The 140,767-nt window shown below is 46.4% G+C and overlaps 1 protein-coding gene across 1 annotated transcript; it reads right to left on the minus strand.

Annotated features, from left to right (window-relative positions):
* Positions 1–26,247: 26,247 nt before the first annotated feature.
* Positions 26,248–116,342, minus strand: LOC144759310 (uncharacterized). The gene is given in 8 exon segments (XM_078646477.1): positions 26,248–27,127; positions 58,246–58,533; positions 58,685–58,804; positions 59,040–59,480; positions 59,565–59,777; positions 59,779–59,851; positions 114,770–115,638; positions 115,640–116,342. Coding segments are annotated over 8 exon segments (3,582 nt in total). The 5' UTR covers positions 116,338–116,342.
* Positions 116,343–140,767: the final 24,425 nt, after the last annotated feature.

A 140,767-nucleotide genomic window follows, 5' to 3' on the forward strand; every position in this document is an offset into this window, starting at 1 on the left:
TCATGATTCGACAAGAAGAGAAGATTTAGGGGGAAACGAATAGTTATATTTTATCATTTGTAGTGGCTACAACCGTTTTCCCTTCCTGGATCGCATTAAATTCATTGGGATATGAGTGACATCACAGTGGACACTCGTGCCCAATACACATCAGGTACCCTGAGGACGGAATCTATATAGGTCGGTTTCAAAAATAAGTTGCAGGTTCCTAAATGTCGGTGTCAAATTTGTGAATGCTGCTTGAGGCCAGTTCTCTACTGCATCTGGGGCATAAACAGTTGTTGAGAAAACTCAGTCGAGCAAAGGTACACTCGTGCAAACGTTAAACACAAAAAACGTGCACATATGACGTCTGCTATGAAGAGTGGAAAAGTCCATGTGAGGGTGATAGGAAAGAAAAATCAAAGGGGATGATGGACAAAGCGTTGACAATACAAACACTCACCCCCAGTCAACTGATCTGGGTTTAATCCATCACCATTCTTTAGCCCACTCAGCCACCCCAGTTCAGACATGGCCATATGCAAATCAATCTGACCCTGTGCCTCATGGGAGCAGTCCAGCCCGAACTGCCAAGCCATGTCTTCCCTGGACCGGAATCAAGCTTCCCAGGACCGGTTTCTGGCATTACAGCCGTCTTCAGCCAGGCTATCTTGCATCCAGTGGCAAAGTGAGCAAGGGACTCAGGTCCGAGCATACCCTGCCAACTAATAGGAAATACATGGCTTGAATGTTCAAATAGCAGATCACCTAGCGAGCATTTAAGCAGCAGGTACATGTGCAAGTTGAAATCGAGAGAAAGTGGCATGAAATACACTGAAGTCAAATAAAGGAAGTATTTAAAATCCAAGTCCCTGCAGAGTTTGTAATAAACCAAGGCATGCTTCAGAGATATGTGATAGATAAAAAAAACTCTTTATCCGGGATTATATTTCAAAGGGACACTCTTTCAAATGAGCTGCATTGATATTTCAGGAGGAAATTACAACAATCGTTTGTCATCTGTTCCTTCTGCCTATTAAAGTTACATTCTGTTTATCACCCTCGTCTCTGGTTTCTTAAATGCAGAGTTTAGATGACAAACCTTAAAAAATCATGTAAGTATTTTCCCGTTGAGACGTGTAGTATGATGCTTCCTGTACTGATTCGTTCGCTTCACTATGGGTTTACCTGATGCAAGTCTAACTAATGCCATAAAAGGTTTGTAATGCCCGCATGCATTAAATCCTGGCAGTGAATGATGCTCTGCATCGCCTTGAAGCAGGTGAGCTCTGGTTGACCTATTGGTAGCAATAAGTATAGTGCCTCAACATCCTGTAGAGTGCTTCCTGTTTGGCAATGGGACTAGAAGAAACTGAAGAGGTTTGTTTTGCAATCTGTCTTCCTGAAAGATCCCAGTGTGTGGAGGTTGAGTAATCTACATCTCCTCCTCTCCCACTAGCATGTAGGATGTTGACTTACTCTCACCTCTGTTCAATGTCTACATGGGACCTCTCGTTCAGGGCTAGCAGAACATGGAATGTTATTTCACTGATATGCAGCTAACACTCCGCTCCACTGGAGGGCCTCACCAATGGCCACCACCAGGCCTGGAGTGCCCCAAGATATGTAGGACTACCATGAAATTCAGCACCTCCAAAATGGAAATTGTTCTGCTCTAGCAATGCATCCTATACCAGTTCAGTTTTGGATAATAGTGAACTTCGCTCTTGTAAATCCACCTGAGTTCATGCACACTAAACTTAACCTCTCTATCTTAAGCCTATGGGAAGATAGGCTGGAAACATATTACAGAGCCTTCCCAATTCTGTCCTATGGGCAAGATGGCCGTACAACAGTGAAAAACGAAATGGAGAGTATTTCACTGTTAGGACATGGTACACACCTCAGTACATGTTCTACCTTTCACAGACACTGCACCCTGGCCAGGGGGGTACATTGGGCCTACTATAGGGGTGACTGATGTGCATGGAAATGGAAAGGGTAGGACCTGGCAAGTGGGTGCACTTTTAAGGACAACATGGCAGTTAGCAAACTGTGTGCAGGCACTGCAGTGGCAGGCCTGAGTTCTCTTTTAGGGCTACTTGTGTGGGTGTCACACTTAGTGCTGCAGGCCCACTGGTAGAATTTGCATTACCAGCCCTGGCACACATAGTGCACTTTACTAGGGAATTTACTAGTAAGACAAGCATACCAGTTATGGACAACCAATTACCATAACACTTTATACAGGGAGCACTTGCACTTTGACACTGATCAGCAGTGGCAAAGTGCCCAAAGCATCTAAATCAGCAACATAATGTCAGAAAAAGGTCTAGGAGGAAGGCAAAAAGTGTAAGGAACTTTATCCACAAAGGGCCACGTCCAACACATAGCTAATATTGTATGTAATATCGATGCTATCTCCTCTGGCATGGTGTCAATAAGGGTATAACAGGTGTTCCCAATTATATTGTAATTGTATTGTAATTGCATTGTCAAGCCCATCTATAAATCGGCACAGGACAATATTTATAGAGAAGCTCCTTCAGGAGAGAACAGGTTGGGTTAAATTAATCACTGACATCCCAGTTAATTGATAAAACTATGTGTACCTACTTGTAAAATGACAAACAAGTGCACCGCACATGTTAATGGGTTGTGAAACTAGCAAAATATGCAGCCCTTAAAAGTGTGTAAACTTCCACTTCTGAGTAATAAAGTCAAGAGTAAACTTTTAGTTGACATAACACATTTACCACCACTTTTCAAAAAGATTGCTTAATTGATTGAAGAGCATATAGACTACCTGATGGTTTCGGGGTGCTAAAGAACGACAGTAACAACAGTTCTCTCACCAACCACAAGGATACAGTACAGCACACGCCAGGCCGCAATAGGAAATGTTTCAGCAGAAGAGAAAAGGTTAAAGGATTTTCTGAATGCCAAAGAGTGACTCATTTGCCAAAGACGGAGGGGCAACGTGTACCTGGCTCATCATCGCTCATGGCTGAAGAAAGAGACATGAAACAGAAGCTGAAAATAAGGTGTCATTGACCTATATTGAGAGATGCATTTGTGGGAAAGGGTGCATCTGTGTTTGACCAACCCTCTACGACTAAGCGTAGCTCTAGAAATAAGACTCTTTCTTGAAAGAGAAGCCACTGCATACAATTGCTCAAATTCATTAGATGAAAGACAGTGAACTCACACTGACCTGCAGAACCTTTACATTTCTCAATTGAAACCCTTCCCTCAATTCTTAAGGCTGAATTTGGTCTGCTATCACCCAACAAGCGTCTCTACTGAAATGTTATTAGAGTAAATTATTTAGCTCAGAATTTGTTAATAATCTGACTGAGATTGACAGGGCTCAGCATTATGAAAATGCTGAAGCTGATTATAAGAGCTTTTCCCAGTGGGTGGGGGCTGCCTTTGATGATGTACTGCCTTTAAAAATGGTCTGCCCAAGGCGAGCATCAGTACTATTCTATTACGGCCAAAATTGAATTAAAGTTGGAACTGAGGAAATATAAGAGGATGGCAGTTTCTGCTAATGCTGAATGTTTTCTAATGAAATCCAAGCCACATATTGTTCATCTAAGGAAATCTTTATTATAGTCAGGTCTTTATCTGCTCAAAGTGTGCTAACTCAGAAATTATACCTTCTCAAGACCTTGCACAAAGACTTTCCAACTTTTTTGAAGATAAAAATAAAACCATCTGCAATTTGTTGGGGTTTTCAAGTCCAAAAACATGCTACTATCACCTGCCTCTTCTGATGAGACTCAATTGTCAGCTGCGATCACTGACTGTTCAAAAGCCTCACCTGAATCACATAATGCACCTTGGCTTTGTCAGTTTGATGGGATGACACCGGAACAGCGTGTTGCTATGGCGGGCGCAATTAAGTAAGATTCCCCACAAGGTGCAATCCGTCCAAGTGTTTAAATACCGGCCAAGGGAGCACGTTAACAACCTATGATGGAGGTACTTAATGGCTTTCTTACCAATGTCTGGATCCCAGCAGAGTTGAAAAAGGCCCTGTTTTTTTTTTGGTTGAAATAAACAAAAGCAGACCAAGTTCTACTCTTAAATCAGTCAACCCATATCAGACCTCTCCTGTGCAGTCAAAATCCTGGAGAAGCATGTCAACCAGCTGCTATCTGTCTTCCTTGAACACCATATAATTTTAAAGGCCGTACATTCTGAATTCTGACCAGCATGCGGAAAAGAAAGTGCAATGCTGTTAGTTCTTGATGACCTGAGACTCTCCGCGAACATGGCAGAGTCAGCTGCTATGGTACTCCTTGGTTTATTATTTTTTTTTGCAGAGTTTTATATAGCGCGAACTAGACCCGAACCAAATCAGGTATCAGAGCGCTTTACATAGCACCAGTTACGTTACATGAGGACGGACACACATTCATTTAGGTACGGGGAGATTAAGTGATTTGCCCAGAATCACAGGAGGTTTTGGCGTCGTTACCGAGACTCGAACCCAGATCCCCAGGTCCGAGGTCGAGCGCCCTAGCCGTTAGGCCAACTCCTCTCCCCATTATTTATAGCGTTGTATCAGGTATCAGAGCACTTTTTTTTTAAAGTTTGATTTTATTGAAGATAGGGGGGAGGGGAGAAAGGAAGAAACAGGAAGAAGGATATGACAATAATTTACAACTTAAGGGAAAAAACACTTATGTTATTACAATAAAATCTCATAAAAGGCAGGTAAAATGAGCATGAAAAATGACATGAGCGAAAATATAAGAAAAACAAATACATTGTGTGGTAATATTGGGAATAAAATTTAAAGCAAAAGGCAAAGGAGAATCATGGTGGTTTGCGGACCTCAACAGCATCAGGATCCAGGGAGGAGCTTGCTGGAGCAGTGGAGGAGAGATAAGTTACCAAAGGAAGCCAAATAAGATCACGCTTAATTGCCAGGGAAACGGGAGATACATAATTGGTGTCCAATCGATGATGAAAACAGACTGCATTCCCCCAAGAGCGATAGGACACGTTCGCAGCTTGTTTCCAATTAGACGTGACAGTATGGAAAGCAACAGCTATGAACAGGTCAAGGAGTTGGTAATGGCAGGAAGATTGAGGAAATTCAGGTGAGATGGAGCCCAGGAAAACAAGAACAGGGGAGAAGGAAACTTGAAAATGGAAAATCTTTTGGATTTGGGCCCATACTGATTTCCACAAACTTGGCTATATGTGGACAGTCAAAGAGCATGTGTTTTAGGTCTGCTGAGGGAGAAGGGCAAGACCAACAGGAAGGGGATGTCTCCGATGAAAAACGGGAGTGAGAGAGTGGGGTAAATAAAATTCTGTTATAAATAAAGTATAACGTTTGGGTATTATTAGCAGCTCTAGAGGTACCATTCCCCAGCTGACCTTTTCGAGGGGAATCACCGCAGGGCACTTGCCAGTCTGCGCCCGGCGGTCGCTTTTTGGAATAAGCTCCCACTGGCCCCGATAGGAAGGATAGCTCTGGCCAAAATGATAATGCTCCCCCGACTCCTTTACCACTTCACGAATTTGCCGGTAATACCACCCAGATCCTTCTTCCGCGACGTAGACTCCCTCCTGGGGACCCTTATCTGGGGCGAGGGCCGCCATAGGGTCGCCCTGAAAACCCTCCAACTTCCTACGACGATGGGAGATCTCGGAGCTCCGTCCTTCGAGTCATATTTCCTCGCGGCACAACTCCAATGGCTGTCATACTGGACAGCGGACCGTTACCCTCAGGAGACTGTCACCTCGACTGGCAGAATCGCAACCCCGGAATTCACCCGTCTTCTTCTCCCGGGCACCAAGCCACGGCGCACGTACCCCCTCCAGGTAGCGATAGCGCGCCGGTGCATGATACGGATCCACCGAATGTCCCCTAATAGACCCCCGTACTCCCCGCTGTTACCACTGATAGGCAGCCCCAGGCAAGACTCCTACTTCACGGCTCCACTCTTCACCGAATGGTCGCGCTGTGGCATCACGGATCTAGAATCGCTCTTTGAGGAAGGCCAGTTAAAATCACTTGACCGCTTGACCGCTGAATACGGGCTCCCCCGGGCCAATTCCTCAGATATCGCCAGCTGGTTGATGGATACCGGCCCCATTTTAACCTCCGTACTGGCGAGCCAGACACGCATCCAGTAATACACGCTGTCCTGCGTATGGGGGTGGGACGCCACTTAGTCACCTGGCTGTATAAATCCATCCGGGAACTCTCACACGCACCTCTGACAACCTTGCGGGCTACATGGGAGGAGGACATAGGTCGCACACTACATGACTCGGAGTGGGCCAAAGCACTCGAGGCCCCTAAACGCGTCTCTAGGAACGCCCGCTTCAAGAACATTCAATACTATATCCTACACAGGGCGTACCTCACCCCAGCGCGATTACAGAAGAGTTCTATCCCTCCACACCATTCTTATGCCCCAGATGCTGCTCCCCTGCTGCAGACTTTCGCCACATGTTCTGGAGCTGTCCAGACCTTCACCCCTTTTGGCAAGCGGTACACAACACACTGTCAGACCTGACAGGTCTCACTACACTATCCACCTGGGAATCTAGCGCATTAGGCATCTTTCATGTCCCTAAGCAAGCCCCAGTACATAGACGCTTCGTGTCCTTAGCGCTCCTGCTGGCGAACAGATGCATAGCCATGCGCTGGCGATCCCCGGAAGGTCCCCCTATAGCAGCATGGACGGGGGCGGTCAGTAAATGGGCGGCGGCGGAGGAGGATGCTCTTAGAGAAGAAGAAGCCAGAGGTCCGCGTAAATTTCCCATATCCATGGAATGGGCCATGCTCCTCTACAGTTTTCGACAGTCCACGCGAGTGGATGACCCACCTACTCCTTCCCCCCCGGCCCGAGAAGACCGTTGACATCTGTCTGTTGTCCCCCTCCCCGAGGCAGGTTCCGGATACCCCCTGCATCCTGATAGAATTCCCACCCTTCTGGAGTGCAGGCTGAATAGCTCCTTGGACCCCCCCCACCCCCCCCCCCGGCGCCCATCACCTATATTTCGACCACGCTAGCGCCCACATGCTTCCCCCCCACAGTTTTGTCCCCCCCCCCGTTTTCTGGTACCACCATTATATGGACTGAACAGGCCCCGATCCAACGCCCTTTGAGACGGGACTTTATATTCCTGTTATCATTCACTGTCCTCCTGGCTATGTAGGCTCACTGTCTTCTGACCTGCAAACATAGTTGCATGATATGTACTGATTTCTGGAGGAAATGGATATTTGTACCAGTTGTATGAATAAAAAACACGTTGCACGCATGGCTGAATGTTGAGGCCACGTCAGCGGCTTATTTGCACTGTACCGTATACTCTGATGCAACAATAAAACAAATTTAAAAAAAAAAAAAAAAATTAGCAGCTCTAGAGGTCTTATGAAGTTTGGTCCAAACTTTGTCCCAGAGAAGAACCGACCAGTTTAGAGAAAGATCAGATTCCCAAGCAGTTTCAATTTTAGATTTCACTCGATCAACTGTATAGCGGAAAAAGTTATAAAGAGAAGAAACAGAGGGAGAAGATTCTAGTAAGGAGGAGGTGGCTTTATGATCTAAAGGAATATCAGTGGAGAGCGGCATTGATTGGAGATAAGAGGAAAGAACAGGGAAGACCAAGTCATATTGTGCACGAGCACTGGAGGGCAACAAGAAAGAGGACTTGAGTTCCGAGAAGGATAGAGGAATATTATGAGAAAGCAATTGAGAAATCCAACATAATCCTCGAGAATGCCAGACCTTCCAATAAATAGTACGATTGCGGATTTTAAGATGAGAGTTAAACCATATAGGTTGTTCATGGAAAGAAAGGAGGGAAGGGTATGATGAAGATAAAAAGGGATGAAGAAGAGCACGACAATGAGAATTAATAGGGGTATGAAGACGAGCGGGATAAGACATGAAAGATAAGAATTCACGGAAATTGAAGGGAGAAATAAAGGAAGATTCCATAGCTAACCATATGGGAGGATAAAAGGGAGGAACAGTCGAAAGCCATCGGGTTGTCTGTTTTAGAGAGAAAGCTCGATGATATTCCCTGAAGTCAGGAAAGCGGACCCCAGCTTGTGCTTTATCTTTTCGTAGAGAAGCAATGGCTATCCTAGGGCATTTGCCATGCCAAAGGAATTTTAAAAGCAGAGAGTCCATTTTTTTAAAATAAGAAACCGGAATACGCATTGGGAGCATAGAGAGGGTGTAGAGAAGGAGGGGAGAGAGCATCATCTTTATAGAATTAAGTCGACCCCACCAGGATAAAAAGAGTGGGTGCCAACGTGCAATGGCCGTTTCCATTTTCTTAGAAATATAGGCAAAGTTCAATTTGGGAGTGTCAGATAGACGGGGCGCGAACGAAACACCTAGATATTTAATTTTAGTTGGTTGCCAAGAGAAACCAGATTGAGCGAAAAGATGTCGCTGACATAGAGGATTCAAAGGAAGGAGTTCACATTTATCGACGTTTAGGCGATAACCGGAAACAGCAGAAAAAGATGAGACTTGCTGCAGGAAGGGAGACAGAGATGAAAGAGGGTCGGAGCAATAAAAGAGGATATCATCCGCGTAAACCGAAAGCTTAACTTGATTGGCACCAAAATGAAACCCAGATATTTTATCATCCAGACGAATTTTAGTAAGAAAGGGCTCTAAAGCCAAAACAAATATTAGAGGGGAAAGTGGACAACCTTGACGCACGCCTCTGCGTAGGGAGAAGTATTCTGAGGTCATCCCATTAACAAAAATGGAAGCTTGGGGATCAAAATAGAGTATGGAGATAATAGAAATAAATTTGGAAGGAATGCCCAACCAACGAAGATCCTGAAACATAAAATCCCACCCAATCCTGTCAAAAACCTTTTCCGCATCTAAGGAGATAGCCGCGAAAGGGAGATCTAACTGCGAAGCTCTGCTGAGAACATTAAGAAAGACTCGCGAGTTGTCCGAGGAAAGACGGCCCTTAACGAACCCAGATTGTTCAGGACCTATGAGATCTGGCAAGAGGGCGTCCAATCGCAAAGCGAAATTTTAGCTAGTATCTTATAATCCGTGTTGACCAGAGAGATCGGGCGATAGTTCTTGCACAGAGAGTGATCTTTATCCTCTTTGGGGATTAAGCAAATTAAAGCTTGTTGAAAGGAACCGCTCGAAGTCCCTGCTGCAAGAAATGATTGGAATAAAAGTAGAAGTTTAGGAAGAAGGAGGGGGGCAAAATGACTATAGAATTCGATGGTGAAGCCATCAGGACCAGGAGCTTTCCCATGCCTTAACTTAGAAACAGCAAGAGAAATCTCGGAAAGAGATATATCAAGATCCAAAGAGTTTAAGTGAACATGGGACGTTGGAGGAGAGGGAAGGGATTGGAAGTAGGAAAAAAGATCCGAAGAAGTGGGAACTTGTTCAGGGGTATACAGATTATCATAGAAATTGACAAATTCTGAGAGAATTTCCTTGTCTTTAAAGCAAGAAGCACCAGAGGAGGTCCGTATGGATTCAATCTTCGTACATTCTTTTCTTATTTTTAAATAGTTAGCAAGGAGTTTCCCCATCTTATTTTTGCCACCATAGTATCGGGAGTTGCATTTTAATAGAAGATTAGAGGCTGCTTCAGTTGTAAATTTATTGAAGGTAATTTTCACCTCGATAAGTTTTTTAAGAGAGGAGTCCGAATTAGAGGAGTGATAGTCGAGTTCTAGGTGCTTAATCTCAGCCAGGATTTGAGCTGACTTGACTTCCCTGAGTTTTTTTTTTCTAGCCACAAAGTTGATAATAAAACCTCTAGAGGCTGCTTTGAAAGAGTCCCAAACCATGACAAAAGGGGAATCAGGAATGTGATTAAGAAGGAAAAATTCAGTGGCAAATGTAGAAAATTCGGAGCAAAAACTGGGGTTCTGAAGTAGAGTGTTATTGAATCTCCATCTGCCTGAGTGAGTAGAGAACGGGAGGAGATCTAAGTCAACAAAGACAGGGGCATGATCAGAGAGGAGAATGGAGCCTATTTCAGAACGAATGGCATGCTGGGATAGGGATTTGCTGAGAAAAATATGGTTAATGCGAGATTGGGATTGGTGAGGGGGGGAGAAAAAACTATATTCTCTAAGGTCAGGGTTGCATAATCTCCAGATATCTACCAGAGCATTATTCTGGGATGTTTTGACAAATTGGGAATGCATCTTGGAGGGAACAAATCTGACTTTGGAATGGCAGTCAAGGAAAGGATCCATAATTTGATTGCAGTCTCCACCGAACAAGATGTAATCCCCAGAAAGGGAAGTTAGTTTATCAGAGATAGAGGGCCAAAAGGATTTATCAACTCCAGTAGGGGCGTAAACATTAAAAAGAACAAGGGGGATATTATCAAAAAGCAAATTAACAATGACCCAACGGCCGTTAACATCACATTCATGAGAAACAGAAGCAATATTTAACTTTTTGTGCAGCAAAATCACAACACCATTCTTCTTATCAACACTGGGAGAGCAAAATATATGCCCCACCCAGCAACGTTTAAGCTTTAAAGCCTCCGCCTCCGAGAGATGAGACTCCTGAAGAAGAGCAACATCAGTATTAAGTCTGGCCAGGTGTGATAATACCCTTTGCCTTTTAATGGGATTATTTAATCCCTTAATGTTCCATGTAGTAACCCGGAATGAAGCAAAACATTAAAGCAACTAGCAATAACATGCTCATTAAATGCAAAAACATATGAGAAACTGGTAAAATGAAGGAAGGTAGAAATGGTAGTAAAACTAGAAGAGTAAAAAGAGAAAGAAGGGAGGAGAAACAAGGAACGAAGTGTTGAGAAACTGCAACGAGTAAGCCTGGGAGAGGAAAGGACAAAGGAGGTGGTGCGAGAAAGAAAAGAGAAGAGAAGGAGAGACTGAGAGAGATGTAAGATGGAAAGAATAGGAAAGAGCAGAGAAATAAAACAGGTCAAGAAGACAGTACAGGTCCAGAACGAACGACTGAAAGACATACTTACGAAAACGAAAAACGCAGACGAGATCGGGGGTGGGAACGTCGGAAGATGACGACGGCAACACCAAGAGCGGACGCCAAACCTCGGATATCACAGATCCAAAAGGGTAGTGTACTGGAATAGTGTTTACATCGGGAAGGAAAACGAGAGGGAAGTATGCTGCAAAGACAAGAAAAGAAGGAAGGTAAATGTGTGTACTGAGGAGGAAACACAATATGTATCAGGAAACAAACAGAGGTAAATATAGAAGGATAACATGACTACGGTGATAAGGACGACAAATAAATAGCAACATCAGCAAAATTGAAGAAACTTTAGGAACTATCAACCGGATCCGGAGACATCCATATCTGTAGGGCCTTGTTGATGAAGAAACGCTTGGAGAGCGGCGGGATCCTCATAGGTGGTAGTTTTATCCTTGTACGTAACTTTAAAAGACAAGGATGGAGAAGTCTGTAGCGGGCATTGAGTGCTCTGAGTTGCGGACGCAAGTCCAGGAACCTCTTCCTTCTATCAGCGGTGGCCTTGGAGACATCTTGAGACAGGTAAAGACGGTGACCTTCCCATAGGATTTGCTTTTTGAGCTTAGCGACTGAGAGGACCTGCAGAAGGTCCGTATATTGAAGGAACAGCATAATGACTCCTCTAGGTTTGGTAGAGACTCTAGGACCAAGACGATGAGCCCTTTGAATGTTGATAGAAGCTAGTGCTGGGGCATCCAAGATCTTTGAGAGAAAGGATTGAAAGAAGACAGTAGGATTGGACCCCTCTGTTAGTTCAGGCAGACCATACAAATGGAGGTTGTTCCTACGATTTCTGTTTTCCAAATCCTCTGTTTGTTTTTTTAAGTAGAAGGACCTCAGCTTCCAGTGAAGGGATGCGAGAGCAGGAGGATTGGAGTGAGTCTGTCGACTGTTCCAAAATGAGAATACGAGAGTCTAAAGAGGTCCATTTGTCTTGCATAGCTTGCATATTTTTAGTAGTAGCTTCCATGAAGGGTTTAAGAGCTCGTAGTTCTTCGAAGATGATATCCATGAACGAAGAAGATGCAGCACTTCCAGGTGACGGAGGGTCTTTTTTAAGACGTTTAGAGGAGGCTACAGTGGAAGATGTTTTCCCTCCATTTTGAGATTTAGGGATAGCGCCGTGTAGTACCTCAGGCTTTGACATTGTAGCTTCTTCCAAATCCTGAGGAGAGGAATCGGAATTGGAGCCCAGAGGTAATTTGTTGACTGTAGAAAGTTTCAAAGTACGGAGCTTCCCCATAAAAATGGGGACGGTTGAATAAAATGTTGTAGTAGAGAGCTCAGCAATGGAAAAACACGATGAAGCAAAATGACTGAGTGGCATAGTCAATTTAAGCATCATAACTAACAAGTTGAGGAGACATAAAGGCAGCACGCGTCAGGCAAACGTAGAGAGACTGGCTAGAAGGTTGGAAGACTCAGAACTGTTGAGGGGTCATTAGACCAGATCAAGCAGGTCGTGCATGCAAAGGCAGAAGCGCACACAAGCTGTTATCACCATAAGCGCAGTACCAGACATGCCCAGCAGCGGAGTGGCACAATGATGTAAGCCAAGAAGGAGAAACAGTCTCTAAATGACGAAGCTGAGAGGAAGAAGACAGATGAAAGAGTTGTTGTCCCAAAAATATGGAGAAAATAACAGACCAAGGCAAGTACAAGCAGTCAAGAGTTTGCAAAAGCTTTCCCCCACAGTGAGGCACTTGAAATGATCAAATTCAGGAGCAAAATAGAAAAAAGCCACAATATTGGTGAAGAGGGAAGTTAGTCATAAAACAAAATGGCGGCATCAGAAAAAGAATTAAAAACGCGGCAAAAATAGGGTGATTACAAGCCTCCAGAGGGTATTCCCATGCTTGTTTCATTCACCGCGTGCTTTGGCTGGGTAAATCAGGCTGGTGGCAGGTCCTCATGGGTCTGTATGTGGCACGAACATTTGTAGCCTTGAAATGTGCAACGCGCACAAAATGGCGGCTGGGATCGAAACCCCCGGCCGAAACGAGCAAAATCGCGCCGGTTGCTTATTTTTTAAATAAGTGAGGGCGCTGGGCTCTTCTCACATTCCGGTCCTTAGTGCCGTGCGTGGGGTGATTCAACTCTCCTGGAAACCGCCGATAATTGCGGTAATTCAGAGGTCGGCTCCCGGAGCTCCCGGTCTACGCCGCCATCTGCGTGACGCGCAAGCCACGCCCCATCAGAGCACTTTAGAATGATCAAGGTGACATGAACAAGAATAACAACATCATCAAGGGGGGATAAGATGTGGGAGACTCTCCTATAGAGCAAACCACTGGTTCCAGCGGGACAGCAACCAGTACAACAGAGCAAGAACATAGTTTGCGGGAAATAAGCATGCATGCGGACAAGGGAAGGATCAAATTCTGGAGTATAGTTCATGCTTTCACCAGAATAGATTTGTTCAACAGTATCCTTTTGACTTCTTTCTTGAATGAGGCACTTGAGGGCTTCATTCTGATTTCAGGGGGAAGGGTGTTCCAGATTCTCGGGCCATGCTTGAGAATGTACGGTTGTAAGTTTTCTTTTTAAGACATTTTGCTGGTTTCAGTAGAAGGGAACTAGGGCTTCTAGATGCTCCGATGCTACAAGACAGCTCTAGTTTTTGAGCAACGTTGAAATGTAAGACATTATGTGTCATGCAGGCAGGGTCGGACTGGCCATAGTGGGCACCGGGTGTTTTCTCATTGGGCCAGAAGGGGGGTGCTGGTTTTGGACTGCTGGAGGCTGTTTTGTTACTGGGGGGCTGAACAATCTGCCCCCTTTTACAAAAGCACACCAGTACTGTACCCCCCGCAACCTCCCCAGCCGATTCAAATAAACTGCCAGGGATGGGTTGAGTTCCCAGTCCGGCACTGCATGCAGGAAATTTTCAAATGCATCTATATATATGTATTCTGATTATGAGGAACAGATCCTTTTTGTGAAACAATGTAAAAAACAGTGGCACAAAAGGATGATGCCCTGTGGTAGCCAGTGCAGTATTACAACACAAGGCCCTTCATTGTACATTATTGCTAACCCCTGATGTGGTGTATATTTGTGCAGCCATTGAGTTCCACATATAGGATCTTATAGAGGAGAGAAATCCTACTGCGACTACTTCCAATCTGTATAGACACTGGAAGAAAGTCTCTGCGGACAGGTTTCAAAGTGCTTTTATAAAACCTCACTTCGCTGAATCTGATGGCATGGAGAAAGCGCTATTAAAATATAATTCAGCTATTATACGAGCTATTGATCACATTGCCCCTGTCAAACCTGGTGCGAGCCGTCCAAACCGCATACAGACAGCCTGGTTCACAGATGACTTACGAATTCAAAAACAATACTGTAGAAAGATGGAAAAAGTTTGGTGTACCACACATAAAGAAATAGATAAAAATCAGTATTACTGCGTCCTGGCAAGCTATCATAAAAGCCTTAAAATTGCATGTAAATTACATATTACATCTCAGCTGTCACAAGCTGGAAGTTCTTCATGGATGTTGTATAAAATTCTTCAATCTTTTGTTAATCCAAAGGCATGTGAGAGCCTTGAAACACCTTCTCAACAGTTATGTGATGACATCGCCGTGTATTTCTCACAAAAGATCGAGATTATCTATGGCAAAATCACCACAGTGGGCAACATTCGGCAAAGGCACATACACTCTGACAGAATTGAACCGGTTAATCTCATACTCCTCACTAAATTTCCAAGTATTTCTGGGACCGAGGTTGAGACCCTTATCCATCAGATAAAATCTGGGTCGCCATCTGATCTCATTCCTGCCAAGGTTATCCCTTCTCTGACCAAAACAACTCGCTCCGAAGATACAATTCCTTATTAATCTCTCTTTCAAGGAGGGTAAAGTCCCACAAGAATGGAAAATCGCTCAGGTCAGACCAATACGCAAGAATGCTAAAACACCATGGACAGATCTCTCTAATCTTCGACCTATCTTGCTTCTTCCATTGTGAGCAAACTTGTGGAGAAACATGTTAGTAACTTCGTCGAACAGACTGGATGTTTAGACCATTCCCAGTCAGGATTTAGGCCCAGATACAGCACCGAATCTGCTCTGTTGACTGTTACAGACAACATTAGAATGTCCCTGGATAAAGGCCATTCTATGATTCTGTGGTATCCTCATGTGGGCTCGAGACAGCTACTTGCTCCTGGAACTCGGAACGCTCTGTGTGTAGAGGATTCCGAGTACTCCAGTGCGGCGGTTGGCGTGGGCTCCTATAGTCATGACCTGTAACTACTGAATAAACAAGTAACTTATATTCACTTTCCTGCTTACCTTGTTTCCTTTACCTTGGGATTCTTCACTGGCGACGAGGATGGGATATGCGTGACTTAAATTCTAATGTTTGGGTTGATAGGCATCCACTTCCGAACATTGGCGAGATGTTCTCAAAACTCAAAAATGCTTCAGTTTTTACTACGTTAGATTTATCTAACGCATACCATCAAATCGCCCTCCATGACGATAGTAAGCACCTAACATACTTTATAACTACTGAAGGAGCATACAGGTACAAGAGGATGCCCTTCGGTTTAGTGTCTGCCTCCTCTGTATTCCAGCATGTCATGCATAACTTGTTCAAAAATGTGTCTAATGTCCTTTATTTCCAGGACAACATTTTAGTTTTTGGTAAAAATGATTGTGAGCATAAGGACTACAAAGTGGGAAAGTAATTTGTATTGCCATGATGTAAAAAATTGTTGCATTCTTTTTGATGTTTCAGCTTTGTTTATGTATTGGTTATAGTGGTTCATATGATGTATCTTCATTTGTTTTTTTTGTTTTTTTCTTTTTCCTTTTTTTTTTTTGTTTGTTCATTTCAAGGAAGGAGGATGTGTGGTATTCTCGTGTGGGCTCGAGACAGCTGCTTGCTCCTGGAACTCGGAACGCTCTGTGTGTAGAGGATTCCGAGTACTCCAGTGCGGCGGTTGGCGTGGGCTCCTATCGTCATGACCTGTAACTACTGAATAAACAAGTAACTTAAATTCACTTTCCTGCTTACCTCGTTTCCTTTACCTTGGGATTCTTCAGATTCTGGTGCTGTTGGACCTATCCGGAGCATTCAACACAGTATCCCACAATGTCTTGCTCAGAAGAATGGAAGAGGCAGGGCTAAGAGATCCGGCTCTGGCTTGGATGAGGAGCTTTTTGTCGGATCGGTTCCAAAGCATTAACCAGAGTGCGTTTCGATCAGCCCCACTGGAACTGACCAAGGGAGTACCACAGGGCTCATGTTTGCGCCCTACTTTGTTTAATATCTATGTTGCTCCCTTGGCCAATCTCCTGAGAGAATATGGGTTCATCCCCGTATCATATGCCGACGACACACAGCTCCTTTTTCCATTTGACAAACTTACAGCTACGGTTCAGTTGGTCTTCTCTAATGGGATGAGAGCAATATACCACTGGATGGTAGATAACTTTCTACAATGCAATGTAGAGAAGACAGAGGTAATGCTCTTCGGAGAAGCCCCTCTGTTATGGACCCCTGATTGGTGGTCATCCGAGTTGGGTCTCCATCCTGTCCCTAAACTCACTATAAAAAATCTTGGCATCCGTCTGGACCGATCACTCAACCTAAAAGAACATGTTGCCCAGACAATCGGCTCATGTAATAGGTTTACTGCGTCAAGCCTTCCCTATGCTTCCAGATTCGACCCGCAGAACCCTGGTCCAAGCGCTAGTATTAAGTTGTGTGGACTATTGCAATGGCCTATTGATATCGTCCAATGAAGGCTCATTAAATAGACTTCAAGTGGTCCAGAATACAGCAGCACGGCTGGTCCTGAATGCTCCTCCAAGGACCCCCTCCCACCATCTTCTTGTAAAGCTTCACTGGCTCCCGATTCGGCAACGATTCAAGTTTAAAACTTGCTGTATTATTCGCAAAGCACTACATAACTTAGGTCCTCTATATCTTGCAGAGAAATGTGTACCCAATGTTCCACCTAGATCCCTCCATTCTAGTGCTAAAAACCTCCTGGTATTACCTTGTGTAAAAAAAGCCAGGCTAGGAGGAAAAGCCTTTTCCCATCTATGCCCTCTTTTGTGGAATGACCTCCCGCTCTCCCTCAGACAGTGTTCGGTACATCTCTCATTCAGAAAACTGTTAAAAACTTTCCTGTTCTGTGATGTCTAATTTTTGCTGGGAATCACTGCCTCCTCAAGTCCGTTTAAGAGCAGAGATACCCCTTCGGGGGTCGATTCTAGCGCTATATAAACAGAAAAATAAAATAAAATAAATACTTATTGTAAACACGCCCAACTTTCTTCTGTGTAACTCTCGGAGAGAATCTAAGTGAGCACGAGTGATGATGCGAAAAGTAGTACATTGTTTCCACGATCCTGGGGGATCAGGGTTGTCATGTTCTACGGTTGCCAGAAACTATTCTCTCTCTGATAAGAGGAGATTCTAGTGGCACTGTGAGCTAACTAATGCAAACAGGCTAACATTCTCGGTGGGGGTGCTCGGAACCAGTCTGCCACCAAACCCACAGTTTATATTATCCAATCGCGCAGGTCCTATATGGGTAATATAGGGATTACAGTGCAAGACCTCAGTACAGTGACTGAGGGCCAGATGTACGATCATTCTATTTTGCAGGTCGCAAATTGTGATTTTTTGCGACTCGCAAAACAAATATACTAATGTTTCTGAGACACATTTAGCAATTCCAAATGGTGTCACAAATAACTTGCCTCATCAATATTCATGAGGGAGGTTGCAATATCCGATCCATTGGGAATGGCCAGCACTCACAGGGATGGTGGCCTGCTGGGGTCAACAGACCACCATGTCTGTGTTTGCTTTTTAAATAAAGCAGTTTTTTAAAAAAATGCACTGGTTTTCCTGAAAGGAAAACATGATGCATTTAAAAAAGAAGCAGTCTTGTCACAATTTAATCAAGAGGGCCAAGATCAACCAGTAGCTTTTATCAGCAGAAGGTTGACCACAAAAGAGAAACGTTGTTCAGCTATTGAGAAGGAGGCCTTTGCTGAGGTCTGGGCCCTGAAGAAGTTGAAGTCATACATCGTTGCTCAGACCCTCTGATGGCTAAAACAGATGAAGGGTGAAAACCCCAATTGTTTTTTGTTTGTCCATCTTCCTACAGGTAACGGAATTTTCAATGGAACATAGTCTGGGGAGTAACCATGCCAACACAGATGGACTTTCCAGATATTTCCACTTAGAAAACGAAGACTCAACTGAGCAAGTTTAGTTTTATCTTCTTTCGTTTGGGGGAGGGGGCTGTGTTGGATCTTTCTGGTATAGATACCCCCACTTTTTGCCTGGTGTCAGTGTGTTTTCACTGTAGTTCACTGGGATCATGCTAACCAGGACTCCAGTGGCAATGCTCTAGCATCTAAATTTCTGGTAAGTACTTTGTACAACCCACAATTGGCATACTGGGGTACTATTGTAAGTCCATAGTATATGGTACTGTGGTAGCCATGGCATTGGTACACCAGGTGTCTCCTATGGGCTGCAGCATTTATAATGCCACCATTCGGAGCTCATGCAAACTGTGTCTGCAGAGCTGCCATTGCAATTGAGAGTGAAATGGTGCTTGCACCTTTCCCGTTGCATTTAAGGTTTCCCTTATATCCCGGTGAAGGCACTTTTAACCTATAAGTCACCCCTAAGGTAGGCTCTTCAGTCCAAAGGCATGGTGCTTGATTCTAAGTGGGTGGGTTACCCTGCATGAGCAGATGTACCCCTACAAAACCTAGACTCCATTCTCTGGGCTTTGAAAGTGTGGGAGAGCCTTTATAAGGTATGTAGTGGTCACTGGACTGTCAAGATGTCTAACTACATAATGGCTGCCCCAAACCTGGACATGTTTGGTATCAAACAAGTTGGAATCAGGCAACTACACTGATTCCAGTGTTAGTAGCATGGTGCCATTTTCTTTGGTGGTCCTTAGAGGACACCTCAGTACTTACCTGTGTAGCCTTAAAGGGTCTGCCTGACAGTTCATGCTGCTACCCCCCTGCTGATGAGCTTTACTCTGGCAGAGGAAGCTGACCAAAGGATTTCCTGCAAAGGAGAGGTGTGACTACCTCCCCTTTAGAATGAGGTAGGGTGGGGGAGCGTCTGAATACCTCCAGACTGCATTGAGGGGCACATTTCGTGCCCTCCATGCATAGGTCAGTTTTGCTCTGGTGCGAAGCCACACAAAGGACATGTCCTCCATAGGGAGGTGCCCAGAGCTCCTCCAACTGGCCACTTGGTTCTGTAATGCTGAATCTTGGACCGTGGGAGCATCTGACTGGCTGTGACAGTGGAGACGTATCCCAGACCCCCTCTGATAGGTCGATCACCAGAAAAGAGGTCCTTCCCCTTTTTTAGGGTTATGTAAGGGCTCTCCTGAGGATGGGTCCTTGGATTTGTCCCGACAACATCTTCTAGATCGGACTGCCTGTCTTCTGAAGACTGTCCATAGACTCTTCTATTAGTGGATACTGGAACTCTGCTGTTCTTCAAGCCAGGACCAATGACAAGACTGCTGAGGCAAAATCCTGTATGTATCTGGAGCAGTAACTTGCCATGCGAAAAAAAGATCATAGCATAGTTACATCTTGAACGGGCATGTAGCTCACAACAGTTGCATTTTAGCTGGACCTGAAGTCATTCTTCATCTGAGAAAATACGGCCAAAGAACTTTAGTTTTCTTTTGTTGAACTCACAAGTTTCTGCATTTAAAGTGAGACCCGCATTAGTAAGTTAGTTAGTATGTAGATGGCACACTTGTGTTAGAGCTTCATCATGTTCTTTGCGTGTGGCCCCAAAAACGAGTATATCATCACTGTAATTGACATTTGTGACACGCTGTATTATGCGTCTAATGACGTCTTCAAACACTTCAGCAGCTGATGACACTCCAAAACTTAATTGTTTATATCTGAATAAACATGTGCAGAAAAGATAGTAATGCACCTGCAACTTTCTTCCAGTTCCAATTGATGATACCCTTTGTTCAGATCAAGGCGAGAAAAGACTTTAACACCATTCAGCTGGGTGATCACATCGGCAATGTGTGGCTCTGGATGTCGTTCTCGTCCAATGTGTGGCTCTGGATGTCGTTCTCGTTCAATGTGTGGCTCTGGACGTCGTTCTCGTTCAATGTGTGGCTCTGGATGTTGTTCTCGTCCAATGTGTGGCTCTGGAGGTCATTCTCGTTCAATGTGTGGCTCTGGATGTTGTTCTCGTCCAATGTGTAGTTCTGGAGGTCGTTCTCGTTCAATGTGTGGCGCTGGATGTCGTTCTCGTTCAATGTGTGGCTCTGGAGATCGTTCTCGTTCAATGTCTGGCTCTGGATGTCATGCTCGTTCAATGTGTGTCTCTGGATGTCGTTCTTGTTCAATGTGTGGCCATGGAGGTTGATCTCGTCGTATGTGTGGCCCTGGATGTCGTTCTCGTTCAATGTGTGGCTCTGGATGTCGTTCAATGTGTGGTTCTGGATGTCGTTCTCATTCAATGTGTGGCTCTGGATGTCATTCTCGTTCAATATGTGGCTTTGGAGGTCGTTCTCATTCAATGTGTGGCTCTGGAGGCCGTTCTCGTTCAATGTATCGCTCTGGATGTCGTTCAATGTGTAGGTCTGGATGTCGTTTTCGTTCAATGTGTGGCTCTGGATGTCATTCTCGTTCAATGTGTGGCTCTGGAGGTCGTTCTCGTTCAATGTGTGGCTCTGGAGGTCGTTCTCGTTCAATGTGTGGCTCTGGATGTCGTTCGAGTTCAATGTGTGGCCCTGGAGGTTGATCTCGTCGTATGTGTGGCCCTGGATGTCGTTCTCGTTCAATGTGTGGCTCTGGATGTCGTTCAATCTGTGGTTCTGGATGTCGTTCTCATTCAATGTGTGGCTCTGGATGTCATTCTCGTTCAATATGTGGCTTTGGAGGTCGTTCTCATTCAATGTGTGGCTCTGGAGGCCGTTCTCGTTCAATGTATGGCTCTGGATGTCGTTCAATGTGTGGGTCTGGATGTCGTTTTCATTCAATGTGTGGCTCTGGATGTCATTCTCGTTCAATGTGTGGCTCTGGAGGTCGTTCTCGTTCAATGTGTGGCTCTGGAGGTCGTTCTCGCTCAATGTGTGGCTCTGGATGTCGTTCGATGTGTGGTTCGGGATGTCGTTCTCGTTCAATGTGTGGCTCTGGATGTCATTCTTGTTCAATGTGTGGCTCTGGAGGTCCTTCTCGTCCAATGTGAGGCTCAGGAGGTCGTTCTTGTCCAATGTGTGGCTCTGGATGTCATTCTCATTCAATCGCCTTGTTAGCTTGGCACACAGCACACGGCCCCTCCACTGTCCATTTTGGGCACTACCAATAAGGGCGAAACTCACGGCATAGGCCCATCTCTCAATAATATCATGCTTTAGGAGGGTCTCAAGCTCCTTTTGAATTGCTTCCTGTAAATAAAATGCAATTCGACGATGTCTCTGAGCAACAGGACGAACGCCCTCATTTATGTGCAATTGTACTTTCATTGTTCTCAGTTTGTCTAAACCATGAAATAATGAGGGAAACTGATTCACTCTCTCGTGATGTGCATTCATATTGCAATTTACAGATATCAGCTCCATATCAGCAGCAGTATTGAAGCCGAGTAAACAGGCACTTGATGACATACCTTGTAATACATGAAATTGGTGCTTGTACTTGTGTTTTCTTTTGTTTTTTGTAGTTGCCGTAAATAACTCCTGACTTTTTAATAGTATCGATGCAGACCTTGTATATATTTTAATCTACGATGAAGTGAGACGCAGTACGGCAGACATTTCATAATATTTCTCCTCAGGCGTAATGTTTATTGAAACACCACCATCGATAATAAAATGTATCGAGCAACCTTTCACCTCTAGGGTTATTTTAGGGCAATGTTTGAATAACTTTTGTGGTTTTACTTGTCGACTTTTCTTCAGCTCATATTCTTCTCTGCATGTGGCCAGTCCGACATCCGCATGTTTGTCTGAGGTAAACACTGACATCATACATCCATCTTCTTCACTGTCACTTGATACTGTAATGGAAGAACTTTAAGATGAAGATTTAGACGACGATCTACTTTGTTTAGTGTTTGTTTGCCTCAGGTGATGTTGCTTGGCCTTGTAGGCATGCCTAGAACGTTGCATCTGGAACATTCTGGTGGCCATTTTGTCTTTACGGCGTGACACACTTAGGTTTTGCGTTGACTTGCACACTGTCAGAAAATGGTTCTCTTTCCTGTAACCTTTGCGTACTTAACCAATGGCGGGACATTTACCAGCATGTGCAAAGGAAAATCCACATCTGAAAAACTATTTCTTCTTCTTTGGAGACATCACTTTGTGTTCCTCAACCTTAAGTTTTTCTTTACTCTTCTCATTCATGACTGACTCACTTGGAGCTTCTCCGGCCTCTATGTCAGCAGCTTGTTTGTCAGCAACTTTCTCAGCACTAGAGGTCATCAGGACTCGCTCTAGACTTAGCTTTTGTCTAGCATTTGTAGTCTTAAGGAATGAGAAATTTCCTAGTTCACACAAAGGAAAGTTTCAATTCTATTAAGGACGCAGAGGCAAAGATTATGCTAGTCCTTTCTCCATTTTATTGGACAGCAAATTAAAAGCAGTATAGAAAAAACAACAACCATGAACTACCCAGCCCAACATGCTTAGCGGTAGTCATGGTAACACAATAACCAATAGGAGTCCATGCAACGGCATAAAGGTATCCCACGCCGATAGTCATTCCTCTTTCGTTGCTGCTGCTGGAAAGAAGTCCTCTACCCTCTAGTCCGTTTTCTGATCGGAACCTAGGGAAGAGAAAAAATAATAATATCTCGTCCGGTACAACGTGTAATACGTCAGACTCACATTGCAATGTAGATAAACACAGGAAATGTCGGGAAGATGCCAAAGAACACAATGCATAAGCAGTACATTCATATACAGATACTGAACATTTTGGAAAAATAATACTTCTCTTAAATGAAGAACAATCACAGGAACCCACACTCAAGGGGGGGGGGAAGGCTAGACAAAGCCAGGGTGGGATAATCCTCGCCTCCGCGTCCTTAATAGAATTGAAACTTTCCTTTGTGTGAACTAGGAAATTTCTCATTCTATGTCAGGAAGCGGAGGCGAGGATTATGCTTGTTCAAAGCTTACTCACCACCAAGAAGCAGCCTCATGGATTGGCTTAAAATAAAACTTTTTGAAAGTTGAATCCGAAGACCAATCCGCTGCATTCATAATGTCCTCCAACCTGCCCCCAACTTGGACAGCCTTGGATGCCATTGTGCCTCTAGTGGAGTGAGCGCCGAAGTTTGTAATATTAATGCCAGCCTCAGACATGATCCACCTGACCCATCTGGCAATGGTGGGAGAAGAAACCGCCTTGAAAGGTTTCTTAATAGCAATAAGTAATTGTCTTTCGCTCGGAGGGCGGACCTCCAGAGTTTTAAGACGACGAACAACACACAGTTTGGGAGAATCAGGAAAAGCTGGATATGATACTGACCTGGTATTGCATTTAGTTCTCCTTGAAACCGTAAAAGTAACCCCTTCAGGAGTAAAGACTCTAGCAGAAATATCAAGGGCACGAACATCAGAAGCCCTTTTGCAAGAAATGAGACAGAGAAGAATAGCCAATTTAGTCGAAAGTCCCTTACGTGAAAGGTACTCATTATCCTACCAGGATAAGAGAAAACGTAAAACCACATTAACATCCCATAAACCAGAATAGCGTGGTTCAGGGGGACGTGAAAGACGAATACCTTTGAGAAGTTTGCAAACCCAAGGATGCTCTCCAACAGGAAAGCCATCAACTAGGGCATGACCAGCAGAAATAGCTGATCTAAAAGAATTGATGGTGCAGTATGCAAGATTCTTGTGGAAAAGATCAGCAAGGAAATTTACTACGTCAGTAACAGAGAACCCCACGGGATCCAGGTGTTTTGCCACACACCAACGAAGCCATCTGTTCCAGGCTGATCGGTACCGTTTAGTGGTACTGGGGGCCCAGGCTCGCTGAATGAGGAGTTCAGCGTCTCTCGAAAGAGAGTCGTTAGACCAACGTCCCCTGAAATCCTCCAGGCCATGAGACGTAGATGGCCCTGGAGAACCAGGGGATGCGGATGACCCAACGGATCTGTCAGAATGAGGTTGAAAGATGGCAACCGAAGAGGTCTGTCTCATGATAATTCCAGAAGAGACGGGAACCAACACTGAGCCTTCCAAATCGGAGTTATCAAGATCAGAGAGGACCGCTGTCTGCGGACTTGGGCTGCCGCCCTCTGAATGAACAGAAACGGGGGAAATGCATTAGCCGGAAACAGAGACCAATCCTGGAGGAAGGCATCTACTGCTTCCACTACTGGATCCGGCTTCCAGCTGTAAAAGCGGGGAAGTTGGGTGTTCCACCTGGACGCAAAGAGGTCCACCACTGGAAGGCCCCAAAGATCCGAAATCATCTGAAATACAGACTGATCCAGTTTCCAATCGCTGCCATCCCGGAAATTCCTGGATTGCCAGTCCGCCACCTTGTTCAGATCGCCGGGGAGATATTCCGCAGTGACAGAAATCTGACGTAGAAGGCAATAGTTCTAAAAGTCCTTTGCAAGATCCGCTAGGACTTTGGAATGAGTGCCGCCCAGCCGATTGATATACCTGACCATTGTTGTATTGTCCATCCGGAGAAGAACACAACAGGAGACCTTAGTCGGGGTGAATGATCGGATGGCCAAAGAACCCTCAAGGAGTTCCAAACAGTTGATATGGAGGTGTAACTCCTCCTCCGTCCATCTGCCCCCCACTGAGAGGGAGCCGCACCGGGCTCCCCAACCTAGGCGACTGGCATCCGATTCGATCGCAAGATCTGGACTGGAGCCGAAAATCGCCTTCCCGTTCCAAGCCTCCATGTGTTCCAACCACCAAAGGAGTTCTGACCTGGCTTCTGTGGACAAAGAAATGAGTTCCGAATATGTGAGACCCTTGTGGAGATGAAACGCCTTTAGTCTCTGGAGAGCCCTGTAATGAAGAGGGCCCGGTAAAATTGCCTGGATCGATGATGACAGTAAGCCCACAATCCTGGCCAATTGACGGAGAGAAATCCGATCCCGGTGGAGGACTTTGCGAATCTCCTTCTTGATATTGGATATCTTTTGAGAAGGGAGATGCAGCGTTGCGTCCTTCGTTTTGATAGAAAACCGAGAAAAGTCATTTCCTGGCGAGGGGCAAGGTCCGATTTCTGGGCATTGATAATGAACCCCAGAGATTGAAGAAGAGATACAGTGGTCTGCAGTTGGTGAAGAAGGAGATCCCTGGATGATTCATTAAAAGAATATCGTCCAGGTAAAGAATTAGCCGAATCCCCATGGTGCGTAGATGTTCGACTACCGGACGAAGGAGTTTGGGAAAACACCAAGGAGCTGAGGAAAGCCCAAAGGGGAGAGTACGAAACTCCTAGACCTGATCCCTCTAAAGAAACTGGAGGAACCGGCAATGTGGAGGGTAGATTGGAACTAAAAGATATGCATCCTTGAGGTCCAAACGGACCAACCAGTCGTTCTGAAGCAGAAGGTCTCTCAGTAGATGGATGCCTTCCATCTTGAAATGTCAGTAAATTAACCATTCGTTGAATGAGCGAAGATTGATTATGGGTCTGAACCCTTTGTCTTTTTTCTCGACCAAGAAGATGTTGCTCAGAAAACCGCGTGGATGCAGATAAGAGAAAATGACGGCGCCTTTTAGAAGCATGTTGTGAACCTCTAAGTCTATAAGCTCTTGTTCCGTGGTTGAAAAAACCAAAGGACGAGGTTGAGAGTGTTGAACGGCGAACCGTAAAACTCTATGTGAAACCCCTGAACAGTTTCCAGAACCCAAGAATCGGAAGTTAGAGCTGACCAGGCTGGAAGAAACAAAGCAATCCTTCCCCCCAGGCGAACCGGAGAGAGAATGAAAACGCTTACCGTTGAATCCTTTGGAGTTGTTTTGATTTCCTCCGCGTCCTCTGCCCTGGCCTCTGCCTCCACGGGATGGGTAGAAGGAACCTTGCCTTCCATCATTCCACCCATTGTTCCTTCTGGCTTGTCCCCTATTGAATCCTTGCTGGAATTGGCGGCCGGGAGAGTGACCCCTGCCTCTGCCGGCCCCGCCAAAAACCTTCTTAGGGAAAAACTTTTTCATAGAGGCCTGCGCCTTATCTAAAGCATAAAAGGTTGCCACAAACTTCCCTAGTTATTTTACGAATGGGTCTCCAAACAAAGCACCTTGTGCCAAAGAGCCCGCCTCCGAAGAAGACAATTCGCCAAGTTTAGGGTCGATTTTAAGTAATAGGGAACAGCGACGTTCCGCAGAAAGAGCGCAGTTGGCATTACCTAAAAGGCACATTGCCCGCTGCGCCCAACCCGCTACATCATCCACAGAAAGAGGCATACCAGTCTCCTTTGAGCGTTGAGCAAGCTCGATAATCTTTGTTAGAGGACCAACAACATCCAATAATTTATCCTGACATGCCTTCCAGGATCTGTCAATCCCTTTTTTAGGGTCTTTAATGTACTTGCCAAAAAACGTGCATAAATTTGGGTCTGTCTCGGGAGTCAACGCCACTCTGTTAGGGAGAGACAGGCGTAGGCACTCCGAGCGTAGACTCAGCCGCACATCCTGAGGGAGGGGCTGACAAAGCTTAGCAGCCACATAATCTGCAGTAGACTTTTCAGGTATCCACTCGGTAGAACGGGGTCTGAAAATAGTGGTAGGGTCAAACATATCCATAGGTACTGGATCACTATCACCAAAATCTGAAACGTTGGACTTAGGGCGCCAAGACCTGCCAACATCCTTCATCTCCTCAGAGGATTCATCCTCATCATCATCAACGTAACCTTCCTCGTCATCATCACCCTCTAGGGGTAACCCTTCATCCGGGTCTAGGTCCTGGGTGGAATCACCACCAGTATTTGCGGGCGAGTCGTCCCCCCGGTAGGGTGCGCTTCTTAGCGTGCGCGCACTCTTGTGGAAAACCTCAGCAAGCCTGCTGAAGCCTTCCAGGTGCCCCGCGTCACGCTTCCTGGCCGTGCGTGGTGGCACAGAAAGTACACCACTGGGCCCAGCCCCACTGTCCCCAAAATTCCAGAACCAGTTTTAAACACGTGGGGAGACAGTTTATTGACGCTGTCCTGCAGAGGTGCCAGCGCCTGGGCAATCGCCGAAGACAGGAGTCTGTCCACCTCTGCAGGAGGACGCAATAGGGGCTGTTGAGGCAGTTCAGAATTACTAGCCAAATAATCATGGTCCTAACGAGTCTGCATTTCCGCAGAGGAATGGGCACCCATACAGTAAAACACACCCCAAACTAATTAATAGGGGGTTCCCCAACACAGGTACACACAGGCAACACCAGAAAAACAGTGTGTGGAAAAAATGCCAAAGTAATATGACTGACACGTATGAGAATACATTTTTTTAAAAACACTCAAATCCAGTCACCAAGTTAAACCTGCCACAATACAGCAGCGTCAGTGTGGGGAACGAGGCACAATTGTAAAACTTGAAGCGCCGAGCCTCAGCGCGTGTTCACCACTAGCGCGGGAAAGCGCTGTGGAGAAAGCCGGTCAGCGTCTGATAAAGACGACGCCACAGACCGCGCACGCGTGCCACAGAGACGCTCGGGCAAGAAGCCTACCGCGTCTTTCACACAGTAAATAAACAGCCTACAAAGCAGGACAACAGTCGCTATAGAGTATTTAAACAAAGCTAAGCTGTCAACAATGGATAAAGCAAACTGCCACGCCACAAGAATAAGTGAGGAGAAAACGGGACTTATCTTGACGCGGCAGCAATGGAGAAAGAGGAAGGACTATCGGCGTGGGATACCTTTATGCCGTTGCATGGACTCCCATTGGTTACTGTGTTACCATGACTACCGCTAAGTATGTTGCGCTGGGTAGTTCATGGTTGTTGTTTTTTCTATACTGCTTTTAATTTGCTGTCCAATAAAATGGAGAAAGGACTAGCATAATCCTCGCCTCCGCTTCCTGACATAGAATTAGAAAGGCAACCATCTATGACTCTTAGTCTTATAGCTTCTTTGTAGTTGAACTGATTGAATCAGCAACGTTTGATTAGCAAATCAAGTCTTTCTACAAATCCGTTGATCGGTTCACCAACGTTCTGTTTTTCGTGGCTCAAAATAATTTGCTCATAATTAAAAATTTGGCAATTGGATTGAATTTTATATTGAGCACCTCTTTGATTTAATGGTAAGAAGGCTCTTTAGCTTGTAGTATTTCCTTTATCAGTTGCTTTACTCCACCTACAAGGTTCTTGAGGTATTGGATTATCTTTTTGTTATCTACTTCTTCCAGTGCATCAATGAAATCATCAAACGTTTCAATGCAGGCAGCCCACAATGCGCCAATATTTTGTTTCAAATGGAAGCGGTGGTTTTAGGAATGCATATGCTGTTCAGGCTGCTTTTGATATGCACTTAACTAAGCACCTTTTTACAATACTGGTACTCTCACCGGACGCACAGCACCTTCTTCGTCTTTAACAGTGAGTACCTGTTTTGTCTCTTGCAAGTGATCATCACCGTTAGAAATGGGGTCTCTAGTTGTCAGAGGTAGGCATCATTGTCCAAATAGGGACCCTTGCTTCTAGTCAGGGAAAGAGGGATATACTCCTAAAATAACCCCTGCTCACCCCCTTGGTAGCTTGGCACGAGCAGACAGGCTAATCTCAGTGGCAGTGTGTAAGGCATTTGTGAACACATAGAGTAACACAGTGAAAATACTACAAATGGACACCACACCAGTTTAGAAAAATAAGTAATCAAAAAAATTCCACAATACAGCATTAAAAATAAGACTTTCTAATGGTAGAAATAGTTCAGTTTAATGCAAGTTGTAAATGCAACACTTTTCCAACAAAGGACCAGGGTTCCATCACGCGAAACAAACAAAAGGGTCGCAGGGAAGGTGATGTGTCAGTTCCTTGCATCGGGGGAAGTGATGCGTCGGTTCCTTACTGCAGCGCAGGAGAGGTGATGCATCGGTTCCTTACAGGTGCGGAGGGGATGCGTCGGTTTCTTACTGCGTTCCGGTTACGATGCATCAAGATGGCGCCTCGTTGCAATGTGACGATCCGGTGTGATGCGACAAAATGGTGGCGCGATGTGATGATCCGGTACGATGCGGGCTCATTTGCAGCCACACGGCAGGTACTGCGACGGTCTTCTCGGCCAGTGTGGATGCAGGGCGCTTCTTCCTGGTTGCTCGGTGAGACGTCGGAACCAAGTGCAGATGAGGCACGCTTCTTCTCCTTTCTTTGGTAGCAAGCAGCCACTGCAGGCCAACCCCAGACAGCAAACAGCACAGGGGCAGTATTCCTCCTCAGCTTATCCGGCTCTTCTCCTTGGCAAAGGTTTCCTCTTGATTTCCCAGAACTGATCTAAAGTTCTGGGGTCTGGGTCCCCCTTCTTATACACCAAAATATTTTGTTCTCTGAAGGCAGAGAGTGTCTGTACCCAGCCCAAACCAGTTCTGTCCTCCCTGGTGCAGCTTCCAGGCGGGAGGGGGAGACAGCATTGTTGAAGGCAGACTAGGTCTATTCAGGTGAAAAGCAAATCTCCTCCCCCTACTCTAAATTCAACCCAGGTCCCATTCAGCCCAGCCCTGATTCATCCGACTGCTGGAGCCACAGCCCTCTCCCAGCTCCTGTCACTCTCAAGCAAGACATGCAATACACAAACCTAGCAGAGGCATACTGGTTGGTTAGGCAAGAAAATACCCACTTTCTAAAAGTGGTATTTTCGAACACAGAATGTAAAAATCACCCTCACTAAAAGATGCACTTTAACATTCTGAGTTCAGGCATACTAAACTTTATTTTCCTATATTGTTTCTACGGCCAGTTATGTTTATAAGATGTTATAAACTAACTGCGCATTCTGGCCTATTGGAACAGGTAGCCTTGCAATAGTGATACACGAAATTGGCTGTAATTCACTATCAGGACATGCCACACACATCAGGGCATGTCCTACCTTCGCATACAATGCAACCTGCCCACAGGGGTACCTTGGCCCTACCTTAGGGGTGACTAACATGTAGAAAAGGGAAGGTTAGGGACTGGCAAGTGTCTGCACTTGCCAAGTCGACATGGCAGTACCAGACTGCACACAGGCTCTGCAATGGCAGGCCCGAGTCACATTTTACAGGCCGCTTCTGTGGGTGGCACAATCAGTGCTGCAAGCCCACCAGCAGCATTTGATCTACAGGCCCTGGGCACACTCAGTGCACTGTACTAGGGTCTGACAAGTAAACCAAATAACCAATCATGGAGTCACTAATCCATAACATAATTTACAATAGGGAGCACTTTCACTTTGGCACTGAACAGCAGTGCCCAAAGCATCTAGACCAGCAAAACCATCACCATTCTCAGTGTTCTGGATTGTACTTGGTTTCCACTGCCTTTTGCGTTTTCTCGCTGTCTGGCTATTTGTCTTTTAGCGTTTCCCTGCTCCTGGTTGTTGCTTCCTTTGGGGCTTCGCAGTGTCTGACTATTTTTTCTGCTAGCGCTTCCTAGCACTGGACTGTGGTTGCTCTTACGGCTTCTCTGTACATGGTTGCTGCTGCATTTAGAGTTAATGTTCGGTAGGACTTATGGATGTGTGTCACTTTGTTGTGCGGTATCTCTTTCACAGCATCACAAGCAGGTGTCTGTCCAAGGATGTGATAATTTCTTTGAAAAGCTCCTTCGACAGCTTTGCTGGAGCGGCCATTTGACTCTACAAATGCCAGTCATCAATATTCTCTTCGACTGGGGCATGGGTGGCATGCATGAGCTGTTTCCTGACTTCGGCAAACTCTCTGGGGGAGCACTCTTGTTCTTAGGGTTATGTATCCCCTATCTCGTCACCAGTTGTAGCCTCCTGCCCAGCCTGGGTACATTTAAATCATCACGCCACACACAGAGCTCAATTATAAACATTTTTATTCTGCACTGCATAAACTGTTGACTGAACGTTCTATGTCAAGAACCTTTATTAACAACACACAATCTCCTACGTCACTGTTCTACCGTTCGACAGAGTCCGTCGGGGACCATAGGCGCCCCATCATCGCTAACTCACAAGACACTACAAGAGCTGTTCTTTGATAATTCTGTTTTTCACTTTTGCTTTGGATTTAGGTGCAAGAGTTTTCATGATGCCCGAGACAGTTCTAATGTTCCGCCAGGGAGGAGGCATTTTCAAGTAACGTCCGTACCAAGTGCCACACATCAGGGGTTAGTGTTACACATTGTAGCGCATCTCAATACATTTCTACACTAAAATGCATTTGCCACACTTTTTTAGCATTTCTCAAGGCGCTTTGCTTTCATTGAGGCTTGAGTGCAGCCAGCGCTCATTTGTCTAATCATATTGCAGTGTGAGCTTGGCCCATAGAGGTGGCTGAGTTGTCATGGAAACGTCTTCAGGGCCCAGCTTGTAACAATATATGGGAATTGTTTCTCGCGCACACGTCCGAAAACAATAATCAAAGTGTCTCTGACCCTGAGCACATGCTGTGTTCTCACCTTCAGTCGAGGGATGGACAGGGTGGCAGCGCCAGGGCTGGTCCCGCAGGTCAGTATGAGGGCCATGGTGTTGGCTGCTTATGAGAGTAATTCAAGCGAGAGCCATGCAGTATATGGAATGATTACAGAGACTTCTCTTTGGATTCCTTCGTGTGATGTGTACTATGAACGATACTGAACATCTTTTCTCTGATCACCTTGAGAAAGCCCGAGGTGTGCCAGCCCCTTGTGCAAAACACGGCGGCTGTATTTTCTTTCACATCAAGTTTTAAATCCTGATGCTAACAATAAAAACCAATGAAAGATATGGAGAACTCTTGGGGCCTTTTTTCCTCAATACCACAACCCCCCCTCCTCTAGGTACTGCCTGCCTGCCTGTCTCTCTGGACATACTTCTACAATTATCTGGAGGCATCAGGGGTGTTGCCACCTGACAGGTAGTCTGACCTCTGGAACACTGAATGAAGAGTTCTGTCCGGGTCACGTAACCCCTTCAGCTGCACCTCTACTCTTCTGCTAGTGAGCCTCTTTCAAGGACTGGTGGGGCATTTTTTACTGTGAATTTTCCTGAAATCACATTGTGAGAAAGTAGCTCTATATACACTGGACTAGAATAAGGTACAGTGTGTATAAAGTCCACAAACCCCGGAGGTATAACAGAAGTTACAGCCAGGTGTGAACTTACGCTCTAAAGTGGTAGCTTGGTCGGACAGTAAGGCAGTACCAGAGGACAGAATAAAGCATTTGTTGTACACACTCAGTCAGCAAAAGGTTTCACACACTCAAGAACTCCAGGCCAATTGTTTTTATATCAAAGATATAGATGTTTTATTTTCTAGAACCAACAGGTATAAAGATTTACTGTTCTCAATATGCGAGGTCTCAGATGAGTACTGTGCAGAAACGCAATAAACTTTGTAAACACAATAGGTACAGGGGTTGCAGTTGGCAACACAATTCTACACACAATTTAGCATTGAGCTCAATGGGTTTTCCTATAACACATGTGATTACTTTGTGCATTACTTTGTGGATTACTTTGGTAGTTCCAGGACTGGATCCTAGATTCAGTCCTGGGGTCTAAGCTGAAAACAATTTAGTAAAAACGTTTTAGTTATCTCAGTGATTTTTCAGGAATATAAAGCTATTTTAAAAGTTCACACAGAAACTTTTCAACAGAAATCTGGCAATGTTATCCAATGGGAGACAATTCAGCTTGCAGGTAAAGTACAATCTTGTTACTTTTGTAATCCAGTACTGGGCTCCTGCGTCCAGCACTGGGGTCTCAACCTAAAACAGGTAAGTAATTACGTTTCAGTATTTTGTATGATTTTTAAAGATTATGTCTATTTTTCAAAAGTAGACAGAAGAAATTTCATAGAAAAGCAGACAATGGGTTCCTATGGAGAAAATACAGATTACTAGTAAACCCGGTAAGGATTACTTTTGCGATTCAGTACTGGGCTACAAGGTACATTACTGGCTTCTGTCCTGAACACAGGTGAGTACTTCGGAATTGGGAATTCGGTTGATTTTATATGAATATTTAAAGTTTTCAAAAGTCGACAGAAGATTTTTCGAGTCAAACCAGTCAATGTTATCCAATGGCAGGTAAGTGAGTTACCGGTTTCCAGATGAGTACTCGGTTGGTGAAGTTAAGGGTCTGTGCATAGACTCAGGGGTCCCCCAAGGTCAGGTAAGTACAGTTGGTTCACCCTCAGCGGCACAGTGACCGCCGGGTGCAGAGGTAGTTAGGCCCAATGTTATCCAATGAGGGACGGGGGCCTCTGGTTGGTGGCTGCTGGCTAGCAGGCCACACAGCTGTGGGAGCTGGGCTCCTGATCACTTGCTCAGGGCAAGGGGGGAAGTAGGATAGGGCAAAGGTTGCACGGCCAGAGGCACTCGGGCGGCTGGGTGCAGGGTGCTTTTGAGCCTTCGGGTGCTCAATGTTATTCAATGGGAAAGGTAACAAACGAACAAAGGCTGCAGGCTCGGGGACGGAGAGTCTTCAGGGTCGACCACCACTTCGAGAGGTAAGTTGGGCTCTTGGAGCACAGGTAGGTATGCCAAAGGAAGGCACAGGGGGCTGTAGGGAGCCGGGTGCAGGGGTGTCTTTAGGTGTCGGGAAGCTTACCCTAGGCTGGTCGTGGTTGGAGGGACCCCTGGTTCTGAGTCTGCAGGCATCGTCTGGTTCATCGAGGAGGGTCTTTGGGCACTGGACTTCGGGTCCCAGTCGCCGGGGGGACGTCCTCATGGTCCTGGATCCCCCGGGCACGGGCCGGGCTCGGCGGGTGCAGAGTGGGCTGGTCCTGAGCTTCCTGGTGGACAACAGGTGGGTTGTTGCAGCAGAGCCTCTGCTGATGGGAACCCCAATCTTCAAGAGGGTCAAGGCAGGCAGGTCCTCTGGGTGTCCCAATGTTTCTGTCCGCTGAAGTCGCCGGGGTTTAGGCAAGAGCAGGTTCCAGGATTAACAGGCCGGTAGGGCTGGGGCAAAGTCAGTTGTTGTCGTCCTTTTGTTAGCAGCAGCGCGGCGGGTCTTCTTCTTCTTGATCTTCTTTCCTTCTTTTCTTCTCAGGATCTGAGGGAGGAAGGTTCAGGGAGCCCCTAAATACTGAATTTAGGGGCGTTATAGTTAGGGCAAAGGCAGGGACCAATGGGTCCCTGTCCTGGGGTGAGGACACCCCCTAGCCTGCTCCTCTCCTGCGGAGGGGGGGCAGGAGCCTAGCTGGGATTGGGCAGGGCTCCCCATCTTCAAGATGGCCGGAGCCCGGGTCGTGCTTCACCTCGTCTCCCCCACCCGAGGGGTGGGGTTGGCACAGGCTGGCACACCCCCTTCCTGATGTAGTTTTTCCCGCCAGTCTTCCCGCCAGAGTAGGGGGCAGGACTGGTGGGGGCCAGTTGCTGGGTACATCAAATGGTCTGGAGAAATTCATAGAGACGGCAGGCCTTTGAAGCTTCCCCTTGCCCATCCTGGGGGAGGAGACCTAGCACCTCGCCCAGGATGTGCATTGTTGCAGGCCCAGGAGAGCGGGGGGCTCTCCACCCAGGGGTCCAGCAACATGTCTGCTGTGTGGCAGCCTAGGCAGCCTCTCAGTCCAGACGTTGATTGTGGTTAGGTTTCAGGGGGTATATCTAAGAAGCCCTCTGGTGCATTTTACATTAAATCCCACACTGACATCAGTGTGGATTTAATATGCTGAGAAGTTTGATACCAATTATGGTGTTTCATGACGCTCCAGCAGCTCAGATTGCATATCTGCGAAGCTACGTAAAGCCACTTTTCATGACGCTCCGGCAGCGCAGGGTGCAGACCCATATCTGCGAGGCTACACAAAGCCACTTTTCATGACGCTCCGGCAGCGCAGAGTGCAGACCCATATCTGCAAGGCTACGCAAAGCCACTTTTCATGACGCTCCGGCAGCGATTAGGAGGAATTCCGTTTTGAGGGTGTTTAGTTTGACGTTGCTTTCGGCCAACCAGGTCTGAGTTTTGTCTAGCGTTGAATTAAGAGATCTAATGTCTTCTAGGGAACGTATCTTTAAGTATAGTTGTGTATCATCTGCGTACATATGATACTGTTCGTTTGAGGAAGTGAGGAGTTTGGTGAGTGGTTCCATGATTAAATTGAAAAGTGTTGGAGAGAGGGATGATCCTTGTGGGACTCCTAAAGTGACAGGGACGGATTTGTATAGGGAGTGATCAACCTTGAATCTTTGCGAACAGTTTTGGAGGAACGAGGTGAACCAATCTAGAACGGACCCGGATAGTCCCATTCTGTGTTTCAGAAGGTCTAGATGATTGTCGTGCTTGATGGTATCAAAAGTCAAGGAAAGGTCGAGCAGGATTAGCAAACAGGCTTCATTTTGGTCAAGGATTTGTAGTGCGTCATCTATTATGTGGGTCATGGCTGATTCAGTGCTGTGTCCTGCCCGGAAGCCGGATTGGTATTGGTTGAGAATGTTGAAATAGTCTATGTGTTTGCCAAGCTGCGTGAGTACCCATTTTTGTATGAGTATGAGGGTGCATTTTTGTAGGAGTATGAGGGTGCATTTTTGTATGAGTATGAGGGTGCATTTTTGTATAAATATGAGGGTGCATTTTTGTATGAGTACGAGGGTGGGAATGTTGGCTATTGGGCGGTAATTGTTTAGATCCACGGGGTCAATCGTTGGCTTCTTTAGGATAGGGGATACCTGACCAGATTTAAGGGTTTCAGGGACGATTCCTTGAAGGGGAGAGGTATTTATTATCTTGGTCCAAAGAGGCAGTAGCAATGGAGTGAAGTCTTTCATGCAGTTTGCGGGAAGAGGGTCTGTAAAAGTGATTGGCAGGATTCAACGTCATGAGCATGTTGAATATAGCCTCTTCGCTATAAGTATTGAAGGAGAACCTGGATGCATTGTTTTTGGGGTCGAACTTTGGTGAACTCTGGGGTGAGATTCCTGGGAGGGATTCTGGAGAGTCACTGTGTGTGACACTACGTGTTATTAGATCATTGGGTAAGTCCTTCTTTATGTTTTTGGTCTTCAGAGTGAAGAAGGAGGCTAACGCTTCGCAATTGGGTGGGGGGAGGGGGGGAGGTGCATCCTTCGACTGTATTTTGATTAGATTGAATAGTATTTTGGGACAATTGTTGGCTTGAGCTAATTGATAGCTGACATAGTCTGCTTTTGATTGTCTGATCTTTCTGTAAAAGGCATTTCTCTTCATACTTTGTAACTTGAGGTGGTTGGCGGATGGAGCCGATCTCCATCTTTGTTCTATTAGTCTTAGGGATCGTCTGTCCTCATGGAGTCTTCCATCATACCAGGGTTTTGAGTCTTTTATGGAGGCTCTCTCCAGCTGTAGGGGGAGACTTCGTCTAATACCATGTTCATGGAGTGGAAGTAGTGATTGGTAAGATCTTGAACATCGGATAATCCTACTGGGGAAGAAGGGTGTTGGAGCTAGAGGTTGCGAGTATGTTAGCCTCAATATTTTTCATATCCCTTTTCCATATTTTTGTTCTTGTAGGTGAACAGAGTTTAGTTTTACTGTTTCGTTGATGTAAAAGGTGATGATGTGATGATCAGACCAATCATATGGGATGATCAAATCAAGATGAATGGATTCGGCCTTAGAGATGATTAAATCAAGGATTGACCCTTTATCAAGTGTGGGTCTTATACAGATTTAGGTGAGGTCAAGGTCCGAAAGGAAGGTTTTGAGGCTATTGACCATTGGATCCTTAGGGTCATCCATTGGAGATTGAGGTCTCCGAGAAATATTTGGGTGTTATATTGGTAGAAACAATGTCCATGAGATGTTCAATGAAGGTGAGGTTGTCGCCTGGTGGATGATAGAGAGTGTGCAGAGAGCAGACTGGTTTGTTATTGCTTGTGATGTCTAAGCATAGGTATTCACTAGAGGGGAATAGTGGAGATCGGGAGCAGTTCACTGAGAGATTGTTCCGTGTAGGCAGGCAATACCACCCCCTGGCTTATCGCTTCTATCTAGTCTGATGATCTCATGTACCAGTATGTTGACTATGGGCGTTGAAAATTCAGTTAACCAGGTTTCGGTCAGAATTAGAAGGTCAGGTTCCTGTGTGAGTATGAGGTCAGCTAAATCGTTTGCATGTCTTGAGGCGGATCTGTAATTTAGCAATATGCATTTAAGACGGGGCTTGATGGGGGTTTTGTGTGGTTCTTGTATAAGGGTGACTTGTTTAAGGTTGTTTTCGATTACCCCTCTGTGATTATGTCTAGTAAATCTATGCATATTGGAGGAGATAGTTTGGATTAGGGAAGGATTGTGGGAGTTGTCTGAGAGTACTGTGTTGGGGTGGTATTTGGAAGATCATAGGAGCGTAGAAGGGAGAGTAAGTCTTTCTCTGATAGGGAATTGGTCCTTCGAATTGAGCGGGATGTGTTATTGAGGTGACGGACTGCTCTCCACCTAGGAAGCGGTAATTTCGGGGGATGAGCGTGTAGCTGTTGGGTGAGTTTGGAGTGGTTAGTGTGGATGTTTCTCTTGGTTTCTTGTTCATATCTATTGGTCAGCGGTTGGTGATGAATCAAATCATATAAAGCTTGGAGGTCCTCTTTGACTTGCAATAAATATAGTAAAATCTCGTCAAGTCTCGGGTCTGGTGAGGGTGAAAGCATGCTTAGTGATTGTGTTGTGGGTAAGGGGGTGAACTAGTGTCCATTAGGTAGTCTGAGTAATCTGGGTCGCTGTGTGGTATCCTGACCGGTTGCTTATCCGGGGAAGGGGGTGGGGGGGTGGAGGACTGGTGCAGGGGGTAGATGAATGGGTCGCACGGCACAAAGATCATGTTAGACTATGACACGGTATCTTCACAATTCAAAATAGTATTTTTTCAACATTCAGTGTGTTACACGTTAGCACATCAAATTGTACCACTGCACTGAGACGTATTTATTAAAAATGAGAGTTTTAAACCAGCACTGATGAAAGTTCCTGAACTGAATGATCAACCATGTCCAAAGCGGCAGCAGGTCCACTAGGACCAAGGTATTAATATGACCAGCATCTAGCTTGCCGACGTCATCAAGAATAGAAAGGAGAACTGAGGAACGGATGAAAATCTGTCTGCTTGCTAACCAGACAATTATTAGCCTAAAGATGTCCACGCAATTGTTTTTCAAAATCTTAGCCGCAAAAGGCAGCAGCAAAACAGGGTGAAAATTCTTCACGTTACGAGGGACTGTATTGTATGTTTTCAGGAGACAGCTTTAAATGATGAGTAGAACCGGATATGTGCAATTTTCAAGAGTTAGATAAACGTTGAGCCAAAAGGGGTAAACTGCCAACTGAGGGTATATGGTCGCACTGGACCACGGCAAAGTCACAAGTTCGGGCTGACCGTGAAGGAGGGCAGGCTGGACACAGGACCAAGACTGGCCTTCTAAGGATTGTCACTTATATCACTGGTGTGCGGTCTGAGGGCGGGGTTTACAAGTCTTTGCATCGCATGGCAGTGCGTCCATATTTAGCAACCACCAAATGTGTGTAGAGATAGGAGTACCTCTTGTGAGGTGCAGAGATGGCCTGTAGCTAAAACATCCAACCTAATCCCTTCTAGGATCAGGCACCTTATAAATCTACCAATCTATACTAGGGCTGTTGTTCTAGCCTGCCAATCTGTACTAGAGTTGTTGTTCTAGACTGCCAATCTATGCGATGGTGGATGTTCTAGACTGGTAATCTATATTATGGTTGATGTTCTATACTGTCAACCTGTACTAGGGTTGTTGTTCTAGATTGCCAATCTACAATGGGTTGGTGTTCTGGACTGCCAATCAATATTAGGGTTGTGGTTGATTACCAATGGCTATCCTAAATAACGCACAAACAAATGGATTCTATCAATGTGTATTCGCTAGAGATTTATTTTTATATTGTGGTTCTGTGAATAGTAGGATGATTGACTCTCTCTTAGGGTGGTAAAGATGAGAGCACAATGTGCTTGTTAAAATACCCCTCACACACTAAAAAAATCCAATAGTGTCATGCTTCATCATTGGGGTCTTCCCGTCCCTCTACGGGGCGGGGCGTGCTACGACCTGACGAACTACGCGGGAGCACTAGTGATGTGACAAGGCTATGTGATAGTGCAGAGTGGTAAGTGTCAGTGAAGTGTAGGGACCTAATAATGTGTGGGATAAAAATAAAAGCTAAAAATCCTCTGGCTAGTGGAAAAAAACAATGTATTCACTTCCCTAGCTGGGGACGTTAAGAAGGGGGTTTTGGGGTAGAGCGAATAGCTACTACCTGGTCAACATGTTTCGTAAGCAGTCCCCTACTGCTTACTCATCAGGACCTTCTAGTGGCCCCTACAAAAAATTAGCTCAGTTGCTAAGTATGGTAAGCCTGTCGTCCTAAAAACTAGCAGTAAAAATAAACTGTTAGTTTTATGCTTCAGGGCATGAGCTGGCCCAGGGGAAGCGTAAAAACTCAAAATTGATGACCTAAATAGGTCTCTGTAAGGAAAAGGGAGAAAAAAGAGAAGAGCACAAATTTTTACCATTGTAACTGTGATTCATCTATAGACACGACATATAAGTAGTGCCACAAGTCCCATGGGTCATTCACATTATTCCCATTTCATAAAGAATGTAATTAAAGCTTTATGGACAGAGTGATGGTTCAATCTGCCATCCCCTACTCGTTCGTTTGTATTCCGAACATGTTATTGCCCCATATAATTAAGGGCGGATTCATAGTAACACACATGCACATTCATAACTCGATGCACCCATCGGCACACACACAGGGTTAAAAGGAGGAATCCGTTCTTTAGTTTTATGTTCTTTCGATTTCACAACCGGTAATATTGCCTTCTATTTCAATGTTATGCCCGATAATCATTAAAAACCATGACGCACACACAGATTGTTATATCGATTGTCATACATACTGCTGAGGCCGTTTTGGTGTGCCCCATGAGCTGACAGTCGATAGGTGTGTCAACGCGGTAATCTGGAAGGAGAGAAAACCGCGCCCATAGCGTCAGAAACACATACACACAATGCAATGTTTTCCCTGTCTCTTGGACCAGGTGTTTAGAGACGTCTGGCAGGGTCTAGTACTTACAGTGGCCGCGTAAGGATACTACCTTACTTCTATCCGTCCTGCCGCTCTGAAGAGTGCTCGCGTTTGGAGACCGGTGAGTATTTAAGCTTCCCTGGCGCCGGTCACGCATATGGAGACTAGCGCGCTAACCCAAAATGGCCGCCCCCGATGGAACACGGGGTGTGCTATGTACGGAAGTATTTCTTCCATGTCTATTTCGTTGCCCCTTCGATATTTTAACAGAATCAACAATGTTATTTGATGATTATTAATCAAAGCCAAGAGGTCCTGCCTGATGGTTTTATATTAATGGACCCTTCTTGCTGATAATGCGAGGGGGCTTGCCCAGGGCCCATTATAAACAAATTGACTGATACGAGACGTCCTGAGATCCACAGGGATACTTATTGGTGGCATTGGTCCTGAATATTTCTCAAATTAAAAAATATTTTTATTGTTTTGTACCAATGAGTCATGTTAGCGGCTCCATACCGGGTATTAAGTTATAACACCAAGTAGGACTGTTAGCAACACAGTGGCCCCGCCCTTATCCGCTGGTTTTATGACCACTTCTTTTTTGTTACTCGATTCACGAAGTGCTTGTCGTTCACTGTTAGAAACATTCTGAAAGACTCTTTTCTGATTGGGTATGCTGTCTCACTAAAAAAAGTAAGAAATTGACTTTCAAGAATGGCACCACATGGGAGCAGAGAAGCTTCAGCAACTGTAACAGTTCGAATGTCGTCTACATGATCACCTGCCCTTGCAGTCTCGAGTATATTGGCATGACAAGCAGGGCTGTAAAAGTAAGAATAGGCGAACACAAAAGCACTATCAAGTGCAAAAAGTCAAGCACCAAACTAACCAACCACTTCCTTGAAAGTGGGCACAAACCTGAGGATATAGCGTGGACAGTGATCGAGCAGATTGATCACGAGAGATACCTACTGGAGAAGGAACAAAGATGGGTTTTCCGTGTCCAGTCAAACAAACATGGGCTCAATGATGATATACCGTGGGGCCAGTTGTAGACCATCTTAATCCCCTGTCGCCCAACACCAAAGAACCACATACCACGCCCTCCCCTCCAGGGCCACTCACACTATCGGTACTCACCCTATAGAGATTCATGAGGGACAGGATTGTCTGGCTTTCAAGTGACTCTAACTGCCATCAACAGAGTCCTACTTGGTGTTATAACTTAATACCCGGTATGGAGCCGCTAACATGACTCATTGGTACAAAACAATAAAAATATTTTTTAATTTGAGAAATATTCAGGACCAATGCCACCAATAAGTATCCCTGTGGATCTCAGGACGTCTAGTATCAGTCAATTTGTTTATAATGGGCCCTGGGCAAGCCCCCTCGCATTATCAGCAAGAAGGGTCCATTAATATAAAACCATCAGGCAGGACCTCTTGGCTTTGATTAATAATCATCAAATAACATTGTTGATTCTGTTAAAATATCGAAGGGGCGACGAAATAGACATGGAAGAAATACTTCCGTACATAGCACACCCCGTGTTCCATCGGGGGCGGCCATTTTGGGTTAGCGCGCTAGTCTCCATATGCGTGACCGGCGCCCAGGGAAGCTTAAATACTCACCGGTCTCCAAACGCGAGCACTCTTCAGAGCGGCAGGACGGATAGAAGTAAGGTAGTATCCTTACGCGGCCACTGTAAGTACTAGACCCTGCCAGACGTCTCTAAACACCTGGTCCAAGAGACAGGGAAAACATTGCATTGTGTGTATGTGTTTCTGACGCTATGGGCGCGGTTTTCTCTCCTTCCAGATTACCGCGTTGACACACCTATCGACTGTCAGCTCATGGGGCACACCAAAACGGCCTCAGCAGTATGTATGACAATCGATATAACAATCTGTGTGTGCGTCATGGTTTTTAATGATTATCGGGCATAACATTGAAATAGAAGGCAATATTACCGGTTGTGAAATCGAAAGAACATAAAACTAAAGAACGGATTCCTCCTTTTAACCCTGTGTGTGTGCCGATGGGTGCATCGAGTTATGAATGTGCATGTGTGTTACTATGAATCCGCCCTTAATTATATGGGGCAATAACATGTTCGGAATACAAACGAACGAGTAGGGGATGGCAGATTGAACCATCACTCTGTCCATAAAGCTTTAATTACATTCTTTATGAAATGGGAATAATGTGAATGACCCATGGGACTTGTGGCGCTACTTATATGTCGTGTCTATAGATGAATCACAGTTACAATGGTAAAAATTTGTGCTCTTCTCTTTTTTCTCCCTTTTCCTTACAGAGACCTATTTAGGTCATCAATTTTGAGTTTTTACGCTTCCCCTGGGCCAGCTCATGCCCTGAAGCATAAAACTAACAGTTTATTTTTACTGCTAGTTTTTAGGACGACAGGCTTACCATACTTAGCAACTGAGCTAATTTTTTGTAGGGGCCACTAGAAGGTCCTCATGAGTAAGCAGTAGGGGACTGCTTACGAAACATGTTGACCAGGTAGTAGCTATTCGCTCTACCCCAAAACCCCCTTCTTAACGTCCCCAGCTAGGGAAGTGAATATATTGTTTTTTTCCACTAGCCAGAGGATTTTTAGCTTTTATTTTTATCCCACACATTATTAGGTCCCTACACTTCACTGACACTTACCACTCTGCACTATCACATAGCCTTGTCACATCACTAGTGCTCCCGCGTAGTTCGTCAGGTCGTAGCACGCCCCGCCCCGTAGAGGGACGGGAAGACCCCAATGATGAAGCATGACACTATTGGATTTTTTTAGTGTGTGAGGGGTATTTTAACAAGCACATTGTGCTCTCATCTTTACCACCCTAAGAGAGAGTCAATCATCCTACTATTCACAGAACCACAATATAAAAATAAATCTCTAGCGAATACACATTGATAGAATCCATTTGTTTGTGCATATCTGACTGGAGGGTGATTCTATCAACACCTCTTTACTTTCTCCTGTGTTTTGGAAGTATCCTAAATAACTCCATACTGAGGGGAAGCAGTGACTTTGAAACGGGTGCACACATTGTGTTTTTCATCTTCAGCCTTGTACTAAAGGGTCTCTCTGACAGTATGTTTAGCCTCAGATCCTGAAGGAAATTCCATACCTTCAACAGTAGTTATTGGTTCAGAAGTTTCTTCCGTCACTGCCGGAATGGACGGACGCGTCAATGTCTGTAAATCAAAGAAGTGACCACGAGCCCCTGAATCTATCATAGTAGAAATCAGGGCAGCAGACTGGAGCATCGAGAGATAAACAAGTGTGCCTCGATGTCCGGTGCTCTACCTGGACAAAGAGAAGGGACTTCCCAGAGATGACCTCTTCATCCTGCAGCAAGGATCTTAGATTTCTGTCAAAACATCGGCATTGCTTATGACAACGGTCTCTCTGTTACTTCCAATGATTTCACCTTTTGGATTTACTGACACTCTTTTACAAAGTATCGTTTCCTACCACAGTGTAGGCACTGTGCATTTCAACGCTTTGCATCTTTTTCTTCCATAGACAAAGTTGCTTGAAAGCTTCAGATTTCCATGAGTTCAGAGATGCTCTTGCCTGAATTCATGTTTTTACAAGTGTGATATCTTACTGTGGACCCTGAATTCATCTTAAACTTTCTCCAGTCTCCTGTTCTCTTATAAGGCCCCTGGCCTCATCGTAAAGTGAAATTTATAAGATCTGTGCCGGTCGCACCAGACACCAACGCTGCCAGACCTGAAATAGTGCGTTACATTAGGACCCATAACTGAAGCTTGTGGGAGTCAACCTGAGGGCTCAGTCAGAGCGGGCAGCTGGAGAGGCACACTGACAGGAAGACTGTGCAGCTGAAATATTAGTTAGAGCAACTCTGCCACATGAAGCAGCGGCCAGGAAGGCGTTGCGGGTGGCGAAGTGTGGTCTGAGAAATAGCTCATGTTAGGCATCGCCACGAAGTGAGGAGCCGCCTGGAGTGATCCTGTAGACTCCGAAGTAACCCAACAGACACATGACCCAAAAGATATGGATGCAAAGGAGAAATCCCATGCAGTGCAGCCTGTGAGTACGAGGTGGAGCAGCGGTGGAACCAAGATCGGATTATAAGCGGGGCACGGATCGCAGGCATAGCCCTACATGACAGACATATGCTTAGTGAATTGAGAAGTTGGTCCCTCCACGTGCGACGCTACACGCTGCGGCTGATAGGTACAAGGTGGGAAAATAACTGGAGAGTACAGTGCGTCTGCAAAGGGCAATGCATGGATGCGTGGGGAAACCAGAATTGCAGCCCGGAATTTCTGATCTGTGGATTGAGCAAGCATACGCCCAGTGGCAGAGTAACAGCCTGGGGAAAGCAGATAAGGCACAGGCCAAGTTGCAATTTGAACCACAAAAGTCTAAAAAGCAGAGACACTGAACCTGATGCTGCTGGCTCCAGGCCTGAAGTTAGTGACCTCCTGCGGATGCAGATCTCAAACCAATATTGGTAGCCATGCAACACAGTTCAACAAAAATAGATGGGAAAATAGGCACGCTTACTAACCGTATGGACAGAATGGTGGAAAGACTAGACAAACATGCAGAGAGACTTGACACTGTAGAAAGAAGAGTCTCTGACATGGAAGATACGATCAGCGAAGGAGTGACTAGGAACAAGGTAATGGATGGAATACTCCACACCCTGCAAGCAAAGACAGAGGATCTAGAAGCACACTCTAGGCGGTGCAATATATGTATAGTGGGTGTTGCGGAAACAGCCAATATAATGAATATAGAGGAATTTGTGAAAAGCACACTGGTGAGCATAATGGGCAGAGACACTTTTTCAGAGATCTTTAGTATGGAGTGGGCTCACAGTGCCTTGGCCCTGAAGCCGGTCCAGGGGGCCGCCCCCTCACGCAATAATTGCCAAACTTTTAAACTATAGGGACCAGGGAGGGGGGCATGGCTTGGCAGCGACCAAGATGGCCGCATAATCCCGCGGCACACCGGGGGCATACCTGAAGATCCCTAAAATCCGACATCGATCCTGTGGATCCACGACGCTACACACCGGGATCGGAGAGTTGACATACTCCGACGCACAACGGTGTGTTTTCTATCCAGATCCGACCCTGGGAAGCCGAGTACCGGGGATCGGTGAGTGTGGGCATGCTGCGGCCTAAGCGGTGGAGGCCTGTCAGTGAAGCACCGGCCTCGAGTGGAGAGCGGGCCGCCGCGGGAGGGCAGGAGGGCGGCCGAGTGGCGCACGACACAGGGAGGGGGCGCGATGTAGTGGCGATCCCCAGAGTAGGGCGAGGCGTTTGGAACCCTTGCCCCCCCTAGTGTGTGCCGTTGTGGTGTGCTGCTCTCTCCGGTGCTGCGGTGAGTGGGCTGGTCCCCCGGGGAGTGGATGCAGAGAGGGCAGGCCAGTGTGGCGGCGCCCCTACAAGGCAGCGGAAAGGCCTAAGAATCCTTGCCTGAGGGCCCCGGATATGGAGGCAGTGGGGGCGCACTAATTAGTGGAGGTAGCAGCGGCTGAGGCCCTTGGTGACCACGGTGCCGAGGCCGGGGGCGACAACAGACCGCGGACCGGTGGGAGAGGTGTGGGGTCCCCGCTGGGCGGCACTAACGATTGGCAGACGGGCAGCCGGCATAAGTGGGCTCATGCTGGACTGACGGGGGCCACCCCTGCCTTTCCCGAGCGAGGTGGGGTGCGAACGGAGGACGGAGGGCCCAGTGGCGGGCGCCCTATATCATGCACTGCCATGAGAAACAAGAAGTCCACGGTGACCCAATCCAACACTATGGACAACTACACTGCGGAACAAGGAGGGGGAGCCGGACCCCACCCCGGGACTTCAGAGGAGCCCCGTGAGCCATCCCTGTCCTCCATAATGCAGGTCATACAATCTTCAGGCACCACTCTGGATAGATAAAATGTCGATCGAACTGATGCTTCAACGGGTGGACTTGAACAAGACGTCCAAGGAAGCCACACAGAACGCCGCCGCCATTACGGAACTACATGGTGCTACCAAGAAGTTACAACAACAGGTCCAACAGCTCACACACCAACAGAGACAGATGGCGGCACGGCTGGAGGACCAGGAAGGGAGGGCTCGAAGAAACAACCTGCGGGTGGTGGGAGTGCCGGAGAAAATGGAAGGGGCTAGCATGGATCATCATAGAGCGGGCACATAGGGCACCGATCCCGCCGCCACACCCGGGGGCCCCACCGTGCACCATCATCGTGCGGATTCTCAACTACAGAGACAGGGATGCAATCCTACAGGCGACCTGGCAACATGGGGACATTCATATGGACAACGCCAGGATAAGTTTCTTCCCAGACTTCACACTTAAGGTCCAGCAGGAGCGCCGTTCGTTTGACGCCGCCAAGAGGGAACTCCGGGAACGTGGAGTCAAGGACATGATGTTCTTCCCGGCGTGGCTCAAGGTCTTAGCTGAAGGGAAATCCTTTTTCTTCACCACCCCGGAGGAGATACATACCTGGCTTGAAGAGCGTGGCCAGCAGCGGAGGGGCCCGGAGCGTGGGGGAAGTTGGAGAAGCGCGGCGCCCCAGTCTCCGGCCTCATCTGTGGGATCAGCAGGGGGAGCACGACGACGACAGGAAAGCCAGCACCAAGCAATTACAGGCGGAGGACCCGCAGCCTTTCAACGTCTCCGGACCTGGGGTGACAAGAAGGAACACATTGGTTTGGACAGGCCGGAAATCGTGGACACGTAATGTATACGGGGGCTATTGATACTGGTCCTACAGGGTCACTGAGGGATGGGTGGGTCTCAGAATGTATGGGGGTCCTGCGAGGGACAGATTTGAAGGCCCGAACATTATTTGCTGTTACTCCTGTACCGTACGGGCGGTGAGACCCCGGTTGAGTCTCTTGGAAGTACTCTTTCATAATGGGACGCTGCTCCAGATCAGGGCAAATGGTGGAGTACATAATGAACTGTAAGAGGGGGTCGGATGGGAGCCCCGGATGCTGGACTTGGTTGTACCACTCGCCCCTGAGTTTTTCGTTTTAAGGGCTACATGCACTCTGCTTGTAGGGGATGTCTGGCGCGGTTTGCCGGCGTAGCAGGGTAGCAAGGTGGGGGCTGATGATGGGGGGGAATGGGGGTTTTGTTCTAGTTCTTACTGTTTGTTTTTATGCTATATGTCTGTTATGACTCCATTGACACAATCGGCTGGCGGGTGGGAGGGGGGTGGAGGGGAGATTTGGTTGCTCACCCTTATACTTGGCGGGAACGATGGCTGGGTTACACATGACACGGACGCAACACATTGATATAGTATCCTGGAATGTGAACGGCCTGCAAAACAAGATCAAATGCACTGTGGTGCTTCAATACCTTCGCAGGCACGCCCCTGATGTCATACTCCTACAGGAGACGCATCTGTTGGGGAATCGCCGCAAGGCCCTAGACAGATTTGGTTACACCTGACGTGCCCACTCTGGCTTTACTACGGGCTCCAGGGGGGTAGGGATCCTCGTCAAAAACTCCCTGCCACTGGTCCTGGGGCGGTGTTGGTTGGATCCCCTGGGTCGCTTTGTGGCATTGTCTGCACAATGGGAGGGCCGAACTCTGAACCTATGCTCACTTTACATTCCTCCAAAACTCCACACGACTACTCTCCCCGATATTGGAAAGATGCTGTAGGAAATGCCCACGGGGACACTGATCCTGGAAGGGGATATGAACGACGTGATGGCTAGGGAACTGGACCGGTTGCCGCCTCAACTGAGTAGGGGAGGGGCAAACCACCTTAGGGACTTTGCACAAGCGCAGGGTTTGGTGGATCTCTGGAGGACACATAACTCGCAGGCTAAACAACACACACATGTCTCCGCGGCCGATGGATCGTCCTCCAGGATCGATTACATATTCACACGGACAGACTGCATGAGCCTCTTTAGGGACGGACATCATAAAGCTAGAGGGATATCTGACCATTCACCGGTGGGGGTTCAGATGGTGGGTCCCAGGCGAGATTGGAGTGCCCCCCCCTTGGCTCGATACCTTTTTATTTAAGGACAGGGAGTTCCAGGAGAGCTTACGGGAGAGGGTAGATCATTATTTCGAGGACAATGTAGGGTCGGTGAGCTCCCCCGGGATAGTCTGGGAGGCGTACAAGACAGTGGCCAGGAATTTCGTGCAGCCCGAGGTTGGGAGACGGCACAAAGAAAAACATGCACAGGTGGAAAAACTAGAATTGGAGCTTCGTGCTCTGGAGGATAAGATGGGGCTTACCCAGGAACAGAGGCAGGACAGGCAGCATAAGGCACGATAAGGGACGTTCTGACGGAACAGGCACGATCACATGCACTTGCTACCCAGCGGAGGGTGTACGACTTGGGAGACAAGGCAAACAAAATGATCGCCTGGCTGGAGAAGAGAGGTCGGGAGCGCAGTTGGGTACCGGGAATAGAGCGACCGGACGGGTCGGTGAGCACCACGAGTGTGGCGATTGCGGAGGAATTCGCGCGCTATTATGAGGAGGTCTACCGATCTCAAACGGCTAGGGAGGAGCGGGAGTGTCGCGATTTCCTAGCACCATCGCGGCTGCCCATACTGGAGTCTGCTGACAGGGATATTCTGGAAGCAGATATCACGGTAAAAGAAGTAGAGGAGGCCATGAGGGACATGCAGGCGAGAAAGGCCCCGGGACCCAATGGGTTCCCAGCAAATGGGGTGTAGGCCTATGTATGAATTGCCCGTTTTGTGTAACCCAAGTGGAATCCATTGGCCATGTTCTTTTTATATGTCCAGTATACCGGAATGTAAGGCTTAAATGGCTAAAGCCGATTTTCCAGACATTGGGGGTTTATACTGGTATCGAAGCTATACGGATTTTAAAAACAGATGAGAAAGAGCTAACCATAATTGCCGTTTTCAAATTTTTACATGGCATGTGGATAAATCGTGCTCATGGAATGAAAAATAGGATGTAATAACCTGATTATTAATTTGACTATTCACTGATGATTTTATGGACATAATTGTTTTTTAAATGAAGTGTTTTAACAAATTATTTATTAAGGTACAAATGAACTATGTAACCTTGGTTATCTCTATGGGCCTTTTGTATTTTGTATTCCGTAAAAATGAAATGAAGTATATTTACTGTTTTAAATTGTACATGTCTTTTATGATTATGAGATCGAATAAAGACTACTTTGACTTTGAGTAAGAAAGATAAGGACGCTCCGGACCTAGAGGAGCAATGAGGTGATGGTAACATCAGAGCTGCCCCCAACTCTCCTGCTAAGTTGGGGATATGAGATCACCGTGTGGCACTGAGCTAAGGGCACTGCAAACAATGTAAGCACTCCATGGTTTTATCCTCTGCTGAGAGACGACTGTGAAAGTGTTCACCTGGTGGGGGAGGAGAAGATTGAACCTTCTTATGCAGCTACACGGATGGATTATTGGTGAAATGGTACGGAACATGTAGATGCTGAGCATGGACATACTTGCGTGCAATGGAGACGGGGAGGCGGGGATAGAGCTCCTCTGAAGGGAGAGGACTCGATTATCCAAACTGGCCCTTGATGTTCTTAACGCTTAGCTAACAAGTGGAACCAAGCAATGTTGTTTGTGCACACAAAGTTAAGGCCCCTTGAGAGATAGCGTCTAAATGAAGGCTGGGATTAGGGAAGAGTGAAGACGAAGCAACACCCGCCTTCATGTGTGCACCACCTTGTATAGTTTACAGTACTTTTAAGTTACCGGGAGGGACATTTGGTGGGTGGGGTTCGCAGAGATGCTATGCAAAGTTTGGGAATGTATAGCGTGGGTAGGATCCATAACGGGGTTGTTATTGTCTATTTAGTTTTGTTAGGTAGAAGAGTGTATGTTGACAATGTGGCTACTCGTAACTGCACAGCACACAAAGCATGAGATCATGGAAGATACAAGAAAAGGAATGATTGATCCACACACAAAGCCGCAGATTTGGGTTGAACGACCATCGGAGAATACGGAAGGTGATAGAATATCTCAAACGCTACAGTGTACAGTGTAGATGGAGCAATATTACAGGAGACGCACCGGGCCCCCAACAGTGATGAATTGACGCAACATAGATTGCAAAGTCAATCAATCAATCAATCAATCAAAATACTTTATTCAGCTTTTGTATAAAAAACATAAAAGTCCAAGTTATATTGTAGCGGACGGATTCCGTGATCAATGGTTATAATTCATTATAAAGTAGATTTTAAAAAAGTACATAAAAACGTATCTACATCACATATAAAAATCAAGAATGATCACACTTTCAGGACTACATCATATATGAAATTTAGTCGCAGCTAGATCTAAGCCTAACTGTCACCTTTAAAAAGCTAAGAACGTGCCATAAAGTGGACCCCGAAAGCATGGCTAAAAAGGTAAAATCAGGGCGCACTTGTAAAGTTAGCATGTTTTAAAACGGGGATTACAAACATCTCCCTAGGCACCTCATAATAACTACAAAACATTCAAAAATGAGTCATATCCTGAGGGGATTTGCCATCGCAACCACATGGCATCAGAGTCTCGCCTTTTCTACTCTCCCGCGGGTGGGAAAGGAGAAGGTGAAATAACTCAAAACGTAATCTTGATAACCTCCTCGCTGCTGGCGTCGGCCAATGGCCGTCGAGCACACTACCTTCGTAGTGCTGCGCACATCCGTTGCCTGCCGCGGCCCCACGCACTGCGCTAAACCGCTGCAGAATTGCAGCTGCGGTTAAGCAGCTAATAAAAAACGGTTATCCGTTTTGGGAAGCCCTAGGAGGTACGGTTCTCTTGTGGGTACGTCTTAAGAATAATATATTTACGTACACTGGGCTTCATTAACTCACGCTCTTTCCTGTTCACCAGCCGCTGTCTAAAAAATGTCTCCTTGGCCCAAAGAAGATCTTTTCTTTCTTTGAATTCGGATTACTATAGAGATCCGCCCTACCAAGAGTCCTATATCCATCCCGGGTGTATTTTAACCAAGGAATGTAGTGGGCATGGTCCAGAGCCATACAAACCCTTAGGATCTCTCTATTTAGGGCGGTACCCTTGTTCAACTAGACTTTGAGCCAATGAGAAAGGGGGCGAAACGAGAACATGTCAATTTATTGCATCTGGATTTACATGCTAGAGGGGTTCTTTTCTGGGCTGACAATAAGGCAGGTGGGACGATAAAAAAATGTACGTATTGATCCAAGCAGTAGATTTGTGGTGACCCGTTGTTATAAGGAAGGCTTAGCAGTCCTGTTGGTTGGACTCTACGGCATTGTTCCTGTGTCTTAGTAAGCATGTAAGGTAGCGCAGATGGTTAACGCATCCACTGCGGACATCTGCAGCATGCATAGCACACACTTGAAGCCTTTTAGGTGCAACACGTCCTCGACCCTTCTTGTGTGAAGGCGTCCCCGCCCTATGATGGGGAATGCTATACAACATGTGGAGTGGAGTATAATGGACATGTGTGGATATTGTTAAAAGGGTTGATGCGTGTGTGTGTCTGTTTTCTGTTTCCAAAACACTTGCAGGTATAATCCTTGTGCTGTTCATCCCACTAAAATCTAACTTTGCCGTTGTATTTAGGAAGCAAACTGTGTTGTTAAATGAAACATACAGGAAACTTGTTTTAGGTAGAATGAAGTCCTGCATGAACCAAGAAGAGGTAGACGAAGGGTTCCTGCTGCTCAGGCGTCGGCACTGCAGTGACTCGTAATAATGATAATTTTTATCTGAGCATGGTCCTGAGAGATCGACTCTCCTTCCAAAGCGTACAGCCCTCCATCAGTGCTAGCAGGAACGTCCTGCTCGGGTTTATGCATATTTGTGGAAAGACCAGGATGCCATGAGCTCAGGGGCAAGCAAAGGAAATCATCTATTTGACTATTGTTGGGCTGCTAATATACAGTAATTTAAAAGGTTCTACGGGCCCCTCACAGCCCTGGGCCCTGTGTCACTGCACCTGCTGCACCAATGGTAAAGTGCACAAAGGCATAAAGAGTCAGCAAGCACCAGCAGGAGTGTGTGATGGATGGACCAAGTACAGCAGGGGCAGATTCTGGCCCGTTTCTGGAGATTTCAGCCGTGGCTAAGTCTCTGCCACCAGCCGGAATCACCGGCCCGAGTGCGGACATAAAGTTAGTATTCGTAAATCCATTCTGTGAATATCAAAAGTAGTAAGTTTAGGATATTGTCTGAAGTTAGTTCTGTGAATCAGGCCCATTATCTCCAAGCCTAAGGCTGAAAGAGACATCTTTAATCATGAGAGCACAAATAAATGAATGATTGCAGTGATGAATTATGTTAGACCTGACCTCATTGGCGTGGGTCCCCTTACATCCTTCTCCCATAAACCCCCGTTTAGGCCCCATTCTCCCTGCTAAAACTCCCTCATGCTCCACCCCAGAACACTGTGTGAGGCCTCATGCTAGTAAGTTAACCCCTGTCCCCACAGATTTATCCGACCCCGGGGAAGCAACCGAAACTCCAGAGTAGCGTCCCCATCCCAAGGGACCCTGAGACCCACAACCAGCAAAGACCCATAGCACCCCCCAGTTTAGGACAAGCCCGGTCCTGTAGGATCCCTGACTCCCTACCCCCAACACTAAACTATGGGAGCCCGAAACCTCCTGCCAAGTGATCTCCCCGCCTGGTGTTAGCCTGCAGGCGCTAAGTGAGGTGGGTGGAGTAGTTTTGGCAAAACGTCCTGTCTCCCACGAGGCCGGCTCCACTCCCCGCTGGTTGTCTGATGACCCTGCCACCAACGTGAGGAAAGCGAGGTGCTAGCTGGCAGGAAGCCGGGACAATCAGGACGAGAACCCCCAGGAACCACCTGGCCCGATCAAAGCACTTCAAAGAGGGGGAGGCCCTATAACTGAAGGCCCTTCCCCACTGGCTGCAGCTGTCTTTTCGGAACCTGGAGAGCCCTGCTGACCTCGTCGCGGCTCGGTTGCCTCGGACCCCCAGAGCCCTGCTGACGTTGTCGCGGCTCTGCAACTCGGACCCCCATAGCCCTACTGACGTTGTCGCGGCTCTGCCACTTGAACCCCCCAGAGTCCTGCTGACTTCGTCGCGGCTCTCCCTTGTGAGTACGGCTCGTACCCGTGCCCGCACCTGCTGGTGCGCCTCATGGATTCGCAGCCGCCGGTACGCTCTGTACCCCTGCACACACCCGCCGGTGCGCAACCGTGATTTCCATCTTGTGAGTACGGCCGTACTCGTGCCCGCACCCGCTGGTGCGCCTCGTGGATTCGCAGCCGCCGGTACGCTCTGTACCCCTGCACGCACCCGAAGGTGCGCAACTGTGATTTTCAGCTTGCGAGTACGGTTCGTACTCTTGGTCGCACCCGCTGGTGCGCCTCCGTGATCCGCATCCTGCAAGTACGGTTCGTACTCGTGCCCGCACCCGCTGGTGCGCCTCCGTGATCCGCATCCTGCGAGTACGGTTCGTACTCTTGGTCGCACTCGCTGGTGCGCATCCGTGACCGTCACCCGGCAAGTACACCTCGGACTCCTGGACGCATCCGCCGGTACGCAGCGCGGCTGCCCAGTTACCCCGACCAAGGAGTGCGGGCTGTAGACTGGGTACGCCTCACGCGTGGGCACCTTGGTATCACGCGGCTCAAGGATTGGGAGCCGTACGCCTGATACGCCCGCAGCAGCCTTCCATCAATACCCCCGTGGTTCAAGGATTGAGAGCCAGTCGCCAGCCGGCCCCACCACTGCTAATCTTCACGGTCTTGCGAGACCGACCCGGGCGAGAGACTTTCGGCCCGTGAGTACTGAGAGCCTATCGCAGCTATATCCTGTTCAGACTATCCCCTGGATCCTTCGTGCCGAGGGATGCCCCCTTCCCTATCATGACAACGTAGTGTACTTGTGGACCTTTTAATCTCGATGACAACTGTTATATAAAGAACCTCTTTGACCTATAATTAACTGGTGTGTTGTTCTTCTGTGGTATAGTGGGATCTCTCTGTGTGCAACTATAAATGCCTAACCCTCACATGTGAGGGTCAGACCCCAAACGCTTGGCAAAGTTCCTGGGAGGGAGAGGCCCCTGTGTGGTCAGCAGTACCTATCGCTGCCACCCAGGGACCACCCTCTTCCAACAATTTTTTTTTTTTAACTAAGTGGCAGTGCTCAAGCCACCGCTGTTGCTGCACACGTGCAAAGCTGACGCGGCACCATTAGTTTAGTGCCCTATTGGCTAGTTCTGCTGCTGGGGGAATAAATCATTAGGGGCCACTTGTGCGAAGCATTTTTGCAGTCGGAAACGTCCAACCGCAAAAATGCTTTTTCAAATGTACCAAATACAAATTGTAATTCGGTAACACGCTACCTACTCGCAATTTACGTTTGTGATTTGGTATTTAAAAGGAGCGTGTTTACAGCATTTCTTCCAATTACTAAATCCAAATGGGCTGTATGAAAGTTTTGCGACCGAATTAAGGTCACATTTTACTGACTCCTTGAAGGAGGTGGTAACCCATTTACAAATAGATAGGGGTCCTTTGAAGAAAGGATAACAAATATTTTTAAGAGCAGGCAGCTGTCCCACGGACCCCACTGTCTACTCTTAAAAAATTAAACGAAAAAGCTTATTTTTTTTCTTTTTAAATGCATCCCATTATCCTTTAAGGAAAACGGGCTGCATTAAAAAAAAAAAACAGACTGCTTTACTAAAAACCAATCATAGACATGGCGGCCTGCTGTCCTCAGCAGGCTGCCATCTCTGTGATAGCTGTGATTCCTAATGGGTCTCAAATTGCGACCTACCACACTAATATGCACAGGGTAGGTCTATTTGTCACTCGCTAGCAATCGCTAATGACACTCAAAAGAGTTTGATACATTAGGATTTCCGATTTCCAAATTGCGACTCAGAGAGAATCACAATTAGGAAATCGGTATTCCTGATGCTAGTACATCCTGCCCTAAGTCTTGTTTTATTTTGGATTCTTCGAATGAGAAAAGCAAAAAAGGGCTGGGATGAAAAAAAGAAATTAAAAAATCAGTCTGGACACAATACTTACTTCTTACAAGAGGTAAATCAAGTTATACCTGGCGGCACTCAGAGATACGGGGCTGCTTGGTGGGTTTGCTGCTTTCCAGTTGGTTGCGGCAGCACTCTTCACTACCGAAGCCTGAGCGCTGTAGAGCTTACAGAGCGACACAAAAATAAATGTGCGCCCTATAGAAGGGGATCTTAAATTAACAGAATGCTGACTCAAACCCATTGCAATGCAAGATACAGCAGGATTAATTAGGAAAAGATGTCTGCATACATCTGCAATAAACACAGTTCAACTACTAACTCTTAAACATATGTGGGAAAAGGTATGATGGGAAGGGAAAAGAGCCCACGTTTTTTTCTGCAGCTCCAACGTTAATCAGGCACCACAAAGAGCGAGCAGCACCTGGGCTGAAGATGGAAGCAAGTCCGTTCTGCGAGGCGAGTACCTCTGTGGGCTGCAGAGGGGCTACGGGCTTCGATTTGTTGGGACTTTGGCATCTGCAAATAGGGGGCTGTGCTGAGAGCCCTAGCTTTGAGCTCAAAGTTGTTGTGACGTGTAAGTAGTAGTTTAGTATGGGTTTTGTAAGGCGGTGTGATAGCGTTGCGGCTGTGCCCTCATGTAATGGCGTGAGCGAGGTGGTAAATGAATCCTATATTCGGTTGGTACAATAGAATCAACTAGCAGTGAGAAAGACTCAGCACATTTATAAAGAAATAATTTGTAATTTGTAATTTGTAACTGGGTTTTGTATCGCGCCAGCTCACCGACAGGTCTCAAAGCGCTTCTGACCAAGTACAGCAACAAGAAACAAGATGAAAGTATAAGAGTGTCTGAAGCTAGTAGCCGATTACTGAGGTGTAAATGCGTCTTTGAAGAGTAGGGTCTTCAGGGACTTCCTAAAGTGGAGGAGGTTGGGTTCTCTACGAAGCGCCTCCGGTAGCTTGTTCCAGATGATCGGAGCCTGAACTGAAAAGGATCTGCCTCCTTTTGTTGCCAGCTTAAAGCGTGGGCAAGATAGCAAAAAAGAACCGGACGATCGCAGGGCGCGCTTAGGTTCGTATATTTCAAGCCTGTCTTTTATATAGGCTGGCGCCTGTCCGTGGATTGCTTTGTGGCAGATGCACATACTCTTGAATGCGACTCTTTGTACTATAGGCAGCCAATGTAGCCTATAAAGCAAGGGGGAGGCATGAGTCCGCCTCGGCACTCCGAATATCAAACGCGCTGCGTCATTCAGAATAACCTGAAGACGGTTGATGGAATTTTTTGGGAGGCCAAGGTATAACGCATTGCCGTAGTCAATTCTAGACACTATTGTGGCTGAGACAATGGTTCTAAGCATGTTCCTTGAGAGTAGGGGGACGAGCTTACGCAGTTGCCTGATCAAATTGGTACAAGAACCAACTACAGCGGACACTTGGTTAGTCATCGAGAGTTCCTGATCGATTTTCATACCGAGGCTCTTGACACTAGGGCACGGTTTTGGAGTAGGTCCAAGTTCTTGTGGCCAAAACAAATCATTCCAGGGGGAGGCGGAGGTTGAAACTACTAGAACCTCCGTTTTGTCTTGATTGATTTTCAATAGGTTGGACGACATCCAATTTACTGTAAAACGTAATATGTCTTGAGCCTTGGACTGAGCCGATAGTGTGTTGTCGATACTCAGCAGCAGCTGAGTATCATCGGCGTAGTTAAAAACTTTACAGTTCATGTTTGCCAGGGACTCTATCAATGGCTGTAGATAAAGATTAAATAAGAGTGGAGAAAGCGCAGAACCCTGCGGGACTCCACAAGCTAAGGTACCCACATCAGAGACCTGATCTGCTAGCTGGATCCTCTGCGTCCTCCCCGACAAGAAGGCTGTTAACCATTTGAGGGCTTGCTCTCCTATCCCAAAACTGGCCAATCTACCCAGAAGCAGTGCATGGCTGACAGTATCAAACGCCGCTGAAAGATCTAGTAATATCAGGGCGCTTGGCTTTTTACTGTCAGCCATGCATCTGAGCTCATCTAGTACAGACAGCATTACTAGTTCCGTGCTATGGTGGGCACGGAAACCAGCTTGCCGCTCCTGGAGGAGATGGTGAGATTCCAGGAGGGATGACAGGGATTTTAGCACATGCTGTTCTAGTACTTTTGCCAGAAATGGCAGCTGGGAGATTGGCCTGTAGTTCTTCAGGCTGGTTGGATCTGCCCCAGGCTTTTTTATCAGGGGTCTGACGCGTGCCTCTTTAAAGGAGGTAGGTAGGATGTGATTGGTTACCGATCATATCTCCTTACATTCTTGTACGGCTGCTCGCAATCACGCTTCACAGGTGACCAGAGCTGCAATTACAGAGCCCAGGTCTAGGCCGGAAAAATGACTCATCTTAATGATGCTGCCTCACTGGGGGCACATATGACTTGGCATGCTTGCGGCAGGGTCAGAAATGACTTCTCTAAATAAGTTTAGCACAGGCAAACAATTATGCACTGAGTGCTTGCCTTTTGAACACTTTTAACTGGGACTTAAACATCAGTATGCCGCACATCATGCCCTTAAATACCAAACAATGCTAATTAGTGCATGGACTTTAAAAAAAAAATAATCTGCAAGTGGCGGATTACGCCCGGAGAGCCACAGCTGCCTGTAAAGCCCTGCAGCCTCTCTCAGAAACTAGTGCAGCAAACGGCATGCGAAGAAGAAAGATGCTCCAAAACTTGTGACCCTCGGCAACCCGATACCTGCCGTTTAAGAGGCACGCTGCAACGTTCTCCCCTCTTCCGCTGTGGTATGTTGCTAGGCCCAAGATCTGCTCTTTGTGCTCCTTCACGCAAGAGATCTTTTTTTCCACGCTGCTCGCTAAAAGCTAAAGCAAGCAAGAGCTGCAAATGGTGCCTCAGTGATGTGTGAAGTGTATGCGCTTCGCAACGGAGTTTGTGCGCTCAGGGTTATTACACTAAATGCACGTACCCTACAGGGAACACTGGCCATTAGGAATTTATGACTATAAGCCCTCGCAAAGTTACAACATTCCAGTAAAACTTACTTTGGGGTAAGCAGGAAAAAATATTGTTACAGTGAAAATGCCTCTATCTTGTTTGTATTAATTGGTGTTGTAGACACGTTCGTTTTGAATGAAGTTTCTGGCATAAATTGTGCAGTGATAGGGTTCAGTTTAGTGGGTATTATTTGGTGCCGTTGCATATGTGCCTTTCGAGTAAAGCTCTTCTCACACCCAGTGCAGCGATGAGGCCTCTCACTGGAGTGTAAACCTCGGAGCCGTAGAAGATGTGCCTTACCAGTAAAGCTCTTCCCACACACAGTGCAGTGATAAGGCCTCTTTCCTGTGTGTGCACTTTGATGCCTTTGATCTGAGAAAAGCGCTTGGAAGACACTTCGCAGTGATAAGGTTTCTCTCCTGTGTGTTTGGTATTACGAGACTTGACTTTTGATTTAAGCTCTTCTCGTACACAGTGCAGTTAAAAGGCTTCTCTCATGTGTGTATGCTTTGATGCCGTACAAGGCCTCCGTTCTGGGAAAAGCTCTTTGAACACACAGTGCAGTGATAAAGTCTCCCTCAGGTGTGTATTAGTTCGTGCTTTAGTAGATGCACCTTTTGATTGAAGCTCTTCTCGTACACAGTGCAGCGAAAAGGCTTTTCTCCTCTACGTATGAGTTGATGCTCCTGAAGAACGTTCTTCCGAGTGAAGCTCTTTAATCATACAGAGCAGTGATAAGGCCTCTCTCCACTGTTTATTTATTTTAAAAGTTTTATACAGCACTGGCAAAACCCAGAGGTATCAGAGCGCTTTACATGTGGGTGTTCTTTGATGATGTACAAGGCTTCCCTTATAAGTAAAGCGCTGGGAACACACAGTGCAATGATAAGGTTTCTCTCCGGTGTGTTTTCTTTGGTGCTGTAGTAGATTTGCCTTTTGATTGAAGCTCTTCTCACACAAGGTGCAGTGATAAGGCTTTTCTCCTGTGTGTATGTGTTGATGCTCCTGAAGAACTTTCTTTCGAGTGAAGCTCTTTGCACATACAGAGCAGTGATAAGGCCTCTCTCCACTGTGTGTTCTTTGATGATGTACAAGGCTTCCCTTATAAGCAAAGCGCTTGGAACACACAGTGCAGTGATAAGGCTGCTCTCCTGTGTGTGTTCTTTGATGCAGCACAAGGGTTGTCCTTTGAGAAAAGCTCTTCTCACACACAGTGCAGCGATAAGGCTTTTCTCCTGTGTGTATGCGTTGATGCTCATGGAGAATTTGCTTTTGAGTGAAGCTCTTGGCACATACAGTACAGTGATAAGGTCTCTCTCTGGGGTGTACGCGTTGATGCCGTACAAGGCCTTTCTTATAAGCAAAGCACTTGGAACACACTGTGCAGTGATAAGGCCTCTCTCCTGTGTGTGTTCTTTGATGCTGTAAAAAAGTTGCCTTTTGAGTGAAACACTTTTTACACGTTTCACAGGGATATGGCCTGAGGCTGGTGTGTCCTTTTTTGTGCCTCACAAGAAGTGTCTCATTGATAAATCCTTTGTCACACACATTACAAGCAAAGCGTCTCTCCCTCATGTGCATTCTGCGCCATTTTCTTAAGTAGATATTGAGTTATATTCATCTTTCCTCCGGAACCTTTATGGCTTTCTTTCCCATTCATACTTTCCAGATGTGATTGTTGTGCTGCAAAATAGAAAAAACATTGACAGTTACACATGAAAAATATTTCTTGAAAAAGCTGAATTGTTATAATATGGAGATGTGAACAGTTACAATTCAAGGGAAAAAAAAAATTTCTAAGAAAAAGAGTCCTACTTCCCTTTGAGACACAAATGGTGGCTAGTCCTACACAAAGTGCGGTGACTTAGTTCTGCAGCAGGAGCATGCTGGGAAATCAAGTGAATCACAAGAACACTGTTGGACTTGGGGTTTCTGGTTGGCTAGGGTAGGCACCTAAGCCAGGCAGAATCCACCACTCTAGTCAGGGTAAGCCAGATACACACCCGAGATAACCTGCGCTCACCCTCTGGTAGCTTGGCGCAGAGCAGTCAGGCTAGTTTAAAGAGGCAATGTGCAGAGCATTGTGCAACACACTAGCGCAGCAACACAGTGGGTAAATAAAAAAGGGAATCCACGCAGGATTATGTAAAATAAATTCTATATTGTACATCACACAAGACCAAAATGACTTAAATCACACCGTTAGTGCAAATAATGCAGGTTTGACAGAGAAAAACACACATTACTATGAAAACATAGGTCACAGCGCACCTGCGCTCCTATTACACTTCATATGGTAACTATAGTGAACGTGGTTGAAGTGTTTGCATTTAGAAACCAAAGGTAGGGGACAGGAGCACCTACTAAACGCTAAACAGTAATTGAGCTTGAGTCTTCCAGCAGTTCTCCTCTATGGACGGCCCTGCGCCATTCTTGAGGTAATCTCCAGAGCAGAGACAATTCTGTACAAGAAATGCCCCTCACGCTCTTGCGAATTTGGAGTCCGTCAGGACGCTTGAATCGCATCTCTTTGCCCAAGGGAAACCAAGCCACCCGTGAAGGAGAGCAGGCGGCTTTACCACTCTTCTGGACCCAACCCGCCTCACAGTACCTTTGTGGGTGCAGGGTCACTGTCCTCAGGGCATCTGTTATGTTATGTTATGTTATGTTAGGGATTACTTGTATAGCGCCTATCACCGCCGGTCTCTAAGCGCTTACCAGAAAGAACATAACACACTAATGACCCTAGAACCTCAATTGTTTCGCCTCCTATGATGTCATAAAGGCCTTTCTAAAAAGATAAGTTTTTAGTTTCTTTCTGAAAGGTAGAAGCTGCGATTCCTCTTTCAGGGTGGATGGGAGCGCGTTCCACAATTGTGGAAGGAGCACAGACAAGGCCCTGCCTCCTTTGGTCATTAATTTGAACCTAGGTTGAAACAAGTTGGAAGTTGTTCCTGAGCGCAATGACCTCCCAGGAATGTACCTCTTTAAACGTTGCTTAATGTACTCTGGGGCTTTCCCAAAGAGTGCCTTATGGGCCACACAGAGACATTTGAACTGCACTCGGAACTTCACTGGGAGCCAATGCAGCTTCTGCAGCAGTGGGGTTACGTGCGAGTTTCTCGGCAAAGAATAGATCAACCTGGCTGCATCGTTTTGAATTACCTGCAGCTTCCTCAACAGCTTCTGTGGTAAGCCTAGGAATAAGGCATTCCCATAATCAAGCCTCGAGATAACTGTGGCAGATACGATCGATTGCAGGGTGGAGGCGGATAGAATGGGGACTAGCTTTCGCAATTGCCTCAACACACCAATGCAGGATCCGACCACAGCAGAAACTTGAGGGGCCATTGAGAGATCTGCATCGATCCTTAAGCCTAAGCTTTTTACCACAGGGCCAGGAGATGGAGTGGTTCCTAGCTCGGGGGGCCAGTACAGGTCACTCCAGGGATCCTCTTTGTTGCTAATCACCAGCACCTCCGTCTTGTCAGCATTTACTTTCAACAGATTGTTAGTCATCCAGTTGACTGTAAATGAGAGCAGATTCCTCACTGATTCCTGGGCCTCTTTGGTGTTATCCAGCCAGACTAAGAGCTGAGTATCATCTGCGTAATTGAAAATGTCGCAGTTCATACGCATGAGCTCCTCCACCAATGGTTGTAAATAGATGTTAAAAAGCAGGGGGGATAGCGCCGACCCCTGGGGCACTCCCCAGGTCACGTCGCGGATCTCAGACAATTGGGCTCCTAGCTGCACTCTCTGGGTTCGACCTGACAGGAAGGATTCTAGCCACTTTAGCACCTGGCCTGTGATCCCCAAATTCGCGACACGGTCTAGCAAGATGGTGTGGCTGACCGTGTCGAAGGCCGCCGAGAGGTCTAATAGAATCAAGGCACAGGGCTGTTTGTTATCTGCCCTGACTCTCAACTCATCGGCGACCGAGGCCATGACTAATTCTGTGCTGTGTTGGGGCCGGAACCCAGCCTGCCTGGTGTGAAGAAGATGGTGTTCTTCCAGATGGCCGGCTAGAGTGTTGAGAACATGCTTTTCTAGGATTTTGCTTAGAAAAGGCAACTGTGAGATGGGCCTATAATTTTTTAAGGCTGTCGTGTCCGTTCCTGCTTTCTTCAGAAGTGGGGAGACCCTGGCTTCTTTCATCTGAGTCGGCAGATAGCCTGAATTAAGTGAATAATTCAGTAGACACAGTACCTGGGGCTGAATGCCTGGCAGAGCCATTTAATAAATTTTGGAGGGACATGGATCAATGCTAGAGCCTGATTTAGTTTGGCCGACCAGTTTCATTAAGCACTTGTCGTTAATGGGAGGGAAACCATCCAAAGTCATGGATGGCACCTGAGCATTCTGGCTAGGCAGCATGGTTGTGACTGGCCGTGTCCTGATGTCAGTGATGATGTCCTGTACCTTCCTGAGGAAGATGGATTGAAAGGAGTCACCGTCAGGTTGGTCGTCCACTGATATTTTCCCTTCACGTTGTGTGAGTTCCCTTAGAATGGTAAATGTCTCTCGCTGTATGTTAGTAGCCTCCCTAATTCTGCCCTCATAAAAAGCAGCCTTTCTTTCCAAGATGTCTGCCTTGTATTTAGAGAGCAGGATTTTGAAAGTTTCGGCGTCAGATTTGCTATAATGGAGTCTCCACTTTCTCTCTGCCTTACGAAGGGCTTGCTTCTTTTGTTTCAGGGAGGCGTCAAACCAAGGCGCTCCTCTCCCTTTGGTTCTAGGACTCTCCAACTGCTCAGGGACAAGTTTGTCCATGGCGGCGAGAATCCAGGTATTCAAGATCCTAAGATCATGATCCAGATCTATGCCATTCATATTGGGGGGGGGGGGAGAGGAGAGCAGGGTTGAAATTAGGAGGTTTGCTTCCATCTTACTCCAGGATCTAATTTTTTTTCCGTGACTTTATAGGGGCAACCTTCACAGGGTCACCTGAAATCCAGCATCTGTAACTTGCTAACAATGTTGTCATGTCTCAGGAGTGGGACCCGACATTGAGAGCTTCGTGCAGTATATGCGTTAAACCCAGAGGGCAAGGCTGGCTGGAAGGAGCCTCAGAATGCTGGCCCGCCACATGTTACAGGACAACGTGTCGTCGAAAGGCCTGCCTTGAAGGCTTTGTGCAGCTCATGTAGCTCTGCAGCCTTAGACGCTGCACTGTACCACCTCAGAGCAGTACAAGTCTTCAGGGGGCTGTTCCTCGAGTCTCACGACCAGAGGGGCCAAACTAGTTTGTTCTTGGTTTCATCTGATGGTGGCGATATCTTGCCAGACTCCGGGGGTGAGGTTCACAATACAATTCAGCTGCAGTGAGCACGCTGGCTCAAGGACGTGTTTGTTTCTCTGGCAACACCTCCAAGGGGAAACAACGCTGTTCTCACTGGAGAAACAAGCATTTGCAATGCTATAGGTCTCGCATTAGGAAAGTTTGAGCTATTGGTATTGCAAATGACAAATTTTGTATTTATGTGTTGGTTTTGAAAATAGCTAAATTAATAGCTTTGTCATTTACAATTCCAATAGTATTAACTTTCACAAATGTGACTCCTATAGAATTTGTAATACAATATGTGTTATATTTACGTGACTTAGATGTATTGATATTACAAATAATGGATTTCTTTTTTAATAATTAATACTTAAATAAAAGTTATTGTAATTTATAATGGCAATAGCTTAAACTTTTGTAAATAACTTTTGTGAAGATTATGTTCAGTGTATTTTATTGTGACGAAAATCCAAGAACAGAAGTGAAATATTAACATGTTCTTGTGACATTTGTAATAAAGCTTGAAACATTGAGAGAACATATTTGAACCAGTTGTTGTTGAATGGTTGCACAGATTGATGCTGTGGTGGCGCTGAGTGATGTTGTGGTGGTGACGAGTGATGCTGTGGCGTTCAGTTATGGTATGGTAGAGCATAGTGATGTTGTGGTGCCCCCGAGTGATGCTGTGGTGGTGCTGAGTGATGCTGTGGTGACGCGATAGATAGAGGGAGGGCAATAGATAGAGTGAGGGAGGGCGATAGATAGAGTGAGGGAGGGCGATAGATAGATAGATAGATAGATAGATAGATAGATAGATAGATAGATAGATAGATAGATAGATAGAGTCAGGGCGATAAATAGAGTGAGGGTGATAGATAGAGTGAGGGCGATAGATAGAGTGAGGGCGATAGAGTGAGGGCGATAGAGTGAGGGCGATAGATACAGTGAGGGCGATAGATAGCATGAGGGTAATAGAGTGAGGGTGATAGATAGTGAGGACGATAGATAGATAGAGTGAGGGCGATAGATAGATAGAGTGAGGGCGATAGATAGATAGTGAGGACGATAGATAGATAGAGTGAGGGCGATAGATAGATAGAGTGAGGGAGATAGATAGATAAGGTGAGGGCGATAGAGTGAGGGCAATAGATAGACAGAGTGAGGGCAATAGATAGACAGAGTGAGGGCGATAGATAGACAGAGTGAGGGCGAGAGATAGACAGAGTGAGGGCGAGAGATAGATAGAGTGAGGGCGATAGATAGATAGATAGAGTGAGGGCGATAACTAGATAGAGTGAGGGTGACAGATAGATAGAGTGAGGGTGATAGATAGAGAGTGAGGGCGATAGAGAGTGAGGGCGATAGATACAGTGGGGGTGATAGATAAATAGAGTGGAGGTGATAGAAAAATAGAGTGAGGGTGATAGATAAATAGAGTGAGGGCGATAGATAGAGTGAGGGCGATAGATAGAGTGAGGGCGATAGATAGAGTGAGGGCGATAGATAGAGTGAGGGCAATAGATAGACAGAGTGAGGGCAATAGATAGACAGAGTGAGGGCGATAGATAGACAGAGTGAGGGCGAGAGATAGACAGAGTGAGGGCGAGAGATAGATAGAGTGAGGGCGATAGAGTGAGGGCGATAGATAGATAGATAGATAGAGTGAGGGCGATAACTAGATAGAGTGAGGGTGACAGATAGATAGAGTGAGGGTGATAGATAGAGAGTGAGGGCGATAGAGAGTGAGGGCGATAGATACAGTGGGGGTGATAGATAAATAGAGTGGAGGTGATAGAAAAATAGAGTGAGGGTGATAGATAAATAGAGTGAGGGCGATAGATAGAGTGAGGGCGATAGATAGAGTGAGGGCGATAGATAGAGTGAGGGCGATAGATAGAGTGAGGGCGATAGAGTGAGGGCAATAGATAGAGTGAGGGCGATAGATAGAGTGAGGGCGATAGATAGATAGAGAGATAGATAGATAGATAGATAGATAGAGTGAGGGCGATAGATAGATAGATAGATAGATAGATAGATAGATAGATAGATAGATAGATAGATAGAGTGAGGGCAATAGATGGATAGAGTGAGGGAGATAGATGGATAGAGTGAGGGTGATAGATGGAGAGTGAGGGCGATAGTTAGGGCGATAGATAGATAGAGTGAGGGTGATAGATAGATAGAGTGAGGGCGATAGATAGAGTGAGGGCGATTGATAGATAGAGTGAGGGTGATTGATAGATAGAGTGAGGGCGATAGATAGAGTGAGGGCGATAGATAGATAGAGTGAGGGCGATAGATAGATAGAGTGTGGGCGATTGATAGAGTGAGGGCGATTGATAGATAGAGTGAGGGTGATTGATAGATAGAGTGAGGGCGATTAATAGATAGAGTGAGGGCGATAGATAGAGTGTAGGGTGTAGAGAGAGGGGCTGTAGAGAGAGGGGGCGTAGAGAGCGGGGGCGTAGAGATAGAGGGGCGTAGAGAGAGAGGGGTGTATAGAGAGAGGGGTGCAGAGAGAGAGAGGGGTGTAGAGAGAGAGAGGGGTGTAGAGAGAGAGAGAGGGGAGCAGAGAGAGAGGGGTGTAGAGAGAGAGGGGTGTAGAGAGAGGGGTGTAGAGAGAGGGGTGTAGAGGGGGTGTGTAGAGAGAGAGAGAGGTGTAGAGAGAGAGGGGTGTATAGAGAGGGGGTGTAGAGAGAGAGGGGTATAGAGAGTGGGGTAGAGAGAGAGAGAGGGGTCTAGAGAGAGAGGGGTGTAGAGAGGGAGAGAGGGGGGTGTATAGAGAGAGGGGTGTAGAGAGAGAGGGGGCTAGAGAGAAAGGGGGCGTAGAGAGAGAGGGGTGTAGGGAGAGAGGGGTGTAGAGAGAGAGGTGTCGAGAGAAAGGTGTAGAGAGAGAGGGGTGTAGAGAGAGAGGGGGCTAGAGAGAGAGGGGTGTAGAGAGAGAGGGGTGTAGAGAGAGAGGGGTAATGATATGCCTTCTACAGAATAGTCCAGGGAAAAAGTGTTTGAATACCAATGTGCATTGGTTGTTGCGCTTACAGTTTCATGGCATTCCCACTAGTGCAACACCCATCTCTCTATAGGAGAATTCCACACACGAAAATATTGCTGCAAATCTTTCTTGAGTGTAGAACACCCTTTTTGAATGTCCAGTGGCAGTCCGACTATCTTCACCTGTACACTAAACATAAAGTGCTACATTGTTTTGCACTTAAACTGAGAATTGTTTCAAGTTGTGAAAGGATGCCTAAGCAGATTCAACATGGAGAGTTCTGCTATATCTAGTAGATCGATCCATTTATTAAATACATGATGGCGAGAAGGGGGAGGGGGAGGGAGAGACTCCAGAGGAGGTGGACATAAAAGAGAATTGAAGGGCTAGTTACACTGCAGAATGGTTACGCCAATGGAGAGAGTGAGGTGGTAGCGGATTGTTACATGTGGAAAATGGAGGCGATCGGTGGAAGTAGCGAGATACAGAGGAAGGGTAATTAAAGAAAAAGGAAGGATGGGTGGAAAAAGGAAGAATGGGGAATAACCGGTGCGTGAAGGGGTACAATGGGAGAGGAGGGACAAGGAAGGCAGATGAAAAGCGAGACAGTGGAAGGAAGATATTCAGTGAGAAATGGAAACATCAGCGGACAATGGAAAGGCATGAGGAGTGTGAAAATGAAGGAAGGGTAATAGCAATGGAGGAGAGGAAGGGGTAGGAGACATTCAGGGAGTGTTACAGGAATACAGGAATAAAGAGATATAGGGGAGCAGGGTGCGGTTAGAAAATTAAAGCACCCTGTAGATGTTGGTAGTGGTATCGCGTCCGGGGGAAATATCGATGGTGAAAAAGAAGCGCCCTCTACAGGGTCACTCTACAGAACACACCCCCGGACTGCGAGCTGCGCATTGGCCCCTGGTGAGAATTCCTACTCTCACTGGTCAAGGAGGCGGCAAATGGTCGGCGCAGGAACAGAGGTGCTGTGACGTCATAGGTCACATGTTAATATTACAACACACTAGAAGAGAATAAACTTCAGGCCTTCCTATGAAGCCAGCCTCCCAGTCATTTAAAGTGGGCAGTGCGCTCAGACTGAGAAGCCTCCTTCATTCATCATGCCGGCTGAGAGGGCAGCCCTTATATGTGCTTTTAACTACTCTGCAGATTTCTAAAAAAACACTGATTTGTAAATGAGCTAGGTTTGTTTTCTGGCTGCTCTATTCCCTCGACATAGGAATCAATTGGTCAAAAAATCACACAGTAAGCATATAGTTTGACTAGAGAATGAAGGCAACAACAAGCTCTGGCATTGCGCGGAGGGGGGCAGGGAGAGGATTCCGGATCAAAAGCAGCTGGGGTGTTGTGTAAAAAACAACAAGCTCTCGGCATTGCACGGAGGGGGACGGGGGAGCGGATTCCGGATCAAAAGCAGTTGGGGTGTTGTGTGTAAACAACAAGCTCTCGGCATTGCGCGGAGGGGGGCCAGGGAGCGGATTCCTTTGAAGTGTGAGTGTGGAGAGAGGCTCACAGGCTGCCAAATGGTGTTTGACGTGCACGCGTCTGGCTCACATGAACTGTACCTAATCTGCAGTTTGGGTAGACTTTTGAAAGCCTTAGTATAATCTCGCCAAACAAGCATTGCTAAAGCAATGCTGTAGGCCGAGATCTAAAAACGCTCACCACATGCTAGTTTGTAAAACATGGAGCACTTCCCTAGAATGCACAAAGGCACTTCCCTGGTCAGAGCGCTGCACTGTAGGGATATGGTGCACTGTGCTGTAATGCACAAAGTTTTACCTGGGTGTAGAAGGGAGCACTGGCGGCATGCTAGCCCTTGTAAAATGGGCTCACCCAGCAGAAGTCTTGTAGAAAAGAGGCAATGAGGTATTTGATGGCCCTGAGATCTCGAGAGAACAGGGGGCAAGCAAAGAAGCCCTTGGAAAGCACTTCGAGGCACAAAAGGAGGTGGCAGGCAGCAGACAGCACATACAGTTAGGTTGCAAATTAGCAGTCCCTCCTGCAACCCAGCAGCAGCAGGTCAACACAACAAGGAGGTTAGTCAAAATAGTGGTTGCTCTTGCCAGCACAGCAGTTGTCATGGCAATGAGCAGTTTGTAGAGCCAACAGTGTCTGGTTACAAGTCCCAAGCAGCGTCTAAACACATGGGATCAGAGCTCCAGTCCATATACTCAAAAATGTCTTTGATGAACGGGTGACTTCAAATGAACCCTCAGAAGAGTGCAACAATCCCTTGTAGCCCATTCCTGGCTCCAGACAATCCGTAGGGGGTAAATCAGCCCTTTGAGTGGGGGCATGACACAACCTATTCAAATATAAGTGTGAATCACCTCTCTCCCAGCCCAAGAAGACTATCAGCATACAGATGAATGCAGATGTATCCCCGGTCACACCCAGTCCCTTGGGAAAGCTTGGTTGTCATTGCTCTTCCAAACATGATAGTTGCAGGGGTTTCCTCTGTGGTTGAGTGAGGGGGTCAAACGGTACCCTCAAAGAATCGTGTTCAAAACACTTTTGAGGTCGAGCTTTACCAATGCAGAATGCTGAACATCTTTCTTTGGAGTACTCTTGAGGCGTTCTACCAGACCATTGGCCTGGGGTCAAAGGGGAGTGCTTTTTTGATGCTTTATATTGAGATGATTTAGAACGTTTGTGAATTCTCGACTATTAAAAGGCGGGTCGCTTCAGATTTTAAGATTGCAGGTACAAGTCATGATGCAAAGATGCCATCCAGTTTTTGAATAACCCTGCTCATGTGTAGTGGATAAATGGTTTTCTACCAATGGAAAATGGGAGTATTGGTCAACAATAACTAGAAGATAATGTCTGTTATCCAGAGGGCCATATAAAATCAAAAGCAATTTTCTCCCAAGCATGATGATGATTGTGACATAATCAAAGATTGCTGACTAACTTGAGATGAAAGACAGTTGCATATGTGACAAGTCTTCAATTCTTTTTTGACCCTTTCATCAAGATACGGAAACCAGACTCGATCACGGGAGCTCTCTTACTGGCATCTATTCCTCAATCTCCTTCTTGGGCAAATTCGACTACTTGTTGTCAGAAACTTTGGTGAATAACAGTCTGTGTACCTTGCAGAATGAGGCCTTCCTGCGTTACTGAAAGTTCATCTCTTACATTTCTGAACTTCATATACTCGCTGTCATTAGTGATAGGTCTAGAATACTGGTTCCACAACTTTTAATCTTGACATGCCACTATATTGGCTCATGGCAGTGACAATTTCCTCTAAAGACATGGCTGTTGGTGTGCTCGATTTCACAATAAATGTGTATAATTCTCCACTGTCTTAGATGGGGCAGGGCTCGAAAAATTCACTCCACCGATCGCATTTGCGAGTCAGATTAATTCAGGATGAGCTATTTTTAGGTCCTACTTCTGGCGAGTAGGAATGCAAACTGACACTTGGCCAATGCCTCTGAAAGCAGTTTGGCGGTCCCTTGTGCTGTGCAAGGATTGTGCCTAACCCTACAGGGCTAGCATCAACTACAACCTCTGTATGGAGTTTGGGATCAAAGTCGGGCGTTTCAATGGCGCTCTCAATGGTTTGCTTGATTTTTTGGACGCTCTGTTGGCCTTCCGCAAGCTCCTGAAAACCCATCTCTTCAAGGCATCGTTCTAACATTGCTGTTTCTCTGCCGCTCGGTCCATAAGCGCTAGGAGGCCTAAGGGTAGCTATGCGCTATATAAACTTAAATTCATTCATTCATTCATTCATTCATTCTTCTCACACTCATGTGACCAATGAAAAGACACATACTTTTTGGTTAGTTTGGGTGCAATGACCATAGCAAAGTCTTGTATGTATCTAGAACAGTAATTGACCGTTCCAAGAAATAATTGTAAGATAGAAATGCCTTGTGGGGGATTTGCAGTAGGCAATGCTTGTATTCTAGATGGATCAGGTTTCATACCCCCATCACAAAAGACATGGCTGAAGAATTTCAAGCTTTTCTTGTGGAATTCACATTTGTCAGCATTCAGAGTTAAGGCTGCATCATTCAGCAAACGACATACTTGCATCAGAGTTTTGTAATGCTCTTACTGTGCAGCCCCACAATACCAATATATCACTATGGTTAAATGTATTTACTACAGGCTATATGATAAGTCAAATGACGTCTTGGAAAAATTCTGAAGGGCGTGGAGGCAGCCCATGAGTATACTTTAGTCTTTGAATTCGTAAGTTGTGGTACCAAAGATAATTTGCGCTACATCTCCAGCGGCATAATATATCTGAAAGAGACACGTTAGTATTAGATTCCTTACCTTAGAATATCCCCAGGCGTCAGACTGGATCCGGAAACTTTTGCGTAGCAGTACCCTTGCGCGTCTTCTCTGCTAGCCAGAGAAGAACACATTACTGGGTGTACCCGTGGCTGCCCGTGACTGAAAGATAGCTAAGATCTATCGAAGCATCTATAACCCACTACCCGTTATCCAGAGGCGAGTGGGAGCTATACAAAAGAAAGACAACCACGGAGAAGGGAAGACCCCATATTTTCTGAGGGACTCCTTGTGCACAATTGATCAAGATAACAATTAAAAGTCCCATATCCGGAGGGCAATTCCCGAGACGTAAGGGCGAGTGAATACCCTTAACGACTCCATGCAGTTTCCACCGATAGTCCGAGTCTAAGGTCCAGTTGGGCGAGGAAACGGTCAAAGTTTAATAGAAAAGATTCAGATCCTTATCGAAAGGAAGGATACATGTTTTCAACCCCAAACGATTCCGAACTGTCCTGAGGAAGGTGTGCCAATATCCAAGGGCAGATACACCGAAACGCGTCGACGCTTTTTGCTTTATAGAATTCAAGCCCAGGAAATTCTCGATACGTGGCATACTGCAATACGAGAAATCTATTTGAAGTATTGGAAGGGCTATTGAATCTCAAAATCTGTAACAAAAACAGGTGTTGTTTTAGAGTAGGGTTTTGCATCTTTTTCGTTTATTCCATTATAGAATGTACTTGTCATTCCTTCATCTTTCTTAAATAATGTGTTCTATAAATTAGATAGGATTATGTTGACACTTCAGAATTGTATTCTATTTTTCTGCTTTACTTCTGTATAAAAATGAATATATTTTAATATGGTTTTTAATTTATTGCACAACATGATATGTCTTTAATTTTATATGTATTATGGAATTGATTTTGTAATGAAACAATTTTTTATCTATATGTTTTTAATAAAAAGACTGTGAACGGTATAAATTAGTTTGTGACCAGTGACTTGAATATTACCTGTAATACTAAGTGTGAGTGAGTGAGATAACTTCCTGTTAAATCATCTTCTCCAGGGATAGTTCTTTGACTTTTTTTCCCATTGATTGAAAACCCTGAGTATCAGGAGATGGGTGATGAAGGGGATTGGGAGGGGTCTGAGGACCCTCTGACCCGAGAGTGTCAGTCTCATGAGGACTGGGCAGGAGACCTTGGGGAGGCCAGTGGCCTGGACACCTCTCCAGGTACTGTTTTTTTCTCCCCTCCTACCGTGGCTTCGGAGGAGGGGGCAACCTACAGTGTGGTGTTGATGAGGGCTGCCAAGGCCTTGGGCCTTGAGCTCCCCGTCGCGGCCTTGAGGACTAACCTCCTCACTGAGGTCCTTAAACCGCAGTCAAGCTCGGCCGAGCCTCTGCTGCCCTTTAATGAGGCCTTGACCGACGTTCTTCTGGGCACTTGCTCCAAGCCCGCTATGGGTTCGCCCGTAGATAGGAACGTGGCCAGACGCCACCGCCCAGCCACGGGCGACCCATGTTTCCTGTCCACCCATCCCACCCCCGAGAGCCTGGTCATCCAGGCCTCCAATTCCCAGACCGCATTCCCGTCGGCGCCGCCAGACAGGGAATCCAAGAGGTACGAGCAGTACGGTAAAAAGATCTTCTCGTCCCTTAGTCTGGGAATGCGGTCTTCCAATACCGCATGCCTCTTGGGCCGCTACACCCACTCTCTGTGGGATACGGTTGCGGAAGTGCTGCCAGAGTGTCCGTTGGAGGTACGGGCCAAACTCGGCAAAGCCCTTGTGGAGGGCCGGGATGCAGCCAAATATTCTATCCGGTGTGGGCTGGATACCACCGACTCACTAGGTAGAGCGATGGCAACGACGGTGGCGGTCAGACGCCACGCCTGGTTGAGGTCCGCCAACTTTTCGGCCGATGTCCAAAACACTCTGATGGACATGCCGTTTGATGGCCGTCGCCTCTTTGGCGAAAAGGCAGACCATGCGCTTGAGCGCTTTAAGGACTCCAGGGCTACGGCCAAGTCCTTGGGCCTCACGGCCCCACGCCAGCAATCGGCTGCCTTTCACTCCTTTCGTGGCCACGGAAGGGGTGTACCCACACGTGCTGCCAGCTACGCTCCGTACGGTAATACCCAACGCAGTGGCGGCCGTGGGAACCGCCGTCCCGGCGGTCGGGGACAACGGCGAGGTCAGTCCACACCTTCCCCAGCAGCATCCACCTCAAAACCCTCCTAGTCCGTGCTTTCAGGCCCATGTGACGCCAGTGGGGGGCAGGGTTCACCATCACCACCTCCACTGGCGCACTGTCACTTCGGACAGGTGGGTGCTGCAAATCGTCCGAAGGGGCTACTCCCTCCCCTTCGAGGCAACTCCTCCAGCCATGCCACCGCAGACCCACCGTGTATCGGGGGATCATTTGCGACTTCTGCAGGAGGAAGTTACGGCCCTCTTGGCCAAGGGGGCCATCGAGCGCGTTCCTGGGCCAGAAGTAGGGTGTGGTTGCTACTCCCACTACTTTCTGGTACCCAAGAAGGGCAAAGGGGGCCTACGCCCTATCTTGGACCTAAGGAACGTCAAAGGCTTCCTCCGGAAGGAGAAGTTCAAAATGCTCACAATAAGAAAGGTGTTCCCTCAACGGCCACAATTATTCAAAATCTGTATATATCATATTCCTCATATAAACAGTGATAAATGTACAACAACCATGTTTTTTCAGTTTTTTTCAAAAAATATATATCATTTATTTTGTATTTTTTAAAATATTAGCATTGCTCTCAAGAATACATTATAATGTTCATTGTTGGAGAATACAAAAAGACATTAAATCACAAAATCTATAAATCAAAAAGATTTACATAGTTCATACAATAAAGAAAACCAATATTATAATAACATTACACAAAAGAAGAAAATCTGAAAAAAGAAAATGTATATGTAAAAGAGAACAATCCATGTGTCCCTGGAGGTTCTCACCCAAAAACAACATCCACACTCATACATACACATTCACATACACTACAAATGTCAAAAGGAATCTGGGTACTAGTAAACAGGGAGCCCCCTGCCACTAGAGCGGTCTCAAAATGAAATGTGAGGCCCGCACTCTGGTAGTCGACGCGCGTTTCGGCGGCTCTCGGCCACCTTCCTCAGGACCTTTTTCCAGATGAACAGCAACCCAAAGAGACCCCAGGGGACACTGTAAGGTCTTTGTTTATATTCTAGACAATGGTAGCAAACCAATATGCCACAGGAAGGATGACTCTCGTTCTAATCAATCTCTCTTTGTAAATTTGGAGATGTCTCTATGAAGGTACCGAATTGATGTATGAATGATGTCGCACACGTTTAGGGGCTAAGTCCATATTTTACACTTCACTAGGATGAACTAGAGTTGTAAATCAGGATGCGTACTTTCCATAACAAGGAATTCCTTGAATTTCTCAATACACAACGAAAAACGTATCAATCAGTTTCCAACCGAAGACCCACAAGAGAGGATTCGAGTGTATGCACTGCATGCAGGGTCAAACGGGAACTCCACGAAAACTGGCGACATCTGGTTTGATGTCGCCGGTTTTCGTGGAGTTCCCGTTTGACCCTGCACGCAGTGCATACACTCGAATCCTCTCTTGTGGGTCTTCGGTTGGAAACTGATTGATACGTTTTTCGTTGTGTATTGAGAAATTCAAGGAATTCCTTGTTATGGAAAGTACGCATCCTGATTTACAACTCTAGTTCATCCTAGTGAAGTGTAAAATATGGACTTAGCCCCTAAACGTGTGCGACATCATTCATACATCAATTCGGTACCTTCATAGAGACATCTCCAAATTTACAAAGAGAGATTGATTAGAACGAGAGTCATCCTTCCTGTGGCATATTGGTTTGCTACCATTGTCTAGAATATAAACAAAGACCTTACAGTGTCCCCTGGGGTCTCTTTGGGTTGCTGTTCATCTGGAAAAAGGTCCTGAGGAAGGTGGCCGAGAGCCGCCGAAACGCGCGTCGACTACCAGAGTGCGGGTCTCACATTTCATTTTGAGACCGCTCTAGTGGCAGGGGGCTCCCTGTTTACTAGTACCCAGATTCCTTTTGACATTTGTAGTGTATGTGAATGTGTATGTATGAGTGTGGATGTTGTTTTTGGGTGAGAACCTCCAGGGACACATGGATTGTTCTCTTTTACATATACATTTTCTTTTTTCAGATTTTCTTCTTTTGTGTAATGTTATTATAATATTGGTTTTCTTTATTGTATGAACTATGTAAATCTTTTTGATTTATAGATTTTGTGATTTAATGTCTTTTTGTATTCTCCAACAATGAACATTATAATGTATTCTTGAGAGCAATGCTAATATTTAAAAAAATACAAAATAAATGATATATATTTTTTGAAAAAAACTGAAAAAACATGGTTGTTGTACATTTATCACTGTTTATATGAGGAATATGATATATACAGATTTTGAATAATTGTGGCCGTTGAGGGAACACCTTTCTTATTGTTTCTTTCTTTCCCCTCTGTTCCTTGGCCGTAACTTACTTTTTTGAGAGGGTCCCATCATTACTGCTTTCTGAAGTTCAAAATGCTGACACTGGCTCAGGTCCTAGCTGCCCTGGACTTAGGAGACTGGATGGTAGCGTTGGACTCGCAGGACGCTTATTTCCACATCCCCGTCCTGCCGGCCCACCTGTGATACCTGCGGTTCACGGTTGGCCACGAGCACTTTCAGTATACCGTGCTCCCCTTCGGCCTTACCAGCCCCCCACGGGTGTTCACAAAGGTGATGGCGGTGGTCGCAGCTCATCTGCGCAGGTTAGGGGTTTCAGTCTTCCCCTACCTCGATGACTGGTTGTTGAAGGCGGGCTCACCCCAGACAGTCGTCAGCCACCTCCAGACTACGGCAGATCTCCTGCACCGGCTGGGGTTCTCCATCAATGTGCCGAAGTCACACCTGTGCCCCTCTCAGACGCTCCTTTTCATCGGAGCGGTTCTCGACTCGGTGCGGTTTCGGGTTTATCCACCCGAACAGCGGGTCCGGGATATTCAGGCTCTGATTCCCATCTTTCAGCCGTTATCCCTGGTCTCGGTCCGGTTGACGCTGCGGCTTCTGGGGCTGATGGCCTCCTGCATCCTACTGGTGCATCACGCCAGGTGGCAGATGCGGGCTCTGCAGTGGGACCTGAAGTTTCAGTGGGCCCAGCATCCCGGGGGAGTGTAGTGCAGGTGTTCACGGACAACACCACCGCCATGTGGTACTGCGACAAACAGGGCGGGGTGGGGTCGTGGACCCTTTGCCAGGAGGCTCTGCGCCTCTGGCATTGGCTGGAACGCCAGGGCGTGACCCTGGTGGCTCAACACCTGGCAGGTTCTCTGAACGCCAGGGCGGACGAGCTCAGCCGTCGGTGCATGACGGATCACGAATGGCGTCTGAACTCGGACGTGGTGCAAGGCCTCTTTCAGCGATGGGGAGAGCCTTGGTTAGATCTATTCGCCACCGAAGAGAACGCGCAATGTCATCAGTTCTGCGCGTTGGAATTTCCAAGGCGGCACTCACTCGGAGACGCTTTTCATCGCGAGTGGAGTTGCGGTCTGTTGTACGCCTTTCCGCCTATACCACTTCTGCCCAGAGTGCTGAAGAAGATCAAGCGCGACCGGGCCCAAGTCATCCTTGTGGCTCCGGACTGGGCAAGAAGGTACTGGTATCCAGAGCTACTCAGTATGTCAGTCGATCCCCCGGTTCGTCTGCCTCTTCAGGAGGACCTTCTTTCGCAGCAGCAGGGGACGGTCCTCCACCCGAACCTGTCCAGTCTCCACCTCCATGCTTGGAGATTGAGCGGCGACAGTTGAGGCCATTTGACTTGCCTCCTGAAGTCTGTAACGTCATTCTGGCAGCCAGGCGTCCCTCCACAAAGTCGGTATACGCCTGCAGGTGGAACAGATTTGTGGCATGGTGCACAGCAAAGGCTGTGGATCCTCTTGCTGCCCCTCTTTCTGAGGTTCTTCTCTTCCTTCTTTCTCTTGCCCAGCAGGGCTCTGCTCTGGGCACTATCAAGGGCTACCTTTCTGCCCTTTCAGCCTTTCTGAGGCTGCCTGATCAACCTTCTTTGTTCAAGTCCCCTATTGTAAATAGATTTCTAAAAGGCATCACACACACATTTCCCCCTGTTCCGTTTGTGGTGCCTCAGTGGAACTTGAACCTGGTTCTTATGTTTCCGATGTGTGCTCCTTTTGAGCCACTTCACAACTGTCCTCTCCGCCTTCTTACTCTGAAGACTGCTTTCCTGGTTGCCATCACCTCTGCCAGGAGAGTGAGTGAGCTCCAGGCCCTTTCTTGTACTCCACCTTTCCTTTCTGTCCATCCGGACAAAGTGGTGTTGCGTACTGAGCCATCTTTCCTGCCCAAGGTTGTCACGGCCTTCCACATCGGGCAGTCTATCACCTTGCCAACCTTCTTCCCGCCACCGCATCCCTCTAAAGAGGAAGATCGGCTCCACCGTCTGGACCCAAAACGTGCGCTCTCATTTTACTTGGATCACACAAACCAGTCCCGGGTGGATGACCAACTCTTTGTTGGTTACGTGGGCGCTAAGAAGGGGAAAGCGGTGCACAAGAGGACCATCTCCCGGTGGATCATCTTGTGTATCCAGGCATGCTACTCCTTGGCTAGAAAAGAGCCCGCTGTTGGATTATGGCTCATTCCCCCGAGCCACGGCGACTACAACTGCCCTGGGCCGGGGTGTGCCCTTACAGGACATCTGTCAGGCGGCTACGTGGGCATCACTGCACACGTTTGCAAGACACTACTGCCTGGACAGCCAAGTCCGGAGGGATGGCTTCTTTGGCCGTTCTGTCCTCCAGGACTTTCTGGTGTGATTATTGGTTCGCAGACCCACCACCGGGGTTGGTATTGCTGGGGTATGTATTCTAAGGTAAGGAATCTAATACTAACGTGTCTCTTTCAGAAGCACAAGTTACTACTTGTGTAACGATATATCTGTAAGAGACATTATTTAGTATTAGATTCCTTACCGACCCACCCATCCTCCCCGTTCTGCGAACCGATATCTAGGGTTAGGGTTAATCCCCCTTTCAGGGCCCTAGTTTCAATGGCACCAGTGTTGGTTTTTAACATGGCTCTGCGTTTCTGGCGCGGAAAAGCTGTGTCTAAGAACGGATGTCAGCATGCGGAGGCGGCGTCTAAGTATCCGATGACATCATCACGGCACCCACGACGCCGACGATGGACGCGGAGCCGCAGACGGCGCCTACCGACGCGCAAGGGTACTGCTACGCAAAAGTTTCCGGATCCAGTCTGAAGCCTGGGGATATTCTAAGGTAAGGAATCTAATACTAACTAATGTCTCTTACAGATATATCGTTACACAAGTAGTAACTTGTGCTTATAGACGCACAGCTGTCTTCATGTTGAATTGTCTAAACTTTGGATTTTTTCTCACATTCAACTAGCCCCATATGTGCATGCCTTTTAGAAGTAACCATCAATATTGCACAATTGTCATTGTCCCTTTCATTGTAAACAGCCACGGAGGAATCCTTTCTCGATGATTTAGACGATGATCAACTTCATTTGTCGGTGATTTGCCTCATTTGGTGTGACCGCTTAGCCTTGTGGGAGTACGTCGAACGTCACTGATGTAGCGTTTGGTCAGCCATTTTGTCTTCACACGGCAAAGCACTTACTTTTCTCTTTGCGTTGCAAGTTGTCACAAAATGATTCGCTTTACCACAGTCAATGCAAATCTGTCCAATGGCTGGACAATTACCTTTGTGTGGAAATGACAGTCCATATCTGTAACACGTTTTCTCTTTCTGTGGAGACAGGAGAGTGTGCCCCTCTGCCTTGGAATTTGGCTTATTTTTGTTGGTCATGACCGACGCACTTTGGGCGCCTACAGGCTCCATGTCAGTCATTTGTAGATAGGCACGCTTGTCAGCGCAAGCAGCCTTTAGGACTTGATACAAGCTCAGTTTCCATCAACATTCGTCGTTGAAATGCATACGACGGACATCCATTGATTACTCTGAGAAGGGTACCCTCCTCATCATAAATTATTTGAATTTACAGTGCTTTACCAAACATCCAGTCTTTCAACAAACTCATCAATGCCTTATATGTTCTCTGGCATTCTTGGATGAATATGTATCTTTTATAACTCACCTTTGTCACTGGCTTAAACTTGACATTAAAGGCCTTTTCGATTTGATCATATGTCTTTTCACTTTCTTGTAAATTCTTTTTCATGTCTTCTTTCACCGGTCATGTTTCTCAAGATACTTTCTACTCTTTTTCATCTATTGCATCTATGAACTCTTCAAAAGTCTCTTTCCATTCTTCTATCACCAATATTGTGTTTTTTGCAATATCAAATGCAATTGGCGGTTTTAAGAATGCAGCAGCCGTGTATACATTGAAGGACAGTAGTGCTCTCTCAGGCACTTCCTGTGGAACTTGATCAGACAGAGCTTCTCTAGCGCCTCGTGATGTGCTGGCTTCGGGGCCAGCCCCAATGACTTTTGGAGCTTGGATCATGTCCTGGCTCCCCATCAGAGCTCTGTATGTTATGGCTGCCTGAGGAGTTGTTCTGGGCTCCTTATGCAGCAGCTTTGGTGGTGGGCCACTTCGTCTGGGGAAACTTGTCAAACCCAACCCAACCTGCTTTCTAGGACTGCTCTCCAGCATGTTGTGAGATGAGGATTTGTTGATGGTTTAGAGAAGGAGATACATGTTTGTACACTACAAGTACATAAAAGCAGATAACACTGGTCGATTTTGTGCTTAAATATTTCTTCACAAACACCTGGTTATTCTCTGCTTCATAGCATATGAATTTCAGTGTAATGTGTACTGAACTACTGCTGTGTGCTTTCCTTGTCCACCTTTAGTTTGCTTACTCCGCATAGCGTAATGGTATTAATTGGCGTAATGGCACCATATATTCTATTACAAGCTGTTTCGTTCAGTTCCTGTCCAGCGACATGTAGACTTTCAGTGTCACTGTCTTCATCTTTAAGCATTTTATGCAGGCTGGCACTGTGCTGAGACTCCACCAGTGCCAGTATCGATTCTGCACTTCAACTGAGGCACATGTGGCACGCACGAGCAGTGTGCTGGACAACGGCAAACTCTCTGGAAGAACGCTTTCAGTGTACGGGCTTTGTATCCCCTATCTTGTCACCAGTTATAGTGTCCTGCCAGCCCAGGTACGCACCAATAACCAAGCTACTCACTTAGAGAAGTTGAATACGTCTTGATTACACTGTGTGTATGTCAGAACTCAACATTCTACACCGGCCTTTATCTCATCTCTCCAGCGCATACGTCCTTACCGATGATATACCTTGTTAGTCACTTATGAATAGACCCTCCAGGATTTCGCGGTTTGCCGCGAAATCGGCACTTTAGTAAAAATGCAGCGATTTTTACAAAAGTGCCAGCGAAATCGGCACTTTTGTAAAAATGCCGCGTTTTTAACTTAAACGTTCAAGAATGTCAAGTTCAGTTGGCTTAAATACCAGAACTGTTTGAGGGTCTCAAACATGGCATGACCATTTTTCAGCTGTGCATATGGTGGAAAATGAAAAAGGAATGTATATTTCTTATTTATTTTCACAATCATCTCATAATTCTTTTTTATTTCTTGCTTAAAATTTTTCTTTGCTTGTTCGATTTTGAACAAAGAAATGCGTTTCTTAAATAATAATTTTGTGTTAACTGTTCCGTCAGACTTTTTCCTGGCATGTATTTGTATTTCGGTGCAGGCACATGGGTCCCTTGTAATATGCACTCAGGCAATACTCTATGTGGGTCAATTAATTTCCTTGATCACTGGATTTCTCTCTAACAATGTCCCAATTAAAAAAAAATTTAATTTGGTGAAAGAGTAAAATTCTAATTTAAAAACTAGGTGCGCTGAGTTCATTCTCGCTCGTTAAGCAGTCCCACATAATGCACGCGGGTCTCTCATTCTTAAAATAGCTCCAAAAGAATTTGGCATATGATCCCGCAAGCCATGTGGCAAGAAATGAGCTAGTAAAATGGAGAATCTGCGAATCGAGGCTTCTGCCTGGGTTCATGGGTGAGGTCTCATTATAAAAGGTCCATCGATCGATGGGTAAGTCAGACCCTCCAGGATTTAGCAATTTCGTGTTTTGCCGCGAAATCTGCACTTTTGTAAAAATGCCGCGATTTTTACTTTAGTGCCCGCGAAAATGAAGGAGGTGGGGAGTGATGTGGGTCAGCTCTTTCTCAATTTCTCGGGGTCTCAGTTACTCTTCACTGTTTGTAATGTAGAGGGTGGCAGATGATAGGCAAGGGAGAAAGCTGTACCCATTTAAAAAGACGGAGGATGGCAGTGTGACCTATTGGCAGAAAGAGCAGGAGTACAAGTATTGGCACGCGGGCAGGCACAGAGCGGGAGAGAGCACACCCTGGTAGCAAGCCACGCCTGAATCTGGTTGGGCCGAATCTGCAACCAGGGACTCTCTCAAATGCTGTGGGGCCTACGTCCGCTGCGCCCAGAACTGCAGACTCGGCAAACCGCCACCGGACACCCGGCCTTACTGGAACTACTGTCCGTAAGTGTGAGGGTGATGGCAGAATACGCCTGATATGGCGGGCTCCATTTTCGCCTAGACGCCTTCTGCCTATCGTCTCACGACTCATTGGAGCCTGGGAGGGGTGAGTGGTGAACAGCAATGGATGGGCAGCAAGGCATAGGGGCAAGGCGGCGTGAGGTTGGGGTTTTCAGTAGCTTCAGCAGCTCCTGTAGCTCGCGTGCCTGTAGCTTCTCCTCCTATGCCGTGTGTCTTTCCATCCAACTTGTAAGTCTTCGGTTTGCAAATCACATAAGTTACCCATTCCATTCCAATTATAATCAACAGGAGCTAGTTCCTCCTTCTGCAGCACAAAGAGATAATCCCTGATGCATACTCTTAATTCAATGTATGTTTCTCTTTCTTTACAGTGTGCAATATTTTAGGTGAAGTTCCCTATACATAACATATTTAGCATGTACACAATTAAATAAAGCATGTATTTTTGCCTATAGAGGGACATTCTATATATATGACTATGAACTGGTTCAAAATAGCAGTGAGAGAGAGGCTTAATAACCAAAACACTTACAAAAGGTTTTACTTTTTTAACAAAAACATTTAACATACACTAAAGGTTTTCCATTTCTTGTTGTTATATAAAAATGACATTGCTGCCCTATACATCACAGGAAATGACATCACATCAGGGCCTATTTCAAAGTGGAATACTCTGCTAAAACAGTTTCCACTGTTTAAAGCTGAAAATGAATGAATATGAGTAAAATAACGTGCCGCAAAAATGCCGCTAAATTTCCATATTTGTGCCTCTAAATTTCCATATTTGTGCCGCTAAATTTGCTAATCCATGCCGCTATATCTTGTGGGATCTGTATGTAGGATCGATGCTACTACTGCAAGAATAAGCTGGTTAGTTGCACTTGAAGAAAACAGCTATTGAATTTGTTAGACATGGCCCTCTCTACAGGGTCACCCCCAAACTGGTGCCTTCACCCTTCCTATTTTTGCTGAATTTGTTTCTGTTGGCCTTAGGACCTCCTGTTCTACGCCACTGTGAACCCATGTGGTACCCTTTGTAAAAGCTCTCAGGACCAACTAGGCTACCCCACTGGTACTCCTTAGCTGTCCACGGCCAGGACCATGCCCTAGGCCACCCAGATGCCACTGGTCCTTGCCCATCCACAGAGTGGGGGACGTTACCCCTGGCACATAGAAGCCATTCTCCACTCTTCACCCTCATCAAGGCAGTTGTAGACTGCAACTGATCCTACAGCCTAGGGTCGGCACCCTCAGGCTAACCAGAAGTCACGGGCAAGGCTTGCCTCCCCCTACCTCTCCTCCTAGGGTTCCGTACTCTCCTCCATTTAAAGGCCCCCCTCAACACAACACAACACAACTCTCCCACCAGTTCAGGACCTCTCCACAGCAACTGGTCTCCCAACCTAGGGTCTAAACCCTCAGGTTGCACCGTGGTCAGAGGCGAGGGCTCCCTCCTTCTACACCCCCTTCCAGAGTTCTGCACCCTCCCAACTGGAGCGGTACCCCTGGAAGCCAAACTGCTCAGGACACTGGCTACAGATGTTCCTCCCTCCTGGTCAGGCAGATCCTGAACCTATCCTCCCAACCAAGGGACCAACCCCTGCCATTGAACACTTGCCTGCTACGCCAGAACTTCTGGGGGCGCACACAGCCTGAACCCCATGAGGGTCATACATGACTCATGTGTCGAGTGAAAGTCTGCCTGGCGCAGATCTCCCGACCCCTGTTCATCTGACAGCGCGCAAAGATCCCCCAGGACAGAAGTGGTGTCACCATTGCCATTCATCGGTGACTCAGTCCTTCTGGCTGGCCCCTGGTACTTCCACTGGGGGACACATCCCCCTTTCACCCCTCCATCCGGACTTCTGTGCCCTCCCAACTGGAGTGGCACTGCCAGACACCAGAACCACTGGAGCTCTGTTTACAGACGCACCAGGGTCTCCTGAGACTAGGAGATCCCCCTCAAATGGCTTCCTAGTACAGCCTAGGCCCTCAACCTGGTGTACCCTTAGGCATCCCTCCTGGCCCTGAGACTGGGTTTCAGGCACCTGGAGACACACAGTCCCACACTCACTCCTACTCCACTGAGACAGGACGCGAGTCCCTACTCCCCTCCCACTACACTGGGACCTAGCTGGACTACACTGAGCCTCTTCCCCCACACAGGACGGGAAGATACCCCAGCCGCTACTTTTGGAATCACGCTCCAATGCCTTGGCAGAACTTCGGGCACTTACCCAGAAGTCTGTCTCCTGTGCAACTTCCCAAGGATTAAAGGACTCACACTCCAACAGATGTTGGCACAACCCTGGAAAACAACAACTGAGCATGTGCTCTCTGATCACCATATTGATCAGTCCCTCAAAATTATGTTCCGGGTTAACTGTCACACAATAAACTAGTGCATCATAACATTCATCTGCAAACTCCCCCCAAGACTGGTGAGACAGTTTCTTATTGCCCATGAACTTTAACCTGTACTCCTCTTCTTGGGAACAAGGTACCATATTTTGGGAACTGGGAATGGGACTTCCTGCACTGGACTCCATATTGCTACCACCACTGGACTCCACCCTTACTGGTGAATCCAGAAAACCACAACTGCACTCAGGGTATAATCTACCCTCCAGAGCTAATTTTTCCCAGGCGAAGGCCCTCTCAGCCTCCGCCATCTTCTCCTGCGCGCTAAGACGCTTTCAGTCTCTAGCTTTTTCTCCTCCACCCTCAGCTGCGCTTTCTCCTTGGCATGTATAACCTGAGCTTCTCCAAAGCCAGTTGATGCTCCCTTTCTTCCCTCCTATCTACCCACTCCTCTGGGGATAGGGAAAGGGATGGGGCACTGCCCCCGACACTGGACCCAGATCCCTATCTATGGGGTCCTCACTATCTACTAGCGTCCCTGTCCTATCATTTTCTTCCTCCCCTTCAGACTCCACAGGGCCCTCCTCAGACCCACCACCCTCTTGGCGGTCGGCCAGGGCCCTCATCTCCTCATTGTGCTCACGTTCTCATTTGTCCTTTTGCCATTGGATCAGATTTTCCCGAAGTTTTGACGTGGTGTCTGACCCACTCACTGCTACGTTGCTCTCCTCACAGAACCCCACCAACCCCCACATACTGTATCTAAACAGACCATAGAAATTAAAGACAGACTCCATTTTGGCAGGATGCTCAGATACGTGCAACACAGGAGACCTAGGTGCAAGAGCTGCAACAGGGGTACGTAATTCAGAAACACTTTTAGGACAAAACATAAAACTCAGAAACAATAAACCCCAAACATGTGATTATCAGGGTTTGTAGTGCAACCAGTTGTTGCTGTGGTACTGCGTAAACGCATATCCCATCCTCACCACTGACCACCAATGTTAGAAATGGGCTCTCTGATTGGCTAAGGCTTGTGCCAAAGCCAGGCAGAGGCCACCACTCTAGTCAGGGCAAGGGAGTTACACGCCAAAGATAACCCCTGCTCACCCCCTTGGTAGCTTGGCACGAGCAGTCAGGCTTAACCCGGAGGCAATGTGTAAAGCGTTTGCCCAACACACACACATAAAGCAGCAACACCCTAGGCACACCACAAAAGGAGCTCCACACAAAGTTATATAAAAAATATGCTTTGTAATGTCATAAACACATTAGAAACATAATCACATAATATACACTGTGCCAACTGGCACTAGGCAATATTCATAGGGGATTATATACAGGACCAGGCCAATCGGGCCCTGGTCAGAACCATCAGAACAGGTAAGTAAAACACAAGTAATGAAATAACCAGAAACTACTGATACCATAATGACCTCAGCATTATCACCTGTAATAAACACATTATGTCTGCATCACTTTGGGCATACACACATTACATTATCTCATTAGGCATAAACACATTAGGATAGACCTCATACTCATCACCTTTTAGCCTGGCGCCCTACAAACCTATTAGTCCCCCTGGCCAACTGGCCTTCTCAAATGGCTCAAATGCCCTATGTCCCAAATGTCAGGGCTGCTGCCAATGCAGCAGAATTCTCAGTGCGCAATTGCGCTGGGCAGAGAAGTGCATCTCACTCCTACCTCACTCAGAAATGCCCCCAAAGGAATGCTGGCCTAAACGTGGCAGCTGCCCACTACTTGCTGGTTAGCTGTGAAATCCAAAAAGATGGGCACGGGCACCCTCTGTCCCACACTGGGACTCTAACAAAATAAATGGGCCCAAACGTTGCAGCTGCCTGCGCTTCGCTGGGCAGCTGTGGGAATGCACTGGCAGTCCTGGCACTCACTGTACCTCTGGCGCCCAAAACAATGCCCCACAAGCAGACGATGGGCACTAAGCACATGGAAGTCCCGCCCTGGAACTCTGAAAACAAACTCTGACCCAAAGGTTGCAGTTGCTCACTGTCACGCGGGGCAACTGTAACAAAATCTTGCCAACACGGGGAAGAGCACGGGCCTCTCGTTGGAGATTAGACTGGAGAAGGGCCCAAAACGTTGCAGCTGCCCGCTTCTGCGGCGCAGCTGAGAAAATGCCACAAGCACTGACAATGTCCCTCGAGCGGGGCATTCAGTACCCCCTCACTCACCGGCGGCCTCACGTGGTGGGCTAGAACAGGCGGGGTGGGATCCGGTTTCGTTAAAAAAAAAAACTACTAATACGTGGAAACAGTGGTAATGCGGGGTGGGGACCCGCTCTTTCAATAAAGATGATTGCGGGTGGGTACCCACCGGCAGCACACACAAATGCGGGGTGGGCTCCTGCTTCAATAAGGAGCTCAGGGGGGAATCCCACACGCAGGGATTCCCTCGCAGCCTTGTGCTGCAGCAGGGCCTGCTCCACCCCCCTTAGGCGATCCAAATATTGTGCTCACGAGGCGCTATGCCACAAAAGTCCTCAAAAAAGCAGAAATAAGAGAGTCCGTGGTGCTGGGAAGACCCCAGCAAAGTGCAGTCAGGGAGGTCAGCACCCAGCGGCGGTTCCTCCTGGCAGAGTGTCCTCCCAAAGTAAGAACAAGCACAACACTTTCATGGGGTCACAGCCCTACATTTCCTTTATGTTACAGCATTGGGCTTGGGAAACCAGATACAACTGGTTTTGGAGCACTCTGTTTACCAGGCTCCTCTTCCCTATTGTTAGGTAGCAGCTCAGTGATCAGACGCACCACAGGGGGCATTGTGGAGGGAAGGTACAGCCCTATTCAGGTCCCAGGTGCAACTCCTCCCTCCCATCTGCATGCAGCTCTCTCTATTCATCACTGGGGTAACTCACCCTGTCTCCTGGAGCCACCCACATCATCCAGCCCCTATCACTCACAAGCCAGACATGCAATTCACATCAGGCAGGCAGACACACAGCAATGCCAACTTCTAAAAGTGGCATTTCTCCACCACTCACCATAAATCTGTGCACACCATCGCGCAGCATTTATTCTCAAGAGTTCATACACACTAAACTTGCCCCTGCACTCCTCTCATACCAGGAATTACCATGGACACACATATCCCCCATGCATTCCTATAGGAGGGCAAGCCAATCTCACCACACGTACTCAGAGAGCGCAGGCACTCTACACTGGGCCGCAGTGCTAAAGAGCTAAGAGGTCTAAAATCACTACCACCATGTCAGAGCTTTAGGCAAAAAGTTCAGGGGTGAACCTGCCAAAAGGACAAGTCCAACACAGATGAAAAGTGGGAGGAGTCTAGGGAAGAGCGAGCGCCACACTCAGCTTTAAAGTTACAAAATAAACCTTAAATGGCATGGCTGAAGGTGCGAAAGGAGAGGGGGTTGTTTGTAGTGTAGCGTCTGGTGCATGCAGCAGAAGGGAGGTAGGGTTGATGAAGCAATACGAAAAAAATGTAGACTGACAGCAACATACTGGTTACCTTGGACTTCTGTGCATTATATCCTAGTATCCCCAAATCTGGGGGGATTGCCACCTTACAGCATTTTTGGGAAATCGGAGATGCCACTCTACTTGAGCATTCTGAAATGCTAATAGATTTAATTACTGTTGTTTTGGCGAACAATGACTTTATCCGGGGAGTAGTATGATTTTACAGCAAGTTGCAATCACTTAGCATGGTAAGATTATCAGGCACAATCTGTTTTATGATTTCACCATATGCACTTGGCTCTTCACAGGGTATCCTTCAGGATCACAACGGTGTTCTTCTTGTTCTATCTGGTGGTGGTGACTTAACAGGTGCATTTCTTATCCCTATGTGGTTGTTCTAATTGTGTAAGATACTTTGTATATCCTCTTGCAGCCTTGAAAAAGTCTCTATGACAAAACACCAGACGGCTGCCTGTCTGTCTGTAATGGATTTTATGTCTCAGACGCAAGAAAGGTGAATAATTGAGAAAAGAATAAATCACAACAAACATCTCTAATCTTGCAGTACTTCTTTACAGGCCACAAGGGATGGCCATTGGACTTAGCTGAGTGCTTCAGTATTCCTCTGCTCATTTGAAAGCGAGGTGTTGGCAGGATAGGCCTCTTTGACTTAACGAGGGGGAGAAGCTGTCACTTATCACAGTTGCACATCACAAAGGCTCTTTATGAGCACTCTCACAAAGGAGTTATCACTGGACTTTTGTGACTCCAGACAAGCTGGGCCCAGGGCAAGGAGGAAGCGGATGCCTGACACGCCATGGCGGTGGAAACCTCCAGAAACTCCTACTAGTGGGCGCCAGCTATAAATATTGGACTCCAGACTGCAAGAGAATGCATGAGGTCCCAGTGCCACCTACTGTCCCTTCTGATACTTCATGCCAGTAAAAACAACTCTCAACAAAGTCCCACAAAATTATAGTGTCCGAGACAATTTACATCAATGACACCTATTGACCCCTCCCAACATATCTCCCCATTAAAATGAACTCTCAATGAAGTTCCACAATGTTAAAGTGCAAGATGTTATCTTGCGAGTATACAGTGTCTTTATATCTACACTGTTATTCTAAGCCTACATGGTGATTGTTTTGCCCATCTTATTCCAATATTATCTCGTGCATATACTGTTATCTCAGGTTGATGTTGCTTCCTATCGTACCATGTGCCTATAGCAGTGACCCATCCTTTCTGATGTCTACTAGTCTATGCTGATATTGATATACTTCCTGTGATGTGGGTGTATAACTTGTATATATGCCCTCGAATGTAAAGGTCGTTTCTGCAGACTGACCAATAAACTCCATCACAACCACCAGCTCCTTGATACCATGGCCACTAAGAACCCAGTGACATCAACAGGCCCACCGGTGCTTTTTGGCATTCAAGGCCCCCTTTTCCTCAAACGGATCCTACCAGATCGCCTTGGTGACCTTTTTCACTGTGGTATATAAATAAATAATACCGGATCTATTTTTGAATGAATGAATGAATAACAGATAGCTCAATAAAATAAGAGTCAAGATTCGAGGTAGTAGGAGTTTCTGCAGGTTTATTACAGCATAAGGACAGGATCGGGACAACCTGCATAGGATGACCCAGCAGGGCAATAGGGGGGCCCAGCAGCTGCTGGGGCTGGATCTGGGATGAGCGCGCTAACTTTTAATAACAATACATCAACTTATATACATAGCGCAAACACATAGCATTACATTGCAGTAGGCGTAACAGTGGGTGGAGTAGAAGGCGTGACGTGTAACAGTCGCGAGAGATAACAGTAAAAGTGGGTGTAACTGGGAGTTTACATAGACATGTGATGCAAACGTAACAGAATATGTCATGAATGGGCGGAAACATAGGAGGGGGCTACCTAAGGAGCCGGGACCTCTAACCTAATGGTGCGCGAAAACTGGCAATGACGTGTTACTAGGAGAAGTTGGGGGCTACGAACTCTGTGCTAGGAGCAGAGACTAGAGTCTGGAGGGTCGGAGCGACATGTACCTAATCCTATCTGGTATCTGATGTTTAGGGAACATGTTGATATGAACTAGAAGTCATGAGGGGAAAAGCTAACTTGATTCTAAGACTGGACCATGCATTATTCTACATGTAGTACGTGAAGAATATTAAATGACCATTAAATACAGTATTTCTCTAACATGGAGACGAGAAGACTAGACAATGACGGAAACTATTGATGCAGTTCAGTAGCTTAGGAATGCAGAGGAGGAGGACTGAACTGATAGCAGGAACTATAACATACTTTTGGCAGACTCAGAGGCAGAGCCGGGCTGCACCGGGCACTGCTAGGCAGGAAGTAAGTGAAGTAAGTGAAGGGTCGAGGATACAGGTGGGGGCTGTATCGCTCCTCAGCGAGGCTTTCAAGAGACAGGAGCTGAATCTGTGGTCCGGGCCCTTTTGAGGCCTAGAAACGGGGACTTTATAATTGAATAACGTGTACACTGAGAAACGTGGCAACATTACTTACATAGGCCTGATATTCGTAGTATTCACGAGGACTGGAAAATAGCACACTAGAGGTGGACACAACTGTAATTGCGTCTTTAATCAGAAATGGGGAATAACATATGCATATTGATCATGCACACATAACATATGATGGATGAGGCGTAGGGACACAGAACATGGCAAAATTTACTTTTCCACATTCCCTCCTTGTCACTACGTTTACATCAGGAAACATCAATATTCATGATACCGTCTATCATTTCATACAGTACCATTTGCTCGTCTCGAATTGTCTTGGAACGGGATTTAGAACGGGGCTTGGGACTAGGAATACAAGAGGTAGCACACATGCTGCAAATCGCAGGGCCACATTGTATACAGAGGCAGCAGCTAAATATGATCGCTACTGCAATACCTAGGAAGGACAGGACTTTCCATCCCCATGCGGAAATTATATTCCAGAACCAACCGGACCATGTCCAGGTGCCTGGATCTTGGTGTAACAGATGGGCAATTTTATGGAGTCTGGTTATAGCTGAATAAACAGACGGCGCGTTATTTGGAATGAAAATGCAACAACTAGATCCGAGAATTCTACAGGCCCCGCCCCTATCGGCCAGTATGACGTCAAGGACGAGACGATTTTGCAAAACGACAAATCTCATAGCAGATTGTTCTTCGGTTAGGTTACCTAGAGCAGAGGCAGTCTCATTTACTACAGCTTCAAGGGTTCTTGTTAACCTACGGATCAGTTTACTATTCTGGACAGGTCCTATAAAGAAAAAGAAACCTTTATTGAAATCTGTATATTGTTCTAGAGTAGTTTCAGTTTGATCGACAATTGGGGACTCCCTTCTAGGTCTAGTGTGTACTAAGAAAGAATTCCTATGATAGTCAGGTGGGGCTAGAAAAACAGGTGGCAGTAGGAAGGCAATGTAACAGGTTCCCTCCCAATCGAGGGGCAGACGGACATATGCAGTTTGACCACAAACAAAATAAGAATGACGTGAAGCTTTAAAAATAGATTTCCCACTGTCACCATACTGGATAACAGTAGTACATTCACTATGACCTATATGTACAGAACCATAACTACGGACACATAATTCGCCTTTGACTGGTAGTACTGAAATAGCAGGTAAGTCTGGAGTAGTATCAGACTGAACATTCAGGACCATGAAATTCGACGAATAATTTCCTAAATTATATACCTCATTTTCTAAATCTAAACCTGTTCTGTGGGGAAAACCTTGCTTGTCTGGAAAACATGTACTGTTAAGAAAAGACATATCTGTTGAGGATGACGTTAACGTGGACCATGCTCCACACGAACCATTGTGTGAGAATGGATAAGGAAAGAGTGGCAGAACTCCCTTCGATGTCTGGAAAAGGGGGAGTCGACCACACACCCAACAATTAGTGGCATTGCTGGTCTGGTGTGAATAATGTAACATACGGATGAATGTGTTATTACGCATGGCGAGGCGGTATGCATATTCGTGAGGAGGCAGATCACTAAACGTGTGCTCTACTGTAGCATTAGCAGACATATTTACATGAGGAACCGGTAAATACAGAAAAAATGCGTAGCTGGTGCATGAAATCATTAGGCTGAGAAATAATATGAAACTCAGAAAAACGATGCATTGTAGTGAACTGCGACTGACTCTCTCACTATGGGGGTCTATTTTATACATGTCAGAAACAGTCTAACCGTTTCACCTAGGGGAGGACTTATACAATCAAACTGGCTGACTTATTAGACCTGAGCTTTAACTTATACTCCTGTTGCGGAGTTTTCTCTAACAAGGGAGGGGTTGTAACAAAGTCTGGTGCGGGACAGTCCTTTAAAACAATGTTCTGGCAATCCTTCGAATCCTGGGAAATGTTCTTGGCAATGTCTTTGAAGTCTGGCTTTGGTCCTTGAAAAAGTTTTACATGAGAAAGGTGGACCCACCCCTTCCTGCCTTCTAACTTGACGGCAGTTCGGGTGGTCAAGAGGACTTGACGTGGCTCTTTCCAACGTGGTTCCAGCGGACTTGATCTGTCAAAGTTGCGGATCATCACCAACGACCCTGGAACGATCTCGTGCGGTGCCACCTCGGTATTGTCTGGAAATGCGGCGGCAACCTGTGAACGACATGAGTTGAGGGCAGACATCAAGGAAGCTAGGTAATCTGTCAGCATATTACATGAAACATCGGTAATACTTCGGGGTCTAGGAGTACCCCACATGTTAGGGGGGCGGCCGAAAACGACCTCATACGGGGACAGACCTGATCTGGAATGTGCGACCATACGCATGTAAAACAGAGCGACTGGCAAAGCTACTAACCAGTCTACACCTTTGTCTTTACAGACTTTTGCTATACGGATTTTCAGAGTCTGATTATGTCTTTCTACTAGTCCAGCTGCTTCTGGATGGCGTACACAATGGAACTTCCACTGGTACCCTAACAACAGGGAAACGTGTCTCATGAGTTCGGATGAGAATGGCTGACCGTTATCAGAATATACGACTCTAGGGAGTCCGTATCTAGGGAAAAATTCACGAACCAACTGTTTGGCAGTGGTCGCGGCTGTGTAATCTGGGACTGGATATGCTTCTGTCCACCTGGACAAAGCGCATACTATTACAAGGACATACTTGAAACCTCGACATCGCTCCATCTGAATATAATCCATCTGGAGGACCTCAAAGGGTGGTCAGGGGGCTGGAAACCACCTTGTTCCACCGGGACACTTTTACCTGGATTAAACTGACAACATATCATACAGGTACGGACTTTCTGCTTGGCTGCAGCTCGTAAATGCTTGTTGAACCAAATGTTCTGGATACTGTCTAACATAGCTTTTTCTCCTAAATGTGCTGGACTATGTGCGGTATTGATAATGACTTGAACCATAGAATCGGGGAGAAACCATGTGGCTCTACCCTTCGTTAACCATCCTTGATCTGTCTGGACCCCTCCTTGTACAGACCATTTCTTGATTTCATCGGGAGTAGCATGTAACTGGATATCTATGACATCTTGTGTAGGGTCCTTAACTGTCATGCATGTAATCAGATCTGGAGTATGTGTCTGTGTCTGATTAACTGGAATGTCTGGTGTCTGTGCTGTAAGCTTGGCTGTACGGTCTGCTAGATCATTACCTTGGGAAATAATGTCTGTGACTTTCGTATGTGCTTTGCACTTCATGATAGCAATAGATGTCGGTAAATGTATGGCATCTAACAGGGCTTGAATAAGGAGACCATGCTGAATCTTGGTTCCATGAGAAGTCATAAAACCTCTCTCCTGCCAGAGCACTCCGAAGTCGTGTACAACTCCGAATGCGTAACGTGAATCTGTGTAAACATTAACCTTCAGGTTCTTGGCATGTATACAGGCTTGTGTCAGAGCAACTAGCTCTGCTGCTTGAGCGGACAGAGTATCAATACGGTGTGTTTCAATAACTTCAGTGTCAGTAGTCACTGCATACGCGGCGACTAGTTCTCCTGTACTAGTTCTCATACATGAACCATCCACATAAAGTGTCAGGTCAGGATCTAGTAACGGAATGTCTGTCAGGTCTTGTCTGGGCTTTGTCGTAATGTTAACTACTTCCACACAATCATGTGTGTCTGGATTTGAATTAACTGATGGTAACAATGTAGCAGGATTCAGGACGTTGCAGCGTCTAATTTCTATGTGTGGCTGGAACAGTGTCAATTCATAACCTGTTAAGCGTGCAATTGTCAAGTGCTGAGTCTGTGTTCGGTTTAAAAGAACTTCTACTGAATGTGGAACTTGTACTGTCAGAGAATGTCCTAAAACTATGGAATCACTTTGTCTGATAGCTAGTGCTGTGGCTGCAACTGACTTGAGGCACGCAGGTAACGCCTGGGCGACTGGATCTAATGTGCTCGAAAAATAAGCACAGGGCTTGTATTGACCTGCTTGATCTTGTGTGAGAACAGATAATGCTGTACCTTCGCGTTCTGTAACGAAAAGTGTAAAAGGCTTACTGTAGTTCGGTGTAGCTAGAACTGGAGCTTGACATAGGGCTTTCTTTAACTCGTTGAAACTAAGTGTATGTTCAGATGTCCAAGGGAGGACAGTCGATACGGCTGCCTCCTGTGTCGTTAACTGTATCAATGGCTTGGCTAGAAATGCATACTGGGGAATCCATTGTCTACAATAAGAAGTAAGGCCGATAAAAGCACGTACCTCCTTCTGGGTTCTGGGCTGGGGAAGACTCGCTATTAACTGGATACGGTCGGGTGTCAACTGCCTACCCCTCTTGGACAGCAAGTGTCCTAAGTATACCACTTGCTGGACACAGAATTGAAGCTTCGAAGGTGACACCTTGTGCCCCATCTCGGCTAGGAAATACAGAACTGTAAGTGATGCTCGCTCGCAAGCACGTTCAGAACGGGCTGTGATCAGTAGATCATCGACATACTGGAGCAGGGCAGTGTCAGTTGGCATGTGAATGTTGTCTAGTTGTCTCTTGAGTGCTTGACTGTAAATACTAGGACTTTCTGTGAAACCTTGAGGAGCGCGTGTAAACATATAGCTCCTTCCATTTAAACAAAATCCGAAAAGAAACTGGCTGTCTGGATGAATTGGGACACTAAAAAATGCATTCTTGAGGTCAATAACAGTGAAAAACATGGCTTCGGAATCAATGGCTGTTAACAGGGAAGAAATGTCTGGGACAACTGGGTACTGAGGAATTATACATTTATTAAGCTCTCGTAAATCAATCACTAATCGATATACTGGGGGTGCATTCGGATCAGTACGTTTCATGACTGGAATGATCGGAGAATTGCATACATTGGAGTCAGTTTCTACAACTACCCCTTGAGCCATGAGCTCGTCAATAATTTTGGATAAGGCTGCTACAGCCTCAGGTGGCAATCTGTACTGTCTGATTCGGGGTAACACTACACCTGGTTTGAGAGTCACACGATAGGGTGTGATTTGCATGTAACCTACATCAGTTGGACCTTGCGCCCATAACTGCTGCGGAACATTAGACAATCTTGAATCAAAATCTCGTAATACATAGTGACCCTTAAAGTCACGTAGGAACAGACGTATTCCCTCTGGGGAACAACAAATAATTGCACCTAATTCTTTCAATGTCTTAATACCCAATAGATTTTCTGGACATGACTTAGTAAGTAACAGATCAGTAGTACGGGACAATGGACCTACTTCTAGAGTAACTGGCTGAGATATTTCATTAACTATGGGTTTTCCTGAAAATCCAAGGGAAACATTTCTTGAGCCTGAGAGCGGAGCCCCTGGAACTTCGGCATGACTAATTGTGGTCCTACTTGCCCCTGTATCGATCAGAAATTTTCTGTCTTTCCCTAATACTTGACTATGAACATAGGGACCTTCTTGGTCTACAGGTATCTCGATGAGAGGCAAGCCTACCTCCCTCTCTAGGCTGTTTCATGAATATGACTGGTACTCTGGATACTCAGACTGTGCATACTGGTACATCTGTGATGTAACGTGCTGTGTTGCAGCAATAGGCTGCGGTACTGTAACTGTCTGTGGTGCATTCTGTGACTGAGGAGCCTGTGAAACTTGTTCTTGTCTAGGCGGACGTGGTCTTTCTTTAGTCTTACCAGTAGCTATGTTGTGCTTCAGAACTGCACACTCGTTTATAAAATGACCTGGCTGTTTACAATAATTGCAGTTCCCTTTAACGGGAGCTGCAGGATGACTGGCTTGATTCGGACCCCTCTTCTGACTGTCTTGGGGAATAGATTGTGCAACTAGCACTTTCATTTTCGTGTCTTTCATACGTTTTCTCTCGTGTTCTTGCTCTTCTCTGATTCTATTCTGGTGGTACTGGAGCATCTGGAGCATCTGGGACGGACTATTTGCTTGCCAGGTGCTTTCGACTTTCAAAACTCGGTTTTTAATCTGTGGACTTGAATTCTCGACCAATTTGGTAACGAAAAGATGAGGGTATGACTCACTACTTGTCTTGAGACCACTGTTAATACTGAAACATTTCTCGAATCTAGAATAAAAATCACTAATATCTTCTTCTTGTTTCTGTTTGCAGGCTGAGATTGCATCCCAGTCTTCTTTCCTAGTTGTCAATAATCTGGGTAAAACTTGAATCAATAATTCTGGTAATTCTTTACATTTATCTCCAAGACCGGTACCTGGTACTCGTGCCTTGTCTTCAGCTTCTAGAGCTGTCCAATCGATCTTTTTCTCTCCCACCTCCCATTCTTTTTCCTTTAACTTTTCATACACCCCTGCGGGTAGCAGAACCTTTAACATTTTAATGATATCTGGGTAGGTGTATTCTCCCATACGGAGCATGTCTTTTAATTCTCGATGGAACCCTGCTGGATCTTTGTCATGACAGGGAATTAATTTCTTCATCTCGAGGAGTTCCATCTTTGATATCGGAGTGTATACAAACACTCGTTGCATGTCGCCACCCGCCCCTTGGACTGGGTGGACTTCTCGTAGCGGATTCTGTCTGTCTATGTAAAACGGTTTACTTTCTGGGGGTGGGACATGAACAAAATGCGGGTTCAGGAACGTTCTATACTTGTGGCGCTGTTCTAGAACGACACTAATTAAATCGGTACCTAGACCTCTCCATTCATACTGGAGTAACTCGTTCAGGACATCATGTAACGGGCCTGGATCAGAGTGTTGACCCTCATACAGGGTAATGAGGTGCTGGATCATATACATACCCACCAGTCGTTGCTCGGCTGGGGGCAGTTTCAGAAACATTTGTGCCACTATTTCGTCTGGAAAAGTGGTAGAATCAGTAATCCATCGGACTGCTGATCGGGCTAGTTCTTGTTCGTGCATAGTACTTAGTTCGCTATAACCGACTCGTGATTTCAGAATGTGATCGGTAGCTTGAAATACTTGTTCTAGAGAGCGCGGCTCTCGTGCTGGATGATGAAAAATAGACTTAGGTTCTGGACGTAAATGGCGATCTGGAAATCTGGATTTTCCTACATACGCTATTCTGACGGGATTCTCGTCTTCCTCTTCAGGATCAGAGGCACTTTCTTTCTCGCTTACTTGTGCTGCTTTACGCTGTTCGTGTAACTTTATTATTTCTTTACGAATTTTCTTGTACATACTTTCCATGGCACTAATGGTCTTGTGCTTACCCTCGGCTATATTATCACTCCACCTTGTTAGGATTCTCATGTCGGCGGGATCTTTAGTCGGGTAATCTTGTTCTCTTATTAGACAATTGATCAGGAACTTTAATATCATGAGCTGAATCTCGGCTTTCCTTTGGGACATAATCTCACCAATACTTTCTGGATCATCCCCTGTACGGATGAAACGATATATTCTGTCTAGATCTTCTTTCATATTCGGTAAGGTGACTAGATACTCGGTCACTCTTCTTACACGCAAGGAATATAAAACCATAGTATTTTCGCCTGGAACTGGATCATAACTACATTCGTTAAGGGCTTGCCTGATTTCTGCGACAGACTTATTACTCTTGGGAGTACGCTGTGATGCTTGAGCATGTAATTCGAGTGCTGATAAACGTTTGTGTGGCGGCGGGGTTTGAGGAGGACCTCCTCCTGCGGCCCCTAGACTAGGATCGTCAACTGACATTCTTCGTGCTTGCAGGGTCGGTAATTGTAACGTGGGCTGAACTTGTATGGCGGGCTGACCCGGGGGTACCGTAACAGGTACTCCGGTGCCTGGAAGAGCGGGAAGTGCCTGATTTACAGGGACAGGTGGAGCGCGAACTGGATTTGCATATTCTGGGACTGTGTCATCCAAATAGGACGAAATGAAAATATCAGCTGCGGTCGGTTTGTGACGTAGCTTGGTCGGAACTAATGGTGGCGGGAAATTACTGGATGCCTCCGGGGTCGCTTTTGGCACACCTTCGGCAAGAAGAGGATACATACCCTTAATAAGGGCATGCCTCTGTCTGTCTGACTGTTCGGCTTTGACTTGTTCACCTATCTCGATTAATTCTCTTTCTTGGGCTCGTTCTTGGGATTCTCTACTTAACTCTGACTTTCTGACTTCCTTTTCCGTTCTTCTATGCGCTTCCTTACGCCATAACTCGATGGCATCTTTCTGTGACTGTCTGGCTTTCTTTTTCCATAATGCTTCTTCTACTCGCATGATACATTCGGCATCCCATGTACCCGATACGGGCCATCTATACTTTTCTTCTAACTGTTTGGTATACTCTACCCATAAATCTAAATACAATATGGCGCTTATGCCATGTTTCTGATACATAAAGTGACCTGGACTGTCCCTTGGCGGAACAGGAACTGCTGCTTCCAGCAGACCCTTTCTAGTTTTTAACTGACGTAACTTTGAAAAGAGCGGCATTCTAAACTTGAATCGGAACACAATACAATACACGAAAAACAATAACAATTGGGAAAACAATTCAGGCATACCACGACACTGAAAATACATTAAACAACATCATAAATAACAGTTCGAACAGAATACTACCTGAAAAATACTGAAAACAGAAACAGAACAGAATTCTCGAGAACGGAACAGACTAGAGTTACTGGATGCACTGCTGTAACAGTACGGAACATACCGGTCCCATAAAGGAACACATCAAGACCCGTATCCACCTAGGTGAACACTTCGTTTGCGGGCTTGGGTACCACCAACCCACGGACCAGAGTCAATTTAGACTGACCCTGTCTAGACACTACCCCAGCAATGGTACTCACCGGGCAGCACGGAACGGAAGGCCTCGGACGGGACTGGACTACGACGACGAACTTCGGACTTCGGACTTCAGTTACGGGTGGACCTCCGGATACCTCGGACCTTGGACTCTCGGCTTGGGCTCTGGTCGGGACTCGCCGCGTTCCTCCACCGTCTCGTTCGGATGCTGGACCGCCTCCTCCGTCTCCTCCGTGGGCCTGAGGGATACTTGAAGCAGAAATATCTGCACTTGGCCAGAAGAGTTCCGTCACGACTGCAGGGGGTCAGGGGGTCGGCGTGGCTTCACCGACGCGTGGGGAAAGGGCAAGTCCCTGTTCGGGCGCCATTATGTGGTAAATAAATAAATAATACCCTATTTTTGAATGCTTGAATGAATAACAGATAGCTCAATAAATAAGAGTCAAGATTCGAGGTAGTAGGAGTTTCTGCAGGTTTATTACAGCATAAGGACAGGATCAGGACAACCTGCATAGGATGAGCAGAATGACAGGGCCCAGCAGGACAACTGGGACCCAGTAGGGGAAAAAGATGCCCAGCAGCTGCTGGGGCTAGGTCTGGGATGAGCGCGCTAACATTCAATAATAAAACACAGGCATATATACATAGCGCAAACACATAGCATTACATTGCAGTAGGCGTAACAGTGGGTGGAGTAGAAGGCGTGACGTGTAACAGTCGCGAGAGATAACAGTAAAAGTGGGTGTAACTGGGAGTTTACATAGACATGTGATGCAAACGTAACAGAATATGTCATGAATGGGCGGAAACATAGGAGGGGGCTACCTAAGGAGCCGGGACCTCTAACCTAATGGTGCGCGAAAACTGGCAATGACGTGTTACTAGGAGAAGTTGGGGGCTACGAACTCTGTGCTAGGAGCAGAGACTAGAGTCTGGAGGGTCGGAGCGACATGTACCTAATCCTATCTGGTATCTAATGTTTAGGGAACATGTTGATATGAACTAGAAGTCATGAGGGGAAAAGCTAACTTGATTCTAAGACTGGACCATGCATTATTCTACATGTAGTACGTGAAGAATATTAAATGACCATTAAATACAGTATTTCTCTAACATGGAGACGAGAAGACTAGACAATGACGGAAACTATTGATGCAGTTCAGTAGCTTAGGAATGCAGAGGAGGAGGACTGAACTGATAGCAGGAACTATAACATACTTTTGGCAGACTCAGAGGCAGAGCCGGGCTGCACCGGGCACTGCTAGGCAGGAAGTAAGTGAAGTAAGTGAAGGGTCGAGGATACAGGTGGGGGCTGTATCGCTCCTCAGCGAGGCTTTCAAGAGACAGGAGCTGAATCTGTGGTCCGGGCCCTTTTGAGGCCTAGAAACGGGGACTTTATAATTGAATAACGTGTACACTGAGAAACGTGGCAACATTACTTACATAGGCCTGATATTCGTAGTATTCACGAGGACTGGAAAATAGCACACTAGAGGTGGACACAACTGTAATTGCGTCTTTAATCAGAAATGGGGAATAACATATGCATATTGATCATGCACACATAACATATGATGGATGAGGCGTAGGGACACAGAACATGGCAAAATTTACTTTTCCACACAGTAAGTGTCCTAAGTATACCACTTGCTGGACACAGAATTGAAGCTTCGAAGGTGACACCTTGTGCCCCATCTCGGCTAGAAAATACAAAACTGTAAGTGATGCTCGCTCGCAGTCACGTTCAGAACGGGCTGTGATCAGTAGATCATCGACATACTGGAGTAGGGCAGTGTCAGTTGGCATGTGAATGTTGTCTAGTTGTCTCTTGAGTGCTTGACTGTAAATACTAGGGCTTTCTGTGAAACCTTGAGGAGCGCGTGTAAACATATAGCTCCTTCCATTTAAACAAAATCCGAAAAGAAACTGGCTGTCTGGATGAATTGGAACACTGAAAAATGCATTCTTGAGGTCTATGACAGTGAAAAACGTGGCTTCGGAATCAATAGCTGTTAACAGGGAAGAAATGTCTGGGACAACTGGGTACTGAGGAATAATACATTTGTTAAGCTCTCGTAAATCAATCACTAATCGATATACTGGAGGTGCATTTGGATCAGTACGTTTCATGACTGGAATGATCGGAGAATTACATACATTGGAGTCAGTTTCTACAACTACTCCTTGAGCCATGAGCTCGTCAATAATTTTGGATAAGGCTGCTACAGCCTCAGGTGGCAATCTGTACTGTCTGATTCGGGGTAACACTACACCTGGTTTGAGAGTCACACGATGGGGTGTGATTTGCATGTAACCTACATCAGTTGGACCTTGCGCCCATAAATGCTGCGGAACTTTAGACAATCTTGAATCAAAATCTCGTAATACATAGTGACCCTTAAAGTCACGTAGGAACAATCGTATTCCCTCTGGGGAACAGCAAATAACTGCACCTAACTCTTTCAGTGTCTTAATACCTAATAGATTTTCTGGACATGACTTCGTAAGTAACAGATCAGTAGTGCGGGACAATGGACCTACTTCTAGAGTGACTGGCTTTGAAATCTCGTTAACTATTGGTTTTCCTGAAAATCCAAGGGAAACATTTCTTGAGCCTGAGAGCGGAGCCCCTGGAACTTCGGCATGACTAATTGTGGTCCTACTTGCCCCTGTATCGATCAAAAACTTTCTGTCTTTCCCTAATACTTGACTGTGAACATAGGGACCTTCTTGATCTACAGGTATCTCGATGAGAGGCAAGCCTACCTCCCTCTCTAGGCTGTTTCATGAATATGGCTGGTACTCTGGATACTCAGACTGTGCATACTGGTACATCTGCGATGTAACGTGCTGTGTTGCAGCAATGGGCTGCGGTGCGGGAACTGTCTGTTGTGCATTCTGTGGCTGAGGAGTCTGTGAAACTTGTTCTTGTCTAGGCGGACGTGGTCTTTCTTTAGTCTTACCAGTAGCTATATTATGTTTCAGAACTGCACACTCGTTTATAAAATGACCTGGCTGTTTACAATAATTGCAGTTCCCTTTAACGGGAGCTGCAGGATGACTGGCTTGATTCGGACCCCTCTTCTGACTGTCTTGGGGAATAGATTGTGCAACTAGCACTTTCATTTTCGTGTCTTTCATACGTTTTCTTTCGTGTTCTTGCTCTTCCCTGATTCTATTCTGGTGATACTGGAGCATCTGGAGCATCTGGGACGGGGTGTTTGCTTGCCAGGTGCTTTCGACTTTCAAAACTCGGTTTTTAATTTGTGGACTTGAATTCTCGACTAATTTGGTAACAAAAAGGTGAGGGTATGACTCACTACTTGTCTTGAGACCACTGTTAATACTGAAACATTTCTCAAATCTAGAATAAAAATCACTAATATCTTCATCTTGTTTCTGTTTACAGGCTGAGATTGCATCCCAGTCTTCCTTCCTAGTTGTCAATAATCTGGGTAAAACTTGAATCAATAATTCTGGTAATTCTTTACATTTATCTCCAAGACCGGTACCTGGTACCCGTGCCTTGTCTTCTGCTTCTAGGACTGCCCAATCGATCTTTTTCTCTCCCACCTCCCATTCCTTTTCCTTTAGCCTTTCATACACCCCTGCGGGTAGCAGGACCTTTAACATTTTAACGATATCTGGGTAAGTGTATTCTCCCATACGGAGCATGTCTTTTAATTCTCTATGGAACCCTGCTGGATCTTTGTCATGACAGGGAATTAATTTCTTCATTTCAAGAAGTTCCATCTTTGATATTGGAGTGTATACAAACACTCGTTGCATTTCGCCACCCGCCCCTTGGACTGGGTGGACTTCTCGTAACGGATTCTGTCTGTCTATGTAGAATGATTTGCTTTTTGGGGGTGAAACATGAACAAAATGCGGATTCAGAAACGTTCTATACTTGTGACGCTGTTCTAGAATGACACTAACTAAATCGGTACCTAGACCTCTCCATCTATACTGGAGTAACTCGTTCAGGATATCGTGTAACGGACCTGGATCAGAGTGTTGACCCTCATACAGAGTAATGAGGTGCTGAATCATATACATACCCACCAGTCGTTGCTCGGCTGGGGGCAGTTTCAGAAACATTTGTGCCACTATTTCGTCTGGAAAAGTGGTAGAATCAGTAATCCATCGGACTGCTGATCGGGCTAGTTCTTGTTCGTGCATAGTACTTAATTCACTGTAACCGACTCGTGATTTCAGAATGTGATCGGTAGCTTGGAATACTTGTTCTAGAGAACCTTGTTCTGGTGCTGGATGATGAACAATAGACTTGTGTTCTAGACGTAAATGGCGATCTGGAAATCTAGATTTTCCTACATACGCTATTCTGGCGGGATTCTCGTTCTCTTCCTCTTCAGGATCAGAGATACTTTCTTTCTCGCTTACTAGTGCTGCTTTACGCTGTTCGTGTATCTTTATTATTTCTTTACGGATTTTCTTGTACATACTCTCCATAGCACTGACGGTCTTGTGCTTACCCTCGGCTATATTATCACTCCACCTTGTCAGAATTTTCATCTCGGCGGAATCTTTAGACGGGTAATCTTGTTCTCTTATTAGACAATTGATCAGGAACTTTAATATCATGAGCTGGATCTCGGCTTTCCTTTGAGACATAATCTCGCCAATACTTTCTGGATCATCCCCTGTACGGATGAAACGATATATTCTGTCTAGATCTTCTTTCATATTCGGTAAGGTGACTAGATACTCGGTCACTCTCCTTACACGTAAGGAATATAAAACCATATTATATTCGCCTGGAACTGGATCATAGACACATTCGTTAAGGGTTTGCCTGATTTCTGTAACAGACTGATGTTTAGGCGTGCGGTGTAACGCTTGAGCATGTAATTCGAGTAATGTTAAACGCTTGTGTGGCGGCGGGGTTTGAGGAAGACCTCCTCCTGCGGCCCCTAGACTAGAATCGTCGACTGACATTCTTCGTCCTGGCAGGGTCGGTAATTGTAACGTGGGCTGGACTTGTATGGCGGGCTGGACCGGGGAAGCTGTTAAGGGCACCCCGGTGTCTGGAGGAGCATGAACTACCTGGTTTACAGGGACTGGCGGAGCGCGAACAGGATTTGCATATTCGGGGACTGTGTCGTCCAGATAGGACGAAATAAAAATATCAGCTGCGGTCGGTTTGTGACGTAGCTTGGTCGGAACTAATGGTGGCGGGAAATTACTAGATGCCTCTGGGGTCGCTTTTGGCAAACCTTCGGCAAGAAGAGGATACATACCCTTAATGAGGGCATGCCTCTGTCTGTCTGACTGTTCGGCTTTGACTTGTTCACCTGTCTCGATTAATTCTCTTTCTTGGGCTCGTTCCTGGGATTCTCTACTTAACTCTGACTTTCTGACTTCTTTCTCGGTCCTTCTATGGGCTTCCTTACGCCATAACTCGATGGCATCTTTCTGTGACTGTCTGGCTTTCTTTTTCCATAATGCTTCTTCTACTCGCATGATACATTCGGCATCCCATGTACCCGATACGGGCCATCTATACTTTTCGTCTAACTGTTTGGTATACTCTACCCATAAATCTAGATACAATATGGCGCTTATGCCATGTTTCTGATACATAAAATGACCTGGACTGTCCCTGGGCGGGACAGGAACTGCTTCCTCTAATAAACCCTTTCTAGTTTTTAACTGTCGTAACTTGGAAAAGAGCGGCATTGTAAACTTGAATCGGAACACAATACAATACACGAAAAACAATAACAATTGGGAAAACAATTCAGGCATACCACGACATTGGAAATACATTGAACAACATTATAAATGACAGGTCGAACAGAATATTACCTGGAATACTGAGAACAGAAACAGAACAGAATTTCTCGAGAACGGAACAGACTAGAGTTACTGGATGCACTGCTATAACAGTACGGAACATACCGGTCCCATAAAGGGACGCATCAAGACCCGTATCCACCTAGGTGAACACTTCGTTTGTGAGTCTGGGCACCACCAACCCACGGACCAGGAGTCAATTTAGATTGGTCCTGTCTAGATACTACCCCAGCAATGGTACTCACCGGGCAGCAAGAACGGAAGGCCTCGGACTGGACTGGACGACGGACGACGAACTTCGGACTTCAGTTACGGGTGGGCCTCCGGATACCTCGGACCTTGGACTCTTGGCTTGGGCTCTGGTCGGGACTCGCCGCGTTCCTCCACCGTCTCGTTCGGATGCTGGACCGCCTCCTCCGTCTCCTCCGTGGGCCTGAGGGATACTTGAGGCAGAAATATCTGCACGTGGCCGGTATGGTTCCGTCACGGCTGCAGAGGGTCAGGGGGTCGGCGTGGCTTCACCGACGCGTGGGGAAAGGGCAAGTCCCTATTCGGGCGCCATTATGTGGTATATAAATAAATAATACCGGATCTATTTTTGAATGAATGAATGAATAACAGATAGCTCAATAAAATAAGAGTCAAGATTCGAGGTAGTAGGAGTTTCTGCAGGTTTATTACAGCATAAGGACAGGATCGGGACAACCTGCATAGGATGACCCAGCAGGGCAATAGGGGGGCCCAGCAGCTGCTGGGGCTGGATCTGGGATGAGCGCGCTAACTTTTAATAACAATACATCAACTTATATACATAGCGCAAACACATAGCATTACATTGCAGTAGGCGTAACAGTGGGTGGAGCAGAAGGCGTGACGCGTAGCAGTCGCGAGAGATAACAGTAAAAGTAGGTGTAACTGGGAGTATACATAGACATGTGATGCAAACGTAACAGAATATGTCATGAATGGGGCGGAAACATAGGAGGGGGCTACCTAAGGAGCCGGGACCTCTAACCTAATGGTGCGCGTAAACTGGCAATGACGTGTTACTAGGAGAAGCTGGGGGCTACGAACTCTGTGCTAGGAGCAGAGACTTGAGTCTGGAGGGTCGGAGCGACATGTGCTTGAAACCTATCTGGTATCTGATGTTTAGGGAACATGTTGATATAAACTAGAAGTCATGAGGGGAAAAGCTAACTTGATTCTAAGACTGGACCATGCATTATTCTACATGTAGTGCGTGATGAAGAATATTAAATGACCATTAATACAGTATTTCTCTAACGTGGAGCCGAATAGGCTAGACAATGACGGAAACTATTGATGCAGTTCAGTAGCTTAGGAATGCAGAGAAGAAGGACTGAACTGATAGCTGGAATCATAACATACTCTTGGCAGACTCAGAGGCAGAGCCAAGCTGCACCGGGCACTGCGAGGCAGGAAGTAAGTGAAGGGTCGAGGATACAGGTGGGGGCTGTATCGCTCCTCAGCGAGGCTTTCAGGAGACAGGAGCTGAATCTGTTGTCCGGGCCCTTTTGAGGCCTAGAAACGGGGACTTTATAATGAAATAACGTGCACACTGAGAAACGTGGCAATATAACTTTACATAGGCCTGATATTCGTAGTATTCACGAGGACTGGAAACTGACATACCAGAGGTGGACACAACTGTAATTGCGTCATTAAACAGACATGGGGAATAACATATGCATATTGGTCATGCACACATAACCTATGATGGATGAGGCGTAGGGACACAGAACATGGCAAAATTTACTTTTCCACATCACACGCCTCTAACACTCGCATCCCACTCTTCCAAAGAAGTGCCCACCAACCGTCTACTGAAGGGCCAATGTTACAATCAGGCAGCCATCTCAGCTGTTGGAGGCTGCCTCTTGACCACTATACACACCTCTGAATGCTTCTCCTGAAGTGTAACTTTGGTTTTTCCCAAAAACAACTTCTGAGTATCACTTAAACTTCGGGGGCGTGGAAAGATACACCCCCAACTCATTTCTGCAGAACCTCTCCAAACATGCTGCTAAAAAGTACCAACACAAAATCCTTAAAGAACACCCAGAGAAACTAATAACAGACATCTTCTACAATCCAACACACGGAAGTCTTAAAATGGATTCATCTTCTACACTACGAAACCCGCCAAAAGGAGAGAAAAAGTCATTCAACACCTTCATGTAACTAATGCTACCAAGGTCCCTTATGGATCTAAACAAACTATATCCCTATCCCAGAACTTTAGCGGAGATCGGTCCATAACTATATACAGAAATGGGAACATCCTAATCCAAGCCACTGAACAAAATTACCTATTTTCCAATTTCCGGCTCTCTGCGCCGCCATGACATTCGCTCCAACCACCACCCCTCCACCCTCTCCCATCCACACCCTCATCTACTAGCTGAACCTTCTACTCCCAAACCCCCTCGCACGGCCTCCACCTCTACCCCCCTACAGCCTCTCTGATCCCCAGACGCACTGAAGCTTCTGTTTCGATACCAAAACTACTTACCCCCTCTTCATGGCACACCTCCACTGCCCAGCTTGACTTATCTATCCCACCGGAATCCTCGCAGTCCTCCAACCGCAGCAGGCTGGATAATACTTTAGCCCAGGAGAGGCCTGTGCAGGTAAGAGCAGTGGAGGGCCGGGGGAATGCAACAGACGATGACAAGCGAAAATTAAATAAATACTTTCCCCCTCGTTGTCGTCTATTGAATCCCCCCACCCGGCCCCACCGCTCTTACCTGCATGGGACGCAGCTGCATTAGCCTCCATCCCAAACACTGCCACGCTCCAGATAAATGGAAGAACTTTTTGACATAGACGCCCCATTGAAACTCAAGAAATCATATGTATTCCTTTCAGCTCTTGGTTTAACAACGACCTTAACAAAGAGGCATCAACTCCGATTGGCTGAAAGAAACTGGAGACAACAACCCTTGTTAACACATCTAGCGATACCAGGAGCTAAACGCATAAAATACAAAAACATTTCTTCAGAGAAAAATCCCCCTTCTTCTGAGACCAACTTGACCATTCTAGGAACAGACCTAAAGACTTTCTCAACATCATCAAACAGCAATCCTCCTCTTTCCCTCAACACTCAATAAATGACTCTACTATGCGCTGCAAAGAGTTTGCAACATTCTTCTCTAAAAAAATATCTAACATTGAAATCTCTCTTGACCCACCCATCTCTCCGTCCTATACCAAAGATGTCGCCCTAGCAAAGAGGGTCTATCCAAGGCCCTACCTCCAACTAATGGTCGTCTCACCAAACTCATCCTATCCAGGATTGGACTGAATTCGACTATGTCCCTTCAGAAGAAATGCTCAAATTACTCGCTTGCATGAAACCAACATCGCACATTTCCGATCCCCTCCCTCCTGAGCATGTCAAGAATCTCAGTCACATCATATCTCGCCTGCATGAACCAAAATCATCAACTCCTCCTTTTCGAGAAGCTCCATGCCAACCTCCTTCAAACTCGGCCAAGTCACCCCCTCATCAAAAAACACAGATGCCGACTAGAACAATCTTAACAATTACAGACCTATATTTATTCTCATTTACCTTCAGAAGCAAGTCTCATCAAAGCACAAGAGTGCCTGACGAACTTAGTAGTCCATACGCTGGTACTTTTCAGACTGGATTATTGGAACTCTTTCCTGTCTGGCCTTCCCCGAGAAAATTATCATCACTGAGAGAAATGCTTCATACAGTTATCCACTTTGTGACAGGTCACAACATGTTTTAATCATATTTCTTCTATACTTCACATCCTACAATGGCTTCTAATTGAAGCAACAGACCAATGTAACACTGAATGCATCACCCACAAATCCCTCCACAACTCCACACCCTCCTACTTGGTAGAAAAACTCAAAATCTCTGGATCTGAACAAGGATCGAGAATTCGTAAAGTTCTCCTGCTGGAACAAGCGACATTCAGGCAAGAACGCTTTATAAAGCTCGCCTTCTCTGCCAGCGCTACAAGGATCTGGAACTCCCTCCCACAACCACCTTGAACAACCACACGTTTTGCCACAATTATAAACTCAAATTCCTCCTACTTGAGAGACGTTCTGAATAATAAATCTGTGATCGCTTTTCTGCATCCACTTTTCCAATGTATCCAGATATTAACTGTTTGAACTTTTTCCCCTAATGTGATCTGTGTGATTAGTCTATTTTCTTTGATGCTTATTTGTTATTTTATGGCACATCTAATCAGCATTTTGGTCTTTCTTCTTTAGAAAAGTGCTTCAATGCCCTTCAGCCAAGATTGTACTATATAAAACCACAAAAATAAACACATTTGGTATAATAAAGAGAAACCAGAAAAAACATATTTTTGAAAAGTTTGTGCAGATTTGTCAAAGGATTCCAAAGTTATTAGCAAAGAAATAATTGCTTTTCAATAGAAACTCTTATAACCACAAACGACGTGGGAGGGTAGGAAGGAAGAGCAGAAGAGAGAAAGATTGAGAGAGAAAGAGAAATAGAAAGGTAGAAAGATAGAAAGAAAGAGAAACAGAGAAACAGAGAAAGAGTGAGAGAGAGAGAGACAAAGATAGAGAGAAAGAGAGAAGGATAGAAAGAATGAGAAACAGAGAAAGAGAGGGAGAGAGAGAGAGAGGAATAGAAAGAGAGAAAGAGAGAAAGAGAGAAAGAAAGAGAAAGAGAAGGAGAGAGAGAGAAGGATAGAAAGAAAGAGAAACAGAGAAAGCAAGAGAGAGAGAGACAGAGAGAGAGACAGACTATGGTTTAAGTGAGTTTCAAATACTTTTGAAAAATAAATTAAGATGTTAAAAGCAATCCCAATAATAACTTCATTGTGACCTTTGTGTTTTAGATCCACGACTACCAGACATAGCTAAAGACATCTTGGGGATATTCAGAAAGCATCAGAGGGAATACATTCCACCCATTCCTTACCATTGGATTTGTGGTTTCTAACTCACATCCGTCCCTCCCGCTGCCCAAACCTTGTTTACTGTATTCTTCCACAAACACGCTTTCTGTAAAAAGGCCTTTAAATCTTGTTTTTATCTTGTCACATTTGCAGTGCATTCAAAGACAGAGGTCAAATTTCAAGCTCTTTCTTTGAGGAAGCTTGGTGTTTACATTTCTTCCTATGACTTCAAAATAGAGAATTTATGTGACAATTCTGCTGAGTATCCATACAAGAGGAGAAGGTGTAAGATTTTTTATCTAGCACATAGCAAAAAAATAAGCACTGGCAAAGCCAATTGGTCTTGCCTTGCAAACCTACTGATGTTGCAAATGACTTTTAGCTGTGTCCCTCACCATCAGTCAAAAAAGAAATATCCTACTACATTTTGAGGGGTTACAAAGATTAACACATAGTTACTGACGCCTACCCTTTGAATTTCAATCAAATGTGGTGGATATGATTAATGAAAATAGAATGCCGGGAACAGAGAGTTATTACTGTGCCATCAATAAGCTCCTTAGGTGCTGCACCTAAAAATGCTGATATTAAAAAAAAATTCTGAACGCCGGGAAAGGGAACTATTAGTCTGATAAGAAACTAGATATGGTTGCTCTATGTTGCAGGGAATCCCAGCCAGTGTGAGGATGTTATTTTTGAAAAGTAGTTTGGCCACGCCGCCATACTTTATTTGACTATTTTCCTCAAGATAACACTAGCAAAGCGCCCACTAATTTCCAAAGACGCCTACGGGCCTGCCGTCTTTCACGATATTGGTTATAAATGCCTGAGATGTCCTGATGGTTTTCTGCTTCAATATGGCCACCACGCAGGCAGCATCGAGGGCGCTGGTCTTGCAGGGCGTGAAGGTAATTTTTCAGCCCTAACACACCTTCTTCACAGCAGGCACCAGGTGTGTGTGGGGAGGGTCTCCCCGCTCTCATGTGTGTTATTCATTTATTAATTTAGTGTTTTATATAGTGCGAACATGACCCAAATGGGTATCAGAGTGCTTCACAATTCTACAGCATTGTACTTTTGACATTTGGTTTGATTAGTCCTTTAAACAAACTACCAAGTATATATATTCAATTTTAAGTGGAAAGCATTTCCACTTTACAAATAATACATGTCCTAAACATTACTAGAGATCAACTTGCATTACAATAGTATGTGTCCTAAATATTACAACATGTGACATTTTAGAAATACATGTACCAAGAATGCCTCATATTATTTAGTACAGTGGATTGTACGTAGCAAAGAGATTGGTTATAGAATTTATAGCTATCATCCTAAACTGCTTTTGGCCTGAAAACGTCGTACAGATGTGGCAGGGTCGCGTCATGATGCTGCTGGTGAGAGTTGCAGAAGATGCTTCAATGGTACTGCCCTCTGTACATGCCAATGTCCCCTCCACCCCAAGCCGTCCTTCCATTACCTTAGGTGCCAACTTTACAGTCGACAGTGAAGTTTCTGGTCGGCAGCAGCAGATAAGAGCACTTTAGTTGAAACGACTGCTACCATTATGCGAAGGGGAGGTGGTGAAGGCAAGAAAATGAAGTAATTTGCTTTTATAAATAACAAGCAAGGAGAGGCAAGCAGCAATGAGTGAGACGGTGAGGAACTGGCTCTCTTACAATGAAGTCAGAGAAAGAACAGGCTGTTTAGGGGAAACAGCATTTGACATTTGATCTCGGTCTGTGAATGAACAACAAATGTGATGAGATAAGAACAAGAATTACAGCCGTTTACAAAAAAGCTTCGAGCGAGTGAAAAAAGTGCTCATATGAAATGCTCTTAGACAAAGAAAAAAGAAAAAGTGCCTAAAGCAGTTGATAATATGGGATCATTGCAAGGATACAAGTAACGGGACGGTGCTCCGTGGGAGGGAACAATTTACGAAAAGGAGGGACAAGTAGGAAAGATTAGCCATTTGGAAGCAAGACTGTTTAACGGAGATTCGAAGAAACAAATAAAAAGCAATGGGTGGACAGTTAGCCCACAAAGTTAAGCGCTGTTGCGGCAAGACCTAAAAAAAAGAATTGTGCTGATGTTTCAGAATATATCAGAATTAGTACAAATGAAGCACATTTGTTTTGTATTACTGAAGGGTGGAGAAAAATATTTGAATATGATTGAAACACATTAATACACTAAGGGATGACATTTGCAAACATTTATCATTTATGTGCAGTAAAACCATATTTCGGTGTAAATGTAATGATCATTTCAACTGTAAATGTGTTGTCTGTAATGGCAGTGCGCTACCCACCAAGTATACTCCACACTACGCCACTCAACTCCACACCACTCCACTCCAATCTATGCCACTTACCCAATCCATCCCGCTCCAATTCACCCCATTCCAATCTATCCATTCCCAATTTACCAACCGCAATCTACCCCACTCTAACTCAACCTACCCCATCCCGCTCCAAACTACCCCACTCCACCCCAATCTACCACACTCCACTCAGATTTACCCCACTTTGCTCTAACATACCCTAGTCTACCTCACTCCACTTCAATTTACCCCAACTCTAATCTACTCCAATCTAACTGACTTCACCCCAATCTACCTCACTCTACTTCAGTCCAATTTACCCAACTCCATTTCAATTTACCCCACTGCGATCTATCCAACTCATCTACACTCATACCACAATCTACCCACTCCAAACTACCACAATCTACCCCACTACAATCTACCATACTCTACTGCACTCCACTGTAATCTACCCCACTCCACCTAATCTAAACCTCCCCACTTCATCAATCTACCCCACTCCACCCAATCTATCCCTCTCCACTTCATCCAATCTACCACAATCTACCCACTCCAAACTACCACAATCTACCCACTCCAAACTACCACAATCTACCCCATTACAATCTACTATAATCTACTGCACTCCACTGTAATCTACCCCACTCCACCTAATCTATCCCTCCCCACTTCATCCAATCTACCCCACTCCATCCAATCTAACCCACTCCATCCAATCCACCCCACTACAATCTACCCAATCGACCCCATGTCACTCTACCCTAATCTACCCCACAACACTCCACTCCAATCTATCCAATTCCACTCCACCCCACTCTACCCAAACCTACCTCCCCACCCCAACCCAATCTACCCTACACCACTCTATATAACTCCACTCTATTCTACTCCAGTCCAATGTACCGCAATCCAAACTATACTGAACTCTAATCTACTCCACTCCAGTCTTCCCCACTCTACTCCAATCTACCTCATTCCACCCCACTCTTTCCCAATCTATCCCACTCCAATCCACTCCACTCCACCTCAATCTACTCCATTTCACCCAAATCTACCTCAAATCAATCTACCCCATTTGACTCCAATCTACCCCATTGCACTCTACCCCAATTTATCCCCCTTCTATCTACCCCACCCGACCTCGTGCCACTAACTTTTAGCCATGCCGAACAGCAGTCACACTGGGGTACATAATGGCTAAAACACGTTGCCAAAGCCAATAGCTTTCAGATAGGAGACACCTATTTGTTTTGCCAATGCTTGTTTTCAGTGGGTTTTTTCTTCTTCATCATATACACACGCAACAGTTCCCTGCAGGCTACTCCAGGCAGGGCCAGGTGTTCAACGGTGCCTGACCACAGCAGGGGATTCCCTGAAGGGCCTGGCTTATGTTTCTTTATTTTTTATTTTTAAGGGTTCCGGGACACTTTCTTGGGGTTCTCGAACCCTTGCAAACTTGTGTATCCTTATTGGACATCGATAGGGTTTCAGACCGAGCAGCAGGTCTCCGAACATCACAAATATCCACCAGGGTACAAGGCCAATTACTGTGCCTGCTCAGACACCTGCCTAAGGTTTGCGGACCTCAAGGGTCATGATGTGGAATCCAACCTCTGTTCAAAATCGGCAATTTCTTTCTACATTTTAACATTAGGCAGCCCCTTTGCCAGCGAGAGACAGGATGGCACCACGGCTCTTTATGGCTTCTTTAGTATTCTTACAGGATGCGGGGAACAAGTCTCTTCATCATGTAATGGTTCAAGATGTAGCCACCCAATCAGGGAGCTTCAGGTCCGCAGACCCAACTTTGGGTTTATGTATCCGGAATGGACGACAGGAGGAAAAGCTCCTTAATCCAACCGGATCTAATATATTTTTACATTTGGGTCCGCGAGTCCAGATGCACGGACCATTCATGGGCTAAAGGTCCAGCTAGCTCTATCTTAAATGACTAGTGGCTTAATTTGAGGACAAAAAAACACTGCATGAAACTAGCCATGCCAATCCCAAATAGTTTTGTGCGGATTCTTTGAACTGTGCCAAAGTTATTATATGTGTATATATATAATTATATTACATGGGATTCTGTAATCCCTGTATAAATGGCAGTCTCTAATTTATTTATAATCAGGAATTTGTGACGCACCAAGTAAGTGATTATGAATAAAAGACGTCAGAACTCAGCTTTTATATGTTATTACAGTCGAGTCCTGAGGGCACAATGCCTGCTGCCAGCGCCAGCAGCTGATGTGAAAAGAAGGTCAAGTCACGAAGCATAATTGAAGCAGCTGTTTACAGCAACAAACCTAACTTTGCTTTTATTACTTCTGCTGTATGTTACTAGTTTACTATGAGAAGCAGAGGGAATATGTTTAATAGTTTCCTTAGATAAAGGAAGGGTGGAATCTTTCTGCATGTTTCTACACGTTTTGAGCTACTGCAGCTTTTTGTTTTAAATGGACTTTTATTGAACTGTTTCTAACATCTTTTTGCAACAAATATCTAACAGTTTTTATTTTTACTTTTGCACAAGAGGTTTAAGGTTCATTCTTCATGTTTGTAAACATGTTAGCTGCTGCATATGTAGAAGCTACGCACCAAGCTTTGTGGGAAAGGTGATGGTGTGACCATGTATTATACGGGATAAAGTACCACCTGGTTCATATAATAAGATTATTGCAAGTCACCTCAGAGTTCCATAACCTTTGTGTATCTGTCTATCATGAGGTAGTGTGCACTCCAGGAGAACCCTGCAGTGACAACAACATCCCTGGTCGGCCCTGCTGTTGAGGCCGAATACAGACTAGTATTTTCATATCAGGAACTGGAGACGACTGCGTCTTACCCAATGTAACTGTGCAACTGGAAACACAGTTCCCTCTCCAGACTGCGCATGCCTGCTATTCTCAATGAACGCCACATCACTTGTATCCAACTATTACGTGTGATTCTGGCCAGTAATTCCTCCCATGAATTGCGCTATTTCCAGTTCCTCAGCCTGGAATGGGGACGAACAAGGAACGAGAAGAGCTACTGGCCTGTTTGTCTCATGCAGGGTCCGTAACCAGGCCTGTTTCTGCACAGGAAGGATGCAGTCCTGTGTGGAACCAGAGGGGGAAAATGCAGGGAAACATCTGCACCCTGTGAACTCGTACTCTGGGGGTCAGTACCGCTCAGTGGGTTCCATCCAAACCCTAATCCTCCCCTCAGAGACTTTCTAAAATCTGCCCATACACATTTTGAAGAGGTTACATGTGTTAGTATGCACTCCAAGAGTCCATTTATAGTAAAACACATACCTGGGGTAGCTTCGAACAGCACTAAATGTGATTTTGTATTTCCTCTCGCAATTGAATCTTCATCTGCAGTATCCAGTCCTAGGAAAGATAGAGGCACCCACTGACCCAGCTCATCAGGACAGAGCAGTTCTGCCTTGCAGTTCTGATGTTGATGCTGTGATTCAGGGTGCAGTGGTTCGAGTATGTAGTTCTGATCTGAACCCTCTGCATCAGCACAGGGAGGTTCTAGCTTGTACTTTTGATCTGAACCATGTGCATCTGCACAGGTCTGTTCAAGCTTGTCGTTCTGATCTGGTTCCTGTGCTTCAGGAAGCACTGACTCTAGCTCTCGGTCCTGTGCCGCAGTGTGCAGTGGTTCTAGCTTGTACTTCTGATATGAACCATGTGCATCAGTATAGGCCGGTTCTAGATTGTCATTTGTATCTGGTTCCTGTGCTTCAGGGCACATAGATTCTAGCTCAGAGTTCACGTTTGGATCCTGCGCATAAGGAAGTTCCTGCTTCAAGCATAGGTGTTGCTGTAGGCACTGGGTTTGTTGTGACCCCAACTCATCAAAGGACAATAGCCCAGACTCTAAGTGTTCATCTGATGACTTCCCATCAGGTGACACGGGTTGTAGGCTGCGGTTCTCCTGGCGATCTTGAAAATCAGAACACATCAATTCTTCCTCCAAGGGATCATCAGGTCCGTTCCCATCTGGTAGCGTGGGTTGTATACAGTGGTTTTGCTGTGGTTCGTGTCCATCAGGAAATAGTGGGTGTGGGCAGAGGTTCTGTTGTTGGTCCCAGCTATTATCAGACAATGGAGATGGTTCTTGCTTCTGGGGCTCATCTGGCTCCCACTCTTCTGGGAACGCTAATTGTACGCTCTGGTCTCTGCCCATCAACAAATTCTGAGTGAAGACACAGCTTTGCCTCCTGTGATCTGCATGGAGGATCTGTCTGAGGGCACCGGGATAGAGGACAATCCTGCTGTACTCCATTTCTATCTGGAAACCCAGGCTGCAAGCACTGGTCCTGCTGTGGGTGATGTCGATCAGGAAACCTTGGCTGTAGACAAAGGCTTGGCTCCTCTGGACGCCCTTGAACATCAGTTGGCGAGGAGAGCGTACACTCCAGCTTTGGTGCATGCCCATCAGAGAACACCGGCTGAAGACACAAGCTCGGTTCCTCTGACCTGTCCAGTTGAGGTGTCGCAGGAGACTGGCTAACAGCACAATCTCTAATGCTCGCCGGACAGACCATCTCCAAAGACACTGCACCATTATCTAGATAACCTTGATTCTTTTCTATCCAGATTTTCTTAATCAGCCCAGCGACTCTAGAAGGTACGCCCTCCACAGTATTCATCAAGTTATCCAGTTTGGCTTCCAACTCCTCCAGCATGGATAGAACAATAATGTGGGGCAGGTTCTCCGAAAGCGGTTCCAGGTCCTGGTCCCTCTGAGCATCATTTCGGGATCTTGAAGTTGAGACATCATGAAGAGGTAAAGATGGGACTGTGGCTCCTACGGATTCACGTGAACACTGCGCTGTCACTTTCTTTTCTGGAGCCCGTCTTCTGCCCATTCTGGTAAATTAATGTTCAAGTCTCAAGTTTCTGCAGAGGAGAGGAAAAGAGAAAAGACAACACGTTATCACAGGACAGTTAGGTCACTATACTCCTGATCAGAGAAAATTGCGAATTTCTAAAACCTGAAAAAAATGGAATCATTAAAATTTCACAATACCCGCAACATAGTTCATATATTATGAAAGGCACGGATTTGAAATGTGTTTCCAACATTACGTCTGTTCCTGCTCAAATTGTACACTGTGCAACCACAAAAAGAGAATACAGTAACTGCCTTGCAGCAATGAAATGTTTATAATACCCTGGCAGACAAGACTGCGCTATCATCCTCAATTGCACTGTACACCTCTCTTTTGCAGTATTCAGGTCAGTGACTGAAGCACGCGCCAACATAACAAACCTCTACAGGATCTACAAAACGCTTGTTATGTCTTGCATATATAGAGAGCATGTTCAACCTGGGGTTTCTTGGAACTGAATCAGAAATACATAAAAGAGGAGAAAACGAACCATAACGGGGAAGAATCTGGTCTGAATAGGCTTGTGGGCTGTCAGATTTCTGGATGAAAGGAACTTGTACCAAAGCTGCGTCCACCTGATCTGATCCTCTGTAATTTTGCAATAGCAAGTAAATTCAAGTGAGGAGATCTCTGCTTTTGTACGGGTGTATGCATTTCCACCTGGTTTGCAATGAAATGAGGGGCTAGACCTCTCACCCCTTTAGGGCTGAGGCAGAGGGTCTGATAGTGGATTTGTTATTTCAATATAGGTGTGGCGCGTGCCCACCTCTGAAGATGATGTAGTAAACAAGCTGCGTCGCTGTGAATTACTTGTAGTCTATGAATGGTGATATTGGGTATTCTTACATATACTCTGTTGGCATAATGCGATCTAGATAGGACTGCGGCCACCACTATTGCTTTTCTTGTCTAAAGTGGGAGGAGTGGGGTTAGTTTCTGAAGCAGTTTCAGCATAAATCTGCATTTAGATCCTACTGCTCCAGCCTGCTGGTTCTTGCTAAGATTGCTATTGATTATCACTCAGAGGCTTTTAGCTGTGGGTTTAGGCTCCGGTAGCAATCTCATTTATGTTGGAGAGTAAAGTTGGCTCCAAACATTGGTCTTATTCTTTCAAATTACAATCTCAGTTTGGTCAATATTAAGTTTTAGCTGATTCAACCTCATCAAGTAATCATCAAATTGAATCATATTTTGAGACTGGAGTGGTGAGGCTGACATTCCATTGATAATAATAATCTGAGAGCTGGTGTATTTATAAAGCCTGGAACCTCTTGAAGACAGTTCTCTGGCCAATAGTTTTTGCAGGTTAAGGGAGCAGAGGTATTGCCCTGAAATTCTTGGTTATATCCGGGGCTTCTCCCTGGTTTTTCAGTAACAAGAGCTCTACAGCATTTTGAAACGTGCTTGGAGCGATAGCTTGAGCTGCTGAATTGATGAAAACGCTCTGCAGGGGATTGCTCAAGACATGGCTTTTAGATGGAGACGCAGCACCCTCAGCGCCCAGATACCCTTGGGGTGTGCCCTATAAATGCTGATTGATTGATTGATTGATGAGGTTAGAGATTCCATGACTGCTGGAGGGCAAGGGGCAGTTGGTGACCCAGATTTGACCTTGATCATTAAATTCATGAAGCCTGTTTATTTCTTCAAACATGGATAAGGTGGTTGAGTTTTTTCAGACTCAACTTCAGAATTACTGCTGCTGTATTTGTTTATACTATCGTTAAAGAATGTTTTTGTTAAGTATTTAGATTGTCACAGAATGCCTCAATAGGAGTCAGGGAAGTTCTCATTTCATCTGGGAGCGACTAATCATTCAGGATTTCAAAAAACAATTTTCATGTTCTTCTAAGATTTGTTTTGCCTATTAAGAGGACTTTGCATGGAACGGGTTTGCCTTTATATTCCTCAAGCTCAATTTAAAAATGTGATTTTGCTCTATTTAGCATCACTTTCCCGCCAGTGTCGACACAATGCAGGCTTTGCCTCCTTTAACTCTGGCTTGTACCAGGGCACTGGTCTGGTGCGGTTTATAACACGCTGTTGGATTTGAGGGGTGTGGGTCACTAGCATGTCTGAGCCACAGAGTGGATTATTTTTCTTTGGAGAGAATGTCTTCAATTGATGGGAAGAGGGGGGAGGGGTTTGAAAGTGTTGATAACACTGGCTCTGTATTAATGTATAGCCATGTGTGTATGGTTTCATTTCCTGCTTGTGGATCAAGTTAGAAAAATCTACCGAATACAAACGCTGATCAAATACTGATTGGACCATATGCAAGGAAGGATGATTATATTCAGTCAATTTGAATTATACGCCCAGATCAGATCTAAGGGATTTCGTTTTATGTGATCTGAGCATGTAATGTGTTGGTGTAAATTCAACATCATTAAATCAGCAAATTCATTATCTTTAGGGACCAAGTTTTCGTCATCAACTCGAAACTTGAGAACGGAAAGCAGATCTACTCCTTCATTTGGAGTAATTTGGGAGCAATGATGGTTCCGGAGTGAAGAGCGGTCGAGCAGCCATACGCCTCACACCAGTTGCGTTCGCTTGGCTAGGCGGCCTGTGATGCGCGAGCAGAGGCACTGGCAGGCAGCGAGGAGAGACGCGCTGCTAAGAAGAAGCAGAGCGGTAGCTTTGGCAAGAATAAGTCCTTGGGGCTTCTGCTCTCTGCCTCGAGACCCACGCAATCCTCGGGAGCGGGAGCAGACTCAGAGGACCCACTACATACAGACGCTGACCTGGCTATTGGCAGATTTCTCCCTGGCCGCCCTTATAATTCTGGGAAACTTGGCGACCGGTTGCAGCTCGTGGTGTGGAGCAGGGGAGTCCCGGAGGGGCCTGAAAAACTGTATTAATATGAGCGGCAGGGGGATCAAGAGAGGGAGCAAAGCCAAGAACGCCACAGAGCCTCGAGACAATGCTTCAATGGAGGGCGGCACCTGCAACAGCCGCACCCGGCAAGAGGTTAGTGGCGCTAAAAAACTGCTTGGAAAACCCGGTGGGGCCGGGGCAGACGCAGGCGCAGGCAAAGACTGTACTAATACAATTGGCGCGCCCACACTAGCCAAAATCTTCCAAGGGGCCAAAGGGCAGATTAAAGGACAGAGTAAAGGATTAAGCCATAACATTAGTGCAAACAATAACCCTCTGCCGATAGTCTCCCCAGACCTGAACATAACCCTGTCTAAAACTCTTGTACCCACATTAGCCCAGGACCCTGAGATTGACGTAGTACATGGGGGGCTGGAGGTATCGTCTCAAAATAACACTGTGGCTGCATCAGAACGAGTAGTTGGAGTGGAAGACTTTACTCCCTCATCTCCCCCAGCCGACACCGACACTGACACTGACCAGGCAAGCCAACTGGGTCTAAATGGAACACACAAGGGAGATCTACTTGCACAGAGGTCTGAGAAGCCTGGAGCCCCACTAAGTACACCCAAGACCGGGATAATCAACTATATCCAGGCCCTGGAAGCAGCGGCTGGCTCTCAAGCACCCTGGACCCCAGACGTAGGGCCTGAACATTTTTATTCTGTCTCTGATGGTACCGGAACATCTTCAGACGAAGGGGGCCTTGGCTCAAGCGAAGGGGATGGCGACAGTGAGGAACAGGCTAAAGACACAGGGAAAGTGCGCACCAAAAAGGGAAGAAGCAAAGGAAAAAGAAGGAGCCAACTGAAGTGGGACTACTCAGACTCGCAAATGTCCTACCCCCTGGATGAAGACGAGGAGGCGCAGCAGACTGACTGGGAAAAGGTAAAGAGACTGCTAGCCGCCATTGATTCATCCGAACCCTCTTTTGCTTCAATACTGGTGTCGATCAAAGAATTCCAAGAGGAGGTGCGGGTGGACAGCCAGGCAGCAAAGAGTGCAGCTAAGAAAGTGCAAGGTGGCCTCAGACGTCTAAATAAAACATGCACAGACATAAGTGATCGTGTTACTATGATAGAGGGGCGCACAGAATATCTGGAGACCAAGGTTACGGCAGTCAAAAACCAAAGCGAAGCCAACACCGCTTGCCTGGGAGATATAATGACAAAGATGGAGGAGCAGGAAAATCGCCAGCGAAGGAACAACCTACGCCTGCTGGGCATTCCAGAAGGTAAAGAGGGGGAGGACCCCAGAAGGTTTATTGTGAAGCTCCTACGAGACTCTTTTCCTGACCATCCTCCCTGGGACTGGGACCGAGAGGTGTAGAGGGCCCACCGCTTCCCCATCAACCTAAGGAGACAGCGCGGCGGCGGCAACAGCGGCACGGAAAGTGGGCACCCAAGGGTGTTTCTAGTTTATTTTGGAAACTTTTTACTAAGACAACTCATCTATGATAAAGCCCGTCCTAACTCCAAAAAAGGGGTTAATGGGATCAGCTTCTTTGCTAAACCAGACTTCTGTCACCAGGCAGTGGAGCGAAGGTGGCGCCTAAGGCAACTGATTTCTCCATTTCAGCAGGCAGAAGCAGAAACCTATCTCATGAACCCTGCCAGGCTCAAAGTCATCTTTAGCGGGAACTCTCATGTCTTCTTGTCTGAAATTAAAGCCGGCGAATACCTTGACGAGATTAAATCTAAAAAAAGAAGTACCTAGATTAAAAGCATCAAGAGCAATGCTAAAGGAACTTGTCAAATATAGACATTAACAGATATTAACATGAAATGTCTTTCTTTTTCTCTAAAAATGTCGTACTAATCTTAGGAATAATTCAGATCACGGTTTTTGCATTTGCTTTTTCACCTTTCCACGTGCGAGATATATTTTATAAGGGGTACTTCTTCAGCTTAGCTGAAAATACTGGCCTCAGTCACACAGGGTGGCACTTAGCTGTTTTGTGACCCTATGATTAAAGAGGTGTGGCGGGTGGCTGTACTTCACTCACGGCAACTATCACTCAGGTTATACCTGATTGCTCGGGTCTCAAGGGGAGTGGGGGGGCAGGGGGGGAACACAAAGAAGATCAGCATGTTTCAGGGACACCCTATGTTTCACAGTTATTCACCTATTTAGATACTTGTAACGAAGACTACGTCCAGATTCGCTTTAGAGAGGAGGGGGGGAGAGGAGACTGGGGGGAGATTGGAAAGGAAAGGAGGGAGGAGAACAATACAATTGCAGAGATTTTCCGACTCGCCATCTCTTTAAAACAAACCATTAATGGCTAGCAAAGGAATTCTTAGGTTTATTTCTGTTAACGTTTGTGGGTTGAATGATAACGGGAAAAGACAGAAAGTGTCGCATGGATTAAGGTCTTTAGGAGGGGATGTTATATGTCTCCAAGAAACCCATCTGGAGGGATCACAAAAACAGCTGTTGGACACACTAGGCTAAAAAATCACAGGAGCTACCACACAAGGAGCAAAAAATAAAGGGGTGGGAATATTGGCTGAAAGAAAACTATCTATTAAGAGCCCAAAGGTGAAATCCGACGCACTAGGTAGATGGGTGATAGCGGAATGTCATCTTCCTATAGGCACCCCCTTCACACTATGCTCAATCTAGAGCAGCAATATTGACGACCCAAGCATTATTAATCAGATATCCGGGGAGCTAGCCCATTGGCCCACTCCAATAATTCTATGTGGCGATCTTAACATCAACTTGCCGCACGATCTAGAACTAGGGAGTGAAAGGAATTACAAAGGGAGGAAGCCTCTAGTCTATAAAGCATTAATTAACCTAGTGCAAACACACGGGCTTAGGGATGTTTGGTCTAAACTTAACCCTTCACAACCTGGATACACATATTTCTCATTTCCACATCAAACATTCGCCAGGTTAGATTATTTCCTGATCTCGTCTTCTCTGCTAGACAAATGCACAATAGGCCTAGCCCCACGTTTTATGTCAGACCACAACCCACTCATTCTGACGGTTAGGAGGTTCGAGATTGGGAAGGACACCCCCAGGTGGAGCTTTGAGAAAGCACTTCTACAGGATACTAGCTATCGGACCCATATGCAAGCCTGGATTCAGGAGTTTCTTGAAATAAATGTGGGGTCAGCGTCCAACACAGTAGTTTGGGACACGGTAAAAGCTGGTATCCGGGGGGAGAAGCTAAGATTCTCAATTAGGAAGAATAAAAACAGAAAAGCAGTTAATAACCGACCTACAAATAAAGCTAACTGCAGTAGAAACCGCATTAATCCAAAGGGTCCAGAACGGAGCTGAAACAGAGAATATACAAACTGAAGCAACACTGATTAAGGCTAAAATAGGAGCAATATTCTCGGAAAGAGCTGCATCTAAGTGGGCAGCCGCCCGTGAGACACTATATGGGTGTGGCGACAGTATTGGCCATCACCTCGCCGTCAAAACAAGACAAAAAACGGTAAACTGCGAAATATGTACAATACGTCTACCTTCAGGGATAGAAACCAGTGATTTTAATAAGATACAAGAGGGTTTTCACGATTTCTATGGAACGCTTTACTCAGAAGGAAACACCCAGCCTGACGACTTAGCAGAGCAAGAAATTACTAACTACTTGCAGGACATCGTACTAAGGCAACTTAAAAGAGGTGACTCTGCCCAGTTAGAGAATGTGCCAGAATGGGACGATATTACAGCTGCCCTATTCAGTTTACCGGATGGTAAAGCGGCGGGTATAGATGATATCCCCGTAGAATTTTATAAGGTCTTTGTGCCCCAAATAAAGCATTTTTCTTGACATAATCACCACTATTTTTAACGGAGGGCCACCCCCGCGTCCTGGTCTAATGCAAAAAATTCTATCTTCCCAAAAAAGGATAAATCACCCTTAGAAATGGGTTCTTATAGACCCATTACCTTGATAAACTGCGACTCTAAGATCTACTCCAAGTTGCTCGCAATCAGACTGTCCATGGTAATAGAATCTCTGGTCTCCGAGTGGCAACATGATTCATTCCAAAAAAGGGTACCACGGAGCATATACGGAGAGCCATCACCCTGTTTGATGCCGCACAGGTGTCAGGAGAGCCGATGTCCCTGATTTTACTAGACGCCGAAAAGACCTTTCACCGGGTCTCCTGCCGGTTCCTGTGGGGCCTCATGGAGAGGATGGGGTTTGGACAAAGGTTTAAGCAGGCAGTGCAAGCACTATACTACCATCCGACAGCCTGTCTAGGGTTAAACGGGAGGCTCTCCAAAAACTTTAGTATCTCACAAGGCACCAGGCAGTGCTGTCCCTGCTCCCCTCTGCTGTTCGCTCTTTATATAGATCCCCTAATAAAAATAATAGAGAAAGATCCGGCCATTCAAGCCTTGAGCACACAGGGACTACAAACAAAGATACTGGCTTACGCAGACGACTTGGCCATTACCACCCCTGATCCCAAAAATGCAATGATGGCACTAGAAGCAGAGGCCTATAGGTTTGGAAAAATCTCGGGATACGCGCTAAACAGCTCCAAAACTCAGATAGTAACTAATAGTGAAATTCACTGGAATAACAGCAGGGTAGTAACAAAAGCAAAGTGCCTGGGAGTGACTATAACTGCAAATTTGGACAACCTGGTAGCAGAGAACTTAGTCCCTTTGGCCACTGATACGAAAAAGTCCCTTAAGGCAATTGACAATCTGTATCTTACAATAGTGGGAAGATGCAATATAATTAAGATGACATATTTTCCAAAATTACTTTATTATTTTCGCTCTATTCTGCTAGAATGCACCAAGATACAGCTAGTAATGTTTCAATTCAAAATAGGGAGCCGCAAATATGTGTTGCCCGGGCCCCACAAATCATTAGTATATCAACGAACTAGAAGTCAGCTTCATATGCTAGTTATGAATAAAACAACCACCTTACTTTAGAGAACAAAGTGCAGATATCAAAGTGTTCAATGTACAGAACTGTGGACAAAGGTTCTTAATAAAGACATGTATTCTGAGTGAAGAAACTAATATTGTTCTGTAAAAATATGCTTTTGATTCCTCCTAGCATACCTCTTAATCCATTGCAGAGACAACCACCCACTGAATACAAACATCAAAGAACAAGGTCTGAGCAGGTATTGGTGAAAATCAGTAACAACTCCAAACGGACCCATTCTGGACGAATGTATGACGTTACAACGTATACATTTACAACACATGCACTTACAATGCAGTTTTTATATTGCAACATCCACTACAACGCATTCCATTGGATCGCATGACACTACATCGCATTTTAAAAAACTACCTTTACAACGCATTTCATTACATCGCATACTACCTTTACAACGCAAACCATTACATTGCATTTAAGGTAAGTATTGGATAGTATGGGGATACAAATTACTATTCCAACTTCAGGGGGTGCAACAGTAGGGTAAGTGTTGGATAGTGGAGGGGTAAAAATTACTATTCTAACTCCAATGGTATGCATTGTAATGGTATGCTTTGTAATGCCTGCGTAGTAGTGAATTGCGATGTAGTATCATGCGTTGTAATGCCTGCGTTGTTGTGTCATGCCTTGTAAAGGATGTTGCATTGTAATGCCTGCGTTGTAAGTGTAGTGCGATGTAATGGTTGCGTTGTGAAGGTTGTTTCCCATTTTCCAGATATAAAGGAGTTAAGACCACACACCACACTAAACATCAGACAGACATCTTTTTGTTACTATCTGATACTAAACCGGATTTACTCCTGTTGACCGAGACATGGCTTACACCGGATTCATTACCGGACATCTTAGCTGCCTTGCCTGCTGATTATTACATCATTTCTGTGTTACGACCGGCAGGTAAAATTGGGGGCGGGGTGGCCATTATTTCCAATAAGAAACACCAACTTAGACAACTCCCCTCCTTAGATATACCTAATGTGGAGAATATTGTTGCCAAATTGGATACTGTTAACGGGACACTTGTGGTGGTTTTATTATACCGCCCGCCCCAAACCATGGCTATGTTTCCTGCCACTTTTGCGGAGCAACTGGCCATGCTAGCCACCAATAATTCTAAATTACTCCTGATCGGGGATTTAAATCTCTGGTTTGATAACATACTATTAGATCCCCAAGCAGCCGAGACGAGGGACCTTTTGAGTGATCTGAATTTAATACAATATATAGATACTCAAACCCATCAAAAGGGCCACAGTCTCGATCAAATTTGGTCACTGAATTTACCTATTGATTTTATTGATATTATACCTTGTAGCTGGTCTGATCATTTTACCATTAGTTTCTCATTTTGTGTTGTGAAAGCTCTTCAATTTAAGCTGAAGGCTACCAGTTTGACACGGAAATGGTCCTCGTTGGACATGTCAGCTTTTTTAAATTTGTTAAAGTCTACTCTGCCAGAGCAGAGCTCAGATGTGGAGATAGCCGATTGTAGGCTTCAAGAATGGCTAAACTCGGCCTTTAACGTCTGTGTCCCCCTCACTCGCTTTGATAACTCACGCGGCGCGGACGCACACAAGTGGTTCACGCCGGAGTTGAGGAAATTAAAACTTGAAATGAGGCAGCAAGAGAGAACATGGCGTATTAATTACTGTCCTCAAGCAAGGATCGCATACTGTGTAATCCGTAAAGCCTACCAAAAGACGTTGCACACTCACAAAACTGATTATTTCTCTTCTAAAATACTTAACGCGACTAATAAGTCGAAAGAAATTTTCAGGATTGTGACCGAGTTGTGCAATGATGAGAGAACTTCTCCCCCGGTTGTCCCCTCACAATTGCTCTGCAACTCGCTGAATGACTATTTTAATGATAAAATAGTGTTGATTAAGGATACTCTATCCAAGCTTCCAGTTTGTGTCCCGATAGATGATACCTTTTTAAACCCCCTTACTTTGCATTCCTTCCCTTTAATCACTGACCAAATCCTTCAAGATTTGCTCACTAGAGTTAAATCAGGATCTCCTCAGGATGTCTGCCCTCCCCAAGTAATGAGAGAAATTGGTCGGGCATTCCCAAACAGCCTGATCCCTCTGCTTAATAATTCCCTCATGTCAGGGAATGTCCCTAATAGTTTTAAACAGGCCTTATTGATCCCTTTAAAAAAGAAACCTGGCATCGACTCCTCAGACCTTTCAAATTACAGACCAATATCGCTACTGCCTTATTTATCCAAAATATTGGAGGCCCATGTGACCAATTGCCTATCAAGTTTTGTGGAAGCCTCTGGCTATTTACAACCTAACCAGGCAGGTTTCCGGCCTGGTCATTCTACTGAGGCAGTGATATTGGCCGTCCAGAATACCTTAAGGTCTAACGCTGACAGGGACTTGCACCAGGCCTTGGTGTTATTGGACCTTTCTGCCGCGTTCGACACGGTAGACTATACCATCTTGGTCAACCGTGTCGAACAGGCCGGTCTTCGAGACTCGGCCTTGGCCTGGCTCAAGTCCTTTATTTCAGAACGTACCCAGTCGGTTCGACTGGGTTCTTTCACAGCCCCTAAAAACATTTCCTTTTGTGGGGTTCCTCAAGGATCTTCCTTGTCCCCTTTATTATTTAATTTGTATATGCGGCCTCTTTTGTTCTCCCTACGAGAGTTTAAGGTTGATGTATATAATTATGCAGACGACCTGCAGTTGGTTTTTGTGCTAAATTCACACAATGCGGCCGAGGACTTTCGAGCAACTATGTCCTTTATCCAGAGGTGGATGTCTCTAAACCACCTTAAGTTAAATCCGGGAAAAACGGAGCTCATTCTACCTGGGAAGAGTGAGATCAGTTGGAGTCCTTGTTTTTGGCCGTCGGACATGGGCTCGCCTCCAAAAAAATCCCGTACAGTAAAAAGTTTGGGAGTGACTCTTAGTGAGGATCTTACCTTGGAAAGTCAAGTCGGAACAGTGGTCTCCTCTGGGTTTTTTCAACTGAGGAAGATTAAGAAAATAGCACATCTCCTCACAGGTTTGGCCTTAATTCAGACAGTTAGTGCTCTAGTCCTGTCTCATATCGATTTTTCAAATGGCCTCTATTTGGGGGCGCCTATTGGCCAACTTAAAAGATTGCAATACTTGCAAAATCAAGCCGCGAGACTTTTTTGCAAAGTCCCGAAGTGGGAATCGATTAGACATGGACTAGAGACTTTGCACTGGCTGCCTGTGGAACAGAGAGCTACATTCAAGGTGGGCTGTATTGTGTTCAAGGCTTTGGAGGGTAAGGGTCCCATGTTCCTTAGACAACTGCTGCGTAAATATAAACCCTTACGCAGCTTGAGATCAACCCACAAAGACCTACTTGAGGTCCCTCGTTTCAAAAAGAAACGACAGGGAGGTAGCAGTTTTCAATTTTTAGCTGCTTCATAGTGGAACTCCCTCCCTTTGACCCTGCGACACAGTAGGGACCTCCTTGCCTTTAGGAAGGCATTTAAAACTTTTCTTTTTTCTCAGGCTTATTGTAAATAGTGATTATGTGTCTTTTATGTACTGTTATGTTTGATTCTCTCACCAGCGCCAAGAAGCCTTTGGGCGTATGTGCGCTTAACAAATAATAAATAACATAACATAACATAAATCTTTGATGTATTATAACAAGGTCACAAAGTGACCCCCTTGCACAGTACACCTCGAGTCCTGAATTTCAGCAAGGATACATAGCATTCTGGGACATGTAGCTTGCATCTAAACACTGTTAATATGGGTGTTTAAATATCATAATGCACCGTCCTTTAATGAGCCATGGCTAAATGAAGGGATTCATATAGAACAGTGGGCCAGGTAGTCTCCCCCCCCCCCCCCTAACGCTTCACTGACCTGCTGACAGTGAAGGTACCTGCAGACAGGCTCCTCCTTGCGCTGGACAGACGGACAGAGCACCAGGGCTTCTCCCTCCTCTGCTGCAAGCTGGGCCCCGCTGCTGCTGCTGATACTGCCGCCGCTGACCCGGAAGCAGACACGTGCAAAAGGGGGGGGGGGCGGGGCTTGTTTCCGCCTCTGCTGCTTGTGCTGACGCTGCCCCCGGTAACCCGGACACTGTTCCTGTCTTAGGCCTGAGGAGAGCTCCATCGGCTCCGTTGCTTCTGCCGACTCTGCCCCTGGTGACCCGGAAGTGGAACTGTTCATGAGTTTCCAACAGTGAAGGAGAAGAGAAGAGACCCTGAGAGAGGAGAGAGGGTGAGACCGGGGAGGAGGGGGGCAGAGGGGAGGAGGGGGGGGCACAGAGGGGGCAGAGGGGAGGAGGGGGGCACAGAGGGGGCAGAGGAGGAGGGGAGAGGAGGGAGGGGGCAGAGGAGGGGGGAGAGGAGGAGGAAGGAGGAGGGCAGAGGCAGAGGAGGGAGGGGGGAGGAGGGGGCAGAGGAGGGAGGGGGAGGAGGGGGCAGAGGAGGGAGGGGGGAGGAGGGGGCAGAGGAGGGAGGGGGGAGGAGGGGGCAGAGGAGGGAGGGGGCAGAGGAGGGAGGGGGGAGGAGGGGGCAGAGGAGGGAGGGGGGAGGAGGGGGCAGAGGAGGGAGGGGGAGGAGGGGGCAGAAGGAGGGAGGAGGAGGAGGGAGGCAGGGAAGGGGGATGAGAGGGCAGGGGAGGAGGGGGCAGAGGAAGGGGCAGAGGAAGGGGCAGAGGGAGGGGGGCAGTGGAGGAAGAGGGGGAGAGAAATGGGTGACGGGGCAGAGGAGGGAGGGGGAGGAGGGGGCAGAAGGAGGGAGGAGGAGGAGGGAGGCAGGGAAGGGGGATGAGAGGGCAGGGGAGGAGGGGGCAGAGGAAGGGGCAGAGGGAGGGGGCAGTGGAGGAAGAGGGGGGAAAGAAATTGGTGAGGGGGCAGAGGAGGAAGAGGGTAGGGGGCAGAGGAGGGAGAGGGGAGGGGGAGAGGAGGGAGGGGAGAGGAGGGAGAGAGGAGGAGGGCACAGAGGGGGCAGAGGAGGGGGAGTTGTGGGGCAGAGGAGGGGGGCACAGAGGAGGAGAGGGGGGAGATGGGCAGAGGAGGGGGGTAAGGTTGCAGAGGAAGGGGGACGAGGGGCAGAGGAAGGGGTGCCGAGGGGCAGAGGAAGAGGGGTGCAGAGGAAGGGGGGGTGAGGGGCAGAGGAAGGGGGGATGGGCAGAGGAAGGGGGCGAGGGGCAGAGGAAGAGGGGTTGAGGGGGGGCAGAGGAGGGACGGGGAGGAGTGAGTGAGGGGGATCTTAGGAGCATCTGAGGCAGAGGAGGCGGGCAGGGGGGGGGAGTCTTAGTGGACCCGGTGGGCTTTAAGGTGGGAGTGAAATAAAAAAGGCAAGACTTGGCCTTCTATAGATATTTTTAAATATCATATCCAAATATTCTTGTACCATATGTTAGAATGTTATTAGTGATGATTCGCTCAGCAATAAATATCTGTTATAGAAGATACCCTTCGAGGTGAACATGCGCTATCCAAGAAACACGTTATGTCTCAGTGATGTGAGACCTTTTACTGCAACTCTTGTAACTCGGCCGTGAGTCGGTTTAACAGTAAAAGGCCTCTTTCCCCGTCTTACACCCTCTAGTGGAGGTTACAGTAAAAGGCCTCTTTCCCCCGTCATACACCCACTAGTGCAGGTTACAGTGAAAGGCCTCTTTCCCCGTCTTACACCCACTAGTGCAGGTTACAGTAAAAGGCCTCTTTCCCTCGTCTCACACCCACTAGTGCAGGTTACAGTAAAAGGTCTCTTTCCCCTGTCTTACACCCACTAGTGCAGGTTACGGGAAAAGCCTCTTTCCCCGTCTTACATCCACTAGTGCAGGTTACAGTGAAAGGCCTCTTTCCCCGTCTTACACCCACTAGTGCAGGATACAGTAAAAGGCCTCTTTCCCTCGTCTTACACCCACTAGTGCAGGTTACAGTAAAAGGTATCTTTCCCCCGGCTTACACCCACTAGTGCAGGATACAGTAAAAGGCCTCTTTCCCTATTTTACACCCTCTAGTGCATGTTACAGTGAAAGGCCTATTTCCCTGCCTTACACCCTCTTGTGCAGGTTACAGTAAAAGGCCTCTTTCCCCGTCTTACACCCTCTAGTGCAGGTTACAGTAAAAGGCCTCTTACCCCGTCTTACACCCTTTAGTGCAGGTTACAGTTAAAGGTCTCTTTCCCTGTCTTACACCCTCTAGTGCAGGTTACAGTAAAAGGCCTCTTTCCCTGTCTTACACCCTCTAGTGCAGGTTACAGTAAAAGGCCTCTCCCTGTCTTACACCCACTAGTGCACGTTACAGTAAAATGCCTCTTACCTCGTCTTACACCCACCAGTGCAGGATACAGTAAAAGGCCTCTTTCCCCGTCTTACACCCACTAGTGCAGGTTACAGTAAAAAGCCTCTTTCCCCGTCTTACACCCACTAGTGCAGGTTACAGTGAAAGGCCTCTTTCCCCGTCTTAAACCCACTAGTGCAGGATACAGTAAAAGGCCTCTTTCCCTCGTCTTACACCCACTAGTGCAGGTTACAGTAAAAGGTATCTTTCCCCCGGCTTACACCCACTAGTGTAGGTTACAGTTAAAGGCCTCTTTCCCCGTCTTACACCCACTAGTGCAGGTTAAAGTGAAAGGCCTTTTTCCCCGTCTTACACCCACTAGGGCAGGTTACAGTAAAAGGTCTCTTTCCCCCATCTTACACCCACTAGTGCAGGTTACAGTTAAAGGTCTCTTTCCCCCGTCTTACACCCACCAGTGCAGGATACAGTAAAAGGTCTCTTTCCCCCGTCTTACACCCACCAGTGCAGGATACATTAAAAGGTCTCTTTCCCCCATCTTACACCCACTAGTGCAGCATACAGTAAAAGGCCTCTTTCTCTGTCTTACACCCAGTAGTGCAGGTTGCAGTAAAAGGCCTCTTTCTCTGTCTTACACCCACCAGTGCAGGATGCAGTAAAAGGCCTCTTTCCCTGTCTTACACCCACTAGTGCAGGTTACAGTAAAATACCTCTTTCCCCCGTCTTACACCCACTAGTGCAGGTTACAGTAAAATACCTCTTTCCCCCGTCTTACACACACTAGTGCAGGATACAGTAAAATACCTCTTTCCCCCGTCTTACACACACTAGTGCAGGATACAGTAAAATACCTCTTTCCCCCGTCTTACACCCACTAGTGCAGGTTACAGTAAAATACCTCTTTCCCCGTGCTGTCAGTGTTGGGCGTGGTGCTGGGGGCTCCCACTCCTGATGGGCTATTTCACAAAGCCGCTTTAAGATATGCGTGGAATTGCGTTAGTATGTGGGCGACGAGAGTGGCGTTCTCATAATGCTTTGTTCCGTTTACCACAGTAAAAAACACAAACTTGTAATAACAAGCATTGGCATAGCCAATAGGTCTCGCCTTTGGTACCTTATATGTATTTAGCTATGCAGCACAATATCCTTGGTGCAACAATATCAACTGTTCCATGGCTAAACACTTATAAGGTCCCAAAGGCGAGACCTATTGGCTATGCCAATGCTTGCCTTTTTTGCAAGGGGATGGTGTTTTGGGGGGGAACCTTTGTATGCGGGAGCTTGTTGTGGGGAGCTTAGTTTTTCGAGGGGATGTTTAGAGGAGGAGCCTTGTTGCATGGGTTGGCTTGTGGATGAGAGTACGTGAAGCTACTTGGGGTCGTCTTGTTTGAATGTGGGAGCAGGTGGGGAAATCTTGTTTTGGTGTGGGGATGGTTGGTGAAGAACCTTCTAGTATGCTGTGGCTTGTTGAAAGTGCTTGACTAGACGTGTGTGTGAGTATGGGGGTCCCTGCTTGGAAGTTGTGGCTCAATAGAGTATTGCTTGGACACAAACCTATTGGGTGTCTTCATCGAATGGCTGTTGAGGGTTGTTATTTTCATTGTGTGTGTGTGGGGGGGTTCGTTGGGAAATAGTTTGCTTGGAAGTGGAGACTGGTTGTGAAGAGCTTGATGGGTTGTTGGGGCTGGCTTTCTTTGGGCGTGGGGCTCTCTGGGGTATTGTGTAGGCACGTGGGTTGCTGGGGGCAGTCTCCAATGGATGTGGGTCGTGGCAGGTGGCTATATGGTTGAATATGGGGAATGGATGGGGTGTTCTCCTTAAGATGTGGGTGTTCACAGGGCTAATTTTGCTTTGCTTTTGGGACTGGTTGGTGAAGTGTTATTTTGGTTTTATGCAATGTAGAGCTTGGGAAGAGCTTGCCACGGTGTCAGTCCATTTGGTGGTTTGCTCTTAATTGAACGTGGAATCACTATGGGATATTGCGTGGGCGCTGTTGCGGAGGATTGTTCAGGACGTTGGGCTTGGTGTACCTTGAAATTGAGTTTTGGTTGGTATTGTTTTGGTTGCATGTGGTGCATGGCTGTGCTGATAGTAAGGTTTGTTTGGAAGAGGGTGGGTAGATAGAAGGGTTGGACTTACTCAGACACACGGGATGTTGGAAAGTAGCTGTTAATTGGTCTTATTTTGGCTGGGTGTGGGGACTGCTTAAATCGACTTTGACTGGAGAGTGGGGCTGGTTCGAGGGAGCATGCATGGGCGTGGGGGCTGTTTGGGAGTTGACTTTACTGGCGTCTACATCGTCCTTCATCTGATGGTGATGTTGATGGCACTTACTTTGTTTATCTGCTGCCAGCACATGTTGGTGGTCATGCTCAAAGGAGGGGTGCTCTGAAGTGGTTTACCAGGGGTTGTGTTTTGCGCACATGTGGAAGATAGCTTGGGTGCTTTACCTTTCGGTGGGATGTGAGGGCTCGTTTGATGTCGTGCCCTGGGGTTTATTGGTAGGGAGTCTCGCGGGAGTCTTTTCACAGCGGCTAGAGCAGTTTTATCAAGAGGTCGGAGTGCTGAAATCATGGAGTGCTGAAATCCTGAAACTACGCACCAGCATGAACTACTCTGCTGAGTATCATCTGTGTAGGTGGAGGGGGCACCGGTAGGTGTGGGGGAGACAGCGCCAGTGTGGGGGGAGGTGCGCTCTCACCCCTCCATCCCCGGCCGTTCCAGGGCTCCCCGGGCTCTCAGCCTAAATACCAGCAGCCGGGATGTGTCCTGAGGTGCCCTTGGCAGACACTGCCAGGGAGTGACGAGCAGACAAGAGGGAGGCGGGGACCGGAGCACCGGGGCAGGGGGTAGGAACAGGGAGCAGGGACAGGGAGCAGGGAGGAGACTGGGGAGCACCAGGGAGGGGGCAGAGACCAGAACCGAGCTCGGTGTGGGGGCCAAGGGGGCTCCTCTCCCAGCCCCCTCACACCCTCGTCCCTCCGCCTCGCACCGCTGGTAAGGAGAGGAATGAAGACAGGCGCACACTAAAGAGACCCAATAGTCAGCTAGGCAGAACAATACTCATAAACACATGATATGCAGAAGTAAATGAATTTAATATAATGTATAGAACTTACACAATGATTAAAAGTACTTACACAAAAAGGTATTTCATCTGATAGATACGTAATAAAAAACACCAGTGTGCTAGCAAGATAAACAAATAAAATAAAAAATGAGAGAACAACAAACAACAATGTATAATCAAAAAAACATCAAGAATTTGTTACTCCATGTAGGATTCATTGTTGTATTATCTCTTGGGTGTCCATGAATCATTTAATTTAGTCACTACCCAATCAAATCCTTGGGTGTAACACCCAATAGTACGTCGACGCGTTTCGATGGCCTTTATATTATTATGCACCACCTTCCTCAGGACAATGTATATAGAATGTTCTCTTTCAATTTAAAAACACCAGTAAATCCTCACAATCTCACTGGGGTGGTTCAGGAACTGTTTCCACAATGTAGATGTATTCGCAGGGCACCTTGGGGCTCCAATTATATCTTGGTGCTGGCACGCTCACTGCCGGGTGGTGTGTTCTCTGCCGGGAAATTGTTAAAAATGAAGCGGGGCTCCTTGGGGCTCCAAACGCTTCTACAGTCGATACGGTAACTCAGGGCTTATCTATCATCCCATGCGGTGTAGCCGATCCTTTTAAGCATCAATGAAATTTCTTTTAACGATGATAAGGATTTCTTTAAAAAGTATTGGGGTGCAGTGACTCTAAGCGCATATGCAAAGTAGTTCCCCTGTATCCACCCCCAGTCTTCTTCCACTTCTTCTATGTATGCTTGATTAGAGCGGTGAATCTGTCAGCGGTGTAACGGCGCCCTCCTGACCGTCTTCCGAAAAGCACACTAAAGAGAGGCAATGTGGGACGGGAAAAGAAGAGAGAACGTGAGAAGTAGAAGCAGAGAGGGGAATGAGGTGGGAAAAGAGACGGAATGAAGGATAGGAAGGCAACCAAAAGATCGAAGAGGAGAAAACAGAGTCACAGTGAGTCAGGTGAAAACAACACAAGCAGGAGTGAGGAAACACGCGCGCCATGACGCCGACTTTTCTCTTTTTCTGCCGTCCCACTTGGACGGAATTGGCCTGACTTCCTGCTGGCGTAAAAGGTTTATTATCTTCTTTATGGGGGCCCCATAAAGATAACAAACCTTTTACGCCAGCAGGAAATAAGGGCAGTCCGTCCAAGTGGGACGGCAGAAATAGAGAAAAGAATATGTCACCAGGATCTATTTCCCAAAGGCTGGCCACCGTTTAGCATAAACGGTGACGCGGCCAATGGGAAAGAGGGGCGGGGCTTAAAGCCAGGTAGTGACACTGACTAAAAAGCATGCACAGCCATCGCAGGCTCGAACTAAAAACAAGTCTACCCCCCCGCCCCCTCCGTCATAAACACACATGACACCTTTAGGAACAGTTCGGGTACAGAAGTAAATCCTACTTGGTAAAGAAAGGGTGCTCCACCCCTCGCAAGAATGGGCTTGTGACAGAATCATAATTCAGGCCCCTCTACCGGGCTTTGGGTCCCGGTGGCACTGTACCTGCTGTCCCACTGATAGCTATGCCTCTGCAAGGCGCATGAGACGAGGAATATGACACAGCAATTTAATTCCCGTGGGACTCAGAACGAGCGACTCAGGGTTTTGAAACAAGACAGGTGATCATTACTCAACTCAATGGCAGCCCTCTTATCGGCAGCAATACAATGAAAGGTTGGGATGTCCTACGGCGAATACATATTTCTACAGACAGCACGCAACCCACTATAGCAATGGCAGAAATCCTGCAGTGTATCATCGCAAGGGGAGGTATAACTAGAGCTACCAAGGGCCAAAACAGTAGCTTATGTTCGAAATGAGTGACTTCAATCAACAACATGCTCTTCACCTGGGAATCCAAGGTCCCACTGCAGCCTGCGGGTATACACTGTTCCTAGTTAATACATTGCGCTGCTAACCATTTGGGCTTTCTTAAAAAAACAAAACATTTTGAGAGCACCGCCATATGACATTCTCTCATAAACAATTGGCAGTGTTTAACCCCTCCCATGCTCATGACGAGCTCAGCTCGTCATGAGCCACGGCGCTCCGGTGCTCATGACGAGCTCAGCTTGTCATGAGCTGTGGAACACTCGCATGCGGGGATAATTCCCCTGCTGTGCTGAGCGTTCCACGGCAGGTAATGCACCTGTGACGAGCTGAGCTCGTCATGAGCACAGGAGCGCCGTGCCTCATGACGAGCTCAGCTCGTCATGAGCATGCGGGCGCCGTGCGCGCCCCCCTCCCACCCAGCACAGCGGGAAATTCACCCCCACAGCGAAGGGGTTAAAAAAATATGTGGCGAGCACTTGAACACTTGGAAACACCGGCACAAATTAAGCACTGCTCTACACTCTTCTTTAGGTCTTGCTAAGCCAGCGCATGCGCTGCTCGGAGAGACATTTAGTAGGTGAGTTTTCAAAGTGCTATTGGCTGGCCTAGCACTTGCATTCACGTGAGCGTGCACGCGTGCAGGCCAGCCATCTGTCTTTCATTAGCACCACTCGACCGCACGTCTTTCGCATTGATCGCGATCACTTTTGCTTTCACGGCCGCGCGGCCATTACTTTTACGCCAATTACCTCCTCCGAGGGACAGCTGGCCAAGAGCTGCCGATTTGTCGGTCATTTTAATAAAGTGGGCTATTGAGTAAACTCATGCTCCTGATTTACGTGTGATCTGCACTTACACCTTCGAATTCAGGTAAGGCCAACTCGGCCTGTCATCCTTCTGATATCATTAGGTCGTAGTAACTCCTGCTGTCTGATACGCATATACGCGACCAACTGCTGCGTTAAGGCGACAAGTTATCAGCGACTTTTAGTTAATATAAAAGGAAATGCTTTATTTAAGTAGCATTGGGCTTCAGGGGTTCACTAATTGGCTTTTGCGACCCCCCCCCCACACACACACTCAACATCGACGATCTGCTTTGCTCGTGGCTCGACACTATTGCACACCTCTGCCCCTGTAGTATCCCTGCCTCCTCACACTGCCTCTTCTGACGCGTTTGCGAGAATTAAACATAGTTGTTGCCTCTTATGTTAGAGCGAGGAATGCTATTTCCCACCCAGTGATGCTTGAAGGGAGTTGGACAGCCAGAGTGTAAAGTTCGTTGACTACTTTTCTGTGGTGCTGTCTGAAGCCTGATGGGGCCGAGCCACTCTAAATGGGATCCAGGTCAACAATAGCCGGTCACATCACAAAAGGTGTGGCTTAATGGCTCAAATGCGGCATTTTGTCCCAGGTCCAGGCGGCAGGTTGAATGCATATTGCCGATGTGCAACAAGAGGACGTTAGTCTATTCATTATCTTGCTTGGTGTTGCACCTGGTACCTTCAGCCCCCCACCCCACCCTTACGTTGACTGTCCCTTTTGTAATTGCATTTGTATAGCGCCTAAACCCTCTTGAGGTGTCGAGGAGCATCAGCCGAAGCCAGCATGGTAGGCCATGGGGTAGTGTTTGGATGAATGAATCTGTGTTGAATTGCGTTCATGTTTTGGGGTCCTGTGTGTCTAGAAGTGTGCTTTTCAGTGCTTGGCGGTGTGAAGGTGCGACGTGGGAGCAAGGAGGTGGCAGTAGCTGTATGCACTCTGTTGCACAGGCCCTGCACATGCACAATTCATGGCTGCTTATCTCTGGAGGGATGCGCCTTCGGACGTATGCAGGCTCTGTGTAATGTTAGTTGTGGAGGCGCAGGAGGTAGGGAAGAGTGCAGAAACGGATGCTGAGCGCTATTCTGTAGCCAGGGATTGTTGCTTCAGAGGCAGAGGCTGCAGGGACGGGCGAGATTTAAGTCTCCCAGGGTAGATGTTGTTGTAGAGGGTGCTTTATTGCACTATAACCTACTTTAATGGGAGAGCCGTTCCTCCCTTTGTCCCCATGTTCTTAGTAAAAAGGTCGATTGGTTTGGGAGGGTTGTTGGTGAGTACACCATCGTCATGTGGTTTGCATAGAGGTAAGTGGCCATGTCATGAAGCTCTTCCTTGCTCACCCTGTGAGGATACAAAACTAGTCTGTGGTCTGAGAATGCTTCATCCAGTCTGGATAAATATTTATTCTGGAAAACCCAGTTGTCTATAATGCAGTGATTCGTCTGCACTAAACCCACTGCTTGTGAGTAATATTCAGTTCTCCCCTATTGTGTGAACCAGAGTGGCCCAGGGGTCATGCCCATCGCTGTGGGCACATGGGGCATAAAAACCCCATAATACATGAGTGACCCCTAAGGGTGTGTGGGTTTTCTCTCTCTTTCCCATTCTAGGAGCTGCATGTTATCTCTCCACAGATCACAGCTTCACGTACTTTGCTTTCTGAGTCTCTTCCTGTGGTTGTCATGTACTGTCTTGCTCAGGCCAAGGGCACAGCTTGGTCAGTAAGATTGGGGTGCAATGAAGTTCTGATTTTCCGAACAATCTCAATGCAATGCTTGTTAAAATAGACCATGAAAAGCAGGACATGAGGGGGTGTAAGGAGCAGTGTGAAGAGGAAGGTGGGCTCTTAAGGGTACTTAAAACTAAATATGTTTCAAACTAACCCTTCTTTAGGGCCTTCAAAACAGGCAAGACAGTGTAATGCTGCAGGGATGGCGACTTGTGTCACTTGCAGTCAAACTACTAGTATTCCATGGTATAGAATCCGTGATTCCAGTGGAGCTGCCTTAGGAGCACCTTTCCGTCGTTGTGAGGGCATAGGCAGTATTGAATGAAAGGCCGTGCAGACCGGGGGGGGGTGCTCTATCCGGGCACTCTTAATGGAACAAATGCAAACTGCTTTAGTCCGTGACGGTTGGCATAAGACCTCCAGATCTGTACCTGGCGGAGCACCAGGGAAGTGGCATACACTCACTGGGTCAATCTCTTCATCCCCCAGGCTGGCGCTCCTAGCATTGGCTTCATCTGCAGCTGACCTACTTATTATTGGGTCCTTATCCCAGGCCTGGCAGGCAGCCTGGTGCTAACTGCACCCTCTGGGAAGGTTTGGCGTATGGTTTCCTCTGGGTACGTGCTGTGAGGATAGTTGCAGCAGCTTTGGCCAAGCTTCCCAGTGGTGCCTTTGTTGGGCTGGATCACCTAATGCTCTTACTCCACTTTTATCAGGAGAGGAGTCCAACTAGGGTTCAGGGAGGCCTCTGAGCAATCGAAAGGTAAAGTGGCGGCTGGTCGCTCACCGAGATGTAGATCAGGCCGTCCTACCTTTGCAAGGGAATGAATACTTGTTGGTTCTTCAACACCCGTTGGGCTCTGTAGAACGGTGATACCCAAGGGAATCAAGATAATTATGCATCTTTGCCCTCTTTTCTCCCCTCCCCCCAATGCCATGCTCTCCGGTGACATTGTTGCCTATAGACACTCACAATAAAGAGAAGGAAATCTATTTAAAATAGCTTTTTGTTGTGGTGACGCTGACTTGAGAGGTACCTATTCCTATAAATGAAGTGGAGGGAAACAGGTGATTGTGTGGGGTATGAGGTAGACCATGTAGTGTATGGTGATACTTTTTAAAAGATGTATAGTCAGAGAAGCAGTTTGAGAACTGGATTTCCTCCTGGAGATGAGGCATATCGCTAACGGCCTGGAACAAGGGAACCCAAATCCTGCGCTTGACGTTTTACTCTCGAAGAGCAGCTGTATCTCGGGGCAGTGCAGGCACCTGGGTGATGTTCAAGGCCCCAAAGGGCATTTAAGCCATCGGTGGCATTGAGCACACTCCACCGTGCCCTGCAGACCAGGCCCTGGATACAAGCTTCTTTAGAAATAGCTGGGAGTGTCAACGCACCTGCTGCACAGCTCATTCTGTCCAGCAGGCAACTATAAAAATGTTAAGATAACTCAAATGATCTTTCTGCTGGAGAGGCAGCGGAGTCTGGTGGGTCATCCTAAAGTATCGTAGAAGCAGGGCTCGAGTCGGGGTACCACGCGGGTGGACGGCGTCCCCCCACTTATTTTACCGGGTGGACAGCGTCCCCCGCCAAACAGCTGGACTTCACTCTTTGGCCTCTCTGGGACGAGGAGCTCAGAGCACGCTGCTCATGCGCTGATTTCTCAGATGCAATCGGATCTAAGGGGTGAGCGAGGGGCGGCAATGAGCCCGATGGGGCAAGCCACCTTTTCTGACGTCACTTCCTGTTGTGACGTCACTTCCGGTGACAGAGTCCCCCCCACTTCTTTTTTTAGGACTTGTACCCTGCGTAGAAGGTTTATATGCCTGCTACAAAGAATGTGTAACCTGTACATCACGGAACTGTTTTTTGTGGATAGCTCAGTGGGCTTCTGCTTATGTCACAGATCCTTTTCTAACAGTTCATAAGTTACAATCCTAATATAACGCATTGAGCTATGAACTCATCAGAGCTCTATGGTAAAGGTTAGAAAGTTATGTATATTTTTTTAAGTCTTTCAGTATCCTAATGTTGATGGATTTTGTTTGGGTAGAAATACATTCTTAAGGCCATTCCTTGTATTACATTTTAAATCTTGTGTGTGTGCTTCAGCAGACCAAGCAGTTTTGAAGTATCCTGCCTCCCAGTATGGCTGACGTGACTTCTACACCGTGTAGTCTTCATTGTTATGTATACACAGTTTGACACACTTCAGATCGTCTTTGTTATGTGTGTGGTAAGTGTTTGGACACCCTGCACTTGTAGTGCTATAAATGGAATACATGTGAGAGGGGAGATGACGGGCTCTGTTTGAGGGTGGTAGTTATGGAATCTATGGGGGGGGTGATACGAGGGGAAGGGCAACAAAGAGAGTCTCACCAGGCACAGCGCCAAAGCCGCCCCTGCCTGACCCTGTCAAATGGCTTCTTTGCTTGCCCCTAATCTGCGAAAATCAGGTCAACACACAGGGAGCTGGCTATTATTTCTTCTACTTCCCTTCACACCAGCTGTAAAGTTAAGGAGAGGAGTTGGCCCAACGGCTTGGAAAATGTATAACACCATGAATAAGAGATCTTGAATACTTGGCTCTGTAAAATTCATAGAGGATTCTCAGCAGTTTTATTTGTTGTATGTTTATTATATTGTGTCTTATTTGTTAGTAGTATAATGCCAGAGGTTGGCGAATGAGTGATGTAGAGTGCATGACGGAATGAGTGGTATGAATTTATGGTGACTTTATGGGGTTCTTGCCAAAAAAGAGTTTGCGCACTATTATGAGTATGTCACGTAGATTTATTCATATGAAATGTTGAAAAAATCCTTTTACATAAAAAATGAACGTGCACTAAATATG

This window comes from Lissotriton helveticus, chromosome 1_1 (assembly GCF_964261635.1).
Source record: "Lissotriton helveticus chromosome 1_1, aLisHel1.1, whole genome shotgun sequence".
NCBI lineage: Eukaryota > Metazoa > Chordata > Amphibia > Caudata > Salamandridae > Lissotriton > Lissotriton helveticus.